Source organism: Rhinoraja longicauda, chromosome 4 (assembly GCF_053455715.1).
Source record: "Rhinoraja longicauda isolate Sanriku21f chromosome 4, sRhiLon1.1, whole genome shotgun sequence".
Classification (NCBI taxonomy): Eukaryota; Metazoa; Chordata; class Chondrichthyes; order Rajiformes; family Arhynchobatidae; genus Rhinoraja; species Rhinoraja longicauda.
In genome coordinates, this window is record NC_135956.1 from 10,478,538 (window position 1) to 10,603,831 (window position 125,294).

General features: G+C 44.3%; 3 protein-coding genes across 6 annotated transcripts; 1 reads left to right on the forward strand and 2 right to left on the reverse strand.

Moving 5' to 3' along the window:
* Window positions 1-556: 556 nt before the first annotated feature.
* Window positions 557-32,794, reverse strand: plekhf2 (pleckstrin homology domain containing, family F (with FYVE domain) member 2). Of its 2 annotated transcripts, XM_078397156.1 has the most exons (3): window positions 32,588-32,794; window positions 17,987-18,105; window positions 557-5,436 (listed from the first exon to the last, which is right to left on the reverse strand). In XM_078397156.1, exon 3 carries the CDS (start codon window positions 5,426-5,428, stop codon window positions 4,682-4,684), a length of 747 nt encoding a protein of 248 aa, XP_078253282.1. In that variant the 5' UTR covers window positions 5,429-5,436; window positions 17,987-18,105; window positions 32,588-32,794; the 3' UTR covers window positions 557-4,681. The 2 variants fall into 2 exon arrangements, with proteins under 2 accessions (XP_078253282.1, XP_078253281.1); XM_078397155.1 differs by lacking the exon at window positions 17,987-18,105.
* A 25,042-nt stretch (window positions 32,795-57,836) lies between these two features.
* ndufaf6 (NADH:ubiquinone oxidoreductase complex assembly factor 6) lies at window positions 57,837-76,818 on the reverse strand. Of its 2 annotated transcripts, none has more exons than XM_078398493.1 (9): window positions 76,661-76,818; window positions 73,404-73,503; window positions 71,868-71,990; window positions 68,322-68,378; window positions 66,010-66,112; window positions 64,659-64,792; window positions 61,954-62,055; window positions 61,274-61,330; window positions 57,837-58,997 (listed from the first exon to the last, which is right to left on the reverse strand). In XM_078398493.1, the coding sequence occupies exons 3-9, from the start codon at window positions 71,952-71,954 to the stop codon at window positions 58,869-58,871; spliced, it is 669 nt and encodes a 222-aa protein (XP_078254619.1). In that variant the 5' UTR covers window positions 71,955-71,990; window positions 73,404-73,503; window positions 76,661-76,818; the 3' UTR covers window positions 57,837-58,868. The 2 variants fall into 2 exon arrangements, with proteins under 2 accessions (XP_078254619.1, XP_078254618.1); XM_078398492.1 differs by lacking the exon at window positions 76,661-76,818 and having other exon boundaries at window positions 57,837-58,769; window positions 58,857-58,997; window positions 73,404-73,499.
* Window positions 76,819-79,538: 2,720 nt separating this feature from the next.
* nagpa (N-acetylglucosamine-1-phosphodiester alpha-N-acetylglucosaminidase) lies at window positions 79,539-119,594 on the forward strand. Of its 2 annotated transcripts, XM_078397158.1 has the most exons (12): window positions 79,563-79,686; window positions 83,324-83,352; window positions 86,581-87,060; window positions 94,304-94,443; window positions 101,132-101,240; window positions 104,878-105,006; window positions 106,131-106,336; window positions 106,942-106,989; window positions 108,854-108,982; window positions 109,639-109,770; window positions 115,089-115,170; window positions 117,094-119,594. In XM_078397158.1, exons 2-12 carry the CDS (start codon window positions 83,333-83,335, stop codon window positions 117,326-117,328), a joined length of 1,710 nt encoding a protein of 569 aa, XP_078253284.1. In that variant the 5' UTR covers window positions 79,563-79,686; window positions 83,324-83,332; the 3' UTR covers window positions 117,329-119,594. The 2 variants fall into 2 exon arrangements, with proteins under 2 accessions (XP_078253283.1, XP_078253284.1); XM_078397157.1 differs by lacking the exon at window positions 83,324-83,352 and having other exon boundaries at window positions 79,539-79,686.
* Window positions 119,595-125,294: the final 5,700 nt, after the last annotated feature.

A 125,294-nucleotide genomic window follows, 5' to 3' on the forward strand; every position in this document is an offset into this window, starting at 1 on the left:
GGAAACCGAAGATCTCGGAGAAAACCCACGCAGGTCACGGGGAGAGCGTACAAACTCCGTACAAACAGCACCCGTAGTCGGGATGGAACCCGGGTCTTCGGCGCTGCATTCGCTCTAAGGCAGCAACTCTACCGCTGCGCCAGCGTGACCGCCCATTTTTGGCAGAATGGACGTAGACTTGATACATCAACTCTCACTCGCTCCCAGATTATAACTTGACAATAAACTAAACTAAAAAAAGCCAGATGCCTTATCTGCCAAATCAACATTTGACTAGTGAATGCTGCTCTCCATTAATAAACAGTTAATATGCCCATTAGATAAGTACAACTTTATAGACAATTTGAGCTCTACATCCAAATATTATCCATTTAAAATGATTGGCATTTTCTTGCAAACAAGGAAAACATGACTACAGATTAAAACAGCCAAACTAAATGCGTTAGGATACCAAGTTGAATTTTAAATGGTTTTCTACTGATAAATGTCTAAATAAAATTACAATTGCAACAATAAGCTATGAAGTCCAATACACAAATATAATAATCAGTTTATTAGATACATTTAAAAGACAAAGACAAAGTTTCCCTAACCAATAAGGTTCCCCCATTTGTAAAGGAAATATTTTTCAATCTCAAAAATGTTACAAAAATGTGGTCTGGCAGGTTACACACATTTGCTTGCACTGCAGAACAGGAAAAAAGGAATGATTACAAGGTCACCAACAGCCCCAGGATTACAACCACACAACTTGAAACACTAACATCTGAGAGCAAATGTACACTAAAAATCAAATATTTGTAAAGATATTATGATGGGCCACTTTAGATGGAGAATGTGTATTAAATTACATCAACACTTCATAAAACTTGGTATTTGTGTCAGATATCCAACAAAAGTATTTTAGGAAAGCAATTCAATATATAATGTAACAAAATATATATCTGTTACAAAATACTGAGCCCTTTCACAAAGTTTAGACATCAGGAATACTAAACAAGAGTAAAACATTTACATTTGAAACTTGGAAAAATGAATAACCGAAGGCATTCTACACCAACATATACAATTCATAAAGTAATAGCTTTGATAATTAACTGTAGATAACACTTCATACGGTGTTAAAAAGTTGAGACATATCACCGAGATCCTCGAACTCAGTGCAGTATAGTGCAAGACAGAGTTTCAACAGATGCAAGAAACAGTTTGCGTCACAAGACATCACATTTATATATTTGTAAGATCCTTGCCGAAGTGACAAATCTGTGTCAGCAAAATAAAGTGCCAAACTTGGGGAAAAGATTTATACAAAAAGATTGACAAAATAACTTTAAAGCAAAATAATTCATTTTCTAGATCGAATCTTAGAGCGACAAGCCAAAAGACAATAGAAATCAATTTCATTTTACACATCTTAAAACATGTGTCCTTTGTGCACTGATTATTCCTGAGAAAGTTAGCTTAAGGAAATAAGATCTTTCAACCTCAGTTTTAGGACACCTCATTTCAATTCCTGCAAAGTTTAATCAATAGCTTGCTGTAGCTGGAAGTAATAATGTTTTAATCAACTGAATGTGCAATAAGGAACACAAAAAATGTACAAAAGATGGAGAATGTTTTCAAATAGATCCACAGGAATCACCTGCAGAGCAAATATGAGAACAAACAATGTTGTTTCTCAGGTTTCAGGTCAGTCTACCCTTTACAATTTGGCTGGTGTCATGCAGTCATCCATCGTTTGATTTTTTTTTAGCACCTGAAGAAAGCCACAAAAAACAAATTTTGCAATGCAGTTCACTAGCATTGTTGAACCCCAAGTTATCAGCACAACTCAAAGAGGCTGAATAAAGATTTTCAGAGTGCTATTATTTATGTACTTTTATAGATGTGGATGAAGTAATGTGAATTTGCATTCACGGAATCAATCTTTTAAAAAATCCCTTGTGTTTATCCACGATATATCAGCTCACTCATGTAAACACAAAGGGGCAACCCTGCACATTTAAATAAAGAGGCAATTTGAAAAATTAGCCCATTGAAATGCAGGTCACTCAATCTTTGTAAATCACTGTGTCAGAGGAGACCAAAAAAGTTGCAATTTTAAGAACGTTTCATTGTACTATTACTGACTAAATACAAGGGAAATTGTTAAAAAGAATCAGGGAAATATTAGTTAATTGTTAAAACAATTATATTCCATACCATGTCACATTATTAAACAAAAAAATGCTCCACCATAAGAATGAAGGAAATGTGAATGTAATGGTGAAAGGAGCCAAGAGGGATTTTAGCCAATCAAGTAAAAACAATTAGCAGGTTTCATCTTCCAACAAAATGTAGCACACATGTAAAACTGAGAATACCAACTGTTGGTAAGCTTTCTTATCCTCTCAAGGGCTAGATACAAATATCGCTAATTGTAGCATCGTGCAACCCATAAACCCAACCCAATGTAAACTGAGCAAGTGGTTTAGCAGTGGGTCAGAAATGTGAATCACCACGTTAGTTTGGTCAAAGATGCACGGGCAGATAAGATCTTAGCAGATTTAACATGAGTTTTAGGCGCTCTTTTGATGCTACCACGAAGTAAACCACATTATGATGGCGGAGAGTGATTACAGTAAGGCCAGGTCACCGGACATAAAAACCAGTGTTACAAAACAAATATATTATAGAACTCACATTCGAAGACTGTCATCATTGCCTTTTGTCACAAATGTTTCATCTCATTAAACAGCTACCATGTTCATACAAGACACAATGGATTGGATTTTCATTGAACATGTAGCGTATAATGCAGGATTGTGATAAACACAAGTGGTTTGACAAGCATTACTGCATTATTTTTAAATGTTTGATTTTGATTTTTTTTAAAGTAAATTTGACTTGTTTACAAAATCAAGTGATATAACAGTTCTGCAAGAGATTATGCCGTAGCTATAAAACAATTTACAGGAAACTCCAAGCAAGGCATTACCAGTGGGGAAACAATCCGTTTGCCTTGCCTTACTGTTACCACATCAAGACAAGTTGTGGCTCGTAAGGTAATTGTCAATTTCACAATACCTCACTTCTCAACCACCAAATTGCTCATACTAAAAATTACAGAACACGAGAAAAATAATAAATCAGCAGGCCAGTCAGCATCTGTGGAAAGAGAAACAGAACTGACATTTCAGGTTGGCAGTTCTTATCAACCCGAACATCAGTTATCAACCTGAAACATCAACTTATTCACAGGTGTTGCCTGATAAGCAAATTTTAGCATTGTGAGATTATTTCAGATTTCCACCATCTGCAGCTCTTAATCATGTGTTCAACCTTCTTAGCTAATTACTTTAGCAATAATACACCGACGCCTCAATAACTACGATTAACCATTCAATGTTTGAAGCAAAATCAATGAACCTTCAAATGCTTGGCTTAATCTTATTACATAAACAGTTAAACAGATGCTGAAGCAAATGTATAACTGGATCACACTGGTAATTAGAAATCCTAGTATTTCAAATATGTGATCATTAAAATAGCACTGACGAATAGGTAGCTCCTGAACCCAGCGGAAATGAACTCACTCACAATCTTTCTAGATTTCCCCCCCGGTTAGTATAACGAGACAATAAAGACTCCATTGTTTAATGTAGCTCGATTAATAAACATTTGCTGCAGCATCAAACCTGAAAATCACATCCAAAGGAATAAAACGCAGGGATGAACAGTGACAAAATTATTATATTAATAAGGTGCCAACAACTCATCAAAAATGATCAATTCCTCTCCCATTCACACATTTTCAAGAATTGGGAGCATTGGTGCACAAAAGTGATCTTTGAGGTGAACTGGAAAATTACTTGATTTTCACTCAAAACGCCAAAATTGTTCTATAAACACTGAAGATTTAATATTAAAACATCCTTAACATTTTCAAAAGTAATCTTGCTTTTATGACTACTGTTAGTAAGCTATATAGCATTTTGTGGAAGGGTTTCAGAACTGAATACAAAAATTAGACTAAATCTTTCTCTCGCCATTTTCAGCTGAGCTCTTTAAAATGTGTTCATAACTACGTGGAATAGGACACTATCTTGGGGAAGGGGCAAAAAATAAACGTTCCCATATTTACACATCCTAGTCGCTTACTTGCCTTACAGAACAATATAATCAATGCTCGGTACACTAACTAAAAAGCACCAAGAATCCAGTGTGTAGAATTGGACAAATTCAACAGTCAGCAAAATCTGGTTTACTTTGCAAAATTGTGCTTTATATCCTGCTCCTTTTAAATCAAATTGCAAACTTTGGAAATCCTTTGCACAGCTGTATTTGAGGGGGCTTTTATTTACAAGGTATTTCATTGTGAACTTTAGGGATAATAAAATAATACAAACTGAGAGCAATTAGATTTATTTATTTTTAGGTACTGCAAAAAAATCAAGTAACTAGAAAAGTGATCAATGGTTACAACAAGCCTAAGAATGATAATTTGAAGTCACATCCCTGTAGAAGTAGAGGAGATACCATTAGTATATTGAACATTTAGGCACGTTTTGTTTTAAGGTTTGCAGGTATAGTTTATGGCTAACGTCACAAGAGAAACACTGAGGGAAGTTAATAGACCTCAAGAGCAGTTCATTTGAAGCTGTACTCCCATTACTTAAATACCATCGCTGACATTTCACGTTTAATCACTGCTGTCGTCATCATCATCTTCATCAGATAAATTTCTAGGGGACTGCAGTGACCCGCGATAAAACTCAGAGCGATTTGGAAGAGTTGCAGTCAGTTGTCCAGTAGAAAGGAGATCAAAGCAGAAAGAGCACACACGCACTGGTTTGGAAGACTGGCTCGGTAAGAGGAACCTTTTTTCTGAACAAGGCCCACACACAACAAATCCACATTTACGGCAGTGATGTCGACGACTGACTGGAGTGAACTTGACTTTCTGACAACGCATACATATATTTGCCTCGGAATCGGGCACCCAGACTGCAGCGTGCTCGTTGCTGGGTACTTTTCCACTTTTGGACAGCAAATCAGAAACGCATTTGTTAATGTGATTCATCCACTCCGATTTCTCAGTAGCTGTAGCAGCATAAACAGCAAAGGATTTGGTTGGAGTCTTAATGAGCCAGCCATTACGCAGGTCACCATCATCTTCAATGGAATCAATTGTAACATTCTCCAGTGGAATTATATGCTGTTTGTTGTACCTCTTCTTTTGGATGACAATATTACCATAGACAAGAATGTCATTGAACAAGAAAAACTGCCTGGCTTTTGGTTTCTTTCGACAAAGTTTTGTAAGAACTCCCTCACCTATGAGTACCCGGCCAGGTATGGTCAGGGGCTGCCCAGCTGCTCCAAAACAGCTCTCAACCATGCCAATCCGTCGAGCATTTGCTTCACTGTTTGCTAAGCGGTCCACCATCTTGTTTTCTGCAAGGCAAAGAGTCAAAGGTATTAATCATCAAACATTTGGCTAAACAGCAACATTTACTAAATCAGCAGCTAATCAAAATGTAGCATCTTCCGAAATGTCACAGGGGAATGAAAAGAAAAGCAGATCTAAGAATATAAGAATGCAAGAACTCACCCAAGAAAGGTAAGGACCATTCATTTGCTTCTCCATTTTAGGAAGTAACACCTTTTGAGACTCGATATCCCTTGTTCTAATCAGGGGAAACCTGCTCTGTTTCTATCCTGTTAAGCCTCCATTATTTTGCAAATTTCAATGAGATCACCTCTCATTCTTCCGAATCCAAGTGTATTGCCAAACCTCAATGAATCTCTTTTGTTAAGACAAACCCGCCATCTCAGGAATAAATCTGGTGAGCCTTCATTGTACTCCTTCACAAAAAGTCTACACTCACATATACCCTTCCTTATGTAGGGAGATCAGGCCTGTACCCAATATAGATAAAGTGCTGGAGTAACTCAGCTGATCAGACAACACCTCTGGAGAAACAGGATGGGAGACGTTTCGAGTGGAGACCCTTCTTCAGACTCGATATTCCAGATTTCCAATACTCGATATTCCAGATTTCACGAGAATCCTGTGCAAGGCATGTCAATTCTTGTACTCAATTCCTCTCTTGTTATTAAGCCTGTTTTCATTTGTGCTCCTAATTGCTAACCTACATGTTAATTTTTACGTTAAGTACAAAGACAACATGGTCCTTCTGAACAACGAGTTTCCATCTCTTAACATTAAAAAATATACTCTATTTATCCTATAAACGTAGTAATCATGTTGTTACACAATATATTCCATCTGCTATTTTATTGCAAACCTGCCCAGAATATCACAGAGAGCCTCTCAGTACCTTCCTCGTAACATACACTGTCAATCACTTAGCTTTGTACAACAGCAATCTTGGAAAAATTACACTTGATCTTCTCATCTAAATTATTCAAATAGATTGTGACCAGCAGGGGTTCAACACCAATTCTTGCAGTGTCTCACTGCAACAGCTTCCCAGAGAGTGAGTGACCTTTCTTTATTTGTCTTCTAAATTGTCATCCAATTTTGTTTAGTAATTGGACAGGACAGGTTTGGATGGATATGGGCCAAACACAGGCAGGTGGGACAAGTGTGGCCAGGACATGTTGGCCGGTGGAGGCAAATTGGAATGAAGGGCCTGTTTCCACACTGTACGACTCTAATCCACTTGTGTCACTATCAAAGGTCCTCCGATTGTCCAACACACCAACTATCGCACCAGTATCCATGCTGTTTGTTACAATTGAAATAGTCTTAAGATTTGTCAAACATGAATGCTATTTCATAATTCACACTGCCCAAACCTAACTGTATTTTCCAAGTACCCTGTTATCACTTAGTCATAGGTATTTATTCACAAAATGCTGGAGTAACTCAGCAGGTCAGGCAGCATCTCAGGAGAGAAGGAATGGGTGACATTTCGGGTCGAGATCCTTCTTCAGACTGATGTCAGGGGGGCGGGACAAAGGAAGGATATAGGTGGAGACAGGAAGATAGAGGGTGATCTGGGAAGGGGAAGAGAGGGACAGAGGAACTATCTAAAGTGGGAGAAGTCGATGTTCATACCATTGGGCTGCAAGCTGCCCAGGCGAAATATGAGGTGCTGTTCCTCCAATTTCCAGTGGGCCTCACTATGGCACTGGAGGAGGCCCATGACAGAAAGGTCAGACTGGGAATGGGAGGGGGAGTTGAAGTGCTCGGCCACCGGGAGACCAGTTTGGCCAATGCGGATGTCAGTCACTAGTCTGTCTCCTGTGATGGAGATGGTGAGGACCAGAAACGGGACCTCCACTATAGTGACATCCACTATAAACCTACTGACTCGCACAGCTATCTGGACTACACTTCTTCCCACCCGTTCTCCTGCAAAAAGTCTATCCCCTACTCCCAATTCCTCTGTCTACGCCGCATCTGCGCCCGGGATGAGGTGTTTCACACTAGGGGGTCAGAGATGTCCTCAATCTTCAGGAAACAGGGCTTCCCCTCTTCCATTATAGATGAGGTTCTCACTAGGGTCTCTTCTACATCCCGCAGCTCCGCTCTTGCTCCCCCTCCCCCCACTCGCAACAAGGACAGAATCCCCCTCGTTCTCACCTTCCACCCCACCTGCCAGCGGATCCAACAAATCATCCGCCAACATTTCCGTCACCTACAACGGGACCCCACCACTGGCCACATTCTGGAATTCTTTGAGGATGTAACTAGGAAAATTGACAGGGGAGAGCCGGTGGATGTGGTGTACCTTGACTTTCAGAAAGCCTTTGACAAGGTTCCATAGGAGATTAGTGGGCAAAATTAGAGCACATGGTATTGGAGGTAGGGTACTGACATGGATAGAAAATTGGTTGACAGACAGAAAGCAAAGAGTGAGGATAAATGGGTCCCTTTCAGAATGGCAGGCAGTAACTAGTGGAGTACCGCAAGGCTCGGTGCTGGGACCGCAGCTATTTACAATATACATTAATGACTTGGATGAAGGGATTAAAAGTACCATTAGCAAATTTGCAGATACAAAGCTGGGTGGTAGTGTGAACTGTGAGGAAGATGCTATGAGGTTGCAGGGTGACTTGGACAGGTTGTGTGAGTGGGCGGATGCATGGCAGATGCAGTTTAATGTGGATAAGTGTGAGGTTATCCACTTTGGTGGCAAGAATAGGAAGGCAGAGTATTACTGAATGGTGTCAAGTTAGGAACAGGGGACGTACAACGAAATCTGGGTGTCCTAGTGCATCAGTCACTGAAAGGAAGCATGCAGGTACAGCAGGCAGTGAAGAAAGCCAATGGAATGTTGGCCTTCATAACAAGAGTTGAGTATAGGAGCAAAGAGGTCCTTCTGCAGTTGTACAGGGTCCTAGTGAGACCGCACCTGGAATACTGTGTGCAGTTTTGGTCTCCAAATTTGAGGAAGGATATTCTTGCTATTGAGGGCGTGCAGCGTAGGTTTACTAGGTTAATTCCCGGAATGGCGGGACTTTCATATGTTGAAAGACTGGAGCGGCTAGGCTTGTATGCACTGGAATTTAGAAGGATGAGAGGAGATCTTATCGAAACGTATAAGATTATTAAGGGGTTGGACACGTTAGAGGCAGGAAACATGTTCCCAATGTTGGGGGAGTCCAGAACAAGGGGCCACATTTAGAACTGAGATGAGGAAAAACCTTTTCAGTCAGAGAGTTGTGAATCTGTGGAATTCTCTGCCTCAGAAGGCAGTGGAGGCCAATTCTCTGAATGCATTCAAGAGAGAGCTGGATAGAGCTCTTAAGGATAGCGGAGTCAGGGGGTATGGGGAGAAGGCAGGAACGGGGTACTGACTGAGAATGATCAGCCATGATCACATTGAATGGCGGTGCTGGCTCGAAGGGCCGAATAGCCTCCTCCTGCACCTATTGTCTATTGTCAAACCTTCCCATCCCCTCCCCTCTCTGCGTTCCGCAAAGTCCGTTCCCTCCGTAACTCCCTGGTCCACTCGTCCCTTCCAACCCAAATCACCCCATCCCCGGGCACTTTCCCCTGCAACTGCACGAGATGCAACACCTGTCCCTTTACCTCCCCCCTCAATTCCATCCAAGGACCCAAACAGTCTTTCCAGGTGAGACAGAGGTTCACCTGCACCTCCGCCAACCTCATCTATTGCATCCGCTGCACCAGATGTCAACTTATTTACATCGGCGAGACCAAGTGCAGGCTTGGCGATCGCTTCGCTCAACACCTGCGCTCGGTCCGCGTTGGCCAAACTGATCTCCCGGTGGCCGAGCACTTCAACTCCCCCTTCCATTCCCAGTCTGACCTTTCTGTCATGGGGCTCCTCCAGTGCCATAGTGAGGCCCACCGGAAATTGGAGGAACAGCAACTGATATTTCGCCTGGGCAGCTTGCAGCCCAGTGGTAGGAACATCGACTTCTCCCACTTTAGATAGTTCCTCTGTCCCTTTCTTCCCTTCCCCTTCCCAGATCTCCCTCTATCTTCCTGTCTCCACCTTAATCCTTCCTTTGTCCCACCCCCCTGACATCAGTCTGAAGAAGGGTCTCGACCCGAAACGTCACCCAATCCTTCTCTCCTGAGATGCTGCCTGACCTGCTGAGTTACTCCAGCCTTTTGTGAATAAATACCTTCGATTTGTACCAGCATCTGCAGTTTTTGTCTTATACTTAGAGTCATAGAGTGATTTATTGTGGAAACAAACCCTTCGGCCCAACTTGCCCACACCAGCCAACATGTCCCAGCTACACCAGTCCCATCTGCCTGTGCTTAGTCCATATCCCTCCAAACCTGTCCTATCCATGTACCTGTTTCTTAAATGTTGGGATAGTCCCAGCCTCAACTACCTCATCTAGCAGCTTGTTCCATACACCCACCACCCTTTGTGTGAAAAAGTTACCCCTCAGATTCATATTAAATCTTTTCCCCTTCACCTTGAACCTATGTCCCCTGGTCCCTGATTCCCCCTTCTCTGGGCAAGAGACTTCTTAGTTAATAGATTAGTGCTAACTGATCTATAGTTTCCTGTTTACACTTGTCACTCCTTTCCTAAAATTGCTACATTTGCTACTTTCCAGTCCATAAGAATTTCAAACAGAACTGGCTTCAATAGACATTTTAGTAGCTACAAATTTTTGTTAGTAATCTTGAGTGAAGGATAAATATTGCAGAGGAAACCAGGAGTAACTCCCTTGCTCTTGAAAAAGCATCATGAGATCTATTTGTTCTATCCAAGAGGTCAGGCTGGGTCTCAGTTTAACATCCCAAAGAAAAGAGATCTGACTATGTAGTACCATATCATATCATATCATATCATATCATATACATACAGCCGGAAACAGGCCTTTTCGGCCCACCAAGTCCGTGCCGCCCAGCGATCCCCGTACATTAACACTATCCTACACCCACTAGGGACAATTTTTTTTTTTTTTTTTTTTTTTTTACATTTACCCAGCCAATTAACCTACATACCTGAGTGTCTATCTAGATTTTTGTGCTCTGGACCCTGCAGTCGGGACTAATAATTGATCCTTACAGTGGATGAAACCATTAAATCAGCAAGACAGTACAATGGAACAGGTCTTTCTGTGAGTGTGTGCGCAGTATGCACACTCATTCTCTGTGACCAGATAGGTTTCCTCCCACATCCCAAAGATGTGCTTGTAGGGAACTGGCCATTGCAAACTGCCCTATGGTGCAGTTAAGGGGGAAGTGAAAGGAGAGTTGATAGGCATGCGAGAAGTAACATGTCGCAGGGCTACCGGGTAACAAAACTAGGGGTAAAAGTGGGACTGGTGGGAATGCACTCTGGGAAAGATCCATTGGACTGAATGGTTTCCTGTATCACAGAGAAAACATGCCATAATTAAGGGATTCTATTCAATTTACAGGTGAAGGAACCAGCCTGGATTCAAAAAAGTTATACCACTAAGAATGCAAATCAATGATGCAGATTTCACGAGTGCCTCTGGTCAGTACATTGTAAAGGAATATTATGCTTGCGCAATCTTGAAATGCTCAACCAGAAACAACGATAGAACCCATACCATAACTGCTTTTAAAAGGGAATGTAAATTTTGTACATGGGGGGGGGGAAAGCAATTAAATGGACAGACAGTTGTCAGCAAGTTGGCATGGTGTACTGGACCAGATGTCATCCTGCAAGTTGCAAAAATACTTGAAAATGCAATGCAACTATGCAGTTGAGAGGAGTTGATGTTATCTAAGAAAACCTAAGAAAAGTAGGCACATAACCAATTTTGGACATGGCATTAACCCATTAAAAGAATTACTGGAGATACAAAATCATTAATTCCCACTTGACAGCTAGAGGAATACATCAGACTGTTGGGAATTTTTCTTTAAAATAGACAGCATTTAGTATTTAAACTGGTAGAATATTTAGCACATGCTGTTCTTGAGATATTGAAATCATTTAACCTCAAGGGATTCTGCTACAGGATTCCTACAAACAGGGCGCGGTATTTTTCATTGGCAGCTCAATTGATCAATAGTAGCAGAGCTGCACAAAATACATTCTCCATCAGCCACGATATCTAGGTTAAAAATATTTCTGGATAACGCTATTCAACAAAGATGAAAGGGATTTCTGGGAAGAGTCTTGACCCAAAATGTTGCCTATCCATGTCCTCTCCAGATGCTGCCTGACAAGCTGAGTTAGGCCAGTGTTCTACACAAGATCTAGCAACCCCAGTTCCATGCACCCACACTTTTCTGGAAAACTTGCAGGTTGTGTCAATTTAACCTTTGTTGTAATTATTATTCACCAACATTCTTTGTCAAAGCCATCTCAGAAAAGATGAGCACTAGGAAACTTGCAGTTATAACCCACAAACGCTCCTGAAGTCAAATATGTTTCAAAAAGTTAATTCATTTTCATATATTTATGTGCAACTTCGATTTTTCTTCATATATCTCCAAATTGCTTTGCTATATATTTTCCATTTGGTAAATAGTCCCGAGTACTTTAAAAAACAGTGTTACACTATGACCAGCAGTCCATGCACATTTTTAAATTTCAGAAATTGTTTCGGCAAAAGTCCAGTCCATCTTATTGACCTAGATCGAAAGGATCTATAGGAAGCATCATTAAGGACCCACACCACATTGGCCATGCTCTCATTTCCCTCCTGTCATCGGGAAGTATAGCATTCTGAAAACCGTGACCACCAGATTCAAGAAAAAACTTCTTCCCAAAAACGTCAGGCTATACAATGTCAACGAAACCATAAACTACAAACTGTCTTGGTTGTGCTAAGGACTTCGAGCTTTTTTTGTACTACGATTTGGGTTTTGTTGACTTTTTTTCTGTTTATTATGTTATCTATGAACCGTGTTTACAGGCCTGTTATGCTACTGCAAGTAAGAATGTCATTATTCCACTTTCGGTACATATGACAATTAAATACTCTTGACATTAGGACCCGCCAATGTACATTTCTAAGTTTCCAGGACTACCATTTAACACAAAAAGGGGAGCTATGTTTGCCTGGATTTTATGGTCAGTTAAGGTGTTTGTTATGCCACCAGCTGCCTGCAATATTTTTCATGGTTTTTGACACAGCGACTTGCTGTTATCTGACCCAGAGCAGCAAACCTTACAGGAAATTTGTGGTTTGCACCAGCAAAGTGCAGCTCTTCAACAGCCCTAAATCAAAACAGAACTGTGCAAACTTTGAATATAAATAAACCACATGAAAATCCCATCAGTAAAACGGAAGTTAAAAAAAAGAGAAAATGCAATTTGTTCAATCACAGATGCTAATTAAATTGAGGAAACGGATTTTGCACACAAAATGTGATTTTCAGTAGCACATAAACTGTTACATAATTATAATTTACCATAACCTTAATAAAGATATGTACTTTAAAGCGGAAACTCCACCAGAAAAGGGATCCATCTGTGGCTTAGGACATTCAAAGAAAAGCTGATAATACTGCAAAAGATAACAGTAGACTATAGGATTAAATTTTTAGAATGCAAGAGACATAGGTTTAAGGTGAAAAATGTAACAGGAATCTGAGAGGTAACTTTTTCACACAAAGGGTGGTGGGTGTATGGAACGAGCTGCCAGAGGAGGTAGTTGAGGCAGGGACTACCCCGACATTTAAGAAACATCTAGACAGGTACATGGACAGGACAGGTTTGGAGGGATATGGGCCAAACCCAGGCAGATGGGACTAGTGTATCTGGGATATGTTTGCCGTTGCGGACAAGTTGGGCCGAGGGGCCTGTTTCCACACGATATGATACAATGACTCTCAGGATGCTTAAAAATATTGAGAGGGAAGAGGATTCCAAGGAACATTGGGAAATATGCAGACGATAGGGTGGCACAGTAACAGTTACAGTCAGCACTGCTACCTCAGGCCAGAGGGCCTGTGGAATTTGCATGTTCACCACAAGGCCGCATGGGCTTCTGTGGGTGGGAGCCTCACACAAGACAGAGGATGCATTGGAATTACTGCCAGAGGGCAGAGTAGTTATCTTGCTATAACTAAACAGAGCTTCGTTGAAAACATGTCTGGAGTACAGTTTTTGTCTCCTTTTTAAGGATATATTTGCGTTGACAACTGTGCAGATTTTCGCTTGATTGATATTCAGAATGAAGGCATTGTCTTACGTGGAAAAACAGAATATTTTGGGCCAATAATTCCTTGACGTAATCTTACTGAATAAACAGGATGATTTACATGCTCCAGAAGCAGAAGCTAGGAATACAAGTCTACATTTTATGAGCTATTTCAAATGCTATAAATTACGCTGGCATTTCCTCAATAACAAATAAAGTAAATCACTTTGACTCAGGCCTGTACTAACCTTTTGAAAGACCTACCAAATTTAGTCCCACTATCTTTTCTTCCCATAAAGTTACAAATTAGTTTTCAGTACATAGTTAATCCCCCAACACATGATTGAATGATTTTACAATTCAAGCACATAAGTAGAGATGGAAATGCAAATAGGGAATGGTTGATTTAATGTTGAATAAAGTTGAGATGAAGATAATAACAGAATCAAAATAATTTTTCATTATAAATTTGATATTTCAAAAGTCTCCAACAAGTTGAAGGAATGGGACTACTACTGCAAAGCTAATTTTCAATGCCAGAGAGGATGGCAATATTTAATACCGACTCACTTCAGCAGGAATGAAGATTCAACACTAATGAGTTTTGTCTCCATCTACCTCAAACACTGGAATTTCACAGCTTTCAACTAAGCAGCAGCAGGTGACTTGCCATTCAGCTAAATTAACTTTAAAATTGCATAAATTTCATTCATTTGTTCCCACGATGTGGCAAAGTCACCAATTATTGTCTATCACCAGTTGTCCTTGAACTGAGTGATTTCTGGGTCACCTCAGAGAAAAAAGTCAAGGGTCAACAGTAAGTTATGAGTCAAATCGTAATCAAACAAGAATGGACGATTTTGCTTCCTAAAAGGAGATTGGTAAAACAGCGAATTTCATGACACCTGGTAGTTTCATTCATTACATGTTTAATAAACTTAATATCTCCTATGTAGGGTACAACCTAGTCTTCAGATCAACTGAGTCAGTCCCAAGGTCTATTACCAGTAATTTAGGTTCCCCTATACTTTGCAGACAGGATATTTGGTGTTGATCTTAACAATGTTTCTGCACCTGGCTTCACGTTGCTGTACAATTTACAAGTAACAGCAAGTATTTAATCTCCATATTATTTTGACAAAATATCAACCCTTCAGTCTTAGCAAATTTATACTAGATATTGCAATATCTTCACAAATGAGAAAAATAAATCCTGAATAAACTTAGAAAAGCCAGAATTTAATAATGAAAAAATATATAAAGAGCCTAACAATTTGTATTTGCATCGCTCGTGGCCATGTGCCATTCGAAAGTACTTTACAAGAAAAATGTTGAAATTGCAGTTACTGGTGTAATATTCAAGTGGCAGCTCAATTGCACACAGATTTTCTTCAGTGATAAATATTGGGAGATCAAAAAAAATTCTTATTACTTCAAAATGCTGTCGAGTGGCACAGTGATGTAGCTGATGCCTCACAGCAACAGAGACCCGGGTTCGATCCTGACCTCAGGTGTTGTCTGTGTAGAGTTTGCATGTTTTTGCTGTGACCACAGGTTTCCTCTGGGTTCTCCAGCTCCCTGCTACATCCCAAAGATGTGCAGGTTTGTAGGCTAATTGGCCACTAAATTGCCCCATGTGTGTACGGAGTGGATGAAAACGAGAGAGAAGATAATAAGTAATAAGAACGAGTGATCGACAGTCAGCATGGACTCGGTAAGCCAAAGGGCATGTTTTCAAGTTGTATCTCTAAACTGCCATGAAAAGACAGGCAAGGCCTTAATTTACAGCTTTCTTGGAAACAACGTAATCGTAGTTATATTTCCACAGCATAGAACCCCTTCCTATTATTTTTTACCAAGAAAGGATTCCATCATTGAGCCTTGGCCAACATGATTTACCCAATGTATGGTTGCAAAAATACAGTCAATACAAGTCATAACAAGTCAAGAACATTACATGCAGCATCGTAAAAAAATAAAATAATTTCTTAGATTCCACATAGATCTCTGCTGGAGATCCTTTCAACCCTTAGCATCAACATACTAATGTATTGATAAGAATGTTTGTTTTCTATAACTTATTTAAAGCATGAAATGCATTTTGCTGACTTCAGAGCTCATCCCAACCAAAATTTCTTTTTGTAAAAAGCGACCAGCATTGCTCCTTCAGAAGAAGTGTAGCTTAATAATGCATCAATGCTGCAATATTAAGGGGCTAGAAATATAGTGACTAGACAGATGTACACTCAAAACACATGGGTAGAAAGTATTATAACATTAATCAATTCTAGGAGCAGAATTGGGCCATTCGGCCCTTCAAGTTGACTCCACCGTTCAATCATGGCTGATCCTTCTTTCCCTCTCAACCCCATTCTCCTGCCTTCTCCCCATAACCCCTGAAACCCTTACTAATCAAGAATGTGTCAATCTCTGATTATCATTACTCTGGCAAGTCCAAAAAGTTATATTTAATCTCTGATATAGAAAGGTAATTTATATTGGAAGAAAAGGTTGGAAATCCCAATCAATACAAAATAATAAACACTGGAACCAACTGGGAAATGCCAGCAGTTGTCCCTCGGATAGAAATAGTGTGCGGGTGATTGTTCGTTGGCACGGACTCGGGTCAAAGGGCCTGTTTCCATGCTGTACTCTATACCAAACTAAGCTGCTTGTTGCAAAATGTTCCAAACTTTCTTGCAATTAAACAATGAGGAAATGTCTTTGTAAGAAAATAACTGCAGATGCTGGTACAAATCTAAGGTATTTATTCACAAAATGCTGGAGTAACTCAGCAGGTCAGGCAACATCTCAGGAGAGAAGGAATGGGTGACGTTTCGGTCAGACTGAAGAAGGGTCTCGACCCGAAACGTCACACATTCCTTCTCTCCTGAGATGCTGCCTGACCTGCTGAGTTACTCCAGCATTTTGTGAATAAATACCTTCGATCTCACTGCCTTTAATCCTGTCCATTCTGTCCATTAAGCAACTTTTAATCTTTACCTCCAAAACCACGTCCTCAAATTTTAGATTAATCTCATTGGGCATCTCACTGAAGCAGGTTCACCATTATCCTTTAGTTACAACCTCAAAAAAACCTACCAAATGTCCCTTACATTAATGCATGTCGATTCTGCTCAGTCCTACGACAGATCCGCAAATGATTTTCCAGAAACTGGTGGTCTGGCACCACCTTTAAACCAGATAAAATTACAAAAGCGCACTTGAAATCCCCCTCAGGCCCCATGAAAATATGGTGCCTAGTCCAGGTGAGGCGCTCGATGTCATCGGGACTTCTGTGCCAATCGGCGGGTCGAATGTACTCCTGCGCTGGGTACTCGAGCCCGGATGGAGCCAGCAGATCCTTTCCCATAGCCTATTTCCACAGTCGAATTTGCCGTCTGAGGCCGGGGTTGCGGAACCAGCCGGAGCCAGCAGATCAGTTCTCATAGCCGATTTCCACTACTGACTTTGCGGGCCGGTATCTCTTCCCCCCCCCCCCCAACAACAAAAGCAGTGACCTGTGTTGGCCCGGCAAATCGATAATGAGGCATGGTTCTGAAACCAAGGGTGCTGGAAAAGGGTGGTGGACCATTGTCTGAGACATCTGTTGCCTCTATACCAAGGGTTTCAGGCACTTTCCCTACATTTGTTAAGCTAACTGGTGCGCAGATTCCCATTTTCACACTCCGTCATTAAGTTGGGATTTCATTTAATGCTTTCCAATCCACAAGAACCATTCAAGACTCAGCAATCAATATTTCTACTAACTCATCTAAAAGGTCCTGGGGATTTATTTTTCATCAATGGCAGTTCCTTTGAGGTTATCATTCACTCTAGACCTGCAAGTCTCCATTACCTCGAGATTTTCGACAACTTTTTCCAAGAATAAAAACCAAAATATTAAATTTTTCTGGCATTTCCTTAATCCCCAATATAATTTCGCCCGTTCCAGTCTGTAACGAATCTACAATGTTTTCCTCTTCACATATCTGTAGTTCTTAAAGTCTGTTTTTATCCTCCTTGCTGGCCTACTCATGTATGTAACATTCTTTTTATGAATGCCTTGGCTGTCCTTTGTTGAATTGTTAAATTCTCCCAAATCCTCAGGCCTAACCTTTTTCTAATAACAAGACTTTTTTTTAAAATTCAATGTTATCTTTATTTTTTTCCACAGCCTTGGCTGGGGCACTTTGCCAGCTGAATTTTGCATTACATTTGTCTTAAAAAACATCACCTATACATCAAGTGTTTAATGCATTAGCCGTCTGAAGAAGGGTCTCGACCCAAAACGTCACCCATTCCTTCTCTCCTGAGATGCTGCCTGACCCGCTGAGGTACTCCAGCTTTTTGTGATACCTTCAAAGCATTAGCCAATGTGTTTACTGTTATACTTTATGTAATTTCCCAATACCTTCTCATTGCTTAATTAATCCATAATTGTCCATTCGCCCAGAAACTTTCTGCACGGTATTTCTTCCACATGAGAGTTCTATCGAAGTGCAAGTCTTCTCCAGACCTGACTTGATGTAGCTTTCAGGGAAATAAGGAAGGAAAAATATGTTCAAGAGATCAGTTTAAGAACTTCTATCATCTCATATTTCCCACTAATTCATCCTATACACTTTTCTGCTAATTTGATTTTCCCAATTCACTCATGATTTCCAAATTTCCTCAATTATAAACTATCTTGCATTACTATTTTCACCAGTCCAGTTAATTTTACTACCTGAAATTTTTGAGTAATTAGCTCCGAATCTGATCTAGCTTAGAAATTGTTGCAATCACAAAGGAACCTTGGGTCACCCAATTTGGTACCATTACCCCACCTACATCATAATCAAGCAAAGATCCCTCTGACAAGCACAAATTGCAAACTTCACATCGGATATCTACATTCTGAATCCATCATTTGGATTGAAACTTAGTTCAAATGGACTATTTCAGATTAATAATAATAATAATAATAATACATTTTATTTATATAGCGCTTTTCATATACTCAAAGACGCTTTACAGAGATTTTGAGAACATAGGGAAATTAATAAATAGATAAATAAGTAAATAAATAAATGAACAGAGAAAGGAGACAGTAGGTGAGGTGACCTTCAGTGGTTGAAGGCAGTACTGAACAGGTGAGACTTCAGCGATGTTTTGAATGTGGTGAGTGTGGGGGAGTCTCTAACGGTTTGGGGTAGTGAGTTCCATAGGGTGGGAGCAGCGATGGAGAAAGCCCTGTCCCCCCAGGATCTGAGTTTAGTCCGGATGTGGGGGGATAGGAGATTGGCAGCGGCAGAGCGGAGGGTGCAGGTGGGAGTGTGCCTGTGGAGGAGGTCGGTCAGGTAGGATGGGGCCAGGTTATGGAGGGCTTTGTATGTTATGAGGAGGATTTTGTACTGGATTCTCTGGGGGATGGGGAGCCAGTGGAGTTTATAAAGGACGGGGGTGATATGGTCACGGATCGAGGTGTGTGTGAGTAGACGGGCAGCGGAGTTTTGAATGTATTGAAGTTTATTGATGATTTTTGAGGGTGCGCCATAGAGGAGGCTGTTGCAGTAGTCCAGACGGGAGGTGATGAAGGCGTGGATGAGGGTTTCTGCAGCTGTGGAGGAGAGGGATTGACGGAGACGGGCAATGTTTTTGAGGTGGAAGAAGGCTGTCTTTGTGATGTGTTTGATGTGTTTGTCGAAGGAGAGGGTTTGATCAAGGATGATTCCAAGATTCCGGATGTGAGGTGAGGTGGATACTGGGAGACCATCAATGTTGAGGATGAAGTTTTGGGTGGATTTGGTGAGCATTTTTGGACCAATGATGATGATTTCAGATTTGTTGCAATTGAGTTTGAGGAAGTTTGATTGAAGCCAAGATTTTATTTCAGTAATGCAGTTTGTCAGTGTAGAGTGTGTGGTGGAAGAGATTGACTTGGTGGAGATGAGGAGCTGGATATCATCGGCGAAGCAGTGGAAGTTGAGACCATGACGGCGGATTAATTGACCAAGGGGGAACAGGTAGAGGATGAAGAGGAGGGGGCCAAGGACTGAGCCTTGGGGGACACCTTGGGGGAGGGGAGCGGTGGGGGATTTACAGTTGTTAATGGAGATGAACTGGTGTCTGTCAGAGAGGTAAGATTTAAACCAGGATAGGGCTGTGCCGGTGATGTTAAGGGAGGTTTCAAGTCGGGTGAGGAGAATGGAGTGATTTATGGTGTCAAAGGCGGCGCTGAGGTCAAGTAGGATGAGGATGTTGAGGTTGCCAGCGTCGTGATTAAGCATCATGTAATGAAAAAGATGGGCACATAACAATAGAATTATATTTCCAAGTTCTTTGTAGAATGGGTTTTCCATCATTATCATAAGGTCATAAGTGATAGAAGCAGAATTGGGCCATTCGGCCCATCAAGTCTACTTCAAAATTCAATCATGGCTGATCTATCTCTCCCTCCTACACCATTCTCCTGCCTTCTCCCCATAACCCCTGACACCCGTACTAATCAAGAATATACCTATCTCTGCCTTAAACTCTGCCTCAGTTGAACTTTTTTAGTTCTATAAATGGGTAGGCGATATCTCTAGGCAGTCTTGGTGGGCCAAATGGACTGTTTCCATGCTCTCTGTCACTCTATATTGGTGAAATAATCAGTTTGCATTTAAACGAGAATGTCGGCTGTGATTGATATTGCATTTCTGTGCATTATCAGTCTTGTATCCAGGTGGACATCAAACTGTGCCGCGAGGTTTTCCAAAGCACATGACAAAATATTACTTCATCAGTAGAGTGGTTGTTAATGGGAGCTGTAAATTATAATGCTATCAATAACGTCAAGTAGAATAGACCCATACTGATGGAATTTGGAAGAATGAGACAAGATCCCTTGGAAACTAATTGCTTGAAAGGTCAGAGTTCTTAACATTAAGTTGTTTCTCCAGACTGGAAATTCCAGAACTACAAGATGATAACAGGAGGCCTGTGACCAGTGGCGTGCCTCAGGGTTCGGTGCTGGGCCTGTTATTGTTTATCATCTACATCAATTGTTTGGATGAGAACATACAGGGCAAGATTAGCAAGTTTGCTGATGATACAAAAGTGAGTGTTTTTGCAGATAGTGAAGATGATTGTTAAAGATTGCAGCAGGATCTGGATCGATTGGCCAGGTGGGCTGAGGAATAGGTAATGCAATTTCGTATTGTGACGTGTTGCATTTAGGGACGTCTAACAAAGCCAGGACCTACACAGTAAATGGGAGGCCACTGGGGAGTGTTGTAGAGCAGACGGATTTAAGAGAGCAAGTGCATGTTTTTTGAAGGTCGAGTCGCAGATAGATAAGGTGGTCAAAAAGGCTTTTAGCACATTGGCCTTCATCAGGCAGAGTATTGAATATAGAGGTTGGGAGGTCATGTTGCAGTTATACATGACGTTGGTGAGACCACATACAGAATATTGTGCTCAGTTCTGGGCACCATGTTATAGGAAAGATATTGTCAAGCTTGAAAGGGTTCAGAAAAGATTTGCGGGGTTGTTGCCAGGACTAGAGGGTGTGAGCTATAGGGAGAGGTTGAGTAGGCTGGGTCTCTATTCCATGGAGCGCAGGAGGATGAGGGATGATCTCAGAGGTGTACAAAATCATGAGAGGAATAGATCGGGTAGATGCAGAGTCTCTTGCCCAGAGTAGGGGAATTGAGGACCAGAGGACATAGGTTTAAGATGAAGGGGAAAAGATTTAATAGGAACCCAAGGAGTAACTGTCACACAAAGGATGGTGGGTGTATGGAACAAGCTGCCAGAGGAGGTAGTTGAGGTTGGGACTATCCCATCGTTTAACAGTTATGCAGGAACATGGATAGGACAGGTTTGGAGGGATATGGACCAAGTACAGGCAGGTGGGATTAGTGTAGCTGGGACATGTTGGCCAGTGTGGGCAAGTTGAGCCAAAGGGCCTTTTTCCATACTGTATCACTCTATGACTATCAAGATTTCCATAGTTTATGAATATTTAGAACACTCTACTACAAAGGCACGTGGATAATAGCTGGCCAGATTTCCCCCCCAAAAAATCAGAATTTTAGTTCCAAACAGAATCACACCTACACGAACAATGTTCCATGCATTTTGTAGGCAATTTATCAAACTTTTCTATGCTCCCTTTATTATTTTAAGAATAGTAAAGTATTTGAGCTAATCGGTTATTTTTCAAAGAGCAGGACCCTTCAATGTCATACAAAATGTATATGTATAATGTATGTAGGAGCCATTTATGCTTAATTCAGTTATCGTCATTGTGTTATGGCTATGTTTTAATATTTCTAGTTTATGTCTTTTTTGCATGCTTATGGGTGTGACTTAATACGTAATGGGGAGTGTCTAGATGGGAGGAGGCTAGCGTGTCGACAGAGGTTGTGGGTCAGTTTAGGCTCGGAGGATGGTGAGCACACAGTTCTTTACCACACGCTCGTACCATACGCTTGTATCAGCTATATTTGTAAGAACCACACGGTAATAACTGCAAGATTTCTAAGATATTGTTTGAAGAAGAAACAGTTGATAAAGTACGGAAAGTGATGAATTACTCGTTGATTTGTGCCACTTTAATAAAACCAATTATTTAAGAAAGGACGTTTGAAGATTGGTTTAGTCATATCAGGGTGCAACGGGTGAGTAAGCTACAACTACATTTCATCCCCGAGTAGTAATGGCTATCGAAGTAGGACTTTGAGATGGTATAGAAACTGCCATTACAATGTATATAGAACATACCACATTAGTTTGCTTTTAAAATTATGCAGCCAGTTAGCCTTAAAATAATCTCAAGCAGAGCATGTACATGGTCTTAATAGAACTAGATTTCTCATACAGGATACTGCATAAATGCTCATTCTCAAGTGCCAAGATCCATTATTCCACAGGAACCCAAGAACTAAAAATACACAATTCATAATGAAAATTAACCGATGTGATCTTTGACTATAGAGGATTGTGGTTTAAAATAAACACAAAAGTACTGGGTGGGGAAAGGAAGTTATGCTGATTCAATCACATATTATGAATTGAAATTGGCCCTACAAAGCTTTGCATTTCAAAAAGGGCATTGCAATTTACCTGTAAAATACTGCTAATTTTAAAGAATTTCTCAATTTCTTACGATATTGGGGGCCATTCAGACATCTAGTCTCTGCTGATTATCAGAGCATTCTCATGAACTCTATTCTCCCCCTTAGTTTCCAGTCACCTTTTCTCTCTCACATGCCCATCGATTCCTTTCCCATCAACCTTCCCTCCCCATCAGGTTCTCTTGCGACCCACTAACACTAGCAACCAGAAAGTGGGAGAAAACCAAAGTAAACGGGAGAATGCACAGCCACAGGAAAGGCGTCCAAACTCCACACAAAGAACACCCAAGATCAGGATCACACCCAGCTCAACAGAGCAGTGCAGCAGCACAAACAATTTCTGCACCACAGCAACTCCATTAAAATCAGTCTAAAAGTGCAGAGGGAAACTAATCAAAGATTTCATTAAAACTCGTCAGAATGGTTCTGTGCAAGTCATATTACTTTGTCGGTGGCGAAACATTGTTTCAGGAACATACCAAGTAATACAAGTGTGATAGTTTGCGGCAGCTTCTGGATTAAAATTTGTTTCTTAATCGGCCTTAGTAAAGAAAAACTGGAGTCAAAAACACTTTCCTTTGTTGCCATATTGCGTTCACATTGCTATCACAAGAGAACACAGATTGGCAGTCAAATTTTCCTTCATTGAAAGTTTCATACTGCCAAGTGCTATGACAGTCCTGAGGTCACAAAACATGCTACATAAATGCAACCCCATTTCAAAGTGAAGTACTTAATAGATGAGGGAGACATTTTTTTTTAACGCATCCCTTATATGATTTTAGGACATTTCTGACATTATTTGATGTGAACAAGCTAACCTACAAGTAGGATAGTGGAGACACGCTGTATGAAATAGACCCTTTGGTACACCTAGTCCGCACAAGCCATAAAACATCCATTCACTAATCCCACTTTATTCTCCCCACAGTACCATAAACTCCCCCTCCCCCAGCACGTAATTGAGTGCAGAATCTCAGGACAATTTGTAGATCATAAGATCACAGGTGATAGTAGAATTAGGCCATTCAGCCCATCAAGTCTACATTCAATCATGGCTGATCTATCTCTCCCTCCTATCCCCATTCTCCTGCCATCTCCCCATAACCTGACACCCGTACTAATCACAAATCTATCTCTACCTTAAATATATCCACTTTTTTTGCCTCCACAGCCTTCTGTGGCAAAGAATTCCACAGATTCACAACCCTCTGACTAAAGAAATTCCTCCTCATCTCCTTCCTAAAAGAACGTCCTTTGATTCTGAGGCTATGACCTAGTCCTAGACTCTCCCATTAGTGGAAACATCCTCTTCACATCGACTCTATCCAGGCCTTTCACTATTCTGTACGTTTCAATGAGGTCACCCCTCATTCTTCTAAACTCCAGCGAATACAGGCCCAGTGCCGACAAACGCTCATCATAGTGGCAATTAACCAATCAACTATCACACCATTGAGCTGTTGGAGGAAACATGCCGGGGGTGCATGAAGAACAAACAACCACAAAGAGAGTAGTGGTCAGGATTGAATCCCATCACTGGAGCTGGTCATTAAACAACCTTTTACACATTTTCTAGGTTTAGGCATACATATAAAGCACAACTATGGTGTAATTAAGATTTTTTTTAAATCACCACAGCTCTCTACTGGTATTCTTAACAGATATAAAAACCAATCCAGAAATGTTGTGGTATTTTAAATGTTCTGTTTTATAAATGAGGCAGTGTAATGTTAATTCACAGCTGCCCAGCACTTAACTGACTTTTATAGTGTATATGCAGAATAATTATGCCCAAGAACCAACTGTAAATTAGAAAAAGTTTCATAAAAGCTTATTTGCAAATATCACATTTTTTTCCACTGTATTTTCATTCACATAACAATAACAAACCAGCATCAATAAAATATTGAGTAAAGCACAAAATGCCGGAGGAACTCAGTAGTTCAGACAGCATATGGTAAGGGAACGGACAGGCGATATTTATAGTTGGGATCCTTCATCAACCAGAAGAAGGGTCCCAACCCAAAAAGTCACCTGTCCATACCTCACCAGATGCTGCCTGACCCACTGAGTTCCTCTGGCATTGTGTTCTGCTCAAGATTCCAGCACCTGCAGTCTCATTTGTTTCTGATAAAATACTGCTCAGTTAAACGCAATTACCATTTTTCAAGATATTTAAGAAAAAATAACCAAATCTAAATTTAGGATTTCAAATCCTATTTGGTGCTTGTGGTGCTCCAAAACATTAAAAATTTGGACACCGTACATATGGGGAATTACTACATAATACTAATGTACCCATCTGATATCCTGCTAATCTTGTGCCACTGAAAGAATACTGCAGAAGTGAAAAACAAAAAGATGGACATTCCCAACCTTTAAAATAGAGGTTTGCCCATCCACATTAGCCCAGACCACTTGCCCATTTTTCCTTGATCATTCACCTAAATCATCAATGCATTGGGAGTGGGGTTTCAACTGGGCACTGGTTCAGGAACATTGTTGGCCTTGACGTAATACCAGCAAGATTCCCCATTGTTATTATCTACAAAAGAAATGGCACTATTAACTAGAAGCCATGCAGCCAAGATCGCCAGAAAAGTAGTGAGGTTTGATAATGTCTGACAAATAGCTTATCATCCTTCAAAACTTCTCCATAATTTCAAGGTTCAATTCCAAGGATCATATCAGAAGTGGAATTGAAGATCCAATAAAATAGATAATGTCATTTTTATAACATAACAGAGCAGTTCACTTGATTAGAGACACAAGAAACAAACCACTGGAAGAACAAAATCAAAGAGAATGAGGGGAGAGGGGCCGAACTGAAAATAAATTGTCAGTGTTTCAGTTTGAGATCCTGCAGCGGGACTGAGGGGGAGAGAGCAGGTAGAAAAAGAAGAGGGGGATGGGTGAGAGAGGGCAGCAGGTAAAAGATATGATGGATAATGGATGGATGGAGCCAGGTGAGGCATCAGGTTGGGAGGTACAGACTGGCAATAGGTAGAAGTAAATAAGGAAAGAGGGCAGATGGAACCAATATGGGGGGGGGGGGAGGATGAACTGTGATAAGAAGGGACACAAAGTCCACGTGTTCCAGTCTGATCAGTAAGAAATGTGATAATGGATCTGTTATGAGAGAGATGAAGGGCAGATTGAGCTAGATGGTGGAGATCTAGTGGGATGTCGGTGAACAACCAGAAGGTGATGAAAATGGACGTATGGGACAAAAAGTCAAGAAGTGGATTGGAAGATAATCATGGTTAACTGAAATTGTAAAATTCAATTTTGACACCATAGATAGGGATGTAAACTACCCAGGAAGAATAGGAGCCATTATTCCTCTGGTTTGTGCTGGCATTGGAGAGGGAGTCGAAATGGCATGTAATCAGGAGCTCAGGGTGGCCACTGTAGATAGGTTTAGGGTCATTATTATCACGTGCACTGATATAGTGAAAAGCTCTATTTTGCTTGTTATCCAATGAAATCAGATAATACGAAACTATCCTACTAGAGCAGAGGAAACAGTAAGGAGTGCAGAACTTTGCTCTCTGGATTATTGCGCAACAAACCTTGTGCTCTGGCCTTTGTCCACTCATCTGCCAATACCCCCCCACCCTCACCTGTATCCATCTAGCACTTGCCAGGTCTTGTCCAACCCCTTTGCTCAGCTCCCCTCCCACCAGAATGTTGGAAGGGTCCAGACGCAAAATGTCGCCTGACCATATCTTCCAGAGATGTGTAGGAAGGAACTGCAGATGCTGGCTTAAACCAAAGATAGACACAAAAAGCTGGAGTAACTCAGCAGGACAAGCAGCATCTCTGGAGAGATGAAATGCGTGACGTTTCGGGTCGAGGCCCTTCTTCAGACTGGTTAGGGATATGGGAAACTAAAGATATAGACGATGATGTGGAGAGATAAAGAACAATGAATAAAAGAGAGCAAGAAAAGTAACGATGATAAAGGAAACAGGCCATTGTTAGCTGTTTGTTGGGTGAAGACGAGAAGCTAGTGTGACTTGGTTGGGGAGGGATAGAGAGGGAATGCCAGGGCTACCTAAAGTGAGAGAAATCAATATTCATACCACTGGGCAGTAAGCTGCCCAAGCCAAATATGAGATGCTGTTCCTCCGATTTGCCTTTTGGCTCACTCCGACAATAGAGGAGACCTAGTACAGAAAGGTCTGTGTAGGAATGGGAATTAAAGTGTCCGGCAACCGGGAGAGCAGGTAGGTTCAGGCAGGCTGAGCTAAGGTGTTCTGTGCAACGATCACCCAGTCTACGTTTGGTCTCGCCAATGTACAAGAGTCCACATCTTGAACAACAGATACAGTAGAAGAGGTTGAAGCTGATCTCCAAGATCTTCGGTTTCCTCCCACACTCCAAAGACGTACAGGTATGTAGGTTAATTGGCTGGGCAAATGTAAAAAATTGTCCCTAGTGTGTGTAGGATAGTGTTAATGTGCAGGGATCGCTGGGCGGCGTGGACCCGGTGGGCCGAAGGGCCTGTTTCCGCGCTGTATCTCTAAATCTAAAAAATAAAATCGAGATCTGCAAAACCTACTGAGTTATTCCAGCACTGTCTTTATCAGGTGCTTTACAAAATTCTATCATCAGGTGGAGTCAGTTTGTGAGCCCAAAGTTTTCTCTGGGGCATCAGAATATATAAAATTTAAAGAGGCAAGAGATGAGGTTGACGAATCATTACCTGGAAGGGCCATTCGGGTCCATGGATGGTAGTGAGGAAGGTGTGGGAACAGGTGTTGCATCTCCTGCAGTTGTAGGGAAATGTGCTCGGGGATCAAGGAGGAGTGGGTGGATAAGAACAAGCAGACCAGTGTCTCAGAGAAAGTGGTCCCTGCAGAAGACGTGGTCAGCGGTGTGACCCCGTTGCAGCTGACAGGAATGACAAAGGATGATGCACTGGGCACGAAGGCGACAGGGTGAAAGGCAAGGACTTAAGGAACATTATCTTTGTACCCTTCAGTTCACTTGATGGTAAACCTGGTAATTTGATACAACCTAAAATTGACAATGTATTGGGTGCAATAGGCATGATTTATAACATGCACTGCAGCAATTCAATAAGGCACCATTTCCACCCAATAACAACAACAATGTCATGGGATAATCACTGCTTCCCATCCCAATACATTACTCCAATCCTCTCAGTCACGTTACTGTAGCAAATGGCAACACATATCTGGCATTACAGCACCAGGGACCCACGTTCGATCGTAACTATCCTGCCTAATATGCTGTTGGTCCTCCGTGTGCCGCCAAAACAGCGCCGACCCACCGAGGCATGGACTCTACAAGACCCCTGATGGTGTCCTGTGATATCTGGCACCAAAACATTAGCAGCAGATCCTTCAAGTCTTGTAAATTACGAGGTGGAACCACTGTGGATCGGACTTGTCAATCCAGCACATCCCAGATGCTCAATCAGATTGAGATCTGGAGAATTGGGAGGTCAGGGAACACCGTGAACACTTCATCATGTTCCTCAAACCATTCCCGAACAATGTGTGCAGTGTGGCAGGGCGCATTATCCTGCTGAAGGAGGCCACTGCCATCAGGGAATACCATTGCCATGAAGGGGTGTACCTGGTCTGCAACGATGTTTAGACAGGTGACACGTGTCAAATTGACGACCACATGAATGGCTGGACCCAGGGTTTCCCAGCAGAACATTGCCCAGAGCATCACACTCCCTCCACCGGTTGTTGTCGTCTTCCCACAGTGCATCCTGGTGCCATCACTGTCTTTGCGCAGCGATGAGCCTTGGGCGCCCAACACCCTGTCGCCGGTTTGTGGTTTGTCACTCCTCAGACCACTGTCGGTAGGTACTCACCACTGCTGACTGGGAGCAGCCCACAAGCCTTGCTGATTCAGATGCTCTGACCCAGTCGTCTGGCCATAACAATTTGGCCCTTGTCAAAGTCACACAGGTCTTTACTCCTGCCCATTTCTCCTGCATCCAACACATCAACTTTAAGAACTGTTCACTGGCTGAATAAAATATCCCACCCCTTGACAGGTGCAATTGTAACAAGATATTCAACGTTATTCACTTCACCTGTCAGTGGTGATAATGTTTTGGCTGATCGGTGTATGTCCCAGAGAGAACAATGAAATTCTTACTTGCTGTAGCACAACAGAATATGTAAACATAGTACAGTAAATATGATAAATGAGAAAAAAAGTTTAGTATGTGTACACGTGTACACGTATCCATATATATATATATATATATACATACACACACACACATATATATACACGCATACTCAAAAAACAAACAATAGTAGTGCAATAATAATAATGATAGTCGATTTGCAGCTCAGAGCCTATTTGAGGTTGTAGTGTTTAATAGCCTGATGGCTGCAGGGAAGAAGCTGTTGCTGAACCTGGACTTTACAGTTTTCAGGCTCCTGTACCTTCTTCCCGATGGCAGTGGTGAAATGAGTGTGTGGCTAGGATGGTGTGGGTCTCCGATGATGCTGGCTGCCTTTTTGAGGCAGCGACTCCGAAAAATCCCTTCGATGGTGGGGAGGTCAGATTGACTGGGCAGTGTTCACAATTTTTGCAGTCTTTTTTGCTCCTGAACGTTCAAGTTGCCGAACCAGGCCGTGATGCAACCAGTCAATGTGCTCTCTACTGTACACCTGCAGAAGTTCAAGAGAATAGGGCGGCACGGTAGCGCAGCGGTAGAGTTGCTGCTTTACAGCGAATGCAGCGCCGGAGACTCAGGTTCGATCCTGACTACGGGTGCTGTACTGTAAGGAGTTTGTACGTTCTCCCCGTGACCTGCGTGGGTTTTCGCCGAGATCTTCGGTTTCCTCCCACACTCTGAAGACGTACAGGTATGTAGGTTAATTGGCTGGGTAAATGTAAAATGTAAAAATTGTCCCTAGTGGGTGTAGGATAGTGTTAATGTACGGGGATCGCTGGGCGGCACGGACTTGGAGGGCCGAAAAGGCCTGTTTCCGGCTGTACATACATGATATGATATATGAATCCTCGGATTATCTTCGGAAATATGCACGCCCAGGAATTTGAAGTTTTTGACTCTCTCCACTATCGTACCGTTGATATGAACAGGATTGTGGGTTCTCATCCTTCCTCTTCCAAAATCCACAATCAGTTCATTGGTTTTACTGATATTGAGATCCGGGGGGGGGGGGGGGCTGTTTTCATGCTGTATCTCTAAACTAAACAAATAAGCAGGGTGGTAAAGGTTATGACATGATTGTCATCATTGGTTTAGTATAAAAGACAGGAAGTTATGTTGCAGCTGGACAAAACTGGTTAGACATTCGCATATTTTGTGCAGTTCTGTTCGTCCATTACAGGACCAAACAGGTTCAACAGGCTGTTGCTTGGAGTAAAGATATTACCTATTGAAAGAGTTTTCTCTGGGGCATTAGAGACCGAGGGAGCAACCCGATAAAAATATATAAAATTAAGAGAGGCATGGATCGGGCAGATAGTCTTTTTCCCCACGAAGGCAATGTCAAATAGAAGGGAGCATGGCTTTAACATGAAAGGTGAAACTTTAAAGACATGTGGGAGGGTTTTCTTTAAAACAGAAAATAGTAGAGCTTAGAATACACTGGTTGGGGAAGTCGTATTTAAGAGGCATTTAGGCAGACGTGAACAGCGAGAATTAAAAGACATAGACCAAGTGTAGGAGGATGTGCAGTTTAAATTGGCATCATTGTGGGCACAGACATCCTTGATCAAGGACCTGTTTTTGTGCTGTTTTATGCTCTACATCATTATGGTATCTGCAAAGCTTTAACCAAGTTGACTAACTCAGCGATGTAATCTTCACCGTACATTCTAGATAAAGAACATATTCTATCTTTCAGCTAAGCAACAAATGTATTATCAACAGCAACTTCAGCAACCTTGTAAAGAACTTTCACATTTAAGTAACCAAATTTTGCCTTTTTACAAGAACTTAATTTGAAACAAAGCTCATTAAAGCATGCATTATTATTTAAGAGGACTCAGTAATTTTGAGGTTGTTTGAGGTTAGATCCAGAACTAGGGATCAGCATCTCAAAAATAACACAAAGACCATGAAATTAGGTTAAATTTCTCTTCTCCAGAGGGCTGGGGAGACTATCATTAGTCTGATTCAAAATTGAGATTAGATTGCTGGAAGGAAAATCAGCAGCTAAAAATTGGTGGAACAAGCTTATGGGTCAAATAGTCCACACCCATTTAAGTGTTAATTTAAAATTGGTTCAGCTGAAGTAATTCTGTAATGCCACTTTAAAATGTAAAAGTTTAAATGTTCACATCAATATAATAATTCTGAAAACAACCAAATAATGCTGCAAAATAAATGTAATACATCATACAACACCAACTGACCACAAGCCAGACTAATCATAATTTGACCACCACGATCATTTTTAATGGGAACAGATCATTCAACTACCCAAGCTTGTCCGAAGGTCAATCAATAACTGACTTCCAATTATCCGCATTGATTGAAATCCCCTGGTAGGATACACGGCATAGTTTTATCCATCTTTGGCTTCATCACTTCAACTCAAAATGTCCAACTTTTGCATAAGGTGCTTCCCAGAGTCTGATCCTGGTATCTCAAGGTCGGCTCCAAACACTCACCCAGCGTTTAATTCAGGTTTAAAGCAGGAGGGCGTGTTGGCATAATAATGCCGCTTGTTTGGCTGAGACACGCAGTCTTCCTCCGGATTTCATTTAAATATTTTTAAAAGTCAGGCAACCCACTTTAATCACCCTGGATACAACTGATGGTCGTGTGTTTATACATTACACATACAAACAATTCCACTGTGTGACAACCTGCACGAAGAATCGCAGTCAAAGCTCACATTACCAGTCCTGCGAGAAAGTACACACCCAGAAACGAAGCTGGCTTTTTTTTTTTAAAGTTAACGCATGTGATCTCAGTATTTTTTCTTACAAAACTGGGAGCGGCTTAAAAAACTTCTTGTCAAAATATAAAGTTTATTCCGAAAGCCAGACATGAAAGCGCCTTGTCTCCGGTTTATTTATGAGCGTGTTGATCGCAATGATAAAACTAGAAAATGAAAAGTTTTCAGTGATCTGAGCACAGGATTAGAGACAAGGAGAGGGTGGGTCAGGGGGCCTCACAGGCGCCCGGGACCGGACCAGCCACTCCACCCCATGTCAACCCATCCCATCTCAACCCGTCCTATCCAAACCCGCCCGTCAGCTGCTGGATCATCCCTACCCCCGGGACCTGGAGACGGCGAGGACCGTTCAGCGCCTCAGTTCAGCCCGCCCACCCGCCTTGTTGTTACTTGTCCAAGGCTCACGGTTCCAATGTCAACTTTTCGCAGCGCAAATCCCACCGTATTTACTACGGAACAACTTGCACCAAACTACTCTCATGGCACAAACTACGACGCAACTTCCACCAAACTACTCTCATGGCACAAACTACGACGCAACTTCCACCGCAAAAAAACTACTCTCATGGATGGGCCATGGCGCAAACTACGGCGCAACTTCCACCAAACTACTCTCATGGCACAAACTACGACGCAAATCCCAGCGCCACAGTCTTCGCCGTTAGTCCAACCGCACAAACTCCGGCGCAACTCCCGCCGCACAAAGTAATCTCACCGCACAAACTTCCATCACACAAACAATACTCCCACCGCGCAGACTGCGGAGAGACCCCCATGGCACAGTCTACGGACTCGCCGCACCGCGCAGACTGCGACGCCGTTAGTCCCCCACGCCGCGCCAAAACTACGCACCACCCCCCCCCCCCGCACGGACTCTCAGTCCCCGCCGCTGCTCCCAACCCGCGGCGTCCGAGCTGCCGCCCGGCCCGCGGTATAAAGTCACCACAAACCACCAGCGACATCCCCCTCGCTTACCATTGAGCTCGCCGGGCGTTCACCGGGCTGGGCTGGAGGCGCGGGTTGAGGCTGGGCGGCTGGGCCGCTGTCCGCCGCTCCGGCACCTCTCACTTCGCTGTCGCCTTCACCCCCCCCAGCGGGCGGGAGGGGGTCACAAGATGGCGGCGGCGGCAGGGGGACGCGGGCATCGCCCGCTACGTCGCCACGCACAGCTCCCTCCCGGCCAGCCTCCTCACGTCATTACGTCACCGGGAGAGGAGGGAATTTCTTCCCCCACCCTCCTCCCGTGACGTGTGGCAAACCTCACTCGCCATCACGTGACGAAGAGGGGAGCCTGGCAGGAGGGAAATTCCCCGCCCCCAATCACGTGAGATGGACATACTGTCAATGAAAGCTACAAACCAAAAGATTCAAGAGTCAAAAGGGTTTTATTGTCTCATATCCCAGTTGGGACTTTATGAAGAAGTTGCCAGCACTGGAGGGTCGTAAGGTCGTAAGTGATAGGAGAAGAATTAGGCCATTCGGCCCATCAAGTCTACTCCGCCATTCAATCATGGCTGATCTATCTCTCCGTCCTAACCCCATTCTCATGCCTTCTCCCCATAACCTCTGACGCCCCTACTAATCAAGAGTCTGAGCGAGAGGAAGAGGTTGGGCAGGCTGGGACTCTATTCCCTGGAGCGCAGGAGGATGAGGGGTGATCTTAAATTTTTCACCAGCAAAGTCGAGAATATTAGAATGAATATTTCCCCTCCCACCCGTGACCTAGCTGTCTCACTGGTCTGCTCATCTAAATTGGACTATTTCCAACCCATCACTCTATCCTCCCTTGCAAAGCTTGTCTCCACCATGAAACCTGCAACCTGCCCCCTTGACGCTGTCCCCACTACCCTTCTGAAGGATGTCATTGCAATAGCCGGTCCCAGCATCCTCTCTATCATCAACAGTTCTCTGGCCACTGGCACCGTTCCAACCTGTTTCAAGCACGCGGTGGTCCAGCCCCTCCTGAAAAAACCTAACTTAGACCCCACCTTACCTAGCAACTACAGGCCCATTTCCAAACTGCCATTCCTGTCAAAAGTCCTTGAAAAGGCAATTCTAAATCAATTAATGCCTTACCTACACCAAAATACAATCCTGGAAGGTTTCCAGTCAGGTTTCAGGGCCCACCACAGCACAGAGTCTGCCTTGTTGAAGGTACACAACGACCTGCTTCTCGCCATCGACACCGGCGACTGCTATCTTGCTCCTTCTCGACCTCAGCGCAGCGTTTGATACAGTGGATCACACCATCCTTATTGACCGTCTCCGGTACGGGGTTGGCGTTGATGGCACTGCCCTGAGTTGGTTCATTTCCTACCTCAAAAATGGGAGTTTCTCCATAAACATAGGCATTATTCCTCTTCCCCAGCTAGCCTCTCCTGCGGGGTTCCACAAGGCTCCATCCTAGGCCCCATTCTCTTCTCTCTATACATGCTCCCCCTCGGCCAAATCATTCAAAGGCACGGCATTTCTTTCCACTGCTATGCGGATGACACACAACTTTATCTCCCCCTGAAACCCAACAACCAGTCAAATTTAATCAGCCTCATGCACTGCCTTGAGGACATAAAATGTTGAATGGCACAGAACTTCCTTCAACTAAACGAGAGCAAGTCTGAGGTCCCCCCCCCCCCCCCCCCCCGACTCCATCAAAACGATAACAGGCAGCCTTGGAAGCCTATTACCCCTGGTCAAACCGCACGTCAAAAACCTGGGCGTGATATTTGACTCGGCATTAAAATTTGACAGGCAAGTCAAAGCTGTGGTAAAGACCAGCTTCTTCCAGCTTTGTACCATAGCGAAAATCAAACCATTTCTCAAATCTGACGACACTGAAAAAATCATTCATGCATTCATTTCCTCCCGCTTAGACTACTGCAACCCCCTATACACTGGGATCAGTCAATCATCCCTGTCCCGCCTACAATTGGTCCAAAACGCCACAGCGAGACTCCTGACGCGTACCCGTAAAAGGGAGCACATCACCCCGATCCTGGCCTCTCTCCACTGGCTCCCAGTAAGGTACAGAATCAATTTCAAGCTCCTCCTAATCACATATAAAGTCCTAAACGGGCTTGCCCCCCCCTTATATCAAAAATCTTCTATCCCACCACTCTATCTCCAGGTCCCTCAGGTCGGCCGATATGGGGCTACTCACTATCCCGCGGTCTAGGCTTAAGCTCAGGGGTGACCGCGCTTTTGCGGTTGCAGCTCCAAGACTGTGGAACAGCATCCCTCTCCCCATCAGAACTGCCCCCTCCATAAAACCTATTTCTACTCCCTAGCGTTTGAGGCCCTCTGAGAGGGCGCTGTGAACTGTTTATGTATGTGCTGTTATGTTTATGTGCCATTTAGTTGTTCGTTTATTAGTACCTGAACTGATGTACAGCACTTTGGTCAACGTGGGTTGTGTTTAAATGTGCTATACAAATAAAATTGACTTGACTTGACTTATAGAGGAGTGTAAAATCATGAGAGCAACAGATCAGATAGATGCACAGAGTCTCTTGAGGTGTATAAAATCAAAGGATATGGGGAGAAAGCGGGAACGGGGTACTGATTTTGAATGATCAGCCATGATCGGATTGAATGGCCAAATGGCCTATTCCTGCACCTATTTTCTATGTTTCTATGAAAGGAATAGATCAGGTAGATGCACAGTAGGCAAATCAAGGATGATAGGACAGGTTTAAGATGAAGGGGAAAATATTTAATGGTAAGGTGTGAAAACGACAGATCAAAGCAGATGCTGAGGCATGCAATCAGTAAAAATAAATGAGGACAGTGAAACTAGTTGGAGAGCTAACGTGGGAGAGGGATGGAGAGAGAGGGAAAGCAAGGGTTACTTGAAGTTAGAGAAATCAATATTAATACTGTAGGGTTGTAAGCTGCCCAAGCAAAATATGAGGTGCTGTTCCTCCAATTTGTGTTGGGCCTCACTTGCGGTCTTGGATGGAGCTGTTCCCAAACCATACTGTGATGCATTCCGATAAAACGTTTTCCATAGAACATCTCTCAAAGTTGGTGAGAGTTGTTGGGGACATGATGAACTTCCTGAGCCTTCTAAGGATGGAGAGGCGGTGGAGTGGTTTCTTGGCCGTTGTCCTGCTGGTCCAGGACGAGTTGCTGGTGATATTCACTCGTAGGAACCTGAAGTGTGGGAGGAAACCGAAGATCTCGGAGAAAACCCACGCAGGTCACGGGGAGAACGTACAAACTCCTTACAGTGCAGCACCCGTAGTCAGGATCGAACCTGAGTCTCCGGCGCTGCATTCGCTGTAAAGCAGCAACTCTACCGCTGCGCTACCGTGCCGCCCATCGATTACCCGGTCACACCTGTTCCATATTAACCCACTTTCTCATCCACTCCCCACAAACTAGGGGGCAAGCTTTACAGAGGGCAGTTAATCTACAAACCAGTACGTCTTTGGGATGCGGGAGGAAACCTGAGCACACGGAGGAAACCCACGCAGTCACAGGGAGAACGTGAAAACCCCTCACAGAGAGCACCTCAGGAACGACCTCTGGGTCTCTGGAGCTGGGAGGCACCAGCTCTATCAGGTGTGCCACTGTACACGTCTCTCCGTACCTCTCTTGGACTGTACCTTTGTGAGTTCAGTCGTTTAGTTTAGTATATTGTCACGTGTACCGAGGTATAATGAAAAGCTTTTGTCAGCAGAAAGACAAAACATGATCACAATCGAGCCACTTACAGTGTATAGATACATGATAAGGGAATAACGTTTAGTGCAACGTGAACCCAGCAAAGTCTGATCAAGGATAGTCCGAGGGCCACCAATGAGGTAGATAGTAGTTCAGGACTGCTCTCTGGTTGGGAGAGGCCAGAGTGTGACTCGTCCTTGATTATGCTGCTGGCCTTGCCGAGGCAGCGTGAGGCATAAATGGAGTCAATGGAAGGGAGGTCGGTTTGTGTGATGGTCTGGGCTACGTCCACAATTCGCTGTAAGTTCTCTTTAGGTCTTGGATGGAGCTGTTCCCAAACCAAGCTGTGATGCATTCTGATAAAATGCTTTCTCTGGTGCATCTGTAGAAGTTGATGAGAGTTGTGGGGAACATGCCGAACCTCCTAAGCCTTCTTAGTAGAGGCGTTGGTGTGTTTTCTTGGTCATTGTTTCATTATGGGTGTTCCAGGAAAGGTTGTTGGCGATAAACACAAAATGCTGGAGTAACTCAGCAGGACAGGCAGCGTCTCTGGATAGGAATGGATGACATTTCGGGTCGACCCCCTACTTCAGACTGGTCAGTCTGAAGAAGGGTCTCAACCTGAAACGTCACCCATTCCTTCTATCCAGAGATGCTGCAGCAGTCTGAAGAAGGGCAGCATGGTGGCGCAGCGGTAGAGTTGCTGCCTCACAGCACCAGAGACTGGGTTCGATCCCGACTAAGGGTGCTGTCTGTACGGAGTTTGTACGTTCTCACTGTGACCTGCGTGGGTTTTCTCCGAGATCTTCGTTTTCTTCCCACTCTCCAAAGACGTACAGGTTTGTAGGTTAATTGGCTTGGTGTAGGTGTAAATTGTCCCTAGTGAGTGTAGGATAGTGTTAATGTGTGGGGTGATCGCTGGTCGGTGCGGACTCGGTGGGCCAAAGAGCCTGTTTCCGCACTGTATCTGTTGTACTTTGTGGTCCGGTATCTGTTGTACCTTTGTTATGACTCTGGACGGACCACAAGTACACGTGTATAAATGGTTATAATGCTGGAGCTTAAATCCAGGCTGTTTATTCCATGGCCACCTGGAACCAGAGTGACCACCTAATCACCTCATTCTCTTATATACACGTTACTACACAGGCAAACAAAGTAGTCCGTGTGATACAACACAGTAGTCCCTGCAATACCACAACAGTATCTCTTAAAAAAAGGGTCTCGATCCGAAACGTCACCCATTCCTTTTATCCAGAGATGCTGCATGTCCCGCTGAGTTACTCCAGCATTTTGTTCTATCTGTGGTTTAAACCAGCATCTGCAGTTCCTTCATACGCAAAAGTGAGCGATCTGTGTTGCACGGAAATGGGCCCACCTTGTCCATACTGACCAAGTTGGCGTATTGGGCTAGTCCCACTTGTTTGTATTCGGCCCATTCTTCAGACTGAAGACGGGTCTCGACCCGAAACGTCACCCATTCCTTCTCTCCAGAGATGCTGCTTGTTCCGCTGAGTTACTCCAGCTTTTTGTGTCTATCTTCGATTTAAGCCAGCATCTGCAATTCTTTCCTACACAAGTCATGTATTCTTTTCCATTCAGTCAAAAAAATAACGTATTTTCTCCCGAAGGAATGTAATTTTCAATAGAAATTCACTTGCACTGGCCAACCTTCCTGGTTAAAGCTAATCATGATTCTCGAATAGAGGCTGCAAGACGCTGCCAGCTTCCCCTAATCTGTCTATTTGTTGCCGTTCTGATTCTGTAAGTCAAGAACTCTGCCACGAAGCAGAAAGTACCAGCTAATCAGTGGAGCTTTTTTCCACGTAATCAAGGTCAATCTTCCACATGAAAACTGAGTATTGGGGTAATATGATGCTCGAGCAATCACCAACAGCACCAATCCTGGAGCCATACTAACAGCTACACGCAGAATGGAGGAACAGCGCTCCATATACAGCTGGTATAGCTTACAACGCAACAGGGCGGCACGGTGGCGCAGCCTTACAGCGCCAGAGACCCGGGTTTGATCCCGACTACAGATGCTGTCTGTAAGGAGTTTGTATGTTCTCCCTGCGATCCGCGTGGGTTTTCGCCGAGATCTTTGGTTTCCTCCCACACTCCAAAGACGTGCAGGTTGGTAGGTTAATTGGCTTGATATAAGTGCAAAATTGTCCCTAGTGTGTGCAGGATCATGTTAATGTGCGGGGGTGCGGACTCAATGGGCCGAAGGGCCTGTTTCCACGCTGTATCTCCAAACTAAACTAAAAAAAATACGAAAGTTGAATTCTCCAATCTTAAGTATAACCCCACCTATGAAACCCTTACTAATCAAGAACCTATTTGAGTTTCAGTTTAGTTTATTGTCACGTGTACTGAGGTACAGTGAAAAGTTTTTGTTGCGTGCTATCCAGCCAGCGGAAAGACTATACATGATTACAATCAAGCCATCCACAGTGTACAGATACAGGAAAATGGAATAACGTATTAATCTCCACTTTAAAAATACCCAATGACATGGCCTCCACAGCCAGCTGTGGCAATGAATTGTACAGATTCATCACACTTTGGCTAGAAATTCACATCTCTATTCTAAAGGCATCTCTTTTTATTTTGAGGCTATGGCCTCTGGTTGTTGACTCTCACACTATTGGAAAATTCCTCTGCATATCCAGTCTATCTAGGCCTTTCATTATTCGCTACATTTCAATGAGATCCCTCCCTCATTTTTCTAAAGTCCAGCAAATACAGGCCCAGACCCATCAATTGCTCATCATACGTTAAATCAATCTTTCCCGCGATCATTCTCGTAAACCTCCTCTGGACCCTCTCCAATACCAGCACATTCCTCCGGCACGGTGGCGTAGCGGTAGAGTTGCTGCCTTACATCGAATGCAGCGCCGGACACTCAGGTTCGATCCTGACTACGGGTGCTGTACTGTACGGAGTTTGTACGTTCTCCCCGTGACCTGCGTGGGTTTTCTCCGAGATCTTCGGTTTCCTCCCATACTCCAAAGACGTACAGGTTTGTAGGTTAATTGGCTGGGCAAATGTTTTTAAAAAATTGTCCCTAGTGTGTGTAGGACAGTGTTAATGTGCGGGGATCGCTGGGCGCGGACACGGTGGGCCGAAGGGCCTGTTTCTGCGCTGTATCTCTAAATCTAAATCCTCAGATATACAGCCTAAAACTGCTTGCAATATTTCAAGAGTCAAGAGTGTTTTATTGTCATATGTCCCAGATAGAACAATGAAATTCTTACTTGCTGCAGCACAACAGAATATGTAAACATAGTACCCTGTAAATAATAATAATAATAATAATAATAATAATAATAATAATAATAATAATAATAATAATAATAATAATAATAAGAATAATAAGAATAAGAATAATAATAATAATAATAATAATAATAATAATAATAATAATAATAATAATAATAGTCCATTTGTAGCTCAGAGCCTATTTGAGGTTGTAGTGTTTAATAGCCTGATGGCTGCAGGGAAGAAGCTGTTGCTGAATCTGGACGTTACAGTTTTCAGGCTCCTGTACCTTCTTCCCAATGGCAGGAGTGAAACGTGTGTGTGGCCAGGGTGGTGTGGGTCTCTGATGATGCCAGCTGCCTTTTTGAGGCAGCGACTCCGAAAAATCCCTTCGATGGCGGGGAGGTCAGAGCCGGTGATTGACTGGGCAGTGTTCACAACCTTTTGCAGTCTTTTTAGCTCCTGAACGTTCAAGTTGCTGAACCAGGCTGTGATGCAACCAGTCAATATGCTCTCTACTGTACACCTATAGAAGTTCAAGAGAATCCTCTTTGAATCTCCTTAATCTTCTCAGGAAGTAGAGGCGTTGATGTGCTTAATTTATAATTGCATCAGTGTGCTGGGTCCAGGAAAGATCTTCGGAAATATGCACGCCCAGGAATTTGAAGTTTTTGACTCTCTCCACCATTGTCCCGTTGATATAAACAGGATTGTATGTCCTCATCCTTCCTCTTCCAAAGTCCACAATCAGTTCATTGGTTTTACTGCTATTGAGAGCCAGGTTGTTGTGCTGGCACCATTTGGTCAATCGGTCGATCTCACTTCTATACGCCGACTCATCACCATCTGTAATTCGTCCAACAACGGTGGCGTCGTCGGCGAACTTGAAGATGGAGTTCGCACTGTGTCAGGCTACACAGTCATGAGTGTAGAGGGAATAAGTTCAAATGTAGTCCAACCCCCACCTCATAATGCCTCGGTATTACATCCCTACTTTTATATTCCCGTCCTCTCAAAATCAATGCTAGCATTGCATTTGCTCCTTTGAACTTCCCATTTCTGAATCCTCCCCCTCATTAAAAAATAGTCCACGCCTTTATTCCTTCTACCAAAATGCATGACTAAACACTTTGCGACGTTGTATTCCATTTGCCACTTCTCTGTCCACTCTCTCAACCTGTCCAAGACCTGCTGCAGAGTCCCAGCTTCCTCAAGACTACTTACCCCTCCACTTATCATTGCATCACCTGCAAGCTTGGCCACAAAGCCATCAATTCGTTCATATAAAACGTTAACATATAATGCGGACCCAACACCGAACCCTGAGGAACACCACTAGTCACCAGCCGCAACCCCGAAAAGACCCCCTTTATTCCCACCCTTGTCTTCTGCCGGTCAGCTGATCTTCTATCCATGCTACTTACTATCTTCCCACCACTACATTGGTCTCTTCTCTTATTTTTGCAGCCTCACGTGCAACACTTTATTAAAGGCCTTCTGCAAATGCAAGTGAACAACATCCACTGACTCTCCTTTGTCTATGCTGCTTCGTAGTTCCTCAAAGAATCCCAACAGATTTGTCAGGCAAGATCTCCAATCGATGGAAGGCTTTGATACGGTTGTTGTTGGCCAGGCCCTCTCTCGGCCCACTGTCTCGTACCGTGTAAACCAGTGCAGTCCATGGTTCGGTTGGCACACTAAGCTTATATCATTACCTGGGCTATCCTAGGTGATGCATTTGCATGGGGACTCACCAGATCTAAAAACGAGACCTCTCGAAAGCCAGGTCAACCAAGCATGTACCTGTGGAGGAAATGGGTGCCACCAGGTCATTCTACCTGTGGAATACACAGCAGCACAGTAGCGCAGCGATAGAGTTGCTGCCTTACCTGGGTTCGATCCGTACGGAGTTTGTACGTTCCCCCTGTGACCGTGTGACTTGTATCCGGGTGCTCCGTTTTCCTCCCACGTTCCAAAGATGTGTAATCTTGTCGGGGAATTGTCCCGAGTGTGTGGGATAGAACTAGTGTGCGGGTGACCGCTGGTCGGCGTGGACTCGGAGTATCAGTGGGCCACGCTGTATTTCTAAAACAAAAGTCACGGACTCAGTGGACGGGAAGGGAGCAAGGATGAAGCTGAGAATATGTGCTGACATGTACTGGATGGACATGTTTCAGTTTTTCAAATTCAATGTAATTCCATGTAAAACAAAACATCTTATCAGTGACTGTTAAATATATCTTTTAAAACAACTTCCCTTTTTGAAATCTTGGAAAAATCTCTTCGAAAGGGTTTTCGGGGAAAATATGTTTTATACAATGTGTCCCAATGCTAACATTAGGTCTTGGAACGTGCTGCCAGGGGTTGTGATAGAGGCAGATACGACAGTGGTCCTTTAGAGGCCTTTGGACAGGCACATGGATATGCAGAGAATGCAGGCTAATGGATCACGTGCAGGCAGATGAGATTGGTTTCACTTGGCATCATGGTCGACACAGACATTGTGGGCCGAAGGGCCTGTTTCTGTGCTATACTGTTCTGTTCTAACCATCACAAGGTCATAAGACCATAAGTGATAAAAGTAGAATTAGACCATTCGGCTCATCAAGTCTACTCCGCCATTCAATCATGGCTGATATATCTCTTCCTCCTAACCCCATTCTCCTGCCTTCTCCCCCTAATCCCTGACACCCGTACTGATCAAGAATCTATCTATCTCTGCCTCAAAAATATCCACTGACTTGGCCTCCACAGCCGTCTGTGGCAAACAATTCCTCATGCTCAGACATCCAGGCTTAGAAATCTGCCTCTAAACTATCGTGAGAGTGCATTGGATGTACATTAACTACAGTGATTATTAATTAACCATAGATAGAGTTCAGTAAGAATTTATTGACCACAGCAAGGATTCAATAATGTACATTAAATAGGTATACCACAGTAAAAGTGCATTAACTGCAATTAGTGGCCAGTAATATATCAGCTACCATCACCACACAATAAGTGCCTTACCTGTAACCTCAGGAGCACAGAAACGATGCATTGACTACAATTATAATACAGAGAGAATATATCATAACTAGAGTCATAGAGCCATGCAGCGTGGAAGCAGGTCCATCGGCCCAACTTACCCACATCGACCAACATGTCCCATCTACACAAGTCCCACCTGCTTGCGTTTGCCCCATATTCCTCGAAACCTGTCCTATCCATGTACCTGTCCAAATGTTTCTTAAACGTTGTGATAGTACCAGCCACAACTACCTCCTCCGGCAGCTCGTTCCATACACCCACCACCCTTTGTGTAAAAAAGTTACTCAGCTTCCTATTAAATCTTCACCCCCCCCCCCCCCCCCCCCCCCCCCCCCACCTTAAACCTGTGTCCTCTGGTTCTCGATTCCTTTACTCTAGGCAAGAGTTCAATAATAGTACATTCAATGTAAAAGTGATTAAAACGTTTAGGGCTTATTTATACTGTTATACTGTATCATAGAACATAGAACAGTACATCACAGGAACAGGCCCTTCATCCCAAGACATCTGCGGTGAACATAATGCCAAGATAAACTAATCTCCATTGTCAGCACATGGCCCACATCCCTCCATTCCCTGCATATCCACATGCCTATCTAAAAGTCTTTTAAACGCCACTATCGTATCTGTCTCCACCAGCACACCAGGCAGCGCGTTCCAGGTACCTGTGTCAAAAAACATACACTGCATATTTCCTGCACATTTCATTGAGAAGTGAAAGGCTTTTGTATAGAGTGGATATGGAGAGGATGTTTCCACTAGTGTGGGAGTCGAGGACCAGAGGTCATAGTCTCAGAATTAAAGGACGTTCTTTTAGGAAGGAGATGAGGAGGATTTTTTTTGTCAGAGGGTGGTGAATCTCTGGAATTGTTTGCCACAGAAGGCTATAGAGGCCAAGTCAGTGGATATTTTTAAGGCATAGATAGATTCTTGATTAGTACAGGTGTCAGAGGTTATGGGGAGAAGGCAGGAGAGTGGGGTTAGGAGGGAGAGGTAGATCAGCCATGATTAAATGGCGGATTAGACTTGATGGGCCGAATGGCCTCATTCTACTCCTATTCCTTCTGACATGACTTAAACTTTGCTCCTCTCACCTTAAAGCTATGCCTTCTATTCTTTGACACTTCCACGCTGGGAAAACGGTTCCGACTGATTACCCAGTCTGTGCCTCACACAGATTTATATGGTTCTAATGCTAGAGAAGCGCATTGCGAAATGGCTGCAAATCTCAAGAAGTGGAAACATGTTTACCTCAGTTTAGAGATGCAGCGTGGAAGCAGGCACTTTGGCCCACCGGACTCACCCTGACTACTGATCACCCAATCATGCTAGTTCTACGTAATCCCACTTCCACATCCGCTCCCTACACATGAGGGGCCGTAACCCTTTAAACCCGCACGTCTTTGGGAAGAGGGAGGAAACCGGAGCACCCGCAGGTCACACGGAGAATGTGCGAACTCCACACAGACAGCACCCGGGATCAGTGATCGAAGCTGGGTCTCCACGGCTGTGAGCCAGCAGCTCTACCAGCTGCCCCGCTGTGCTCTGCTCAACGTAGTTTTGACCATTGGAAAGAAATGCAGAGTGCTTGTAAAGTAGGAAAAAGGTACCACTGTAGTGGGCCAAGTAGGCCAAAATAACGACAAGTAGGCAAGGTTAACGAAAGCGTGTTTACTGTATCTCTGGAACTCCAAAAGGGAATGAGAGTCATGCGGTCCTTGACCTTTATACTCCCGGCCGAAGTCCGCCTCCTTGGCTCGACCCATTCCCGTGCCGAGGGGTCGTGAGTGGTATGGCCCGACCCTCGGGAGCCGCCACACCACTGTAAAACAATTCTCAAAAACCTATCGTGTCGGAAGGAACTCCAGATGCTGGTTTATACCATAGACACAAAAAGCTGGAGTAACTCAGCGGGTCACGCGGCATCTCTGGAGAGAAAGAATAGGTGATGTTTCGGGTCGGGACCCTTCTTCAAAAAGTTATGACTGATGACTTAGACAAAGTATCAGGACCCACCTTTCCTTGATCATCGTTGCTTTTTGCATATCTCTCATTCAATTGTTCTTTGAACCTTCCATATCTCTTGTTTCCCTTTCCCCTGACTCTCAGTCTGAAGAGGGATCTCGACCCAAAACGTCATCAATTCCTTTTCTCCAGAAATGCTGCCTGACCTGTTGAGTTACTCCAGCTCTTTGTGTCTATCTTCAGTGTAAACCAGCATCTGGAGTTCCTTCCGACACATAAGTATCAGGTAACACATTTGAAGTCTTCGAATTTGTTTTACATTATATTTTGCACTCTCCATAAGTTTGCATGACCGAGGTTTAAGGTGAAGGGGAAGAGATTTAATAGGAATCTGAGGGGTAACTTTTTCACACAAAGGGTGGTGGGTGTATGGAACGAGCTGCCAGAGGAGGTAGTTGAGGCAGGGACTATCCCAACGTTTAAGAAACAGTAAAACAGGTACATGGATAGGACAGGTTTGGAGGGATATGGGCCTAACGCGGGGAGGTGGGACAAGTGTAGCTGGGACATTGTTGGCCGGTGTGGGCAAGTTGGGCCAAAAGGCCTGTTTCCACACTGTATCACACAATGTCTCTATGAGATGCTTTTCTTTACCACAGATGATTAGATGATTGTATTTCTGTCCATTATCAAAGTAAGGATGAAGTCTTATTTTGATTTTTAAAACAGCTTATACTGCCATCTATCAGCTCGAACTGGAAAATATGGTGACTATTATGTTATCTTGACAAATAATGGATTGTATTATAAGCCAGCATCTGCAGTTTATTGTTTCTACAATGCACTACAATAATGCTTTCAGATTTTCCTATCACGAAGGATTTTTATCTCCTGAATTTTCCCGATTTGAATTGATAATGAAATTAAATTCCACTGCTTCCATTCAATGGTGGCTGAAAAACCCAAAGGAAAATAGAACCCTGAGGTGATCCAGTCTGAAGGGGGGGGGAGATGGGAAACTAATGTTTACCAATAGTGTAAGAAAATAATTGCAGATGCTGGTACAAATCGAAGGTATTTATTCACAAAATGCTGGAGTAATTCAGCAGGTCAGGCAGCATCTCAGGAGAGAAGGAATGGGTGACGTTTCGGGTCGAGACCCTTCTTCAGACTGATGTCAGGGGGGCGGGACAAAGGAAGAATATAGGTGGAGACAGGAAGATAGAGGGAGATCTGGGAAGGAGGAGGGGAAGAGAGGGACAGAGGAACTATCTAAAGTTGGAGAAGTCGATGTTCATCCCACTGGGCTGCAAGCTGCCCAGGCGAAATATGAGGTGCTGTTCCTCCAATTTCCGGTGGGCCTCACTATGGCACTGGAGGAGGCCCATGACAGAAAGGTCAGACTGGGAATGGGAGGGGGAGTTGAAGTGCTCGGCCACCGGGAGATCAGTTTAGTCAATGCGGACCGAGCGCAGGTGTTGAGCGAAGCGATCGCCGATTTACCAATAGTGTAGTAATAATACTCTCAAGAGTATTTAGTTCAGTTTTAGTGTAGAGATACAGCACGGAAACAGGTCCTTCGGCCCACCGAGTCTGCACCGTCCGCACATTAACACTACCCTGCACACAATTTTTTAAACCTTTTTACCAAGCCAATTAACCTACAAACCAGTGCGTCTTTGAAGTGTGGGAGGAAAACGAACGTCTCAGAGAAAACCCATACGGGTCACAGGGAGAACGTAAGGTATGCAAATAGTTGCCCATAAAGGGCGCTTACAAAGTTACAAATTCCCCTCTCCCCCCACCCTCACGGCTGTCCCCCCCACGCCGGGTCCCCATTGTCCATTGTCCTCCCCCCTCCCTCACGACGGTCCCCCCCACGCCGGGTCACCATTGTCCATTGTCCTCCCCCCTCCCTCACGGCGGTTGCCCCCACGGTCCTCTATTGTTCCTTCCCCCGGCAGCGGCGTCCTCACTTCCACGTGTCCGTCCTCATCCGTCGGTCGGCGCCATCATCGACCCCCGCACCGACCTCTCCACTAACGCCGCTGGGTCCTCTGCGGATGGCACCGTGGTGCCGGCGCCGGCCCCAGCCGCGGGCTCTGCAGACCCAGGGGCCGATGGCCGCGGGCTTCGTCCACCCGCGAGGCTCTGCCTCCAGCCCGCAAGGTTCCAGCACCTCCAGAAGGCGTTGTGCTCTCTATCCTGTATCTGTTCACTGTGGACGGCTTGATTGTAATCATGTGTAGACTTTCCGCCAACAGGTTAGCACGCAACAAATATCAGATATTATACATGAATATAGGTCGAGCGAAGGGAGATACAGAGTGCAGAATAGAGTTATCATCGTAGCACAGAATAGAATGCCATTTACTCCTTCTAAGGCCCCCTCTCGGTCATGGCCGGCCATGGGTGATGCATCCTGGTTGTTGGCTGCTTGCTCCAAACCTCGGCTAGAGCAGCGTGGATGTGTGGGTCGGATGCAAGCCCGGACGATGTCGTATGAAGGACATGCTGTTGCCCATGCAGCACGTCCCCCCTCTCCACGTCGCTGATTGATCCAAAGGAACAGCAGAGCCGTTACAGTTTGGCACCAGCGCCATCGCAGTAGCTGCCAGAACGAGGTTGTAGACAACAACGAACTGCCTTAGGGACTCCGACTCCGGATTTTCCTTGAGGTTTATTCCTGGAGCCTTTTCCATGACTGGACATGGCCACAAGTCAGTGGAGGTTTTAGATCAGAGTTTTCCCTTTCCTAGATGGACTGCCTTCCCAGGCTGATGAGCCTCATCTGCCCGAGACTCATGGGGGTGGGAGCGTCTACCCTCCTGTCTATAGCACCTGCCCATTGCAGCCTTCATCCGCCTTCCCAGCCGTTGTGACGCTCCACTAAAGTCAGCCATCATCCTCCGCCTGTTCCAACGTTGAGGTCTTGGTTGGATTGCTCTTTGTCAGGGACCTCCCCCTCGACCCTACCATTTACTATTTCATCATTTATTATTAGAAAAATAAAATAAAATGGTGCTGGAAACAAGTGTCAGAGGTTATGAGGAGAAAGCAGGAGAATAGGGTTAGGAGGGATCAGCCACGATTGAATGGTGGAGTAGTCTTGATGGGCCAAATAGCCTAATTCTACTCCTATCACATAACCTCATGACCTTATGAACACATGAAATCCAGATGCTGCAATTTGGAGCAGTCCCGAGGCAGGGTCCCGACCCGAAACATTGACCATCCTTCTGTCTCCACAGATGCTGCCTGACCCACTGAGTTGCTCCAGAAGCTGATTATTTTTGTTTGCAGTTTAAAAAAAAACTTTTTTTTTCGTCTTGTCGATTCCTTTCGCTGTTGTCATCCAGGAGGAGAAGGATTTAAGATCAGAACCTGGGGGATAATCGTTTCTCACTGAGGGTGGAGGGTATAAGGAACGAGATGCCAGAGGAGGTGGTTGGGGCAGGTACTATAACAGCATTTAAAAGACATTTGGGCAGCGACCTGGATCGGAAAGGCCTAGAGGGATGTAGGCCAGAGTGTGCAAATGGACAAGGGTTAGATGGGGCATCTTGGTCAGTATGGACAAGTTGGGCCGAAAGGCCTGTTTCCAGCTGTGTAACTCTATGCGGCAGCGCGGCACGGTGGTGCAGCGGTAGAGTTGCTGCCTTACAGCGCTTGCAACACCGGAGACCCGGGTTAGATCCTGACTATGGGTGCTGTCTGTACGGAGTTTGTACGTTATCCCCGTGACCTGCGTGGGCTTTTCTCCGAGATCTTCGGTTTCCTCCCACACTCCAAAGACGCACAGGTTTGTAGGTTAATTGGCTTGGTGCATGTATAAATTGTCCCTGGTGTGTGTAGGATAGTGTTAATGTGCAGAGATCGCTGGTCGGCCTGTTTCCGCCCTGTATCTCTAAACTAAACTAAGATTGTAACCTCAGAAGGGTCCAGACTCGAAACGTAATCTGTCCATTTCCAGTTGTTCCTCCACAACTTTGTGTTTTCAAACTTGGCATTGCAATTTTAAACTATTGTCTAACACACACAGATGCTCTAGTTTGATCAGCATCCCACTGGATTAATTGCCAATTATTTTTCAATTCAATTACTGCTATGCTGCTAAAATGGCAAGTCTTGCAGCACAAATGAGAGATGTGGACAGGTTCATAAGTGACAGGAGCAGAATTAGGCCATTCGGCCCATCGTCTACTCCGCCATTCAATCATGGCTGATCTATCTCTCCCTCCTAATCCCATTCTCCTGCTTTCTCCCCATAACCCCTGACACCCGTACTAATCAAGAATCTATCTATCTCTGCCTTTAAAATATCCGTTGACTTGGCCTCCACAGCCTTCTGTGGCAAAGAATTCCATATTCACCGCCCTGGGTGCAAGGATAGGAAAGATTCAGAAGGATACGGATCAAATGTGGAAAACGGGACTAGCTTTGATGGGGACATCTTGATCAGAATGAACGAGTTGGTCCAAATTTGCAACAAATACTTAAATCCTGAATGCAAGGACCAGGTGCGGTTAAATGGAATTAGGGCAGAAGGACGCAATGTGATGAGTCACAGAGATTGTTTCCGTGCTGTACGGCTATAACTGGATGAGTAAGAGCTGCCCTCATAGCTGTATATAAAATTATGAGAGGCATAGATAGGGTAGACAGCCAGAACCTTCCACCCAGAACCCAGCATGGAATTGTCCAGCACTAGAGGGCATAGCCATAACGTGAGAGGGGGAAAGTTTAATGGAGATGGATGGGGCAAGTTCTTTACACAGAGGGCGGTGGGGGCCTGGAACACGCTGCCAAGGGTGGTGGTGGAGGCAGATACCATTTGTGGCGTTTAAGAGACCTTTGATCGGCACGTGGAAGTGCTGGGAATATTGATCATGTACAGGCGGATGAGATCAGCATTGTGCTCGGCCCAAGCATAGTGGGCCGAGGGGCCTGTTCCTGTGCTGTACTGTTCTATGTTCTAATCATTTAGACCATCTTTCCCCTGGTCTATAAAGCTTTCCATATAATGTTTTCGCAGTTTGGTCTCAGTCAACATGGCGGCGCGCACGGACGCAGCGGCTCACAGCTCTCCCTTTCGGTGCGTTTTATGTGTGTTATCTGTGTTATGTCTGTTAGTCAATTTTAGTCATGCAAACCAGGCAAATCAGGCAAATCCTACCTACAACCGAAAGGATCTTCTGATCATAGGATTCCAGTGCAATCGGGACCTTGTGCGCGAATTTCCACACCCGCGAAATATACCGGAAGGGATAGCCAGGACACCGGGCGCTCCGTGGATAGTTGTCGGCGCGAACAGGCGTCGCAGGCGGAGGAGAAACAGGAAGCAAAAGCGAGGATGCCGGTCCGGTATACTTGCCAAGCTAAAGAGACAGCCACACAAACCACCGCTACCCAGCATGTGTCTCACCAACGCCAGATCCATCATCAACAAAATGGACGAACTAAAACTACAGATATCAGCAAACAAACTCGTGGAGGACTGTTGTATTCTCTTAGTAACAGAGACATGGCTTCATCCACTTATCCCAGACGGAGCCATTGAGCTAGCCGGGCATACAGCGTTTCGTTGGGACAGAAACATCGACTCCGGTAAGAGCAAGGGGGGGGGGGGGTTATGCATTTACGTGCGCAACAACTGGTGCACTAACATCCAAATCATGGATAGCCACTGTTCTCCTGATCTGGAGTCCCTAACAGTTAAATGCAGGCCTTTTTACCTTCCTCGCGAATTTACAGGGGTTATAGTAACAGCAGTCTACATCCCACCGAATGCTAACGCTAGCACAGCTTTAGGCTACCTGCTCGGTGCAATAAACTCACAACAGAGCACATATCCAGAAGCAGCCCACATCATAGCCGGGGACTTCAATCATGCAGACCTAAAGTCAGTTCTCCCGAAACTTGAACAACACATAAGATGTGCTACCAGGGGGAAAAACACACTAGACAAGGTTTATTCAAATATTAAGAAGGGTTTCAGGTCAGCACCACTACCACACCTGGGGCAGTCAGATCACCTGTCCATATTCCTAACTCCAGCATACACCCCACTCAGGAGGAAAGCTCCAGTCACCATAAAGACTGTTAAGACATGGCCTGAAGGAGCTTCCTCGCAGCTGCAGGATTGCTTCGAAAGGACCAACTGAGATATTTTTGAGGATCAGGACTTGGAGGAGTACACATCAACTGTACTTTGCTACATCCAAAACTGTGTTGACAATGTCACCGTCGACAAACGCATCCGGTTGTATCCTAATCAGAAACCTTGGATGACAAAGGATGTCAGGTCTCTCCTCAAGGACCGTAACACCGCCTTCAGGTCTAGTGATAGAGCTCTATACAGTGCTGCTAGAACCAACCTGAAGAGAGGCATCAAGGATGCCAAAGCGTCCTACAAGAGGAAGATTGAGGACCACTTTACCAACAATGACCCATGGCGGGTATGGCAAGGCATCCAGCACATCACCAACTACAAGACCAGCAACCGCACGACTGCCGACGGCGACGCCTCGCTGGCAGAGGAACTTAACTGTTTCTTTGCTCGTTTCGAGGTGAAAGCTACAGTGGCAGATATTACACCCTCTCCAGCACCTGACAGCAACACCTTCACTGTGCAGGAGTATGATGTTAAGCGCGTGCTCAGAGCAGTGAATCCCAGGAAAGCTGCAGGCCCCGATGGTGTGACGGGCAGAGTGCTGAGGGAATGTGCAGACCAATTATCTGAGGTCTTCACAAAAATCTTCAACCTGTCCCTTTTAAAATCCACCATCCCTCCCTGCCTGAAGTCCGCCACAATCATCCCACTGCCGAAAAAGTCTGTCATCAGCGGCCTTAACGACTACCGTCCGGTAGCACTCACACCGGTCATCACAAAGTGCTTCGAGAGACTGGTCCTGCAGCACATCAAAGCCAGCCTCCCACCCACCTTCGACCCACACCAGTTTGCCTACAGAGCAAATAGGTCTACGGGGATGCCATCGACACTGCTCTTCACACTGCACTGACCCACCTTGAACACCAAGGGAGCTATGTGAGGATGCTCTTCCTCGACTTCAGCTCTGCCTTTAACACGGTCATCCCGAGCAGACTGGTCACCAAACTTTCCGACCTTGGATTTTCCCAAACCATCTGCCAATGGATCAAGGACTTCCTGACCAACTGCCCCCAGACCGTCAAAATAGGCCCTCACCTCTCCTCCACCATTACACTGAGCACCGGCTCACCACAGGGCTGTGTGTTGAGCCCCATCCTTTACTCACGACTGCGCTCCCACCCATCCCACCAACACCATCATCAAGTTCGCGGATGACACGACTGTGGTTGGACTCATCTCAGGAGGAGATGAGACAGCCTATAGGGATGAAATCCAAAGGCTGGCAGCATGGTGTTCAGTGAACAATCTGGTCCTGAACTCCTCCAAAACAAAGGAACTTATAATTGACTTTAGAAAAACCAGTGTAGAATACGACCCACTCTACATCAATGGGGTCTGTGTGGAAAGGGTACCCGCTTTCAGGTTCCTGGGTACGCACATCGCAGAGGATCTTACCTGGTCTACCAACACCATCACCACAGTAAAGAAGGCACAGCAGAGACTCCACTTCCTGAGGATCCTCAGGAAAACCAACCTGCAGGAGAAGCTCATGTTGTCCTTCTATCGCTGCTCCATCGAGAGTGTGCTGGCATACTGTATAACCACGTGGTATGCCAGCTGCTCAGAAAAGGACAGGAAGGCCCTTCAGAGGGTCATCACGATGGCCCAGAAGATCATCGGCTGCTCACTGCCCTCCCTGGAGCACCTGTTCAGCCTACGCTGCCTCAGTAGAGCAGGCAAAATAATAAAAGATCCATCCCACCCCGGCCACCGTCTGTTTGTTCATCTGCCCTCTGGTCGACGTTTCAGGTCGATCAAATCCCGAACAAACAGACTTAAGAACAGTTTTTACCCCAGGGCCATACGAGAACTGAACACTACCTTTGCACTAGGCAACACCGTTAAAAAATCTTGTACTTAATATAATAGTATTTATGTATTTATTTGTTTTTGCATTTATTGCATATATGTTTGTACGCACCGTCAGGATTGGCTATTTTTTAATTTCGTTGTACTCGTTGCAATGACAATAAATGAATATTATTATTATTATAGTCGCAGTCTCTACGTGATGCAAATTTGTCCTGGAGGCAGACTGTGTGGTGGAGAAAGACTTTGTACTGCAGCCAACCGTGAAAGAAATGAAGCATCGGAATGCAAATTTGACAGTTTGCCTTCCCCTCGATAAATGACGTCAAGATTTACATACGGCCCTTATGCACCTGGTGACATCCATGTTTAGAAATAGCAGGCGACGTGAATAAGGAAGGCAATGAGATGTGTCTTTAAGCTTAAGTACCTATTCAGAAAATGTGATGTTTTTTCAGGTTAGTTGGTACAACTTCCAATATTTGTTTCCCTTTCCAGCCAAGTTTAATGAATCCAGGAAGTTAGATACAGTCTAAATAAAATATATGATAGAACTTTATTTATCCCAGGATGGAAATTGATCTGCCAACAGTTATAAAAACACAAAATACATAAAACATGAAATTAAAGTGACGAGTGGAAAGGATTGGGGGATGTGCAAAGATTTGGGGGGGGGAAGGAGGGGAGTCAGTCTCAGTCGACCCCACGACAGAAGGGGGAGGAGTTGTACAGTTTGATAGCCACAGGGAAGAAGGATCTCCTGTGGCGTTCTGTCCTGCATCTTGAAAGTTAGTCAAGCTGGCTTCAATATTATTTTTGTAGGAAGGTACTGCAGATGCTGATTTACACCAAAGATAGACACAAAATGCTGGGAGTAACTCAGCGGGTCAGGTAGCATCTCTGGAGAAAAGGAATAGGTGATGTATCGGGTTGAAAACCTTCTTCAGACTGAAGAAGAAAGCTAATGGCATGTTGGCCTTCATAACGAGAGGATTTGAGTACAGGAGTAAGGTCCTTCTGCAGTTGTACAGGGCCCTGGTGAGACCACATCTGGAGTATTGTGTGCAATATTGGTCTCCTAATTTGAGGAAGGACATCCTTACTATTGAGGCAGTGCAGTGTAGGTTCACGAGGTTAGTTCCCAGGATGGCGGGACTGTCATATGAGGAAAGATTGGAAAGACTGGGCTTGTATTCACTGGAGGATGAGAGGGAATCTTATAGAGATGTATAAAATTATAAAAGGAATGGACAAGCTGGATGCAGGAGAAAAATGTTCACAATGTTGGGGGAGTCCAGAACCAGGGACCACAGTCCAAGAATAAAGGGGAGGCCATTTAAAACTGAGGTGAGAAGAAAGTTGTGAATTTGTGGAATTCTCTGCCATAGAAGGCAGTGGAGGCCAATTCACTGGATGAATTTAAAAGAGAATTAGATAGAGCTCTAGGGGTGAGTGGAATCAAGGGATATGGAGAGATGGCAGGCACAGGTTACTGATTGTGGATGATCACCCATGATATCAATGAAATGGCCTCCTCCTGCACCTATTTTCTATGTAACCCTATCTCCAGAAGTGCTGCCAGGCCCACTGTGTTACTCCAGCATTTTGTGTCTATCTTCAAGATAATTTTACTGGATCCAGCAAGGCTAGTATTTATTAGCCATGCCTAACTGCACTTGAGGAGGTGATGATTTAGATTTTTTTTTTTTTAGATTTAGAGATACAGCACGGAAACAGGCCCCTTCGGCCCACCAAGTCCGCGCCGCCCAGCGATCCCCGCACATTAACACTATCCTACACACACTAGGGACAATTTTTACATTTACCCAGTCAATTAACCTACATACCTACATGATGTATATAACTTTATTGTCATTCAAAAACTATACACCAGACAAGTGCATATTTGAACGAAATTCCGTTGCATCTGGCTCACAATGTCACACCGAATAATAAAAATAGATAAAATAAAATGATGAAGGCCCCTCAGGTTAACATTACTTGCCAGCAATATGAAGGAGCTGGGAGCTTCAGGAATTGAACCCAGTTAAAGTAACAGTGATCCAGTTTCAGGAATGTGTGCAACTTGGATAGGGACATGCAAGTGTTGGTATCTGAGCTTTAATGCAAAGTGGATTAAATTTCCTGACGACAAGGAAGCTAAAAGATAGATCAACGGTACAATGGTACTTTATCTGTCACATGTATCGAGGTACAATAAAATCCATTTTGTGTACAGTTCAGTACAAGTATCACTGTAGACAATAGACAATAGGTGCAGGAGTAGGCCATTCGGCCCTTCGAGCCAGCACCACCATCATTCAATGTAATCATGGCTGATCATTCTCAATTAGTACCCCGTTCCTGCCTTCTCCCCATACCCCCTGACTCCGCTAACCTTAAGAGCTCTATCTATCTCTCTCTTGAATGCATTCAGAGAATTGGCCTCCACTGCATTCTGAGGCAGAGAATTCCACAGATTCTGTGCATGTACATAAGCACTTAGGTATATCTGGGGAAAGTATCTCAGATGCAGCACAAGTGTACAGCAGTAGTGTATCACTGAGACTGAGATGAGGACTGCAGCATGGAAGAGGCAAGTAATTCTCCAGAAAAAAGATACAAAGTGCCGGAGTAACTCAGCAGGTCAGGCTGCATCCCTGGAGAACATGGATAGGCAACGTTTCGGGTCAGGACACTTCATCAGAACCTCCTTCGCCTGAAGGAAGGTCCTGACCCGAAATGTCAGCTCTCAGTGATTTTTAGATGTGATGGGTGAGGGGGAATGGGGTCATACAGTTGCATCTCCTGAAACATAACCTTTGCTGGGGAATTAGCTGCAGGCACAAGGAACTAGAGAAGCTGGTTTACAACAACAAAAAGACTACAAAGTGCTGGGGTAACTCAGCAGGTCAGGCAGCATCTCTGAAGAACCTCCTTCACTTAAAGAAGGGTCCCCAACTGGAAATGTCACCTATCCATGCTGCCTGTGGTGGGCTGAATCACGAACAATGATGAGCCGGAGTACAGGAAGGAGAGAGAACTTACTGACAAGGTGTCAGGACAATGACCTCTCCCTCAATGTCAAAAAGACAAAGGAGCTAGTTACTGACTTCGGGATGCATGATGGACTACATGCCTCAACCAGCATCAATGGTGCAGATGTGGAAATGGTTGAGAGCTTCGTGTTTCTTGGTGTTAATATTACCAATGATCTCTTGTGGACTAACCACATTGACGAGTCAGTCAGCCAAGCAGACACACCTGTGCTTCTACTTCCTGAGTAGACTGAAGAAATTTGGTATTTATTCACAAAATGCTGGAGTAACTCAGCAGGTCAGGCAGCATCTCAGGAGAGAAGGAATGGGTGATGTTTCGGGTCGAGACCCTTCTTCAGAGTCTGAAGGGTCTCGACCTGAAGCGTCTTCCATTCCTTCTCTCCTGAGATGCTGCCTGACCTGCTGAGTTACTCCAGCATTTTGTGAATAAATACCTTCGATTTGTACCAGCATCTGCAGTTATTTTCTTACACAAAGAAATTTGGTAGGTCTCCAGTGACTCAAAAACTTCTCCAGACGCACCATGGGATGCGCATTGTCAGGATGCATCACAGCTTGGTTTGGGAACAGCTCTGCCCAAGACCGCAAGAAACTGCAAAGTTGTCCATGTAGCCCAGCCCATCACACATACCAGGTTGACTCCATCTACACTTCATGCTGCCTTGGAAAAGCAGCCAACACACTCAAAGACTTGTCCCACCCCTGCCGTTCCTCCTTCATCCTGCTCCTGTTGGGCGGAAGGTGCAGACACTTGAAAACGCGCCACCAGACTCAGGAACGGCTTGTTCCCCTCCATTATCAGGCTTCTGAATGGTCCTTCCATAAGCTAAGATAGCGTTCGATTCACCTCTACCCTATTGCAGGCGTTGGACGTTGTCGGCGGCAGCGGGAGCTTCAGGGGCGGTGGGGCCTTGTGATTGACCCACGATCAGCGGTCGATGAGAGGGGGGGGTGGGGGAGACAATGGGGACCCGGCCTGGGGAGACCGCCGGGAACAAAGGGGGACCTGGTGTGGGGGGACACTCTAGTATTAGAATCCTCTGCCGAGGGGGTAAGCCTGTGTTTGTTTGTTCGTTCCAGTGAAGGCGCTGTGCACACAGTCGCTTGTCTTTTCTTTCTTTTTTTCACATTTAATTTAATTTTAATTTCAAGTTTTCATGTACCTTGTGTGTGTGTTATGACTGTTGGCAGACCAATTTCTATCATAGTTCTATCATATTGTATCGTCGAAGGGACTAACACTACAATGTGCTACAATGCTGAAAACTATAACCTGCACTCTGTATCTTCCCATTTGCTCCATCTACCATGCATGGGTTTGAACTGATTTATGGCATATGATCTGTTTGGAGAACGTGCAGAACAAGTCTTTTCACTGTACCTCACTGCGCAACAATGATAAACCTAAACCCCTCGTTTTTGCTCATATCCCTGTAAACCTTTCCTATCCACAGACCTGTCCAAATGTTTTTTAAATGTGTTGTTATAGGACCTGCCTCAACTACTTCCTCTGGGAGCTCATTTCATACACCCAACACCCTGTGTGTGAAAAACTGATTCTCAGGTTCTTATTAAATATTTTCCTTCTCACCTTAAACTTGCATCTGCTGGTTTATAATTCCTCCACTCTGGGTAAGACTTTTGTTCCCCTCATTTTATGTACCTTATGTGTTTCGTCCATCTGAGTAATTAAAAATAACTTTACAGAGAACTACACAGAATCAAAGGCTCACCAAATTGGTACACAAATATCCAGTTTCTCAGATGTGGCTAGTTTAATAGGTGGGTCAGCTTCCTGTATCTTTTTATGTACAAAATAGTGCAAGGAATGCACTTCTCAGAGGCAGCACAGTAGCACAGCTGGTAGATCTGCTGCCTCCCAACACCTCAAGTTCCAGGTTCGGTTCTGACCTTGGGTGCTGCCTGTGTAGAGTTTGCATGCTGACCGCGGGGATCTCCTCCCACATCCCAAAGACGTGCTGGTTTGTAGGTTAATTGGCCTCTATAAAATTGACCCTAATGTGTGGGTAGTGGGAAAGCAGACTAGTGTTGATGGGTGTTGTCGGTCAATGTGGACCCAGTGGGCTGAAGAGTCTATTTCCATTGTGCATCTTTAAGCTAAGATACTTAAAGTAATTTTACAATCTTTTGCAATTGTTTACCAAATTTTACCAGAGTTGGAAAAAGTCCAAAACTCTAGACCATGTGGAAAGCAGGAAGTGCTGACATCATTGACGTTAATGCAAATATAGGACTGATGTTTAATAAAAACAAAAAAAGACAAGCCATTCAACAGGATTTGGAGCATGTCATCTCAATAACAATGAACATTTAAGGGATGAAGTTGTAGAACAGGAAAACAACACAAGGTGACATTATATTTTACAATGAGTTCGTAAGATAGAGGGTGCATTTGGGAGAGAGTGGAACTCATTGCCACAGATGGGTGGAGGCCAGGTCAGTGGACATTCGTAAGGCAGAGATAGACAAATTCTTGATTAGAACAAGTGTCAAGGGTTATGAGGAGAAGGCAGAAGAATGGGATTAGGAGGCAGAGATCAGCCATGATTGAATGGCGAAGTGGACTCGATGGGCCGAATGGCCCAATTCTACCCCTATAACTTGTGAACGTGGCATTTTTAATTAATTCTCTTAAAATTGCACTATTCCAATATATCTCTATATAGAACTCATAGTTATTTAGTTTTGCTTTACCATGTAATATTACTGAAAATAGATCTGGGATTCACTCATTTTCTTAAAGGTGAAGCAGAATATATTTTATTAATTTCTCTTCGTTGCACTTCATGTATTAACATCAATGACTTCCTGGTTGGGTATAAAACAACCAGGCACAATACCAATTTTAGCACATTCATCCACAACATGCCGTTATTACAATCATGCAATATCCAAATTCACTATCTTTACTCACTCTCTCCCAAATACACCCACTATCTTACAAACTCACTCTAAAATATTATCAATTCAACATGGACGAGTTCTGAACACCAGCAGTTTTCATGCTGGGGTTATTCATTAAACATTGATTGCACCACACTCTTCCTTCTGGCACCTTCAAGATTCAGAGGAAACCCAAGTTCTTCTCATTCAGATCAAAAGGGGCAACTCCATTCTGTTTCTACATTGAATGCTTCAGGTGACCACTGTGATGAAACTTTCCAATTATAACATTTATATCATATATATACAGCCGGAAACAGGCCTTTTCGGCCCTCCAAGTCCGTGCCGCCCAGTGATCCCCGTACATTAACACTATATTTATGTTATGTTAATAGATTTTCCTCCAAGACCGTATATACAGGTAGAAAGGAAGCATTGTATTCTTCTTCTGAAGGCTAGGATGAAATAGATCGAAATCCACTTTACGAATTTTGTTCAAATAATCATCAAGAATAACCTATGAAAAAGAAGTTCAATGTTTAAAAAACAAGTCCAAGTTCTCTTTGAAGGCACACATCATCCCCGAACCTCCTGAACAGCAGGCAGCACAGTAGCAGAAGAATTGCTGCCCTACTGCGCCAGAGACCTGGGTTCGATCCTAACTACAGATGTTGTCTGTACGGAGTTCGTATGTTCTCCCCGTGACCGCGGGGGTTTATTCCAGTTGCTCTGGTTTCCTCCCACACTCCAAAGACGTAGAGGTTTGGAGGTCAATTGGCTTCTGTAAATTGTCCCTGGTGTGTAGGATAAAACCAGTGTAGGGATGATCATGATCAGTGTGGACTCGGGACAAAGAGTCTGTTTCCACGCTGTACCTCTAAAGTAAACTAATAATACCATGACAGTACCCTCACTTGAACAGCTGCAGAAAAAAAGACACCTCACGACTATCTGCCCAAGAGCAATTCAAGCAATATCTACATTCTGTGAGCGAGTTTTTAATAATACATAGTTTATAAGACTTTAATTGAATCCGTGATGCATTTGCAAACTAAAGTTTACAAAGCTATATAAATGAGCAATTGCAACAGCTAACAAGAAGTTGGACAAAGTGGTAGGCTTTATGTGCACAACAAAAGAAATGGAGATGAAGTGGTTTAGGAATGTAATTCTGAACCTTTGTCAGTTAGAGCCATTGAGTCAGGCAAGAGATTGTGCATCTACCTGATCTATTCTTCTCATGATTTTATACACCTCTAAGATCACCTCTCATCCTCCCACGCTCCAAGAAATAGAGTCCCAGCCTACTTAACCTGTAACTCAGACCCTCGAGTCCTGGTAACATCCTCGTAAATCTTCTTTGTACCCTTTCCAGCTTGACAACATCTTACCTCTAATATGGTGCCCAGGACACAATACTCTAAATGCAGCCTAACCAATCTATCTATATTATTATATTATTATATTACTAAAACTCCCATCCTGTATGTTTATGTATTTGTATGTATGCGAGTTCCCGAAATGCAGCCAAACGGTACACGATAGCACAACAATTTTAGGTCCACCTTCCTCACCATTGGCCTGCGGTGTGCTGTAGCAAGTTTTTTTCAAATTGTTGTTATATTTTAAAAGTTGTTCACTTTATGAACTTTATAATGTGAATGTGCCCGGCAGCCGCTGCGCCTGCGCAGTTGTGGCCCGTTGATCTAATACTTACGTGTTCATCTTGCGTCACAACAGTAAGATGGCCGCCGGATCCACGCATGCGCAGTTGCGGGAGGGTTGCCAGGGAGGACCGGCGCACGTCCCGGGTGCGGTCGAGGGGGGAGAGGATAGGGGAGAGGAAGCCACTGACCCCGGGTGGCCAGCCAGCGGCCGTCTTGTTTGGGGGAGTGGGGAGGGAAGCGCAATTAAAGTCGTACATGTGGCCTTGCCCAGGAAGCGCGAGGTAAAAATTGAGTCAATGCAAGGGAGGTTGGTTTGTGTGATGGTCTGGGCTGCGTCCACAATTAGTTACAATTTCTTGGAGCTGTTCCCAAATCAAGCTGTGACGCATCCCAATAAAATGCTTCCGATGGAGCATCTGTAGAAGTTGGCGAGAGTTGGAGGGGACATGCCGAAATTCCTAAGACTTCTAAGGAACTATTGCCTGCTGAAATGACACTGGAGAAGAATGATCCGTCCTGATTGTTTCAAAGGTTCCAAACTGGATGAAGGTGACAAACCGATCTTGACAAAGGTATTTAGTTACTGTGGCAAGAGCAGAAAACTGATTGGACTTTAGGGAAACATAGGAACAAACATTTAAAAGATACCTGGATGAATCCTTAAAGTGTACAAAGCACAGGACAGTGGACCACTAGCTGGGATGTAGAAGTGTGGCACAGTGGCACAGCTGGTATAGCTGATGCCTCACAGTGCCAGAGACCCAAGTTCAATCCTGACCTAGGGTGCTGTCATTGTGGAGTTTGCTCATTCTCCCTGTGACTGCCTGGGTTTCCCCCCCCACATCTAAAAGGCGTGCGGGTTTGCAGGTTATTTGGTCTTTGTAAATTGCTCTTAGTGTTAGGGAGTGTATGAGAAAGTGGGATAACAGCAGTGTGAACGGGTTATCCGTGGTTGGCATGGACTCAGTGGATCGAAGGGCCTGTTTTCATTCTATATCACTAAAGTGTACCTTTCATTGAAAACAAGAGGTTATAATATGTATCTTTCAATCAATTGGACCTGGGAGCTGTAGCACATACAAGAAGCAGTAAAATGAAGTATAGAAATAATGGTGAGATAACTTACCGTTTGCAAAAATGCTGGGTAGGCCCTCAAAGGAACATTTTTACAGAAGGATCTGGCCTGAAAAAATAAAGTTATTAAGGAATATTTCATCTGTTAGTGATAACAATTACAGTAGATTAAATAAAGTTAAATGGAAATAAAGAAAAACGTAAGGAAAGAATAAATTGAGTTATTGAAAAAAACCGAGCTGGGAAGAAATTGAAGGGGGGGGGGGAGATAGAAAATGAAAACCAGAAAGACATGGCAACAAGACAGATATGAGTGATAGGAGTAGAATCAGGCCTTTCGGCTCATCAAGTCTACTCCACCATTCAATCATGGCTGATCTCTCACTCTCCCTCCTAACCCCATTCTCCTGCTTTCTCCCCATAACCCCTGACACATGTACTAATCAAGAATCTATCTATCTGCCATAAAAATATCCAGACTTGACCTCCACAGCCTTCTGTGGCAGAATTCCACAGATTCACCACCCTCTGACTAAAGAAATTTCTCCTCTTCCGAAAAGAAAGTCCTTTACTTCTGAGGCTATGACCTGTAGTCCTAGACTCTCCCACTAGTGGAAACATCCTCTCCACCTCCACTCTGTCCAAGCCTTTTACTATTCCATGGAGTGTCCCACAGCCAAAGGCAGGGAGAACATCAGGAAAAAATATATATATAACAAAGGTAATACATACGTGTTCAAGGTGCACATGAGCCTGACTTGCCACATCAAATACCACATCCCTCACATGCTTTTCACGATTCCCTCGAATGAAATCCTCTTGCGATGCACCATGCTGGAAGAATAAAACCAAAGCAAATGGAACAGTAAGTAAAGTCAGATTAGGACACAGTACTAAGAAGTTCTTCTGATAAGTGGTCACTAATCTGAAGTACTGTTTCTCTTTCCACAGATGCTCTCTCATGTGCTGAATTTTTCCGGAGCTCTCTAAAGTAGTGATTGCTGCTCAGTCCATCACAGGTACTGACCGGCCTACTATCAAAGGGATCTACAGGAGTCGCTTCCTCAAAAAGGCAGCCAGCATCATCAGAGACCCACGCCACTCTGGCCATCAGGAAGGTATTATAGGCGTCTGAAAACTGTAACGTCCAGGTTCAGAAGCAGTTTCCTCCATGCAACCATCAGGCTCTTGAACACTACAAACTTCAAATGGGCACTGAACTATATACTGTAGACTTGGGGTGTTATTTTTGGCGGCATTATCGTTGTTTATTTATTTATCTGTTTGTTTTTCTCATTTTTGGGGGGTTTTATTGTGGCCTTTAAAGAGTACTATGTTTTGCATATCTGTTGTAAGTAAGAATGTCATTGTTCTGTTTCAGGACATAGAAAATAGGTGCAGGAAGAGGCCATTTGGCCCTTCGTGCCAGCACCGCCATTCATTGTGATCATGGCTGATCATCCACAATCAGAAACCTGTGCCTGCCTTCTCCCCATATCCCTTGATTCCACTAGCCCCTAGAGCTCTATCCAACTCTCCTTTAAATTCATCCAGTGAATTGGCCTCCACTGCCTTCTGTGGCAGAGAATTCCACAAACTCACAACTCTCTGGGTGAAAAAGTTTTTTCTCATATCAGTTTTAAATGGCCTCCCTTTTATTCTTAGACTGTGTGGCCCCTGGTTCTGGACTTCCCCAACAATGGGAACATTTTTCCTGCATCTAGCTTGTCCAGTCCTTTTATACGTTTCTATAAGATCCCCTCTCATCCGTCTAAATTCCAGTGAATGAAACAATTAAATACTCTTGACATCCCTAAAATTAGTCGTTATTGACTAATACACAGCATCATGTTGTGCTGTATGGCAACAACCTGGTACTCATAGGTATGAGATGCATGAACCTTCATCCCTCCATTAAGCCACACAGCATAAGACTCTGATTAGGACAAAATGCTTGTGCTGAAAATACGCCAGTGTAGATCATCCCAAAGGTAGTGCAGCTCTCATCAATGACTAAATTCCAATAGTCATGGTCATATTCCTATATTGTCGCTAGTGTGCAGGATAGTCCAGAGTCAGTCATAGAGTGATACAGTGTGGAAAAATGTTCTTTGCCAACTTGCCCACACCGGCCAACATGTCCCAGCTACACTGGTCCCACCTGCCTGCGCTCGGTCCATATCTCTCCAAACCTAACCTATCCATGTACATGTCTAACTGTTTCTTAAATATTGGGATAGTCCCAGCCTCAACTACGTCCTCTGACAGCTTGTTCCATACACCCACCACCCTTTGCGTGAAAACGTTACCCCTCAGATTCTTATTCAATCTATTAAACCCTATGTAGAATCATCTTTCACGTTTCCTCCACAAATGCCACATTTAAGAATCTCAGAAACTTTAGGAGATTAGCTACTTCCCTCTACCATCCCACAGAAATTATGAACATTTTCAGAACCATTTCACCCTTTTCTAGCTTCAAGCTCCATCTGCAAAAGCAACATCTGCCAGGTTTACCAGGCTAGAGACAAAATGCTGGAGTAACTCAGTGGGACAGGCGGCATCTCTGGAGAGAAGGAATGGGCGACGTTTCTTGTCGAGACCCTTCTTCAGTCTCGATCCGAAACGTCACCCATTCCTTCTCTCCAGAGATGTTGCCTATCCTGCTGAGTTACTCCAGCATTTTGCATCTATCTTCGATTTAAACCAGCATCTGCAGTTCCTTCCTACAGGTTTACCAGGCTGTCAAGTGAGCCGTAAAAGCTGCATGCTCCCAAATGTCTAAAATATTAATAAATTGAAATCTTAAGTGTGGAGTTTGCATGTTTTCCCTTTGACAGCATGAATTTCCACTAGATGCTCTGGTTTCATCCCACATCACAGACGTGTGGGTTTGTTGGTTTATTGGCCTCTGTAATTGCCCCTTTTATCCCACAAAAATGGACACAATGGGCCCATGGGCCTGTTTCCATGCTGTATCTCGAAACCAAATTAATCAAGAGACTATTTCCTTACGATTCTTAAAGCTAGAGGTGTCCTGGGCTGAATTTAAAATCCAAGATCCACTGATCTGTAAAGTAAATACTGTTCACTTGAGAGAATGAAACTAATTATTTTTACAGAAGATAGACAGAAAATGCTGGAGTAACTCAGCGGGACAGGCAGCATCTCTGGATAGAATGAATAGGTGACGTTTTGGGTCTCGACCCTTCATCGTACCTGATGAAGGGTCTCGACCCGAAACACACCTATTCCTTTCCCCAGAGATGCTGCCTGTCCCACTGAGTTACTCCAGCATTTTCTGTCTATCTTTGATGTAAACCAGCATCTGCAGTTCCTTCTTACACAAATTATTTGTACCATTCTTTAAACATTCATCTTGCTCAAAATACTAAGATGATGAATTATTTTCCAAAAGTGAAACGATGTAAATTTACCAGCAGGCAAATGTCCAACGGAAGGTAAACTTTGCGTCGCATACTATGATAGGGAGCTGCCCGCAGACACGTCACTATTCCCTGAGCTTTTCCAATATGGCTGGCTGCATGGTCAGCATGGACATCCCTTACACCTGCAAGAGAAACAGATACAGTCACGTACTGATATGAATCGCCAACGTCGGGTGCAGTTGAAAACAAAGTCTGATAACTTCCACACTCAGGGATAGTTTCTTCCCAGCACAGGATCAGGCAACAGAACAGTCTTCTTCAACTTGAGAACAGCAGGTACATCAGCAACGTTTAAGAAACATTTGGACAGGTACATGGATAGGACAGTGTTAGAGGGAAATTAACCAAATGCAGGCAGGTGGGACTTGTGTAAATGGAACTTGCGGGCAAGTTGGGTCGAAGAGCCCGTTTTACTCTAGGGAGCAATCCTGACCTCCCATCCACCACAGTGGAGACTTTCAAACGTTCATTAATTGGACTTTACCTTGCACTAAACGTTATACATTTTATCCGGTATCGGTACACTGTGGACGGCTTGATTGTAATCATGTATAGTCTTTTCGCAGACTGGATAACACGCAACAAAACGCTTTTCACTGTACCTCGGTACCCGTGACTATAATACATAGATATATAGACATTAGGTTTAGGAGGAGGCCATTCGGCCCTTCGAGCCAGCACCGCCATTTAATGTGATCATGGCTGATCATCCACAATCAGTACCCCGTTCCTGCCTTCTCCCCATATCCCTTGATTCTGCTAGCCCTAAGAGCTCTATGTAACTCGCTTTTGAATAATAAATTAAAGTAACATAATTTAATATAATATAATAAATTAAAATAAGCATGACGACGTCATGCAAAACAAAAGTTTAGTTTATTGTCACGTGTACTCAGGTACAGTGAGAAACGTTTTTGTTCCCACTAGCATTGGGGTTACCAACTGGAGTCTTTTTGTTTATTATATACTTTTCTACAGATATTCTGTTTACAGTACTGTCATGCTGCTGCAAGTATGAATTTCATTGTCCCCTTATCGGTACGTGTGATAATTAAACACTCTTGACTCTCTTGAAAGGGCAGCGCAGATACTCAAGTCCGTGTAGCAACACGTACAAAAATTTGATTCTGACCGTCAGTTTTGTGTGTGGTGCTTACATGTTTTCCCTGGGTCTCCGCGTGGGTTTGCTGTGGATGTACCAGTTTCCCAAAGAAGTGTAGTTTGTTAAGCTAATTGGCTAATGTAAATTACTCAAGTATTGGTTTAAATAAAATAGATGAGGTTTAGCAACGCAAGCACAATCAGGCTGCAAACGACAAGTTGTAAACAGTTTCCTTACCTAATACTTCCAAAAGTAGGTAGAAGAATGATGACTGAGTATTCTCTGCAGAGGCTTCTAGCTCTTGGATATTTTTATAAGCTTTCTCATTCAGGTTCTTTTCCTGAAATTTACAGTTGAGGAATACACTTAATTTGAACGATTCTGTCTTTCACCTAAAATAAAAATACATTGCTACAGACTATCAATTTCTTATTATCAATATATTATTCTGTCCAAGACCCAAATTTCTTAGAGTTGCCATGCCATTTTTATCATTTGTTGTTGAGCTTAGAGCATGAGCAATTTGCAACAGTGAAGCAGCTCATTAATTATTTGGTATTTGTTTTAGCTGCACACACGTCAAAGTGAGGCAATTATCCTGCCCCTCTATTTATGACCACATGACTTGGCCATCTGTGGCAATGAATGAGTTCAAACACTCACCATATGCTAACCCACTCACTCTTGTAGACTATGCTTTACTAACCACTCCCTCAGCGTGTCCTGCCACCTTCAAAAAAATTCTGCACATCTACATGGGGATCTCTTTATCCCCGATTAAGCCTGAGCCATTCAATCTGCACGTTCCACACTTACCAGCCATATTTCTACCATTATCCTTGTCAATGTCACAAATTTGCCACCCTCTTAGTTTAGTTTAGAGATACAGCGCAGAAACGGGCCCTTCGGCCCACCGAGTCCGCACCGACCCCCGCACATTAACACTATCCTACACACACTAGGGACAATTTACACATATCAAGTATACAAACCCAAGTCAATTAACCTACAAACCTGTACGTCTTTGGAGTGTGGGAGGAAACCGAAGATCTCGGAGAAAACCCATGCAGTCATGGGAAGAATGTACAAATTCCCACAACCGTAGTCGGGAACGAACCCGGGTCTCTGGTGCTGCAAGCACAGTGAGGCAGCAACTCTACTGCTGCGCCACCGTGTCACCCAAACTCTGACTAAAGAAATTCCTCCATCTTTTGAAAGGTACGTCCTTTTATTCTGAGGACGAGAAAGAACCGCTAATACATCTACAATCTAGCATTGTCGGTAAGATCCCACATTCCTGGAACCAGGCTAATAAATATCTTCTGCGCACTCTGAAATCTTCACACGCATGTAAAAATATAGAGGCCAAAATTTTTAAAGCAGTTCTCCACTTGTGTTCCAATCAATGTTCTAGATTTGGCATACCCTCTCTGCTTCTGGAGTCTCTCTCCTTATTTATGAAACCCAGGATCCCATTTAGGTTCAGAAGTTCACAAGTTATAAGAGTAGAATTAGGCCATTCGGCCCATCGAGTCCACTCTGCCATTCAATCATGGCTGATCTCTGCCTACTAATCCCATTCTCCTGCCTTCTCCCCATATCCCTCGACACCGTTCCAATCAAGAATTTGTCTATCTCAGCCTTAAAAATATCCACTGATTTGGCCTCCACAGCCCTCTACCCCTCCACAGATTAACTACCCTCTGACTAAAGAAGTTCCTCCTCACCTCCTTTCTAAAAGAGCGCCCTTTTAATTCTGAGGCTATGACCTCTAGTAATAGACTCTTCCACCAGTGGAAACATCCTTTCCACACCCACTCTATCTATGCCTTTCATTAATATATTCCTTTATTCGTCCCACACCTGGGAAATTTACAGTTACAGATTACACTGTAAGTTTCAATGAGGTCCCCTCCTCACCTTCTAAACTCCAGGAAGTAGAGGCCCAGTGCTGTCAAACGCTCACTATATGCTAACCCCTTCATTCCTGGAATCATTCTTGTAAACTATGCTTTACTAACCATTCCCTCAGCGTGTCCTGCCACCTTAAAAAAAAATCTGCACATGCAGATCTCTTTATCCCCAATGAAACATGAGCCATTCAATCTGCACGTTCCACACTTATCTGACACTTTTCTATCATTATCCTTGTCAATGTTCATTTGGCATCTCTGCCACTTTTAAAATGTCTTCCTCCAATCTCAGACATCAAAAGAGCAATCAATTGAAATTTTCATCTCCGTGCTATTACCAAAATGCGTTAAAATGTAATCTATTTCCCTCCTGGGATAAAGTTCTATCGTATCGCATTGTATCGTAATATCCACGACAGGTTATAAAGAGCTGTGTGTGTTGTGGCGATCGGCTCACTGACTCCCTCCCTCATTAGGACGAGATTAAGGACGAGCAAGCGGTCCTCCATTTCGCGGCACAGCAGAACGTGTGATCAAACTTGAACACCATGACAACTTACAACCTTCAACTACTTCGCAGCATCAAACACGAGGTTAATCTTTCTGAAGGTACATGAAGGTACAAAGAAGACTTACCCGCTCATCTATAATTCTCAGAAACCATCGCTTGGTCAGCTTGTGTTTTCTTATTGCCTGGCAATGCCAAAAACAGACATCTTAAGGGTGCAAGTATAATCATTTCCTTTTCTAAAGTAATGGCAATAAATGTGTGCAATTTCCATAGCAGCATGCATACACACCAATGCTGAATTTTCCACCACTATATTATTTTGCACTAGCTAACATATTAAGAAATTGGATGAAGGAAATTCTTCATCAACTACTGTCATATTTTTGTCAACAACATCCACATTACACGTAAAATGGGTGGCACGGTGGTGCAGTGGTAGAGTTGCTGCCCTACAGGGCTTACAGCACCAGAGACCTGGGTTTGGTCATGGCTACGGGTGCTGTACTGTACGGAGTTTGTACGTTCTCCCCGTGACCGCGTGGGTTTTCTCCGGGATCTCCGGTTTCCTCCCACACTCCAAAGACATACAGATTTCTCGGTTAATTGGCTGGATATAATTCTAAAATTGTCCCTAGTGTGTGTAGGATAGTGTTAGTATGCGTGGATCGCTGGTCTGTGTGGACTCGGTGGGCCAAAGGGCATGTTTCCAGGCTGTATCTCTAAACTAAACTAAACATGTCAGATTGTAGGAATAGTTAATTTACTGGATGATTGAGCTTTTTATTGTTTACAGGGTATGGATTATCCTGGCAATGCCATTGCTTATTGTCCATTCCTTGTTACCCATGAACTGAGAAGACAATTCAGGGACAATACAGAGGTGTGTCTGGAGTCTGCAGTGACTAGTGGGGTGCTGCAAGGCTCAGTGTTGGGACCCGTTATTTACAATATCTATTAACGATTTATAGAAAGGAATTAAATGAAACATCTCCAAATTTGCGGCTGACACAAAGCTGGGTGGCAGTGCAAGCTGCGAGGAGGATGTTATGAGGCTGCAGGATGACTTGGACAGATTGGGTGAGTGGGCAGATGCAGTATAATGTGGATAAATGTGAGGTTATCCACTTTGGTGGCAAGAACAAGAAGGCAGGTTATGATCTGAATGGTAGACACAAAATGCTGAAGTAACTGAATTATCTGAATGGTGTCAGATTAGGGAAAGGGAAGGTGCAACGAGACCTGGGTGTGCTTGTACATCAGTCACTGAAAATAAGCATGCTGGTGCAGCAAACAGTGAAGAAAGCTAATGGCATGTTGGCCTTCCTAGTGAGAGGATTTGAGTACAGTAAGGAGGAACAAGGAGGTCCTACTGCTGTTGTACAGGGCGCAGGCGAGACCGCACCTGGAGTATTGTGTGCAGTTTTGCTCTCCTAATTTGAGGAAGGACATTCTTGCTATTGAGGGAGTGCAGCCTAGGTTCACCAGGTTAATTCCCGGGATGGCAGGACTGACATACGATGAAAGAATGGATCGACGGCTTGTAGTTTAGAGGGATGAGAGGGGATCTTACAGAAACATATAAACTTCTTAAGGGATTGGACAGGCAGGAAAAATGTTCCCCATGTTGGGGGAGTCCTAAACCAGGGGTAACAATTTAGGAATAAAGGGTCGGCCATTTAGGACTGAGACGAGGAAAAACTGTTGTGAATCTGTGGAATTCTCTGCCACAGAAGGCAGTAGAGGCCAATTCACTGGATGTTTTCAAGAGAGTGTTAGATTTAGCTCTTAGGGCCAATGGAATCAAGAGATATGGGGAGAAAGCAGGAACAGGCTACTGATTCTGGCTGATCAGCCATGATCATATTGAATGGCGGTGCTGGCTCGAAGGGCCAAATGGCCCACTCCTGCAACTATTTTCTATGTTTCTATGAGTCACTGAAGGCCAGACCAGGAAAAATGGCTGGTCTCTGTCCCCAAAGGACGCAAATGGACAGTTGAGTTTTTTTGATCCTGGATTTTGTCTTCAAGTTAAATTACTTCAATTTAAATTCCCAGCTGCCACGAAGGAATTAAAGCCCATGTCTATAAATCAATAGTAGAGAAATAGTAGAGAAATCTGGTTGACAATAATTTTACTATACTGCTTTACATGAACACCACAACGAGACTCCACCAAGTGGTGGCTTTTGAGCTGCAGGTATGTTGCAGTTACAGTTTAGTCTATTGTATTAATTAGTTTACTGTATTAATTTATTTTTTCTATTCTGTTTTGTAGTTTAGCACAATCCGCAGGCATTGCCACTTTCATTTCACTGTACATCTTGTATATGTATGTGACAAATAGACTTGACTTGATTGTCACGTGTACCGAGGTACAGCAAAAAGCTTTTATTGCGTGCTATCCAGTCAGCAGAAGGACAATACCTGGTTACAATCGAGCCATTTACAGTGTACAGATACATGATAAGGGAATAATGTCTAGTGCAAGGTAAAGCCAGCAAAAGTCCGATCAAAGGGTCAACAATGAGGTAGACAGTAGTTCAACACTGCTCTCAGGTTGCAGTAGGATGATTCAGTTGCCTGATAACAGCTGGGATGAAACTGTCCCTGAATCTGGAGGTGGGCGTTTTCACACTTCTATACCTATTGCCTGATGGGAGAGGGGAGAAGAGGGAGTGGTCAGGGTACGTTAGGATTCAAGTATGCTTGAAACTTTAAATGTTTTAGGTGTGAATGATGAAATTATGTGCTCCATCTCGTCAGACTTGTTTTCGGGTCCTGCTCCAGTCTGTTGCCCGTACCACTTTAGATTTCATGACTCATTGTCACTGTCAGAGAATAGCTCCAGCTCAGCAAGAGGAGGCCATTTGGAATGCTGAGGCCAGACCAGTTTTAAAGAGCCGCTCACTGCACAAAACATTAACCAACGTTAACTCGCGTTCTCTGCCAGCAGCTCTTGCAGCTGCTGCTTCTGTGGTACCACAGGTCATGAGTTCTAGGAGCGGAATTAGGCCATACGGCCCATCAAGTCTACACCGCCATTCAATCACGGCTGATCTATCTCTCCCTCTCAACCCCATTCTCCTGCCTTCTCCCCATAACCCCTGACACAGGTACAAATATCCTCCAGGCCCTGCTGCTGCAGCCACTGTGGAAAGCAAAGCACTGTGTGAGTCACTACAAGGCAGGAAGCCCCAAGTGCTGGCCCGCTGCCTTTTTAAAAGATTGTTAGCGTCAAATACGTTGAACTTGTGTCAATGGACATTGAACTGCTTTTAAACTTCTCTGATAATAAGTGACATAAAATGATTGAAATAGATATAAATATTTTTTTTTAACTGTTCTTAATTGCCATCACATCTAATACGTTTTAAGTAAAATAAAGAAACCTTCAATACACAGCAGCTGAGCCTGGTCCTAAATGGGAAACGATGACAAGCAGAATCCTGAAATCTGTGTCTTGTAGTTTAAAATAATTATATTTCATGAAAGGTTTTGTAAGACTAGGCCCAGAATAGCTCAAAAAATTAATCAAAGTAGCCCAAAGCAAGGAGAATCTGTCCTTTTAGCTAATCACAGGCAGATCAGAACACAACCAACCCCAGAAATAAGCACTATTCTACTTACTAAAAGGCCTATGCAGAACATGTTAGTTAAAAAAAATGATCTACCTTCCATAGCTCTAAGGCAATAGGCTGGTGAGGAGGGTTATCAGTGTAAACGTCTTCAATGAGTTGCCTCCAAAACTGCATCCTCATGAGACCGATTGTTTTCTGGGATACAACATCTTGCACCTTACAGGAGGAAAGCAAGAAACAAGGAATTAGGAACATTTGTGTTGCACAGGGTGAAGCTTTTATTTAAGTAAACCACATTCTTGTTTTTTTTTTATACAGTTTACAAAATGCCATACATTGAGCACAGGAAGTCATCATCAAGTGTACTCAATTTAAGTCAGGCAAGGTTAGCGATAGACACAAAAAGCTGGAGTAACTCAGCAGGCCAGGCAGCATCTCTGGAGAGAAGAAATGGGTGACGTTTCGGGTCGAGACCCTTCTTCAGACCCGACCCATCTCGACCCAAAATGTCACCCATTCCTTCTCCCCAGAGATGCTGCCTGTCCCGCTGAGTTACTCCAGCGTTTTGTGTCTATCTTCGGATTTAAACCAGCATCTGCAGTTCCTTCCTAGGCAAGGTTAAACGTTTAGAGTGGAAAAGGAATCCCTTTTTAATAACCCCTTTTTAATGTACATTTAATCCAAAAAAAATCACACGGAAAATTACTTACAGGAAACTATTTGCTGAAGTTACTGATAATATTCACCATTAGCTTGGAATTTTAAAAACAGTATGAACAACTAGTGCTTCCATTGGCTTACTGGCAAATATGGAGAATAATCACTTTATAGAAAATGATTTGTGAAATTGTTGGCTGTCAAACACGTTTTACTTCTTGGCTGGGAGATTCTGACTGTCATTAATGCAAGCTTACATGTTTATTTTAGATCATAAGATCATAAGTGAATGCCGAATTAGGCCATTCAGCCCGTCAAGTCGACTCCACCATTCAATCGTGGCTGATCTATATCTCTCCCTCCTAACCCCATTCTCCGGCCTTCCACCCATAACCTCTGACACCAGTACTGATCAAGAATCTATCTATCTCTGCCTTAAATATATCCATTGACTTGGCCTCCACAGCCTTCTGTGGCAAAAAAAAATCCACAGCTTCATCACCCTCTGACTAAAGAAATTCCTCCTCATCTCTTTCCTAAATGAATGTCCTTTAATTCTGAGGCAATGACCTCTGGTCCTAGACTCTCCCACTAGTGGAAACATCCACTCGATCCAAGCCTTTCACTATTCTGTACGTTTCAATGAGGTCTCCACTCATTCTTCTAAACTCCAGCGAGTACAGGCCCAGTGCCGACAAACACTCATCATCATATGTCAACCTACTCATTCCTGGGATCATTCTTGTAAACCTCCTCTGGACCCTCGCCAGAACCAGCACGTCCTTCCTTGGATATGGTGCCCAAAATTGCTCGCAATTTTAGTTTATTGTCACTTGTCCCAAGGTACAGTGAAAAGCTTTGAAGGAAAGCATGTCTGAAGGAACATCATGCTATTCGTAAAACACCACTCAGAAGGGAGAATTATGAGTTTAATAAACACACACATTTGCAGGAGCTATTCAGATCACTTGCCTGAGCCAACTCCACATTGAAGGCTCGCAGTGCAAAAACTGAGCGGCGATATTCTGAAGAAAGCAGCAGAGATGATAGGAAACCTTCATGGTCTCGATTTCTACGCAAGGAAAGAAAAACATTGATTCAAGCATTCGAAAATAAAGGAAATGCCACCTCAAAAGTTAACATGGGACCTGAAGTACTGAACAAAAACAGAAAATGCAGGAAACACTCAGTCGATCGGGTAACATATCTGGGGAGTGAAAACAAAGAGCAAATGCGTCGAATCAAAGAGTTTTCAAGACAGGGAAGCCAGAGTAACAAAAGTCTTCCAATCTTATTTAACCCCCTCCCCACAACTATCCCCCCCCCCCCCCCCCCCGCTGAACTTGCACCCATTCCTCCCTTTCCACAAAATGTCATCCTCTGCAACTCATCAATCCTTCTGTCGCCCATCTTGCTTTCTCTGGCCTTTCTTCCAATCGTCTGCCTATCAAACCCCGTCCCCTTGCCTGGGTCCACCTATTACTTGCCACGCTTAATCCTGACTCCCCTCTCTTCCAGCTTTCTTCCTCTTCACCAGTCTGAAGAAGGGTCCTGACTCAAAACATGATCTTCAGCGATGCTGCCTGACCCACTGAGTTACTGCAGCAGTTTGTGTACTTTTGTGTAAACCAACATCTGCAGTTCCTTGTTTCTACCTCCTCCTGCAACTCATTCCATATATACACATAGACAATAGATGCAGTAGTAGGCCATTTGGCCCTTCGTGCCAGCATCGCTATTCAATGTGATCATGGCAGATCATTCACAATCGGTACCCCGTTCCTGCCTTCTCCCCATATTCCTTGAATCCGCTAGCCCTAAGAGCTGGATCTAACTCTCTTTTGAATGCATCCAGTGAATCGGCCTCCACTGTCTTCTGAGGCAGAGAATTCCACAAATTCACAACTCTGTGTGAAAAGGTTTTTCCTCATCTCGGTTCTAAATGGCCTACCCCTTATTCTTCAACTGTGGGCCCTGGTTCTGAGCTCCCCCAACATCGGGAACATGTTTCCTGCATCTAGCGTATCCAATCCTTTAATAATTTTATATGTTTCTATAAGATCCCCCCTCATCCTTCTAAATTTCAGTGAATACAAGCCCAGTCACTCCATTCTTTCATTATATGACAGTCCCGCCATCCCGGGAATTAACCTCGTGAACCTATGCTGCACTCCCTCAATAGTAAGAATGTCCTTCCTCAAATTACCCACCATTATCTGAGTGAAAACGTGGCCCCTCAGGCTCCTGGTAAATCTTTCCCATCTCACCTGAAACTTACACCCTCTTGATTCCCCTACTCTAGGAATAAGACTCTGCATTTACCCTATCTATTCACCTCATGATTTTGTACACCACTAAAGATCATCCTTCGCCCTCCTGCACATTAAGGAATAAAGTCCTAGCCTGTTCAACCTCTCCCGATAGCTCAGGCCTTTCAGGAATGGCAACATCCTTGTAAATCTTCTCTGTACTCTTTCCAACTTAACAACATCCTTCCTGTGGCAGGGTATCCAAAACTAAACACAACACTCCAAATATGGTCTCACCACCATTTAAAACCCTGAAATTGGTGTCAGAATAATGAAAAAACCATCGTCTTCTCCAGTCAGTATAACTCGGGTGCAAAGGTAACCAAACATCACCCATTCCTTCTCTCCTGAGATGCTGCCTGATCTGCTGAGTTATTCCAGCATTTTGTGAAATAAATTTCATTAATGGGTGGTGAATCTGCGGAATTCATTGAAACAGACAGCTATGGAGACCATCAATGGATACTTTTAAAGAGGAAATTCACAGGGTCACAGGGAAATGGGGTGTCGGTGAACGTGAGGGAAGGGGTGAGGGGAGGGTGTGCTACAGGGGAATAGGGTGAAGGGGAAGAGTGAGGGGAGGGGGGAATGGTGGTGAGAGGAAGAGGATGGTAGTAGCAGCTACAGGGGAGGGTGAAGGGGGGCAGAGGGTGAAGTGGGGGGACAGGGTGAAGGGAGATAGGGTGAAATGGGGGGGAGAGGGTGAAGATGAAGGGTGAAGCGATGATGGGGGGGTTGAGCGGAGGGTGTAGTACAGGGGAATACGGTGAAGGGGAGGGGGGGGAATGAAGGTGAAGAGTGAGGGTGAGTTGAGGGGGGATGAAGGTTAAGGGTGAAGAGAGGAGAAGAGGAAGGGTGCTACAGAGGAGGGGTGAAAGGGGGCAGTGAAGGGGAATAGGGTGAAGTGGGGGGAGAGGGTGAGGGTGTCGAGGTGATTGGGGGGAGGGGAGGGTGTGCTACAGGGGAATAGGGTGAGGGGAGGGGGTGGGATGAAGGTGAAGGGTGAGTGGAGGGTGAGGATGATGGGGCTATGGGGGGGAGGGCTACAGGGGAGGAGAGGGCGAAGGGGGGAGAGGGCGAAGGGGGGGGAGAGGGCGAAGGGGGGGGAGAGGGCGAAGGGGGGGAGAGGGCGAAGGGGGGGAGAGGGCGAAGGGGAGAGGGCGAAGGGGGGAGAGGGCGAAGGGGGGGGATAGGGCGAAGGGGGGGAGAGGGCGAAGGGGGGGGAGAGGGCGAAGGGGGGGAGAGGGCGAAGGGGGGGGAGAGGGCGAAGGGGGGGAGAGGGCGAAGGGGGGGAGAGGGCGAAGGGGGGGAGAGGGCGAAGGGGGGGGAGAGGGCGAAGGGGGGAGAGGGCGAAGGGGGGGAGAGGGCGAAGGGGGGGAGAGGGCGAAGGGGGGGAGAGGGCGAAGGGGGGGAGAGGGCGAAGGGGGGGAGAGGGCGAAGAGGGTGAAGGGGAGAGGGTGAAGGGGGGAGAGGGCGAAGGGGGGAGAGGGCGAAGGGGGGGAGAGGGTGAAGGGGGGGAGAGGGTGAAGGGGGGGAGAGGGCGAAGGGGGGGAGAGGGCGAAGAGGGTGAAGGGGAGAGGGTGAAGGGGGGGGAGGGCGAAGGGGGGAGAGGGCGAAGGGGGGAGAGGGCGAAGGGGGGGAGAGGGCGAAGGGGGGGAGAGGGCGAAGGGGGGGAGAGGGTGAAGGGGGGGAGAGGGCGAAGGGGGGGAGAGGGCGAAGAGGGTGAAGGGGAGAGGGTGAAGGGGGGGAGAGGGTGAAGGGGGGAGAGGGTGAAGGGGGGAGAGGGTGAAGTGGGGGAGAGGGTGAAGTGGGGGAGAGGGTGAAGTGGGGGAGAGGGTGAAGGGGGGGAAAGGGCGAAGGGGGGGAGAGGGTGAAGGGGGGGGAGGGGGTGCGGCCACAGCACAAGACCCCGGGCCTGACCTGACGAGCTGCAGGCAGTAGCCGTGCTCGTGCTCGCGCGCCGCGGCCCCGGTGTTTGACGCCGCGAGCACGCGCACCGCCGCCCCCGCCCCCGCCCCGGCCCCGGCGAGCAGCCCGTGACGTAGAGCGAGGACGCGCCCGGGCCTCCCGCCCGCCGCCGCCGCCGCCGCCAGCACCATCGTCCCGGCCCGCCGCTCAAACCCCTCCCCCGCCGCCGCCCCCGCGGTCCGTCCGCTCCAACCCTTCGCACGGAAACAAGAGGCGATCACAAAGATTCCCCTCTCCCTCCTTCTTCCTCATTTTCCCCTCTTCTCCTTCTTCCCTCTTGTCCACTCTTCTCTCCTCTTCTTCTCCCCTCTCCCTCCTTCTCCCCTCTTTTGTGGTGTGTACAATCATGAGAGGAATAGGGCAGTCACAAAATGCTGGAGTAAATCAGTAAATCAGTGGGACAAATCATGGGTGACATTTCGGGTCGATACCCTTCTTCAGACTAGAGTCAGGGGAAAGGGAAACCAATATAGAACAAGATATTCTTACTTGCAGCAGCACAACACATATGTAAACATGGTATTCTTTGCTGTTGTGTTGTATTTCATATTATTGAAGGGTCTCGACCCGAATCATTACTCATTCCTTCTCTCCAGATGCTGCCTGTCCTGCTGAGTTACTCATAGAAAATAGGTGCAGGAAGAGGTCATTTGGCCCTTCGAGCCAGCACCGCCATTCATTGTGGTCATGGCTGATCATCCACAATCAGTAACCTGTGCCTGCCTTCTTCCCATATCCCTTGATTCCACTAGCCCCTAGAGCTCGACCTAACTCTCTTTTAAATTCATCCAATTGGCCTCCACTGCCTTCTGTGGCAGAGAATTTCACAATTTCACAACTCTCTGAGTGAAAAAGTTTCTTCTCACCTCCGTTTTATATGGCCTCCCCTTTATTCTTAGACTGTGGCCCCTGGTTCAGGACTCCCCCAACAATGGGAACATTTTTCCTGCATCTAGTTTGTCTAGTACTTTTATAATTGTATATATTTCTATAAGATCCCCTCTCATCCTTCTAAACTCCAGTGAATACAAGCCTTGTCTTTCCAATCTTTCCTCATATTTCCTCCACCATTTTGTGTCTACCTTCGATTTAAACCAGCATCTGCAGTTCTTTCCTACACATGAGAGAAGTAGATCAGGTAGACGCAGAGTCTTTTACCCAGGTCAATCGAGGACCAGAGAACACAGGTTCAAGGTGAAGGGGAAAAGATTTAATGGGAATCTGAGGGGTAACTTTTTCACACAAAGGGTGGTGGGTGTATGGAACAAGCTGCCAGAGGAGATAGTTGAGGCTGGGACTATACCGACGTTTAAGAAACATTTAGACAGGTACATGAATAGGACAAGTTTGGAGGGATATGGACCAAGCGCAGGCAGGTGGGACTATTGTAGCGGGGACACGTTGGCATCCTGTATCACTCCATGAACTTCGCCGAGCTAACAATGATCTATTCTACATTTTCCTTGAATCTCGTCTCCTTTGATGTCTCGTTTTCACACCTTCCCCTTCCATATCTCTGTGTGTCTCTCTCTCCACTGATTTTCAGTCTGAGGTTCTCGACCCAAAACGTCAACCATTCCTTCTCTCCAGAGATGCTGCCTGTCCCACTGAGTTACTCCATCGGTGTGAACCAGCATCCGCAGTTTATTCTTCCAGTGTTAAGTTTAGTCTAGAGATACAGATCGAACAGGCCCGCTTCAGCTTCCTCCAACCTCATCTATTGTATCCACTGTTCCAGATGTCAACTTCTCTGCATCGGCAAGACCAAGTGCAGGCTCGGCGATCATTTTGCTGAACACCTCCACTCAGTCCAACTCAACCAACCTGATCTCCCGGTGGCTCAGCACAACTCCCCCTCCCATTCTGGACCTTTCTGTCCTGGTACTCCTCCATTGTCGGAGTGAGGCCCAGCACAAATTGGAGGAACAGTACCTCATATTTCGCTTGGGTGGTTTATACCCCAGCGGTATGAACATTGACTTCTCTAACTTCAGGTAGAGAAGTCCCTGCTTTCCCTCTCTTTCCCTTTCCCCTTCCCTCTTCCCCTTCCCTTTCCCTCTTCCCTTTCCCCTTCCCCTTCCCCTTCCCCTTCCCCTTCCCCTTCCCCTTCCCCTTCCCCTTCCCCTTCCCCTTCCCAATTCTGCCACTAGTCTTACTGTCTCCGACTACATCCTTTCTTTGTCCCGCCCTCTCCCCCCCCCCCCGACATCAGTCTGAAGCAAAGATACTAGAGGAGCAAGATAGACCACTCGACCCTAAAAACCGTAGTATGTCATGACGCCATTTTAGTAGGCAGAAACTTGCAGAAACTTTTAAAAGAAAAATAACAAAAATCTGTGAGTTGATAGATGAGATATATTCTGCATTTTAATGGTATCATCACACACACTGTTCCCCCACTACACTGATTACACTGCGAGAGGAATAGCGAACGGCGGGTTTTGCTTACTAAAATGGCGGACGTTACGCACCTTTGCGCCTACTAAAATGGCGGACGTCACGCACCTTTGCGCCTACTAAAATGGCGGACGTCACGCACCTTTGCGCCTACTGAAATGGCGGAAGTGACGCACCTTTGCGTACCACAGTCCAATCTGAAGCAGGGTTTCGGCCCGATACGTCACCCATTCCTTCTCTCCTGAGATGCTGCCTGACTCGCTGGGTTACTCCAGCATTTTGTGAACACTTCAGTATAGGCGATTTCAACGAAGTGGTTCATCTTGCTCCTCTAGTATCTTTGATTTAAACCAGCATCTGCAGTTTTTTTTCCCCTTCGGCTCACTGAGTCTGCGTGGACCGGCGATCACGTGACGGGGGCGGAGTAGGGGACGAGGCGAGGCGAGGATGGCGGTTGGCAGCAGACGCGCTGCCGTCCGCTGTCCGGCCTCACCGGCGAAGGGCCGCCGCTGGCAGTGCTCCACCGGGCTGGCCCTGGGCGTGCTTTCCCTCTTCTGCACCGGCGGCCGGGTTGTGAACGGGTGAGTGAGTGAGTGACTGCCCCTCGCTCAGACTTGTTTCAGTTCGGTGAATGAAGTGTGCGGGCGGCCGCAGCGGCCCTGCTGGCGGTCTGTGCTGGAGCCTGTGGCTCAATGAAGAAGGTTCACAGCCAGTGAGAGGAGCAGGAATTAGACCATCAGGCCCATCGAGTCCACTCCGCCATTCAACCATGGCTGATCTCCCCATAACCCGTGACACCCGCACTAATCAAGATTTCGTCTGCGTCTGCCTTAAAAATATCCGCTGACTTGGCCTCCACAGCCCTCTGTGGCAATCAGTTCCACAGATTCACCACCTTATGACTAAAGCCCCCCCCCTCTTTTCTAAAAGAGCGCCCTTTAATTCTGAGGCTCTGGTCCCAGACACTCCCACCAGTGGAAACATCCTTACCACATCCACTCTATCTACGTCTTTCATTATTCTGTTAAGTAAAATCAAGATCTTGTTGAAAGATGGAACAACCGGCTTCTCTTTCTTATGTTATCCTGTGACTCTTGTCTTCTCGTCTTCCAGTTCTCTAGGGCAAAACCAAAATGTCTAATCTGCCTAGTTTGCAACATAATATGCAGATAACTAGAGTGGCATGATGGAACCAGTGGAAACATCCTTTCCACATCCACTCTATATGCCTTTCATTATTCTGTAAGTTTCAATGAGGTTCCCCCTCAACCTAAACTCCAGCGTGGTGAGGCCCAGTGCTGTCAAATGGTGATGTATTGTCACTTCTCCCCGGGTGCAGTGAGATCCCTAGCTTTGCATGCACTCCAGTAACAATCTTACTTTCCAGAGGCCCGTCAGACTGGTGTATAACAGTGTAAGAATTCACACTGGGAGTGGTGGGTATATGGAACCAGCTGTCGGTGGAGACAATGTGTAGGAAGGAACTGCAGATACTGGTTTATACCGAAGACAGACACAAAATGCTGGAGTAACTCAGCAGGACAGGCAGCATCTCTGGAGAGAAGGAATATGTGATGTTTCGGGTCGAGACCTTTCCTCAGACTAAGAGGTGGTTCAGACAGTTTCTCTAACAGCATTTAAAAGATATCTGGACAGGCATGGTGTACTTTATTTGTCACATGTATGGTGAGATTCATATTTGTATACAGTTCAGTACAAGTTTCACTATACATAAGCACTTAGATAGATATAAGATTAGCATCTCAGATACAGTACTTGTTTAGCAGAAGTACACTCAGTATACGGAGTCACCAGTTTGGTGCATTTTCAAGTCCCATTTGTTGTAAATGCAAGGTTCCTGATCAGACCATGAAGGTCTGTTGTCCTGGCAACGTTGTGGATAGGATAGGTTCAGAGGGATATGGGCCAAAAGCAGCAGGTGGGACTGGTATAGATGGGATATGTTAGTTATCTAAACTGAAACTGAAATGAACTGGGTATGTGAAGGTTGGGCTGAAGGGCCTGTTTTTGTGCTGTTTTACTCTAATACATTACACTGAAATAGTACACAAACGTTGCCACATCTCTGATACCAATTGCACCCTTCAAGTTCAGAGTTGTTAACAATGTTAGTCTTAACATGGCCAAAGATAGACACAAAAGGCTGGAGTAACTGAGCGGGACAGGCAGCATCTCTGGAGAGAAGGAATGGGTGACGTTTCGGGTCGAGACCCTTCTACAGACTGTTCTTCCGAAACGTCACCCATTCCTTCTCTCCAGAGATGCTGCCTATCCTGCTGAGTTACTCCAGCATTTTGTGTCTACCTTTGATTTAAACCAGCATCTGCAGTTCTTTCCTACACATGTTATTCCTGGGAGTGCAGGAGGCTAAGGGATGATTTTGTTACCAGAGGACACCGGCCCCATCCCTGAACTCTACCTCCGCTACATCGACGACTGCATTGGTGCTACCTCTTGTACCCGTGCATAACTCACTGACTTCATACACTTCACTTCCAATTTCCATCCTGCCCTTAAATATACCTGGACTATCTCCGACATCTCCCTCCCGTTTCTGGACCTCATCATCTCCATCACAGGAGACAGACTAGTGACGGACATTTACTATAAACCCACTGACTCGCACAGCTATCTGGACTACACTTCTTCCCACCCGGTCCCCTGCAAAAAGTCTATCCCCTACTCCCAATTCCTCTGTCTACGCCGCATCTGCGCCCGGGATGAGGTGTTTCACACTAGGGCGTCAGAGATGTCCTCATTCTTCAGGAAATGGGGCTTCCCCTCTTCCATTATAGATGAGGATCTCACTAGGGTCTCTTCTACATCCCGCAGCTCCGCTCTTGCTCCCCCTCCCCCCGCTCGCAACAAGGACAGAATCCCCCTCATTCTCACCTTCCACCCCACCAGCCAGCGGAACCAACAAATCATCCCCCAACATTTCCGTCACCTACAACGGGACCCCACCACTGGCCATATCTTCCCATCCCCTCCCCTCTCTGCGTTCCGCAGAGACCGTTCCCTCTGTAACTCCCTGGTCCACTCGTCCCTTCCTACCCAAACCACCCCCCCATCCCCGGGCACTTTCCCCTGCAACTGCACGAGATGCAACACCTGTCCCTTTACCTCCCCCCTCAACTCCATCCAAGGACCCAAACAGTCTTTCCAGGTGAGACAGAGGTTCACCTGCACCTCCTCCAACCTTATCTATTGCATCCGCTGCTCTAGATGTCAACTTATTTACATCAGCGAAACCAAGCGCAGGCTCGGCGATTGCTTCGCTCAACACCTGCGCTCGGTCCGCGTTGGCCAAACTGATCTCCCAGTGGCCGAGCACTTCAACTCCCCCTCCCATTCCCAGTCTGACCTTTCTGCCATGGGCCTCCTCCAGTGCCATAGTGAGGCCCACCGGAAATTGGAGGAACCACCTCATATTTCGCCTGGGCAGCTTGCAGCCCAGTGGTATGAACATCGACTTCTCCAACTTTAGATAGTTCCTCTGTCCCTCTCTTCCCCTCCTCCTTCCCAGATCTTCCTCTATCTTCCTGTCTCCACCTATATCCTTCCTTTGTCCCGTCCCCCTGACATCAGTCTGAAGAAGGGTCTCGACCCGAAACGTCACAGATTCCTTCTCTCCTGAGATGCTGCCTGACCTGCTGAGTTACTCCAGCATTTTGTGAATAAATACCTTCGATTTGTACCAGCATCTGCAGTTATTTTCTTATACTACTTGTTACCAGAGGATGTCGTTGAGGCAGTTGCTATTGCAACGTTTAAGAAACAATTTGACAGGTACATGAATAGGATAGGTTTAGAGGGATATGAGCCAAATGCAGGGATATGGTTTGGTGTGGGCAAGTTAGGCCGAAGGGCCATAAAGGTGTATTGAACTGGTGGTCAACACTACACATTATCCAAGATTTCTTTTAAATAACTAAAATCAGGTGCAATAAACTGAAGCATCAAGTATGAAGAAAGTTGAGACAAAATGAACTGCAGATGCTAGAATCGAGCCAAATACAAATTGTAGTTCCTTGTGCCTCTGTCACCTAACTGTTTGTAAATTCTATATACTGATGCATGAAAATGTGCCCTTGGTATCACGGAGGCTTGATCAAATTTTGTTGTTGAATTTTGGCTACTTATTGCATATGCATTGATGATTTTACTTTACACAAAAAAATCATTATTTATATTAAGCTTACAAGTATGGAATACAGAACATTCAAGTGAGTATGTTTTATTAAAATCATGTTTCCTTAATGTTAAGTTATCATTTCAAGGACAGATGATTGGATTTTGAGCATCAGTAATTTTCATTTACAACTTAAAACAAAAAGATCATGGGGTTTTAACACTGATTTTTTTAAATTAGTGCGCAAATCCTGCAAGGTACTAAACTGTGAGCCTTTTTTGTAAATGCTTGTATGTGCATTTGGAGCAGCCAAACTAAGGAGAGGGTGCTGCACCAATGCAGGAGAGGTTTGGGCCATTTGGTGCTAATGGAAGAAGTTTGATTGAAATCAGTGTTATATTTTTAAAGTTATTCACATTGCAAAGTTAAAATCTATCTCTGAGGAGGGAGGGAAGGGGGGTGGGGGGGAGGGAGGGGGAGGAGGGAGCATAAGGGGGGGGGGGGGAAGGGGTGCTGCACCAATGCAGGAGAGGTTTGGGCCCAATGGGTCCACTTGGTCTAGTCACCATCTATTTCTCTCGTTCCCCTTTCCCCTGACTCTCAGTCTGAGGAAGGGTCTCAACCCGAAAGGTCACCTATTCCTTTTCTCCAGAGATGTTGTCTGGCCCGCTGAGTTACTCCACCTTTTTGTGTCTGTCCCTGATTTTTCTTTCTTCCCTTCCAGCCACTATCCTTTTAGAGACATAGAATGATACAATGTGGAAACAGGCCCTTCGGCCCAACTTGCACCACGCCGGCCAACATGTCCCAACTATACTAGTCCCATCAGCCTGCGCTTGGTCCACATTCCTCCAAACTTGTCCTATCAATGCACCTGTCTAACTGTTTCTTAAACGTTGAGATAGTCCCAGCCTCAACCACCTCCTCTGGCAGCTTGTTCTGTACACCCACCACCCTTTGTGTGAAAATGTTACCCCTCGGATTCCTATTAAATCTTTTCCCCTTCGCCTTAAAGATATGTCCTCTGGTCCTTGATTCCCCGACTCTGGGCAAGAGACTCTGTGCATCTACCCGATCTATTCCTCGCAAGATTTTATACACCTCTATAAGATCACCCCTCATCCTCCTGCGTTCCAACGAATAGAGACCTAGCCTACTCAACCTCTCCCTATAGCTCACACCTTCTAGTCCTGGCAACATCCTCATAAATCTCTTCTGAACCCTTTCAAGCTTGACAATTACTTTCCTATAACATGGTGCCCAGAACTGAACACAATATTCTAAATGTGGTCTCACTAACGTCTTATACAGCTGCAACATGACCTCCCAACTTCTATACTCAATACTCTGACTGATGAAGACAATGTGCCAAAAGCCTTTTTGACCACCTTATCTACCTGCGACACGACCTTTAAGGAATCATGCACCTGCACTCTGCTCTACAACACGCCCAAGAGGCCTACCATTCACTGTGTAGGTCCTGCCCTTGTTAGACGTCCCAAAATGCAACACCTCACACTTCTCTGTATAAAATTCCATAAAACCATTCCTCAGCCCACCTGGCCAATCGTTCCAGAACCTGCTGCAATCTTTCACAACCATCTTCACTATCTGCAAAACCACTAACTTTTGTATCATCAGGAAACTTGCTAAACTTGGCCTGTATGTTCTCATCCAAATCATTGATGTAGATGACAAACAGTAACAGGCCCAGCACTGAACCCTGTGGCACACCAATATTCACAGGCCTCCAGTCCAAGAAGCAACCTTCCACCATCACCCTCTGCTTCCTTCCATGGAGCCAATTTGTTATCCATTCAGCTATCTCTTCTTGGACCCCATGCAGTCTAACCTTCCAGAGCAGCCTACCATGCGGAAACTTGTCAAATGCCTTACTGAAATCCATGTACACAACATCTACAGCTCTGCCCTCGTTTACCTTTTTGGTCACGTCTTTAAAAAAATCAATCAGATTTTCTATATTTCATTCCCCATTTTCATTGTCAGATTCCACATTTAGTCTCCACTTCACCAGTACTATCTCCACCCAACTGGCAGTCAACCCCCTCACCTGAATCCATCTATCACTTGCCAATTCCTGCTCCGTCCCTTCCCTTGACTCTCCCAGCTTCCTTACCTCTCCTACATTAGTCTGTGGGACTGTCTCTCATCAAACGTCATCTATCCATTTCCCTCCACAGATGCTGCTTGACCCGCTGTTCCACCAGCACTTTGTTATGCTTAAGATACCAGCGTCTGCAGTCTCTTATGACTCCATTTTGGTTATTTGTTCAACTGATTTTTTTCCAGCTGTTCCACCATTCTGTCTCAACTAAAGGCTCATGTCATTTTCTGACTTGGTTAAACAGTCTGCAATTTCCAGTCTCCTATTCCCACACCACCTATTTGAGAGAACCAACTTCCAAACATAGATTTTTTTTAGCATCCCGCAATATTTATTAAACTAACGCTACTCCATAAGCAGAGCGAACTGCTTTCCTTTAAAATAACTGCTCCCTCTAGTGTTATTTTCTCACTCTCAAACAAAAAAAGTTTTGAACACATCATCTGCCAGAAATTATACAAATCCATCACCGGTTTTCTGGCAACTGAACTGAGTGCCACCTTTAATCCGGACAAAATTACGAAAGCACACTTGAAATCATCGCCATGGCCCCCCCCCCCCCCCCCCCCCCCCCCCCCGGAACTCCCCCTGAAAATGTGTGAGACGGCTGATCTTTACCTCCAGGACTTCCGTGGCAGGTTGAATTTGCCAGCTGTGGCTGGGGCTCTGATTCACCGGTCTGGCTGGGGCCAGCAGACCCCTTCCCATAGCCGACTTTCAGCGGCCGACTTTGCGGGCCACTATCTCGGATTCCCAAAGCCATGACCTCTGTTGAACCGGCAAAGCGACCAGGCTCTGGAACCAAGGGTGCTGGAAAATCGGCGATGGACCTGTAGTTTGGAAAAGGACAATGTTTTCATTTGACATAAAATTCACACCATAGCATTTTGGTGGCGTGCAAAGGCTCCCAGAAATCTTAGAGTAAGCAGCAAATAATTGAACTGAATGGGGAAGAAAAGGAGAAAAATGCTAATCATATTTAATCTAAATCTCCGTGTTCTCTTCATTTCTTTCCTCTTGTGATTGGATTGAGACAGTTTATTTTTTATCTCTAACCTTGCAGCCATCCTGAGAGGGCGCAGTGTAAGTTTATTTTGATAAATGTATCGCTTGTTTTGACGTAAAACAATTTTTAAATTTTGTTTATAGGTATTTGTGCCTTTTTATGTCTGTAACAAATTTTTATCTCCTTTACAGGACTTACTTAAACGATCTGTTTCCGTATTACCCTTTGGAACATGGTTCACGGCATACTCATAGATACATCAGAGATTGCCAGCCTGTAATATTTGGGAACGTTACACATGAAACATGGCCTGCAGATAAATCCACTGATCTTCCAGTTGCTCAATCGACTGTGTTCGCGTCAAACTTTCACACCAATGAGGGAAAGCGAAAAACAGTCACCGGCCACTTCACCTTTGTGAATAATCCACTGAAAACTGTCTCCATTTTGGAACCACTGAAACCTGGAGGGTGCAGCCACCCGTACAATGCAATAGTACAAGAATCTGCAAGATCCAGGAAGTGTTTAGTGGCACAAAATGGTGGCTTTTTTTACACAGGCACGGGACAGTGCTTGGGTAATGTTGTGAGTGATGGAAAACTGGTACAAGACGCAAAGGGAATTCAAAATGCACAATTTGGAATCAAGAAGGATGGCACTTTAGTATTTGGGTAAGAAGCAAAGTAAATCTGATGTGTAGGTATTCATTAAATGTATTTTCATAATTAACAGGAGCAGGATTAGGCCATTTGGCCTATCAAGTCTACTCTGCCATTCAACCATGGCTGATCTAACTCTCCCTCCTAACCCCATAACATGTACTATGATGTTACAGTATGTTACAATATATATATATATGATATAATGATATAGGTAGACACAAAATGCTGGAATAACTCAGCGGGTCAGGTAGCATCTCTGGAGAGAAGGAATGGGTGACGTTTCGGGTCGAGATCCTTCTTCAAACTGATTCAGATCAGTCACCCATTCCTTCTCTCCTGACATGCTGCCTGAGTTACTCCAGCATTTTGTGTCTACCTTCGATTTAAACCAACATCTGCAGTTCTCTCCTACACACTATGATATAGGTACACATGTCTGATTTTACACAAATAAATTTATTGGGCCGTTGCATTTTCAAATAGGTGAACTGTCTAATCAATTACTTTTTACCATTTTTAGTTTTTTCTACTACTATAAACAATAGCCTAATTTTTAGTGCCTACTTTGTATTGCACATTTTAGCTAGCTCACTAAAAAGCTGGACTTGGGAATTTCAGTACATCTTGAGATAGAAACCTTTGAATTAAAATCTTCCCTTTTATTCAGTCTGTTGTATGGCTGACAATAATCAGAAGTCACTGGACATAATTCTTTACAGTCTTGACCTTTGAAGCCAGCGATAGCATGTGTGTGTGTTAAAATACTGATAGAACCCAAGTACTACCAGAGGCAGAAGTAGGACGTGGTCATAAGGAATAGGAGTAGAATTAGGCCTTTCAGCCCATCAAGTCTACTCCGACATTCAATCATAGCTGAACTATCTCTCCCTCCGAACCCCATTCTCCTGATTTCTTCCCATAATCACTGACACATGTACTAATCAAGAATCTATCTCTACCTTAAAAATATCCACTGACTGCCTTCACAGCCTTCTGTGGCAAAGAATTCCACAAATTCGCCACCCTCTGACTAAAGACCATGGTTAAGTCTATGCTTCATGCCCGACTTTGCTCTCCGATCTTCATGCCCTTTAATCCTCGGTATTTGTAAATCAAATCATCTCAACCTTGAATATGTTCAATGGTTGAGAATCCACAGTCCCCCAATAGAATTTCAAATATTTATAACTTGTGTAATTAAATTTTCATTCACCTCAGTCTCAAACATCAATGTATGGCGCAGTGGTAGAGTTGCTGCCTTACAGCGCCAGAGACCCTGGTTCCATCCTGATCACGGATGCTGTCTGTATGGAGTTTGTACGCTCTCCCCGTTACCTGCGTATGTTTTCCCTGGGTGCACCTGTTTCCTGCCACACTCCTGGATTGTAGGTTCATTGGCTTGGTATAATTGTAAATTGTCCCTAGTGTGTGTCGGGTAGTGTTAGTGTGTGGGGATTGTTGGTCGGCGTGGACTCGGTGGGCCGAAGGGCCTGTTTCTGCACTGCATCTCTAAACTTAAACTATCATCATAAGGCACAGCCTGCTAGTTGTGGATTCTCCAACCTGAGGTAACGCCTCTGAGTTGATGAGGTCACGTATTCTATTTGAACATGGACAATTTTTCTCTGTCTTGTGTTTTTATGTAAAATATTTTTGAGTTCTACTTTGATTATCTTAATTTACTCTGCATTTTCCCTCTCATAAGCAATGCAGTGGGGTAACATGTTTCACCATAATATTGGCAATCTTGAAGGAGAATCAGATGCACATTTCCGATATTGACATTGCTTGTAGTATTAACAGAAGAAATAACATGATCTCATCTCTACTGTCCACGCCAGCATCATTTTTCTGTCTTAACCAATTTTTAGAGTTTAGTTTAATTTATTGTCATGTGTACCGAGGTACTGAGTAAAGCCTTTGTTGCGTACTAACCAGTCACATTGTACAGATACACGATAAAGGGAATAACATGAATAACGTTCAGTGCAAGATAAAGTCCAGTGATGTCCGATCAAAGATAGTCCAAGGGTCTCCAATGAGGTAGACGGTAGCTCAGGATCGTTCTCCAGTTGATGATTGGATGGTTCAGTTGCGAGGGTGTGGTCTTGTGGTCTTCCACAATTTCAATGAGACAACTTTACCCTTGCACTTACCTTTACAATAAACTCCATTGCAGCATTTTGTTTTTCAAATAACTTCTTGAATCTGTATGTTAACTTTTAAAGTCATGTGCAATGACAACCAGGTCCCTTTAAACCCTAACACTTTGCAAACTTGTATGGATTATGAAAAAAATGCTTTTCCTCCCCCCTATTAAATGAGTTCATGCTGTCCCTTGCATATTCTATCTTCTGTGCCTTCAGTCACTCACTCAGCTATCTGTTTCACCTTGAAGCCACTCTGCATCAATCTCTCAACTCGCACTGCCATCTGGCTTTAGAAACATAGAAAAAAAAGGTGCAGGAATAGGCCATTCGGCCCTTCGAACCAGCACCACTATTCAATACGATCATGGCTGATCATCTGCGATCAGTACCCCGTTCCTGCTTTTTCCCCCATGTCCTTTGATTCCTTTAGCCCTAAGAGCTAAATCTAATTCTCTCTTGAAAACATCCAGTGAATTGGCCTCTACTGCCTTCTGTGGCAGAGAATTCAACAGATTCACAACTCTCTGAGTGAGAAGTTTTTCCTCAACTCAGTCCTAAATGGCCTAGCCCTTATTCTTAAACTGTGACCCCTGGTTCTGGACTCCCCCAACATTGGGAACATTTTTCCTGCATCTAGCCTGTCCAATCCTTTAAGATTTGTATATGTTTCTAAATAAGCTCCCCGCTCATCCTTCTAAATTCCAGTGAATACAAGCCCAGTCGACCTATTTTTCATCATATGTCAGTCCTGCCATCCCGGGAATTAACCTGGTAAACCTACGCTGCACTCCCTCAATAACAATAATGCCCTTCGTCAAATTAGGAGACCAAATACTCCAGGTGCGGTCTCACCAGGGCCCTGTACAACTGCAGCAGGACCTCCTTGCTCCTAAACTCAAATCCTCTCGCAATGAAGGCCAACATGCCATTAGCTTTCTTCACTGCCTGCTGCATCTACATGCTTACTTTCAGTGACTGATGTACAAGCACACACATGTCTCGTTGCACCTCCCCTTTTCCTAATCTGACACCATTCAGATAACCTGCCTTCCTATTCTTGCCACCAAAGTGGATAACCTCACATTTATCCACATTATACTGCATCTGCCCACTCACCCAACCTATGCAAGTCACCCTGCAGCCTCAAAGCATCCTCATCGCAGCTCATACTGCCACCCAGCTTTGTGTTATCCGCAAACTTGGAGATGTCACATTTAATTCTCTTGTCTAAATCGTTAATATGTTTTGTAAATAACTGACACCCCACTAGTCGCTCACTGCCTGAAAAGGACCCATTAGTTCATACGCTTTGCTTCCTGTCTGCCAACCAGTTCTCTATCCATGTCAATACCCTACCCCCAATACCATGTGCTCCAATTTTGCACATTAATCTCGTGTGTGGGACCTTGTCAAATGTTTTTTGAAAGTCCAGATACACCACATCCACTGGCTCACCCTTATCCATTCTACTTGTAACATTCTAAAAATTCCAGAAGATTAGTCAAGCATGATTTCCCCTTCATAAATCCATATTATTTATGAACAGGCACATCCCCAGCATAGATCCTGGCAACACTACATATTATAATCTACGAATCTAAAATCAGCCCATTTATAATTTTTTCTTTACAATTAAACAATGCTTAGTACGTGGCATTATGTTTCCCACAATCTTAAGGATGAATGGAACAGTGTGAGTTCTGACGTAAACAACAACTTCCTGGTTGACTACAACTTTGTGCAGCGGTAGAGCTGCTGCATAACAGCGCCAGAGACCTGGGTTCAATCCTGACCGTGGGTGCTGTCTGTACGGAGTCTGTACGTTCTCCCCGTGACCTGCGTAGGTTTTCTCCAGGTGCTCCAGTTTCCTCCCACACTCCCTCCCAATACGTACAGGTTTGTAGGTTAATTGGCTTCGGTAAAATTATAAATTGTCCTTGTTGTGTGTAGGATAGTGTTAGTGTGTGGGGATCGCTGGTCGACCTGGACTCGGTGGGCCGAAGGGGCTGTTTCCACGCTGTATCTCTAAACTAAACTAAATAGAATGAAGAAAGCCAGCCATGCCTTGGAAAAATTGAATGTAGAAGGCCAAAAACATGGATGAGCTTTTCAACAATAGATAAGCTGGCTAACTGTGGAGTACAGCATTGTTATTGAAGTGTTGTTAATGGCATATGAATCTACAGTAAAAATATATCTGCTGATTTCACCTCTTTTTGAATATGTGTTTATTACTTGCTATTTTCAGAAGACCGTAAGACATAGAAGCAGAATTAGGTCATTCAGCCCATTGAGTCTACTCCACCAATCAATCATGCCTAATTTATTTTTTCCTTTTAATCCCACTCTACTTCCTTCTCCCTGTAACCTTTGAAGCCCTTCCTTAATAAACAACCTATCAATCTCTGCATTAAAAATCCCCAGTGTTATATTGCCAAGCTTTTATCATCTGCAAACTGAAATTGTAATCCCACAATCTAAATCTAACAAAAGCAACATTCTTACTGGGGGAACCGCACTGTTTATTTGTCCTGTCTGAAAATCACCTTTTCCAGTGTTTGTTCTCTGCCTTCTGTTCCATTAGCTAATTTTGTAATGAAATTGTAATGTCCTATATCCACATACGATTAAATGTCCCTTTAATGACTAGATGCAGGGAAAAAAATCCTGATGTTGGGGGAGTCCAGAACCAGGGATCACAGTTTAAGAATAAGGGGTAGGCCATTTAGGACTGAGATGAGGAAAAACATTTTCACCCAGAGAGTTGTGAATTCTCTACCACAGAAGGCAGTGGAGGCCAACTCACCGGGTGTTTTCAAGAGAGAGGTAGATTTAGCTCTTGGGGCTAAAGGAATGAAGGGATATGGAGAAAAAGCAGGAACGGGGTACTGATTTTGGATGATCAGCCATGATCATGTTGAATGGCGCTGCTGGCTCGAAGGGCTGATTGGCCTACTCCTGCACCTATTTTTCTGTGTTTCAATGTTTCTAATACTATGTGCTTCTATTTTTCAAATGTCTGTTATGAGTCACCTTATCAGATTTTTTTTGTGAGTCAAGATATATGATTTTTGCACCACCTTCGACTACCTCCTCCAGCAACTCGTTCCATTTACCTGCCACCATTTGTGTAACACAAAAGTTTCCTCTCGGGTTCCTATGAAATCTTTCCCCTCAACTTAAACCTCTGGTTCTCGATTCCCCTATTCTGAGCAAGAGACTGCATCTACCCGATCTATTCCTCTCATGATTTTATCCACCTTTATAAGATCACCCTTCATCCTCTTATGCTTCAAGGAATAACGTCCTAGCCTGTTCAACCTCTCCCTAGAACTCAGACCCTCGAATCTGGGCAACATCCTCGTAAATCGGCCCAGTCCTGAAAATGTTTCACCACCCCAGAAGGGACTTGAACCCACAATCCCTAGCTGAGGGGCCAATGCCTCATCCATTAGGCCACTGGGGGCAGTTTCCACACTTCAGCATTTAACAGTCCATGGGTTACCCAAGTTGTTTTGTGATTGCATTGAATGTTGTTAGCCTCAATGTTTTGTATTTAATAATAATAATAATAATACATTACATTTATATAGCGCTTTTCATATACTCAAAGACGCTTTACAGGGATTTAGAGAACATAGGGAAGTGAATAAATAGATAAATAAGTAAACAAACAGAGAAAGGAGACAGAATGTGGGGTGACCTTCAGTGGTTGAAGGCAGTACTGAATAGGTGAGACTTCAGTGATGTTTTGAATGTGGTGAGTGTGGAGGAGTCTCTGACGGTTTGAGGTAGTGAGTTCCATAGGGTGGGAGCAGCGATGGAGAAAGCCCTGTCCCCCCAGGATCTGAGTTTGGTCCGGATGTGGGGGGATAGGAGATTGGCAGTAGCAGAGCGGAGGGTGCAGGTGGGAGTGTGCCTGTGGAGGAGGTCAGTCAGGTAGGATGGGGCCAGGTTATGGAGGGCTTTGTAGGTCATGAGGAGGAGTTTGTACTGGATTCTCTGGGGGATGGGGAGCCAGTGGAGTTTGTAAAGGACGGGGGTGATATGGTCACGGATCGGGGTGTGGGTGAGCAGACGGGCAGCGGAGTTTTGAATGTATTGAAGTTTACTGATGATTTTTGAGGGTGCGCCATAGAGGAGGCTGTTGCAGTAGTCCAGACGGGAGGTGATGAAGGCGTGGATGAGGGTTTCTGCAGCTGTGGAGGAGAGGCATGGACGGAGACGGGCAATGTTTTTGAGGTGGAAGAAGGCTGTCTTTGTGATGTGTTTGTCGAAGGAGAGGGTTTGATCAAAGATGATACCAAGATTCCGGATGTGAGGGGAGGTGGATACTGGGAGACCATCAATATTGAGGATGAAGTTTTGGGTGGATTTGGTGAGCGTTTTTGGACCAATGATGATGATTTCAGATTTGTTGCAGTTGAGTTTGAGGAAATTTGATTGAAGCCAAGATTTTATTTCAGTGATGCAGTTTGTCAGTGTAGAGTGTGTGGTGGTGGAGATTGACTTGGTGGAGATGAGGAGTTGGATATCATCAGCGAAGCAGTGGAAGTTGAGACCATGACGGCGGATTAATTGACCAAGGGGGAACAGGTAGAGGATGAAGAGGAGGGGGCCAAGGACTGAGCCTTGGGGGACATCTTGGGGGAGGGGAGCGGTGGGGGATTTACAGTTGTTAATGGAGATGAACTGGTGCCTGTCAGAGAGGTAAGATTTGAACCAGGATAGGGCTGTGCCGGTGATGTTAAAGGAGGTTTCAAGTCGGGTGAGGAGAATGGAGTGATTTATGGTGTCAAAGGCGGCGCTGAGGTCAAGTAGGATGAGGATGTTGAGGTTGCCAGCGTCGGAGGAGAGGAGAAGCCCATTTGTGATTTTGAGGAGCGCAGTTTCAGTACAGTGGTTGGAGCGGAATCTGGATTGGAAAGTTTCATACAGGTTAATGGTAGAGAGGTGGTATTTGAGTTGGGAAGCTATGTTGAATGTTGTTAGCCTCAATGTTTTGTATTTGGCTTACACTATTCATATACGTAGTGTGGGTAGAAAAAGAAGCTGTTGTACAACAAAAGAAATGTTAATCGTAATGCTCCTCATCCTGACAGATATCTATCGGAAGAGGACATCCTGGATAAAGAGAATCCGTTCGTTCAACTGGTGAGTGGGGTAGTATGGCTCCTGCGAAATGGCACAGTTTATGTTAATGAGAGCCAAACAGCTGAGTGTTCACGCACTCAGGAAACAGGTACAGTACAAGAGTTAAAACTTGTGACTTACTGAGTAAAGAAAGTAAACTAAGTCGAGACGCTGGAATGAAATACCAATTTATTGCACTGTTCTGAAATCAAATCATAAATTCATACAACACAGTAACAAGTCGGGACCCTTCTTCATCCCAATTCGTCCATGTCAACCAAGCTGCCTCTAGGCAGGGGCTGTGGGTTAGAGTATTGCAAATAGTGCGGTTCATTTGTAGGAAGAAGGATGGAGTTGGTAATTGAGAATGAAAGGTTGGGCAGGTATTTGGTTTTGGAGAAAGTTTCTGATCAGCCAATACTAAATGCCAAATAAATAATATTCTAGTATACAGTGGTGCAGCGGTAGAGTTGCTGCCTCACAGCACCAGTGACCCAGGTTCGATCCTGACTTCAGATGTTGTCTGCATGGAGTTTTGTACATTCTCCCTGTGACCATGTGGGTTCTCTCCTGGTCCTCGGGCTTGGTGGGGTACTACCCAAGCAGTATATGAGGTAGAAACAAAGAACTGCAGATGCTGGTTTATACCAAGGGTACATAAAAAGTGCTGGAGTAACTCAGTGTCAGGCAGCATCTCTGGAGAAAAAGGGTGGTTGACATTTCATAGAAACATAGAAACATAGAAAATAGGTGCAGGAGGAGACCATTCGGCCCTTCGAGCCAGCACCGCCATTCATTGTGATCATGGCTGATCGTCCCCAATCAATAACCCGTGCCTGCCACCTCTCCATATCCCTTGATTCCACTAGCCGAGCTCTATCCAACTCTCTCTTAAATCCATCCAGTGATTTGGCTTCCACTGCCCTCTGTGGCAGAGAATTCCACAAATTCACAACTCTCTAGGTGAAAAAGTTTTTACTCACCTCAGTTTTAAATGGCCTCCCATTTATTCTAAGACTGTGGCCCCTGGTTCTGGACGCCCAACATTGGGAACATTTTTCCTGCATCTAGCTTGTCCAGTCCTTTTATAATTTTATATGTTTCTATAAGATCCTCTCTCATCCTTCTAAACTCCAGTGAATACAAGCCTAGTCTTTTCAATCTTTCCTCATATGACAGTCCCCCCATCCCAGGGATCAATCTCGTGAACCTACGCTGCGCTGCCCCAATTACAAGGATGTCCTTCCTCAAATTAGGAGACCAAAACTGTACACAATATTCCAGATGTGATCTTACCAGGGCCCTATACAACGGCAGAAGAACCTCTTTACTCCTATACTGAAATCCTCTTGTTATGAAGGCCAACATTCCATTAGCTTTCTTCACAGCCTGCTGTACCTGCACGCCAACTTTCAGTGACTGGTGTACAAGGACACCCAGGTCTCGCTGCACCTCCCCCTTACCTAACCTAACACCATTGAGATAATAATCTGCCTCCTTGTTTTTGCCGCCAAAGTGGATAACCTCACATTTATCTATATTATACTGCCACGCATCTGCCCACTCACTCAACCTGTCCAGGTCACCCTGCAACCTGCTAACATCCTCTTCACAGTTTACACTGCCACCCAGCTTTGTGTCATCCGCAAACTTGCTAGTGTTGCTTCTAATTCCCTCTTCCAAATCATTAATATATATGGTAAACAGTTGCGGCCCCAACACCGAGCCTTGCGGCACTTCACTCGCTACTGCCTGCCATTCAGAAAAGGACCCGTTTACTCCTACTCTTTGCCTCCTGTTTGCCAACCAATTTTCTATCCATATCAACACCTTACCCCCAATACCATGTGCTCCAAGATTAGTCACCAATCTCCCGTGCAGGACCTTATCAAAGGCTTTCTGAAAGTCTAGATACACTACATCCACTGGCTCCCCTTCATCCATTTTACTTGTCACATCCTCAAAAAATTCCAGAAGATTAGTCAAGCATGATTTCCCTTTCATAAATCCATGCTGACTTGGACTTTTACTGCTATCCAAATACACTGTTATTACAATAGACAATAGACAATAGGTGCAGGAGTAGGCCATTCAGCCCTTCGAGCCAGCACCGCCATTCAATGCGATCATGGCTGATCACTATCAATCAGTACCCCGTTCCTGCCTTCTCCCCATACCCCCTCACTCCGCTATCCTTAAGAGCTCTATCCAGCTCTCTCTTGAAAGCATCCAACGAACTGGCCTCCACTGCCTTCTGAGGCAGAGAATTCCACACCTTCACCACCCTCTGACTGAAAAAGTTCTTCCTCATCTCCGTTCTAAATGGCCTACCCCTTATTCTCAAACTGTGGCCCCTTGTTCTGGACTCCCCCAACATTGGGAACATGTTATCTGCCTCTAATGTGTCCAATCCCCTAATTATCTTATATGTTTCAATAAGATCCCCCCTCATCCTTCTAAATTCCAGTGTATACAAGCCCAATCGCTCCAGCCTTTCAACATACGACAGTCCCGCCATTCCGGGAATTAATCTAGTGAACCTACGCTGCACGCCCTCCATAGCAAGAATATCCTTCCTCAAATTTGGAGACCAAAACTGCACACAGTACTCCAGGTGCGGTCTCACCAGGGCCCGGTACAACTGTAGAAGGACCTCTTTGCTCCTATACTCAACTCCTCTTGTTACGAAGGCCAACATTCCATTGGCTTTCTTCACTGCCTGCTGAACCTGCATGCTTCCTTTCATTGACTGATGCACTAGGACACCCAGATCTCGTTGAACTCCCCCTCCTCCTAACTTGACACCATTCAGATAATAATCTGCCTTTCTATTCTTACTTCCAAAGTGAAGAACCTCACACTTATCTACATTAAACTGCATCTGCCATGTATCCGCCCACTCACACAACCTGTCCAGGTCACCCTGCAGCCTTATTGCATCTTCCTCACAATTCACACTACCCCCCAACTTAGTATCATCTGCAAATTTGCTAATGGTACTTTTAATCCCTTCGTCTAAGTCATTAATGTATATCGTAAATAGCTGGGGTCCCAGCACCGAACCTTGCGGTACCCCACTGGTCACTGCCTGCCATTCCGAAAGGGACCCATTTATCCCCACTCTTTGCTTTCTGTCTGTTAACCAATTTTCTATCCATGTCAGTACCCTACCCCCAATACCATGTGCCCTAATTTTGCCCACTAATCTCCTATGTGGGACCTTGTCGAAGGCTTTCTGAAAGTCGAGGTACACCACATCCACTGACTCTCCCTTGTCAATTTTCCTAGTTACATCCTCAAAAAATTCCAGTAGATTTGTCAAGCATGATTTCCCCTTCGTAAATCCATGCTGACTCGGAACGATCCCGTTACTGCTATCCAAATGCTCAGCAATTTCGTCTTTTATAATTGACTCCAGCATTTTCCCCACCACTGATGTCAGACTAACTGGTCTATAATTACCCGTTTTCTCTCTCCCTCCTTTCTTAAAAAGTGGGATAACATTTGCTATTCTCCAATCCACAGGAACTGATCCTGAATCTATAGAACATTGAAAAATGATCTCCAATGCTTCCACTATTTCTAGAGCCACCTCCTTAAGTACTCTGGGATGCAGACCATCAGGCCCTGGGGATTTATCAGCCTTCAGTCCCATCAGTCTACCCAAAACCATTTCCTGCCTAATGTGGATTTCCTTCAGTTCCTCCATCACCCTAGGTTCTCCAGCCCCTAGAACATTTGGGAGATTGTGTGTATCTTCCTCAGTGAAGACAGATCCAAAGTAACGGTTTAACTCGTCTGCCATTTCTTTGTTCCCCATAATAAATTCCCCTGCTTCTGTCTTCAAGGGACCCACATTTGCCTTGACTATTTTTTTCCTCTTCACGTACCTAAAAAAACTTTTGCTATCCTCCTTTATATTATTGGCTAGTTTACCCTCGTACCTCATCTTTTCTCCTCGTATTGCCTTTTTAGTTAACTTTTGTTGCTCTTTAAAAGAGTCCCAATCCTCTGTCTTCCCACTCTTCTTTGCTATGTTATACTTCCTCTCCTTAATTTTTATGCTGTCCCTGACTTCCCTTGTCAGCCACAGGTGTCTCTTACTCCCCTTAGAGTCTTTCCACCTCTTTGGAATAAATTTCAAGACAGGACTCTTCTTCAGACTGAAAATAGAGGATGGAGAGGGGTGGCGTGTGGAGCTGGAGGTGGGAAAAGACCAGGACCAATCAGAGCCGCAACAAATGACCTTGGGCAGGGGGGTGGGGGGTGGGTGGTGGGCCCATTGTTGGCTTGGGACGGTGTGATCTCCAGCGATACTGTGTGGAGAACTATGGAACTGGTAGAAAAAGAATGGGTGGTTTCAGGTTGGGACCCTTCTTCAGACTGAACGTAGAGGTGGGGGGGGGGGGGTGAAGAGCTGGATGCAAGTGCTGTTCCTCAAGTTTGTATGTGGCCCCACTCCAGCCAAGAACAGATTGGTAGGGGCAGGAGTAGGCCATTCGGCCCTTCGAGCCAACACCACCATTCAACGTGATCATGGCTGATCATTCTCAATCAGTACCCCGTTCCTGCCTTCTCTCCATACCCCCTGACTCCGCTATCCTTAAGAGCTCTATCAAGCTCTCTCTTGAATGCATTCAGAGAATTGGCCTCCACTGCCTTCCGAGGCAGAGAATTCCACAAATTTACAACTCTGACTGAAAAAGTTTTTCCTCATCTCCGTTCTAAATGGCCTACCGCTTATTCTTAAACTGTGGCCCCTGGTTCTGGACTCCCCCAACATTGGGAACATGTTTCCTGCCTCTAACGTGTCCAACCCCTTAATAATCGTATGTTTCGATAAGATAGACAATAGACAATAGGTGCAGGAGTAGGCCATTCAGCCCTTCGAGCCAGCACCGCCATTCAATGCGATCATGGCTGATCACTCTCAATCAGTACCCCGTTCCTGCCTTCTCCCCATACCCCCTCACTCCGCTATCCTTAAGAGCTCTATCCAGCTCTCTCTTGAAAGCATCCAACGAACTGGCCTCCACTGCCTTCTGAGGCAGAGAATTCCACACCTTCACCACTCTCTGACTGAAAAAGTTCTTCCTCATCTCCGTTCTAAATGGCCTACCCCTTATTCTTAAACAGTGGCCCCTTGTTCTGGACTCCCCCAACATTGGGAACATGTTTCCTGCCTCTAATGTGTCCAATCCCCTAATTATCTTATATGTTGCAATAAGATCCCCCTTCGTCCTTCTAAATTCCAGTGTATACAAGCCTAATTGCTCCAGCCTTTCAACATACGACAGTCCTGCCATTCCGGGAATTAACCTAGTGAACCTATGCTGCACGCCCTCAATAGCAAGAATATCCTTCCTCAAATTTGGAGACCAAAACTGCACACAGTACTCCAGGTGCGGTCTCACCAGGGCCCGGTACAACTGTAGAAGGACCTCTTTGCTCCTATACTCAACTCCTCTTGTTATGAAGGCCAACATTCCATTGGCTTTCTTCACTGCCTGCTGTACCTGCATGCTTCCTTTCAGTGACTGATGCACTAGGACACCCAGATCTCGTTGAACATCCCCTCTTCCTAACTTGACACCATTCAGATAATAATCTGCCTTTCTATTCTTACTTCCAAAGTGAATAACCTCACACTTATCTACATTAAACTGCATCTGCCATGTATCCGCCCACTCACACAACCTGTCCAAGTCACCCTGCAGCCTTATTGCATCTTCCTCACAATTCACACTACCCCCCAGCTTAGTATCATCTGCAAATTTGCTAATGGGACTTTTAATCCCTTCATCTAAGTCATTAATGTATATTGTAAATAGCTGGGGCCCCAGCACCGAACCTTGCGGTACCCCACTGGTCACTGCCTGCCATTCCGAAAGGGACCCATTTATCCCCACTCTTTGCTTTCTGTCTGTCAACCAATTTTCTATCCATGTCAGTACCCTACCCCCAATACCATGTGCTCTAATTTTGCCCACTAATCTCCTATGTGGGACCTTGTCGAAGGCTTTCTGAAAGTCGAGGTACACCACATCCACTGATCCCCTCTCATCCTTCTAAATTCCAGTGTATACAAGCCTAGCCGCTCCAGTCTTTCAACATAGGACAGTCCCGCCATTCCGGGAATTAACCTAGTAAACCTACGCTGCACACCCTCAATATCAAGAATGCTGGAGTTAATCAGCGGGACAGGCCACATCTCTGGAGAGAAGGAATGGGTGAAGTTTCGGGTCGTGACCCTTCTTCAGACTATGACCCCACAGACAAGGAGCACACCTCAATATCACAAACCGACTCTACGAGATTGGTATGGGAATGGGAGTAAGTTAGCAACTGGGAGCTCCAGCAGGCCTTGGCGGGACAAAACACAAATGTTCTAGGAAACGGTCGCCTAGTCTAATCCGATAAAGGAGGTTGGAAGACATGTGGAAGGACCTCTGTCTCACCTGCAAGGGCTGCTCAGGTCCTTGGATGGAAATGAGAGTCGAGGCACCCTCTGCAGCAGCTGGGGGAAGTACCCACAGAGGAGGGGGGTTGGATATAAAGGGATGAGCGGACCACGGAGTTGCGGAGAGAATGGTCTCTGCAGGAAGGACTGCAGGCGTGTTGAAGGTGGCGGAAATGTTGGAGAATTATATGTTGGACGCGGAGGCTGGTGGGGTGGAAGTGAGGACTGGGGAAACTCTTGAATTGTTTAATCCACATTGAATGTCAAATATTAATGCAAGGTGTTATTATTGAGTTCATAACAAGTTGATCGTTTTTCAATGTTTTATTTCAAATAGGATCTTTTGAATACTTTGTTAACGTGGTATCTGCACGAACTGCTGTAGGACATGATAAATATGGGAGGCTCATTTTATTCCATGTTGATGGACAGACTGGGGACAGGGGGTAAGATGCATTTATTTATTAACCTTATTTAGATGTTTTATAGGTTTGATATGTCATCAGGGCCAATTTATTAACAAATACTACGCATTTTCTGTTTTCTTTTGCAAATGTTATTTTCAGCTGTAATCTATTTTTCCTATTACTGCCTTATTATGAGTTACATTATTAATTGTACTCGATGCACTGTTCTTCCAGGTAATAGAGCTGCTGTTCAGTGTATTCAGAATTTGGTTATAATGTAATTGGCAAAGACATTTAGTAGCTATTATTAAAATTGACAAATTAAAAGTTGTTCAATTTTTTAATATCTTTAAATTATATTTGAAAAAATATATATTTTCATATAAAGGAACTGCAGATGCTGAATTATACCAAAGTTGACCACAAAATGCTGGAGTAACTCAGCGGGTCAGTCGGCATCTCTGGAGGAAATGGATAGGTGATGTTTTGGATCTGAAGAAGGGTCCCAACCTGAAATGTCACCTATCCATTTTCTCTGCTGAGTTACTCTGGCATTTTGTTTATATTTTCACATAGTGTGAATCGATGAACAAACTTAAGGGCCTTCATATTGTTGGGTGTGTACTCTAGACCTCTAAACAGTCAGAAGCAGACAGAAGAGCAAAGATATAGGAACATATCTCAGAAGTCTAAGTAAAAGTAGGGAATTTCAGTTATCCTAAATATTAATAGGGGTGGTAACACGGTGAAGGATATAAAAGAACAGCATTCTTGAACCAAGATCACCAGTAAGTACACAGCATAATGAGAGGAAGCAGTACAATGATGCAGCTAAGGAGAGCTTCTGGAATGGCTGCAGCAACCTGTCTTGTAAAAGGGAGATTTTATTTGTCGAGGTTTTAAAGTTTCAAGAAAATCTGCAATTTTGTTCTTGCAACCATTCTTCCCCATACCATTGGATTGTGTTTCTTCTGTTTAAAAAAAAAAGCAAGATGTTAAAAGCATTGCGGCATGGTGGCGCAGCGGTAGAGTTGCTGCCAGAGACCCGGCTTTGATCCTGACTGCTGCCTGTGCAGTTTGTATATTTTCCCTGTGACCCCATCGGTTTTCCCCGGGTGCATGGTTTTCCCCACACTCCAAAGACGTACATTGTAGGTTGTGGCTTTAGTAAAATTGAAAAATTGTCCCTCGTGTGTGGGATAGTATTAGTGTGTGGGGTGATCACTGGTCGGCACAGACTGGTCTATCTTCCTGTCTCCACCTATATCCTTCCTTTGTCCCGCCCCCCTGACATCAGTCTGAAGAAGGGTCTCGACCCGAAATGTCACCCATTCCTTCTCTCCTGAGATGCTGCCTGACCTGCTGAGTTACTCCAGCGTTTTGTGAATAAATACCTTTGATTTGTACCAGCATCTGCAGTTATTTTCTTACATTGGTCGGCGCAGACTTGGTGGGCCTGTTTCCCCACTGTATGTCCAAAGTCATTACAACATGCTTTTCAAAGGTGCAGCTGTGTTTCATGATAAAGGAGATTTGAGAGGGTCGTCTTTGCCAATCATTGACAGTGGGGTGTATTCTGTGCCAGCCTTGCCACCACCCCTTCTTGAACTGGAGAGCACACCGGTTGAATTTGCAAAACAGCAAGTGTCTTGGTGAGGAAAGCGTCGATCACAAGGATCCAAAGGTCCACTGCACTGTTTGTCACGTGTGTGAAACTTGGGCAACTCATGCTGTCATCGACCAGAAAATAAACAGCAGCTTCTTTTAACTTTCAGATCTACTTGTCACGACCAAAGATCCAAGGGTCTGTTTGTCAATTGTCAAACGATATTGTGATTTAGTTAAAATGAATATTTGTAGTTTTATGCGGTCATTCGTGCCTCCTTGACAAGGTTGTTATTCTTTCCATATTTATTTTGGCACAATTATTAAAGAGAGGATGTTTGTTCGCTTTGAAGGAACAAGGTTGCTGAAGTCTCGGTGCCCATGCATCCTCTGTTGTTGAATCCCTTTGTGAGGTGGTCCTTCAGACAGGAACATTACTGCAGACGTCACAATTAGGCAATAGATTGCGTCATATAATCATGAACATGCCGCATATCCAGCAGCATCATCACTTTGTTTTGCAATTTGGCATTTAGTTGTTTAAGTATATTTGGAAATGCCTGAATTCCAACAGCACTATGAATGTAGAATGCAAAAGCATTTATCTGTGAGTTGACAGTGTAATCCTTTGCAACAGGCCACCAGAAGGGTTTCGACCCGAAATGTCACCTATTCCTTCTCCAGGGATGCTGTCTGTCCTGCTGAGTTACTCCAGTTTTTTGTGTCTATCTTCGGTGTGAGCCAGCATTTGCACTTCTTTCCTGCACGTTAAGCCACTTCCAGGATCTTTTAGAAATGCCTAGAATTCAAACAAGATATTTAATTTTTTAAAAGGCACAAAATGCTGCTCAGCGTGTCAGGCAGCATCTCTGGAGCACTTGTTTGGTGATGTTTCGGCTTCAGACTGATTGGGTGGGGAGGGAGAAGAAAGCTGGAAGAGAGGAGGGGCAGGACAGACTGATTGTAGGGTTGACTGATTGAAGGGCCCCGACCCGAAATGTCACCCATCATGTTCTCTAGGATGCCTCCTGACTCGCTGAGATTGTTAAGTTTATTATTATTATTATTATCACCATATGTCAAGATACTGAAAATCCTTAGTTACTCCAGTACTTCCTCTTGTTTTGTAAAACAGTATCTGCAGTTCCTTGTTTCTATAAGATATTTAAGCATGTTGATTTTCCAAGTGACCAATAGAATTGAAACCATATTTCCCAGTCACCACAAAATACTGAATTGATACCATTCCCTATGGGTAATACTGATACACAAACACAAAGTGCTGGATTAAGGCAACGGATGAGGCAACGTCTGTGGAGGGAATGGATAGGTGATGTTTCTGGTCGGGCCCTTCTTCAGACTGTGTTAAAGGGAACCAGTCTGAAGAAAGGCCCTGACCCAAAATGTCACCTGTTCATTCCCTCCCCAGATGTTGCCTGACCTGCTGAGTTCCTCCAGCACTTTCTGTTTTGGACATGCTAGCAATGTATACTCTGAAGTTTAATAAAACATGAGAGGGAATCACTTCAAAAATGCAGTGGATACTGAGCAGTCTTAGCAGGGTGGAAAGAAAGTTTTAAATGAGCAAGGAATGAAAAATTATAGGTCGGATTGCAGAATTGAGGTTATAGTAGCCTTGATATTATTCAAGAAAATAATTGGAGAAAGTTTAAGAGGTCAAATATCCTACTCCTCCTAAGATAGACACAAAAAGCTGGAGTAAGTCAGCGGATCAAGCAGCATCTCTGGAGAAAAGGAATGGATGGCTTTTCAGGTCAAGACCCTTTTTCGGGGTCTGAACCAAAACGTCACCTGTTTCTTGTCTAGAGACACTGTCTGACCCGCTGAGTTACTCCAGTTTTTTGTGTATCTTTGGTTAAAACCAGCATCTGCAGTTCCTTCCAATACTTCCTATACATCCTACTCCTATTTCTGTGTCATCTGATTTTTGAAATCTCTTGCATGTCATGCTATTTAATAACCTAGATATTGGTATAACTTGCACTGTTAATGGATAATGTTGAAAAATAAATTTGGGTTGAATTAACAGTATTTCACACTTGCATTACAGGCTCAGTCTCTGGGAGGTTGCCACGTTTTTAAAGAGCCAAGGGGTTATTAACGCCATTAATTTGGATGGAGGGGGATCAGCTACTCTGATATTGAATGGAACACTTGCAAGCTATCCTTCGGATCACTGGTATGTATTAAACAAGGATGCCAACCCGAAACATCCCCCATCCTTTTGCTCCAGAGATGCTCGCTGAGTTACTCTAGCACTTTGTGTCTTACTCAAGTATTCCCAGTAATCCGGGATAAAAAGTAATGATTTCAATTTTCAACTTCAGAGTTTTAAATTTACCTTAATTTCCTTATTAAACTCCCATGAGAAAATCTTAGGAAGCCACACAATGGCATGCAGTTGTCAGACCCTATCGCTGTAAATCTGCCACAATAGCCATGGATACCTCACCTATGCTTGTCACAGTGCTACCTCCAGGTATAACACTGATGGATTTGTAAACACTTTGAAAGGAATCATTCAAATTCACACCAATTTTGTTTATGCATCTGTACTGTGAATTACTGAATATCCAATCGTTTTTGATGAAATGAGCAATTTGCAAAATCTTATGCTTCTAAACTGAAGATTGCCAGTCAATTATTGTTGCAATTGGATCAGTCCATGAATATCTGCATTTAGTTTAGATTATCGTTGCATTGTTGTACAGTGAAAAGCTTTTATTGTGTGCTAACCAGTCAGCAGAAAGACAATACATGATTACAATCAAGTCATCCAGAGTGTACAGATACATGATAAAAGGAATAATGTGAATAACGTTTAGTGCAAGGTTAAGTACGATTAAAGATAGTCCGAGGGTCTCCAATGAGGTAGATAGTAGTTTAGTTTAGCAATACTGTGTGAAATCAGGCCCTTTGGCCCACCAAGTCCGCGACGACCAGCCATCCCCGCACACTAATACTACCCTACACACATTAGGGACAATTTACAATTATACCATGCTAATTAACCTACAACCCTGTATGTCTTTGGAGCGTGGGAGGAAACTGGAGATCCCAGAGAAAACCCAAGCAGGTCACAGGAAGAATGTACAAACTCCATACAGACAAGCACCCGTAGTCAGGATGGAACCAGAGTTTCTGGCGCTGAAAGGCAGCGACTCTACTGCTGCGCCACCATGCCACCCTTGGAGAGTAGCTCAGGACCGCTTTCTTCTTGTTGGTATTCAACTGCAACCCAAATGTTGTTTTCTGTCAATTAATAAAGATCAATTTTTGAGTCAGAAACCTTTCCTTTTACAGTTCAAATGATCCCATGTGGCGGTGTCCTCGAGCTGTTTCCACCATCGTGTGTGTTCACGAACCTGACTGTGTACCTGCTGACTGCAGCGGACATGGGGAATGTGTACACGCAGATTGCCACTGCAAAGGCTTTTGGTCCGGGGCAGCATGCAATCTGCTTAATTGTGGATATTTAAACTGCACTATTCATGGAATCTGCTCTGAGGGTAAGTGCGACCTATCGCCGCCCATTACTGTCTTATGAAGATTAGTAAGCGTGGAAACAAGCCCTTCTGCCCAACTTGTCCACACCGACCAACATGTCGTAACTACACTTGTCCCACCTGTGTGCATTTGGCCCATATCCCTTTAAACCTGTCCATTTTGCTGTCTAATTGCTTCTTAAATGTCACGATAATCCTTGCCTCAACTACCTCCTCTGGCAGCTTGTTCCATACACCCACTACCTTTTGCCTACACCCACCTACTCTTTTGAACATATGGCTTTTCTGTTTCAGTCCTTCTAAGGTTGTGACGTTACTGGATGGAGGGGGTGGGTAAATGAGGACAAAATATTCCTAGAAAGCGGCAGAGAAGTAACTGCCCTGAGGGTGGTTGAAGCAGAGGCTATCAATGATTTTTAAAATGATCGTGAGGGACGCAGGTGAAATAAACTTGCAGGTTTTCAGGGATAGAGAAATAAATGGGTTTGACTAGATTAATCTGCAAAGAGGTGACATGGATCGAACCAGCCTCTTAGGCCATTACGATTTTAGGATTTCCAATGTTAAACAATTTTACTTCTGCCACTGATCAGCTGTTTATCATGCAGATGGGTGCCTGTGTGATGCTGGATGGATGGGAGCCAACTGTACAGATGGTGAGTGATTGTGTCTGTTTATTCTCATTTCCATTGTCTCCAGAATTGAATTGAATAGGTTTATTGGCCAAGTATGTACACATACAAGGAGTTTGCCTTGGTAAATTTGTTGTCTGTGCACATACAAGGAATTTGTACATACAGAAAAGTACGTAAAGTCCTGAGTAACTCGGCCAGTCAGGCAGCCTCTCTGGAGAACATGGACGGGATGGGTCCTGGCCTGAAACGTCACCTAACCGTGTTCGCCTGACCTGCTGAGTTACCCCAGCACTTTGTATATTAACCAGCGTCTGCATTTCTTTGTTTCTCTATTTTTTTTTCAGTTTCCTTTTCTTCCTTCTACTGTAGAGCCTGCATCTTATTTTATGCTCATTGTATTTGCTTTCATTTTGAAGTTAATTTACATGAATTCATAGAAAATTATTTTTAGACTGAAGAATGGTCCCAATCCAAAACGTCACCTATCCCTGTCCTTCAGAGATGTTGCCTGACCTGTTGAGTTACTCCAGCACTTTGTTTATGTAACCCAACATCACTGTTTCTTATGTAACCAAAATAATTTTTGAGTTTAGTTTAAAGGCATGTTCAAAATATGCTAGCAATTTAGCAAGAATTGTATACCAGGCTATTTAAATTAAATAAAAGGTCTTATAATGACCTTATCCTTGAATATTGTAACACAAATACTCTCGACGGCCAAAAGTTAGCAGTGGGTACATTGGGAAAAGGTGCCAACATCTACTACGCCTTCAATTAAACATGATGGCATGGAACATAATGGAATATCACAATGAGTTAATGATATCCAAAGGCAGTAGATAATTTAATTTAGTGTACTATTGTCATGTGTGCCAAGGTACAGGGAGAAGGTTTTGTTTGTGTGCTATCCAGTCAAAGCAAAAACTGTACATGAATATAATCAAGCCGCTACACAGATAAAGGGCACAGCATTTAGTGCACGATATTACATTGAAGTAAAAATTGTTCAGAGGTCTCCAATGGAGTAGTTGGGAGGTCAGGACGACTCTAACTGATAACAGGACTGTTCAGTTGCCTGATAACGGCTGGGAAGAAACTGTCCCTGAATCTGGAGGTGTGTGTTTTCAAACTTCTGTACCTCTTGCCTTTTGGGAGAGGGGAGAAGAGGGAGTGACTGGGGTGAGACTGGTCCTTGATTATGCTGGCGGCCTTGCTGAGGCAGCATGAAGTGTAGATGGACTTTGTGGCAGGTAGGCTGGTTTGTGTGATAGTCTGGGCTGGAGACCGGATATAGATTTTTATGTTCTACTTGTACTGTAATTAAAGTTTCTCTAGTCTAGACTTCCATCACAAAAGACAATGTTGGGCAACACAATGGCGCAGCTCGTGTAGCTGCTGCCTTGCAGCTCCAGCGACCTGGGTTTCAGTCCTGACCTTTGATGGAACTTGCACATTCTCTCTCTGCCACACATAGGTTTCCCTCCAGGTTCTCTGATTTCCTCCCTCATCCCAGAGTGAGTGTCTGGCTAAAATACCCCTAGTGTGTGGATGGGTGATGGAATCTAGGGTGAGAGGGGTAAAGGAGCTGGGAGATGAGTTAGACACAAAAAGCTGGAGTAACTCAGCGGGACAGGCAGCATCTCTGGAGAAAAGGAATGGGTGACTTTTTGGGTCGAGACCCTTCTTCAGAGGAGATGAGTTGTTGGGAAGGTTGGTAGTATAAAATAAGTTCGGGTAGGATTCGTATAAATGATGATGGGAAGCAACTCGATGGGCCGAAAGGCCTATTATGTACTGTCACTATATTAGAAGAGTTTATTTGTGTTGATCGGTGAAATGGTAAAAGGATATCATTACTTTTTTCTCCTCTCTCTCTCTCGAACAGTGTGCCCTCTTGGTTTCTATGGAGATGGCTGTCGACAAAAATGCCACTGCTTGAAGGGTGGGATTTGTGATCCTGTTAGTGGTGCCTGTACATGCCAGCCAGGTTCCCATGGAGTGTTCTGTGAACAAGGTGAGTTCAGCCAGTTGGAGGCAAACCTCAACCCCAAAGAGTATTTCTAACGTACACCGTACTTGTTCATGCATCGTGGCAATTTCGAATTTCACCGACTGATGCTGACAACTTTGTTTTTGTTGCATTACTTTATGAATAGCATTCACCCAAATTTTAGTTTTATTGATTGATATGCTCAAAATTTTAAGCCAAGAGTGTTATATTGTTATAGGTCCCGAAACGGGGCAATGAAATTCTTACTTGCAGCAGCACAACTGATAAGTAAACATCGTACGCTGCAAAGCCCATAATAAACAACAAAAGAAAGCTCAGTGTGTGTGTATAAATAATGCAGTGTATATATAAATACTATTAATTATTGTTAATAGTTTCCCGAAACTACGAATATTATTATTAATAATAATTAAACATGTTAATTATTCACAGGTATTCCCAGAAATTTTGTTATTAAAGTAGCATTTTGAAATTTGGCCGTACACGGGGTTTTTTAAGCCACAGATGTAAAATGTGATCGCTTTCTTTAGATTCTAGTTTGTTTTCATTGTTATAATGGATGATTTCACAAACAGATGATTGTATATTGATGTAGAGGGAAGCAGTAAAATGATTTAATTGAACGGTTATAATATATTATTTTGCTTCATTTCGAACAGAATGCTCCCTTGGATGGTACGGGTGGAAATGCCAGCAATCTTGCCACTGCCCTAATAAGTGCCCCTGCCACCCAGTGACTGGTAGCTGTAACATCACTCATGATTCCAGATTTAATGACTCCATGTACAGAGGTATTCAAACCAATTTTATTACAATCAGAATGACTGCAGTATATTGTCAAAACAGTTGTTTCCTTTACAGATGCCTGGATAGAGTGGATGCGGAGAGTCCAGGACCAGAGGGCATAGCCTCAGAATAAAAGGAAGACGAGGAGTAATTTCTTTGGTCAGAGGGTGGTGAATCTGTGGCATTCATTGCCACAGACGGTTGTGGAGGCCAAGTCATTGGATATTTTTGCGGTGGAGATTGACAGATTCTTGATTAGTAAGGGTGTCAAGGGTTATGGGGATAAGGCAGGAGAATGGGGTTGAGAGGGAAGGGTAGAATAGCCATGAGTGAATGACGGAGTAGACTCAATTATCCGAATGGCCAAATTCTGCTGCTATGATTTGTAAAATTATGAAGATGCAGGGGCTGTCCTTTCTGTGTGCTTTCGATTCAGATGAATCTACATGACAATTCTGATCCGGCGGCACAGTGGTGCAGAAGTTGAGTTGTTGCCTTGCAGCGCCAGAAACCCTGGTTCGATCCTGACTGAGAGTGCTGTCTGTACGGAGTTATTGTACGTTCTCCCCGTGACCTGAATAGTCTTGCTCCTCCCCGCTTCCAGTTTTCTCCCCCTCTCACCATAAAAATCGTTCTGAAGAAGATTCCCGATCCAAAATGTCTGGAGCAACTCAGCAGGACAGAAACTCTAATCAGAAAAGAAAGCAAAAATAATTCCAATATAATTCAATGTCCATACTGATCCATGAAAGCAATGATTTTTGAGCAATTTATGACAAATTTTGTGAAATACGTGAATTACGCATTTCCTTTTTAGAGAATACTAGCAAAGCGGGCCCATTGGGCCCGTCCCCACACCCCCCATTCTCTCCTCCCCCAGCCCCACTCTTACTCTCCCCACACTCTCCCCTTTGGCCCGTCTTCTTAGGGTTTCCATTGTAACCGGGAGGGGGGGAGGGAGTGAAGGGGGGAGGGAGGGCGAGGGAGGTTTGGGGGAGGGAGGTGTGGAGGGATCGAGGGGGAGGGAGTGGTGGAGGGAGGGAGGTGTTGAGGATGGAGGGGGGGAGGGTGATGAGAGATGGGGTGGTATTTGTGGAGGGGGGAGAGAGTGGGGGGGGAGGGGAGGAGGGAGGGATGGGGGAGAGGGGAGGGATATGGACCTCCCCTTTTCCCAGTACCCCTCTTTCCCCCACCACCAATTCCCCTCCGCACTACCTCTGTTGTCCCATTCCCCATTCTCAGCCCCCCCCCCCAATCTTCTCTCCCCCAGACACACTCTTAGCATCAGTTAAAGGCCCGGGGGGGGGTGCGGGGGATCGGATTAGTGAAAAGTCCGGGGGGGGGGGGGTGCGGGAGATCAATTTTGTGAAATACGTGAATTACGCATTTCCTTTTTAGAGAATATGGACAGATGACAGAGACACCTCCATGTTCTTTTGAGATGATGCCAGATCCCACTGAATTACTCCAGCATTTCGTCTTCTTTTGTAAAGGGGCTGGAGAACCTAGGGTGATGGAGGAACTGAAGGAAATCCACATTAGGCAGGAAATGGTTTTGGGTAGACTGATGGGACTGAAGGCTGATAAATCCCCAGGGCCTGATGGTCTGCATCCCAGAGTACTTAAGGAGGTGGCTCTAGAAATAGTGGAAGCATTGGAGATCATTTTTCAATGTTCTATAGATTCAGGATCAGTTCCTGTGGATTGGAGAATAGCAAATGTTATCCCACTTTTTAAGAAAGGAGGGAGAGAGAAAACGGGTAATTATAGACCAGTTAGTCTGACATCAGTGGTGGGGAAAATGCTGGAGTCAATTATAAAAGACGAAATTGCTGAGCATTTGGATAGCAGTAACGGGATCGTTCCGAGTCAGCATGGATTTACGAAGGGGAAATCATGCTTGACAAATCTACTGGAATTTTTTGAGGATGTAACTAGGAAAATTGACAAGGGAGAGTCAGTGGATGTGGTGTACCTCGACTTTCAGAAAGCCTTCGACAAGGTCCCACATAGGAGATTAGTGGGCAAAATTAGGGCACATGGTATTGGGGGTAGGGTACTGACATGGATAGAAAATTGGTTAACAGACAGAAAGCAAAGAGTGGGGATAAATGGGTCCCTTTCGGAATGGCAGGCAGTGACCAGTGGGGTACCGCAAGGTTCGGTGCTGGGACCCCAGCTATTTACGATATACATTAATGACTTAGACGAAGGGATTAAAAGTACCATTAGCAAATTTGCAGATGATACTAAGTTGGGGGGTAGTGTGAATTGTGAGGAAGATGCAATAAGGCTGCAGGGTGACCTGGACAGGTTGTGTGAGTGGGCGGATACATGGCAGATGCAGTTTAATGTAGATAAGTGTGAGGTTATTCACTTTGGAAGTAAGAATAGAAAGGCAGATTATTATCTGAATGGTGTCAAGTTAGGAGGAGGGGGAGTTCAACGAGATCTGGGTGTCCTAGTGCATCAGTCAATGAAAGGAAGCATGCAGGTTCAGCAGGCAGTGAAGAAAGCCAATGGAATGTTGGCCTTCGTAACAAGAGGAGTTGAGTATAGGAGCAAAGAGGTCCTTCTACAGTTGTACCGGGCCCTGGTGAGACCGCACCTGGAGTACTGTGTGCAGTTTTGGTCTCCAAATTTGAGGAAGGATATTCTTGCTATGGAGGGCGTGCAGCGTAGGTTCACTAGATTAATTCCCGGAATGGCGGGACTGTCGTATGTTGAAAGGCTGGAGCGATTGGGCTTGTATACACTGGAATTTAGAAGGATGAGGGGGGATCTTATTGAAACATATAAGATAATTAGGGGATTGGACACATTAGAGGCAGATAACATGTTCCCAATGTTGGGGGAGTCCAGAACAAGGGGCCACAGTTTGAGAATAAGGGGTAGGCCATTTAGAACGGAGATGAGGAAGAACTTTTTCAGTCAGAGGGTGGTGAAGGTGTGGAATTCTCTGCCTCAGAAGGCAGTGGAGGCCAGTTCGTTGGATGCTTTCAAGAGAGAGCTGGATAGAGCTCTTAAGGATAGCGGAGTGAGGGGGTATGGGGAGAAAGCAGGAACGGGGTACTGATTGATAGTGATCAGCCATGATCGCATTGAATGGCGGTGCTGGCTCGAAGGGCTGAATGGCCTACTCCTGCACCTATTGTCTATTGTCTATTGTCTATTGTCTATTGTAAACCAGCATCTGCAGTTCCTTGTTTCCACCTCACCACTACTTCCCTTCTTAATTTTTATTCTAAAGTATTGAAGCTCACATTCTCTGCTAATTAAACCGTAGGGCCTGACAATATAGTTTCGTGATTTGCACAATTGAAACATGGAAAAAGGAAATGCGTAATTCACGTATTTCACAAAATTTGTCATAAATTGCTTAAAAATCATTGCTTTCATGGATCAGCATGGACATTGAATTATATTGGAATTATTTTTGCTTTCTTTTCTGATTAGAGTTTCCATTCCCATTGGATGCACTTAGTTTTAGTTTAGAGACACAGCGCGGAAACGGGTCCTTTGGCCCACCGACCAGCGATGCCCGCACACTAACACTATCCTACACACACTAGGAATAGTTTTACATTTACACCAAGCCAATTAACCTACAAACCTATACATCTTTGGAGTGTGGGGGGAAATCTCGGAGAAAACCCAAGCAGGTCACGGGGAGAACGTACAAACTCCTTACAGACAGCACCGGTAGTCAGGATCGAACCCGGGTCTCTGGCGCTATGAAGAAGTATCTCTACCCCTGTGCCACCATGCCGCATGCCCGTTAATGCTTAAGAGCAGACGATTACTGAAAATCTGATTATTTGAACTTTTACGCTGCAACCTGCCAGAAATAGAAAGTGTTGCAGATTGAATGCTCAATCGTGGAATGGGTTAAAACAAAACACAGTTCCCACAGGTTGAGAGAACCTTTCTTGTTGATCAGCATCGCCTGTTAGTTAGTTTGTAAACTGCACAATTCCACAGTGAATAGAACTTTCAAAGCTCTTTGCAGCTTTGAGATTATATGGGGGGAGGGAGGGGGAGAGGGAAGGTACCTGCTTCTATTATTACTTTTTACTTCCTTAAAATTTTGGTGAACTTTTGTAACTTTGTAGGCGCCAAAACGTGGCGACACTTGTTTACTGCCTAGGTGAGGTCTGCTACATGATTTTACCAGGTTACATGCAAAACAATGCATTTCACTGTACCTAGGTACATAGAGTCATAGAGTGATACAGTGTGGAAACAGGCCCTTCGGCCCAACTTTCCTACATATCCCAGCTACACTAGTCCCACCTGCCTGTACTTGGTCCACATCCCTCCAAACTTGTCCTATCCATGTACCTGTCTAACTGTTTCTTAAACATTGGGATAGTCCCAGCCTCAATTACCTCCTCTGGCAACTTGTTCCACGCACCACCCTTTGTGTTAAAAGGTTACCCCTCAGATTCCTATTAAATCTTTTTCCCTTCACCTTGAACCTATGTCCTCTATGTCCTACATGTGACAATAGAGTTTAATTCCATCATTGAAATGTACCAGAGCAATGTAGCATTGTGATAATACTTCATCCGTTTTATTGTGTGAAAACATGGGAGTATTTTGTGTTAATAATTTGCATATTAATAAAAATCCACTTTAAACCTGAAGAAAGCAAATGGCATGTTGGCCTTCATAGCGAGAGGATTTGAGTAGAGGAACAAGGAGGTCCTACTGCAGTTGTACAGGGCCCTGGTGAGACCGCACCTGGAGTATTGTGTGTAGTTTTGGTCTCCTAATTTGAGGAAGGACATTCTTGCTATTGTGGGAGTGCTGCGTAGGTTCACCAGGTTATTTCCTGGGATGGCGGGACTGACGTGATTAAAGAATGGATCAACTGGGCTTATATTCACTGGAATTTAGACGGATGAGAGGGGATCTTATAGAAACATATAAAATTCTTAAGGGATCGGACAGGCTAGATGCAAGAAAAATGTTTCCGATGTTGGGGGAGTCCAGAACCAGGGGTCACAGTTTAAGAATAAGGGCTAGGCCATTTAAGACTGAAATGAGGAAAACCCTTTTCACTCAGAGTTGTGAATCTGTGGAATTCTCTGCCACAGAAGGTAGTGGAGGCCAATTTACTGGATGTATTCAAGAGAGAGTTAAATATAGCTCTTAGGGCTAACAAATCAGAGGATATGGGGAGAAAGCAGGAACAGGGTAATGATTTTGGATGATCAGCCATGATTATATTGAATGGTGGTACTGGCTCGAAGTGCCGAATGGCCTACTCCTGCACCTATTTTCTGTTTCTAAGACAATGTCTTTTGCCTTTATATTACAGTGCGTCAATGTGTAGCTTCAGAGATGTATGAAATCTGGAAAAACAAACCCAGTTTTGAAGAAGATTTACACTTATTCAAACAGTATGTCTAGTTGTTTTTCTGCCTTGTGTGCGATTGTTTTTTTAACATTCAGCGGTATTAACAATAACTATATGTGTCTCACTATTTGGGCAAAATGATTATCATTTTAACTCAATTCTTAACCTTTGGAAGTGGAGAAGGTCTGTAGTCAAACAAAACTTTAGGTTTGAAATACAGGGAGAATCAGTCCCCGGTTTAAGTTACTAAGAAATGCTCGTACTACGCAGTATTCTTTCTTATTGTATTTGAGGCGTCCTAAAAAGTATGCTGGCTAGACATCCCACTTACCCAGTCTAAAGCTTAAATATAGTTTGCTAGGTCAAAGATTTTAATATGATGGATTTACGGGTTAAGATTAATAGATTATCTGAAAAGGAGTAGATCTTTAGGATGGCATAGTGGCAGAGTTGCTGTCTTACAGCGCCAGAGACCCAGGTTTAATCCTAACTACGGATACTTTCTGTAGGGAGTTTGTACGTTCTCCCTGTATCCGCGTGGGTTTTCTCCAGGTGCTCCGGTTTCCTCCCATACCCCAAAGACGCACAGGTTTGGAGGTCAATTAGCTTCTGTAATTTGTCCCTAGTGTGTAGGATAGAACTAGTGTGTGGGTGATTGCTGGTCGGCGTAGCCTCCTGGGCTAAAAGGCCTGTTTCCAGGCTGTGTCTCTAAATTAAACGAAACCTTGCAGTTCAAAGATGAACCTTCCATTCAGATTCCATTCGAAGTACTATGAGCCTTTCCACAAGTTTCCGATTAGCCATCATTGAAATGAGTTTATAACAAATTCACAGAACAGTGAGACTTTGTTTTTGTAACTTAAGATCCCTACTTAAATAAACCGAATTCTATTCAACTGAAGAAGGTAATTCCACTAAATCAGTGATTTATAATACTGCAGCGTCATAGAGTCATACAACATGGAACCAGGCCCTTCCAGCCAACTTGCCCATGCCAACCAAGATGCCCCATCTATAGTTGTCCCATCTGCCTGCGTTTGGCCCATATCCCTCTAAAGCTCTCCTATCCATATACCTGTCCAAATTCTTTCAAATGTTGTTTTGGTAGCTGCCTCAATTATCTCCACTGGCAAATCACTGTTAAGAACATTTTGGACCTTCCAACATAAATTCATCCTCTTGAAATGGTTTGAAAATAGGCATTTGTTTCCTTTTGTTAAGGGGCATGATCTCATTGAAGATTCCAAAGTGGCTTTTACAAGGTAGATGTAGTAAGGATGATTCCCCTGGGAGCATCTGGCATGGTCTCACGATAAGATATTAAGACGAAAAGATTGTAATAGGAGGAATTTCATGAATATTTGTATTTCACTGTCTTTAGACTTTAGAGATAGGGCGCAGAAACAGGCCCACCGGCCAACAGAGTCTGTGCCAACCAGCGATCGCCCCGTTCACTAGCTGCAGGCAATTTACAGAAGCCAATGAACCTAGAAACCTCTACGTCTTTGGAGTGTGGAGGGAAACCGGAGCACCCAGAGAAAACCCACGCAGTCATAACGAGAATGTGCAAACTCCGTATAGACAGCACCCATAGTCAGGAGTGAACCCGGGTCTCTGGCGCTCTAAGGCAGCTGCGGCACTGTGTCGCCCCTGTCTCTGAAGACTGCATGTTGTCCCATTGCTAAACTGCAGGGGAATCCAGGGCTACTTAGATCATGCAGGAAAGTGGCAATGAGGGCAAGGAATAGTACAGCCCTGTTTGTGTTGAATGGTGCTGCAGGTCTTTATGACCCACGAGTATTTTTGTTCGTTGCCGTTTGGAAGCGCGTTAAAACAAAAGGCTGGTTTGAAATTTTCTGCAATTGTGTGACTTTTGATAAAAATGGCTGTTCTTTATTATAGTAAAGAGATGCGAATGTGTTTGTGAACAATGAGAAAGGTAATGGAGACTTTCTATTTTGAACAGGAAACGTTGGCTGATCATAGCAATCACCCTCCTCGTCTTACTGTTACTGAGTGCGGCGGGAAACCTTTTCCAATTTTGCCAAAGAAATGGATTCCACGGCGAGTATTCCTATCAAAGACTAAAAGAATGCAACGGGCAATTAAGTTGTGTTGATATTCCCGAAATAATCCCTTTGAAACAGAGTGATACGTCATTTGAAGAGAACGACAGGAATTCGGAAACTATGGATTTTTAGCAACTTTTGCACTTTCATACCAATGTGGTCTTTTTGCTGCCTTGCTCTACTTTTCCCAAAGCAACTGAATATTTTTATTAAAAGAAAATGGGGAAACTTGAATAGATTTCACGTGAATTACACTCTCTGTTAAAGGTCACCTAGGCATCACCCTCAGGTATTGCAGCACTGTGAAAACCAAATATACTAATGCGGAAGAGTGTAACTAAGTCCAAGTAACTACCCAGTATACTTCATGTGCAGAGTTGCCAAGTTGAAGACAGTAATGATTTGAATGTTGTCCTCTTGAAATATTTGTATCTGCCTTTTCATTTCTACCTTAATATGCTTCCTCTCCCTCGCTACCCACCAGCTCCCCAGAATGACCAGTGCAAATACAAATATGAGGGTTGCAGCCATTTAGATGTGAACTTTGCCAGACGTTAAGGGCAACTGATAGGCTTTCAACTACTTGACTTGTTGGTTGGCAAGTCTGGACTAAAATTCGGAGCCAGTCTTGTTTGGAATGAGGTTAAGAATACTTATTGCGTGCAAAGAATGGTAAAAGTTTCATCTTTCTTCCACGGAGAAAACGTGCTTCGTTGTTAATTTATGTACACGATAAGAGTATTCTTTGTTGACCAAAGTTATATCGGCAGATGGGGCAATGATCATGAGGGCACATACACAGGTCTATGGTGAAGCAACATTGCACCCAAATTAGATGAAAACCGTGCATTTTTGAACATTTGGGCACTTCTTATTTGTATTTTAGATGTCTTTGTGCTTTACAACTCTTCATGCAATCTTTTGACCTGATCCAAAGAAAATGAAAATCAACTTAATACATCATGTGTAAATTGGGACAAAGTAGTCCATTAAGACTTGGTTATGGCCTGCTCTAAGATTTTGTCCTGTCACCACGCTTTCTTGATTTGAAAAGAAAATATTTGTACACATCTTGGATTGCACAATAATGAACAATGGATTTTAGCTATAACTATAAATTATGCTCGTACTTCAATTCCCATGTAAACGGCACAAAAATACAGCAGTATAAGGAATTACCACCACAAGGGAAGATGCCACAACATCTTTTCCAGTTTACTTTGAAAATATATATTAATAACTTATTTTAATATGTCTGAAATGTGTTTGTGAAATGGTACTGCCATGCTTTTCCAATCATTTTGAGGCAACTAGAACTCGTGAACGGATGCCTCGATGAGGACTCGCAAATTGTGCGCTACCAAATGGAGCAAAAATTGCGGTAATCTGTCTTGTGCCCACAGATATACTCAATGTGCTTGCGAAATATGGTGCAAGATTCCATTTTATGCACTCAGTATTTTTGCCAATGGAAAAAAGTGCAAAAAATTAAATATTCTGTCACTAGCTGTTTTACAGGTGAATGTAATTTTAAGCGTATTGCTTATCGATGAAAATAACTTTATCCATTGATTGTGTGTTGCTGTAGTATGCAGCATTCCTTATTGCAAGGATGATTGCCAGGATCCCATGGTGGCACAGCTGGTACAGTTGCTTTCTTGCAGCACCAGAGACCCTGGTTTGATCCTGACCTCGGGTGCATGTTCTCCCATTGGATTTCCCCCCCGGGTGCTCCGCTTTCTTCCCACATCCCAAAGGTGTGGGTTTCCAGGTCAATTATCCTCAGTAAAAAAGGGAGTGGATGCAAAAGTGGAATAACATAGACCAGAGCGATTGATGGTTGGCGTGGACTCGGTGGGCCGACGGACCGTTTCCATGCAGTATCTTTCAATCAATCGTTTCTGAAAATAATAATAAATGCATGAAAAGGCACAGTCACATAATGGACCAGCAGCCAAAGTTCTGGACCATTACTCCAGTGACCCAAGTTTTGATCCCACCAAGGCAGCAGGGGAATTAATTCAAATAATTAAATAAATTTGGAATTAAACCTGGTCTGTCAAATAACTTAAAAACTTCTGGATTGTCATTAAAAACCCATCTAATTGACTAGTGTCCTTCAGACACTAAATTTAGTGGATTGTCAAAAATCCACTAAAATTGTCAACTCCAAATGATTCCCCAGTTAGGAATAGATATGCAAAAAGTATAGTCCTCGGCTGGGATCTATCGAAATGTGAGTCATGTTTTTAAATTGTTTACATTTACTACTTTTGGACTGGAACATTTTAGATGGAAAATTAATGAATAACATTTCTGCAACAAAAAAACTAGCAGTCTTTTGTAAAAAGGTTGAGATGGTTTATATTTTTTGGCTGTGATTCTGGATTAAAATGGACTTAATGAACACATTTTGGAAAATGGATACATGGTCTTTTATTAATAATATATTTTAAGATCTTTTAATTGAATTAATGTAAACTCCATTTTCTGTCTTCACAAGTGATAGCAGAATTATGCCATTCGCCCCATCAAGTCTACTTCGCCATTCAATCACGGCTGATCAATCTTTCCCTCTTAACCCCATTCTCCTGCCTTCTCCCCATAACCCCTGACTCCCGTACTAATCAAGATTAAGATTATTTTCTGCCTTAAGATCCTCCATTAAACGCAATACTCTGACTGCAATGTTCAGAATCCCTCAATTTTCACTGTTGCTTGGCATCCATTTCTTCAGCTGGTGTCTGTGAAGCAGCTTGGAATATGTTTTTGTCTCATTTTATTATAAAAAGTGACCACCACTACCCTCTGTGTTAAACAACATGTTCTGCACGTCTCTTTAAATCCTCTCTCACTTTAAAACTATACCCTCTAATCTTTGACGTTTCTACCCTTGGAAAAAGGTTCTGAATGTCCACTCATAATTTTATATACTTCTATGTCTCCCCTGCAATGTACCAGGGAAAACAATCCATCATTTGTGCTCCTCGGGAACTCTTATCTCATATTCTGGATTAAATTAATTTGACTCTTCCGTCCACCTGATCAGACAATCCTTGTCTTTTACCACTTTGAGTCTTTCCTTCACACTATCAGCCACATAACCAATGCTTATATCTAATACATCTGTACATTTAAAATCACAGTCATGCAGCACAGAAACAGGCTCTTTAAGTCCAGGTTGACTATTAACAGTCATTTAAAGTAATCTCACAGGAGTTTGAATGCACACCTCCGCCAAAACCTACCTGATTTCCCGGTTGCTAAACACTTTCATTCTCCCTCCCATTCCCACACTGACCTTTCTGACCTGGGCCCCCTCCATTGTCAGAGTGAGGCCCAGCGCAAATTGGAGGAACAGCATATTTTGCTTGGGCAGCTTACACCCCAGCGGTGTGAACATTGACTTCTCTAACTTCAAGTAACTCTTGCTTTCCCTCTCCCCATCCCCTCCCCTTCCCAGTTCTCCAACTAGTCTTGCTGCCTCCGATTACATTTTATCTCTGTTTGCTTTGTTATTACGTTCTACCAACTAACAATGATATATTCTACATGTTCCTTGGTCTCCATCCCCTTTGTCCTGTTTTCACACCTTACACTTCTGTATCTGTACACTTCCTTATTTATGTACCTCCCACTCCCTGACACGAGTCTGAAGAAGGGTTTTGACCCGAAATGTCACCCATTCCTTCTCTCCAGAGATGCTGCCTGTCCTGCTGAGTTACTCCAGCATTTTGTGTCTATCCTCCAGATTCAGGGACAGTTTCTTCCCAGTTATTATTGTCAAGTCAATTTTATTTGTATAGCACATTTAAAAACAACCCACGTTGACCAAAGTGCTGCACATCTGATTAGGAAAAAAAAAAAGAAACACAGTGGCAGGCAGCCAAACACAACGGCGCGGCCATCTTGAACAAAATGTTTAACTAAAGCAGAATGGTGTCCCGCGGCCGCGCCGCACCGGGCGATGGAAGGCCCCGCGGCCGAGCCGAGGCAACAACCGTCCTCTCATCAACCACAGTGTGGTCCTGACTTCCCATCCACCTCATTGGAGACCTTTTGAGCCATCAGGCTATTAAACACTGCAACCTCCATTAAGCATACACTACATACACTACATACATACACTATTCACCCTTATTGTTTTGTGTGTTTGTATATGTGTGTACAGTGCCCTCCATAATACCTGGTGAAACCTGGTGAAACCAAAATGTATAAAAATGGCCTTTATTAAAATCTGACAATGTGCACTTTAACCACATGTGATTTTTTTTCTATAACAAATCTCAAATTGTGGAGTACAGAGCCAAATAAATAAATGATGGGTCTTTGTCCCAAACATTATAGGGGGCACTGTATGTGTGTATATACTAAACATAGCACAAAAAGTAAGGAAATTTGGGTTTGGTAGATTATTTCTTTGTTGTAACAATGCTTCTTGGCAATAAATCTTCTACCGTTGGAAAGCCTGTTTATTTCCCTTTTAAATGGTGCTACATTTGTAAGGAACATGCATTTGTGGGATGAGCAGCAGAGCTGAGTATGTGGGTTGCGCCCATGAAAAATCTGCCAAATCTTCTCTGCCAATGCCAAACAGCTTATTCTGCCATTGACTCTTGTTCGGTGTTGTTTGGTGGATTGGATGATTGAAGTCTGAAGAAACAAGACATATTGGCAATTTAACAATTTATTCATTTAATAAACAGGAGCCTCAGTAGCGTGTGGAAGAACCATACACAGCCACAACAGCCTGGCACCTCCTCCTCATGCTGGTCATCAGCCTGGTCACACACTGTTGTGGGATGGCATCCCATTCTTCAACCAGCATTTGTCGCAAGTCAGCCAACGTGGTTGTGTTGGTCACTCTGGCACGAACAGCAAGCCCAAGCTGATCCCACAAATGTTCAATGGGGTTGAGGTCAGGACTGCTGGCAGACCATTCCATCCTCTCCACTCCCAAATTCTGGAGGTAGTCTCTGAGAAACCCTGCTCTGTGGGGGCGAGCATTGTCATCTTGGAGGATAGAGTTCGGTCCCAGACTGTGGAGATATGGGATTGCCACTGGTTGCAGAATCTCATCTCGATATCTCTCTGCATTGAGATTGCCTCCAATGATGACAAACCTCATTTTTCCAGTGAGGGAGATGCCGCCCCACACCATCACACTGCCTCCACCAAAAGATGTTACTCTATCGGTGCAGCAATCAGCATAGCGTTCTCCGCGTCTTCTCCACACTTTGACCCTATGATCCAACTGCCGTAGGCAGAATCTGGACTCATCGCTGAACATAACGTTCCTCCACATGTTCAGGTTCCAGTGCACGTGTTGCCGACACCAGTGCAAACGGGCCTGACGGTGAAGGGCAGTCATGGCAGCCCTGTGAGACCGGAGATCGGCTGCGTGCAGTCTGTTCCGAATTGTCTGGGCAGAGAGCCGTCGGCCATATCGTCCTGCAAACCTTGACTGCAAATCTATAGAAGACAGCCTACGGTTCCTAAGTGCTGACAGGGTGAGGAAACGGTCTTCTTTGGGTGTCGTCTTCTTGGGACGCCCACTTCGCGGCCTGTCTCTGGCATCCCCCGTTATATGGAACTTGGCCTTCACTTTGGAGATGGTACTAGGGCTCACTCCAAATAATGCCGCAACTTGGTTTTGCGGAACACCAGCTTGAAGTTGCCCTATCGCACGGGCCCTATCCAGATCAGTCAAACGTGGCATGCCAATTCTTGGAGCAGACACCTACTGACCACTGTAGCAGGGCCCATGCTCACAGATGCTGCCAATCAGGTGCCAATCAGGCACCTGATTGTCAGCACCTGGGGGTACCAGAAGCTCAAAACAAGAGTCAATAGCAACAGCAGAATAAGCTGTTTGGCATTGGCAGAGAAGATTTGGCAAAGTTTTCATGGGCGCAACCCATATACTCACCTCTGCTGCTCATCCCACAAATGCATGTTCCTTACAAATGTGGCACCATTTAAAGGGGAAATAAACAGGCTTTCCAACGGTATAAGATTTATTGCCAAGAAGCATTGTTACAACAAAGAAATAATCTACCAAACACAAATTTCCTTACGTTTTGTGCTATGTTTATATACACACTATTTTTCTTGTTTATTGTTTACTATGTTAACATATTCTGTTGTGCTGCTGCAAGTAAGAATTTCATTGTTCTTTCTGGGACACATGACAATAAAACACTCTTGACTCTTGTACCCTTTATCCTCGAACTGTGCACAGTGGATGGCTTGATTGTACTAATGTATGGTCTTTTCCCTGACTGAATAGCATGCAACAAAAGCTTTTCACTGTATCTCGGTACATATGACGATTATAAACTAAACTAAACATCGCACTTTATTCTTCCCACACTCCCATCAACTTGCCCCAGATTCTACAACTCATTTATAAGCTTGGGACAATTAACGATGGCCAAGTTGTCTATCAGTCTGCACATTTTTGGAACATGGGAGGAAATCGGAGCACCCAGAGGAAACCCATGTGGTCATGGAGTGCGTGCAAACTCCAGACGTCAGGATTGAAACTAGGTTACAGGAAAGCAGCAGTTCCACTAGATTATTAATATATTCAATTAATAATGTATTTCATACTGTGCAAGGGATCAAATATTGTGTTGTGAGAACTTTAATTTTAAAAAACACCCATCAATGTTTGTGTCTCACCGCTGGGCCAGTTTTGGATCTAATCTGCCACTCTTACCTTGGATTGCAAGGGCTTTTGTTTTTCGTCATTGCAGTTGTGTGGGTTCCTGTGAAAATCTTTGCTAAAAACCTTATAGAATACATCTAATGAACTGCTTTCATTGACCATCCTTCACACCTTAAAAAATTCAATTAGGTTGTTCAGACATGATAAGGTTCAGAAGGGGTTGGGGCCGATCTATCTCTCCCTCGTAACCCCATTCTCCTGCCTTCTCCCTATAACGTCTGACACCCGTACTAATCAAGAATCTATCTCTGCCTTAAAAATATCCACGGGCGGCCTCCACAGTCTTCTGTGGCAAAGAATTCAACAGATTCACCACACTCTGACTAAATAAATTTCTCCTGATCTCCTTCCTAAACGAACAATCTTTAATTCTGAGGCTATGGCTTCTAGTCCTAGACTCTCCCACTTGTGGAAACATCCTCTCCACGTCCACTTTATCCAAGCCTTTCGCTATTCAGTATGTTTCAATGAGGCCCCCCCCTCATTCTTCTAAACTCCAGTGAGTACAGGCCCAATGCCGACGAACGCTCATCATAGGTTAACCTACTCATTCTTGGGATCATTCTCATAAACCTCCTCTGGACCCTCTCCAAAGCCAGCCCATCCTTCCTCTGATATGGTACCCAAAATTGCTCACAATATTCCAAATGTGGCCTTACCAGTGCCTTGGAGAGCCTCAACATTACATTCCTGTTTTTGTATACAAGCCCTCTTGAAATAAATGATCTTACCTTCACAGAGACACACAATGCTGGAGTAACTCAGCGGGTCAGGCAGCACCTCTGAAGAAAAGGTATAGGTGAAGTCTCGGGTCCGAACCCTTCATCAGATGTCTCGACCCGAAACATCACCGATTCCTTTTCTCCAGAGGTGCTGCTTGACCTGCTGAGTTACTCCAGCATTTTGTGTCTCTTTGATGTAATCCAGCATCTGCAGTTCCTTCTCACACATCTTCCCTTAACAAGTCCATATCCACTATCCTGGTTAATGATGCTCTGTACCGTAGAATGGCTTTCAACCACTGAAGTTAAAATAACTAGCCAGCAATTACTTGGGTCATTCTTACCCCGTGACAATGTTGCTCGGCCCATCTTGTGGCACCACTTCAGTCGTCAGGAAGGAATGAATAATTATACTAGTGATTGTACAACCACAGTGAAATCAAAAAATATTCCAGTTAAATGCACTTCTGCAATAATCTTTAAAACATGGAATCTGAGGGGTTACTTTTTTACACAAAGAAAATTTTGTAACAGAAGTTCATATAGATTTTGAGATTGCCTTACCTTTAATCTTTTGGTCAGAACTTTGAAACGCCTATAAGCTTGGTGAAGATATTTGTTTGTATCACTTGGTTTTTGAAATTAT

Excerpts from the sequence above, each read along its gene's own strand:
- ndufaf6 (XM_078398493.1), bottom strand. The coding sequence starts at position 71,954 with ATGAGGATGCAGTTTTGGAGGCAACTCATTGAAGACGTTTACACTGAT. Across the intron at positions 66,113-68,321 it reads TGAGAATTATAGATGAGCGG|GAAAAGAACCTGAATGAGAA; the intron begins GTAAGTCTTCTT and ends TGTAAATTTCAG. Across the intron at positions 64,793-66,009 it reads CCTACTTTTGGAAGTATTAG|GTGTAAGGGATGTCCATGCT; the intron begins GTAAGGAAACTG and ends TTTCTCTTGCAG.
- nagpa (XM_078397157.1), top strand. The coding sequence starts at position 79,553 with ATGGCGGTTGGCAGCAGACGCGCTGCCGTCCGCTGTCCGGCCTCACCG. Across the intron at positions 106,337-106,941 it reads TCATGGAATCTGCTCTGAGG|ATGGGTGCCTGTGTGATGCT; the intron begins GTAAGTGCGACC and ends TTTATCATGCAG. Across the intron at positions 108,983-109,638 it reads TGGAGTGTTCTGTGAACAAG|AATGCTCCCTTGGATGGTAC; the intron begins GTGAGTTCAGCC and ends CATTTCGAACAG.
- plekhf2 (XM_078397155.1), bottom strand. The coding sequence starts at position 5,428 with ATGGTGGACCGCTTAGCAAACAGTGAAGCAAATGCTCGACGGATTGGC.